The sequence below is a fragment of the Podarcis bocagei genome (genome assembly GCF_964188305.1).
Source record: "Podarcis bocagei genome assembly, chromosome: 2".
In the NCBI taxonomy this organism is placed as follows: domain Eukaryota; kingdom Metazoa; phylum Chordata; class Lepidosauria; order Squamata; family Lacertidae; genus Podarcis; species Podarcis bocagei.
Genome location: NC_138126.1, coordinates 51,468,117 through 51,612,295, shown reverse-complemented (window position 1 = coordinate 51,612,295; position 144,179 = coordinate 51,468,117). Strand labels below are relative to the sequence as shown.

Below are 144,179 nucleotides of genomic sequence, written 5' to 3'. Positions count from 1 at the left end.
GAAAACGCAGACAGATTAAACATTTGGAAAATGAATGAGTAATATATAAAAAGAGAACACGGGATAGCTAGAACTACAGTAGATTACGTGTTAATATAAGCAAACATAAGAAAGGATAAAATGAATTTATTACATGTTTTTAACCTATTTATTACCTATGTAGATTTGGCCATTCATTTCAGTGGGGCCTTATTAGGAGGTAGTCTAAAATTGGCAGCTTTATAGGCCTAAGTGGAACCCTATTGGTCCTTTTGGTCACCTGACTCCTGCTGAATGTGCAGTTACAGCATCGTTCTCTGACCATCTGTCTTGCTGGCACAGAAGAAAAGCAGAGAGCAGGCTAGCAGCTCCCTCCTCTGGCTAGCTACCATTGTAGCATAGAAAGTAAAGCACCTGAGTCCCAGTGCTGGAGTTCCTATGGGGCCTTGGACTCTTTGTACAGTTGTATAGTGTTACATGTACATTTCACAGTGTAGCTGCTATGCACAGCTGCTAGGATCCAGTGCATCAGTGCTATAGCTTCTAAAAATGGCATGCTGCTTTCCCCCCATTTCTACTATCAATTTAGATGAGCCATCAGATCTGAGCCGGTTGGGTGCGGTGATCTTTAGATGCTAACAAAAAAGCACGTGCAGGTTATTGAGTTTTGCAGAACCTAGCAGAATAGAAATATGGCTTATTTTCATATGTATGTAAAAAGAGATCAAAGCTTCCTGCAACTGCACGTAACTCAACCACTTTCGAGGGATAATAGCTTAGTCACAATATTGTAGGATTTAAAACCCATGAAAGGAATATAGATTCTTGCAAGGACTTAAAGATCTGAGATCTTTGTTTAGGGCTGCATACACATCATACATTCAAAGCACATTTAAAGGATATTTAAAGCACATGACTTCCCCAAAGAATCTTGAGAACTGTAGATAACTCCCCACAGAGCTAGAATTTCAACACACTTAGCAAATGACATTTCTAAAGAGTCTTTCGGGAAAGCCATGTGCTTTTAATGTTTGGTGTGTATGCAGCCCAAGTCATTGGTTGTTTTTGTTTGTTGCTTGTTTTGTAGTAAGCAAGATTTTGTGAAAATGTCTCTTGCATTTTTTCCTGGCCATCCTTTATCAATTTATGAGAAAAAATACTGCATTGGAAAATTAGAAAAAGAGGAAATGAAATTAAGTGAAATTCTCATGAGCAAAATGCAAGGTTTTAGTGGAACGTACCTTACTTTCAAAGAAGCCAAAGAGTGCTTGTGAGTGTCCTTTCTTACATTCCACCAATCATTTTTCCATTTAAAGAAATCAGTGTAGAATTTTTTTAAAGGTAAAAGGAAGAACTTCTCTTAAAAACAAAATCAGTGACTGCACTGATTTCAGGTGCTTGGTAGCCGGCATCTCTGGGTTTCCATGCTTGAATTAAAATCTCATGAGGTAATTTCTCCTAAGGCACTGTTTTGTGATCAGGAAACACAAGTGACTGGGGAGACTGTACAGCACTGGGAAAATGTTTAATGGAAGGAAGAACACCCACACAACTCACAACAATAAGGTAAGCTCCAGTCCACACCCACTGAAATTCTAAAGTGCCCTCGAAAGAGGTAGAAATGCAGAAGTCTCTTTTCAAGTGAAGAATACTTTAAAGAAATTAGTAGGCATAGCACTAACAATTAAAATTTTAAAGCGTAGGCGTTTTGTTTTTTTAATTTATAGATATCATAAGCTGTTCAGGTTAGAATCAAGCGCCAGAAGACGATCATCTACCACCTGAAGATTGGACATTGCATTTTGAGGGCTGCATTTCCCTCCAGCTAGGTTATACTGCACAATTTGACTTCAGTTTGACTCTTTTTACCTAGTGCACGACCCAAAATTAATCCCTGGCTTTGCCAAATTAAAGAATATCATGTTTCTTTTTACTTCTAACCAATCCGGAACCTGTGTGTTTTCTCAAGACTGGCTCTAGCAGATAATCAGTACTAGTCGATTGTGAAAATTCACCCATTTTGATAGTGAAATAAGGCTTTCTGGAGGTCCAAAATATTCTCACCCCAAAACCCCTTAATTACTGAGAGTGTCCATCTCTTCCTCCCCCCCCTCTCCTTTTTTAGGTATGATTATCACCCCTACCTGAAGTTGCCTAAACTTCCTTAGATGGGTTTCTTTCTCTTTTATGGAGTGATCCTAACAAATAAATGACCCTGTATTGAAATGATGAACATTACAATAGCAGATAGCAAACTGGTTGTGGCTGCATGCTGACATCACTGAGAGTGACCGAAATGAAGTTGATTTAGAAGGAAGGCAATGACTCCTGGGTTGATCCTAGCCAGTTAGGAATGTGATGCCCTAACTGAGGATAAATAAAGCCTATCTAGGGCACTTCTTCCTGCTTAAGTAAATGTGCATTTCAGGCCTTCTCAGAAAGTCTACCAAAATGAGGGGATGCCTTTTTTATTCTGATTAAAATCCATTTGCCTTTTGCCTCAGCAATACTGATACTCTTCCTGTTGCTATTATAGATCATGCACTGCAGAGGAGACTCTTAAGTACATCAGACTACCATAATCTTATTTCAAACACCAGTATATTTATCTTTCTTATACATCAGAAGATCATTGTTTGGACTAGTATTAGAAATACAGTTGACATTCCCCACACTGTTTCCAAAGTACACTCAAAGTAAGTGAAGGTTTGCCAACATCAGAAATGTCATCTCATCTCATTCAGACCTACAAGAGATGTTCCAAACTGTATGTCCCTGTTTGCTAATCTTAGGTGAGAGGCAGAATCCAGCTGTCTGTCTATGAAGAAGCAAGAACAATTCATGGGTTAGCTCCTCCATGTGAGTTCAAGATGTGGGTGCATTGTTGGTCTACGGTCTTCAACAATTCTTACAAAAAGAAGCATAAATCATCAGTTTATTGGTGAAAGGACAGGAAAGAAAGATTAATAAACGAGTCCTCAAATGCATGTTTGGATTAAAAGTGGGTCCTGGGTCTTGAATCCTACTGCTCTAACAGTATAGTGTGAGAAATTGTTGCTCCAGAAATAAACACTCTCTTCTAGCATCCATAGGGTGCTGGAGAGTTAGTACTAGGAATGTGAGTGGATGTAAAGATTCTTTGAAGTTGGTGATTTATGGAAGTGTAGGGAGGAAGTGAGGAACTTATTCTGGCTTGATAGCCATTCCCCATCCCCCTACTGAAGAAGATGGTATGTTATTCAGGGGATTTGCATGACTGAAGCGAAGTGTTTGTGAAGGAACACCTGGTTAAGATTTTGGCAGCTATTATGATTTCATTCCAGCCCCAGATGTTATGCCATCTGCCAGAAGAACCTTAGTTCCAATGTTCTCAACTTGCTCTTGCGCCAGGCATCACCAAAGATTAGGGCTGCTGGCTTTTGGGGAGGAGGAAAACACAACCAGTTAATATAAATAATGGTTGTAATGGAGGAATTGTAACTGTCTTGCACTGAGTATAACCACCATTCAAAGAAACAGTGAACCTCAATGGCCCACCCAAACCCCTGTAGTAGTGATTATAACTGCCTAGTGCCTTTGACAAACTACTTTGAAAACCTAATAGCTGGTGAGTTACATTAGACCAGGCATCCCCAACCTTCGGCCCTCCAGATGTTTTGGAGTACAATTCCCATCATCCCTGATCACTGGTCCTGTTAGCTAGGGATCATGGGAGTTGTAGGCTCCCATGACATCTGGAGGGCTGCAGGTTGGGGGTGCCTGCATTAGACTCTTAATGCTACACATTTCACTTATCTGGAAGTGAAACTGAAATCCTGTGCAGCTTTCCCTGGCAATAAGTCACATAAGACCCACCGTGGAATCTGTGTTTGACTAAGCGTACATTGGATACCTCCAGAGATGATACTGCAGAGCTGGAAAAGGGCTAATAACATGCTCAGTATGAAGGAAAGTTACAAAATTTGGGGCTTTTTTTAAGGCAAGTAAAGTGGAAGAAACACAACTGAGCTTAATAAAACAATGCATTGAATGAGAAAAGGGAAGAAAAAGGAAGCACGGTATTTCATGCAATATTCAGTTAAATTACGGAAATCATGGCCATCAGCTTAAATGGTTCCCACCCACATCTCTCAATATATCTATATACGCTATATACGCTTCTCCCCCCCCCCCCCGCCTTTTTATTTCTTATCATCTAGTCCGATGAAGAGTTCTGGAGTAGTTAAAAACGTACACACAATTCTGCAACATTTTGCTTGGCCAAATAAAGGTATTGCACAATGTGTATTTTTGAATTGCTCTTGTGGGTTAGCATGACTCTCTTTGCTCTTCAGTCAGTTTTGGATGACTGATGTTGCTCAGAATTCGCCAAAGTCATTTGCTCTATGAGTAGGTGAGTTATCTGTATGCTGTGCTAAGCTCGCTTCTTGTATGCTTTAGTTTACTCATTCACTGTTAATTTCTGGAATGAAGTAATGGGTATGATATTGTGGTTTTATTGTCTGACAGCATACAGTATTTGGAATGTTACTGTCAATTGTTTACCACCCCAGGCAACTTTTACTGAAGGGTGGCATGCAAATGCTGTCATCGCCATCTGTTATTCGCTGTGAAAAAGGACAGTCCTTGCAAAGAGACTTCATAAGACTAAGATATTATGTGGCATCCCCGCCTCGCTCCAAACACAGTGGTTATATTAAGGCCCAGCTAAAGTTTCTCAAGGACAATTGTGTTTTCCCTCTGTTGTTGTGTACACTTGTGCCTAAAACATATTTTCTTTGAAATAAGTCCTCAACTCCTCATTAAAATAAAAATTCAATGGACTGGGACATATTTCTAAGTAAGCATGTTTTGGATTGCGGCCTTAGATGTTAAGAGTTTTAAATATTAATATCCACATGCATAAATACATGGCTAGTTTCCTTCATCGGTAATTCTCTAGCTAACTGCTTTGCTTCCACTTAAAAAATGAAAACACCAGCAGCTTGGTGAGGTATATACGGTACCTAGTGTGTAAAGGAAATAATACGTTGGATAGATGGACAGTGTTACAGTGTTTTTTCCTTGATTGTTTATGCATATAAGGTTCATTTATCTCCATATATTTTTCTCTTTGCTTTTGAGAGTTGTTAAAGAGAAACAATATGTACATTTATAAAACATGAAGATGATCCAATACGGAGAGATCAGAAAAAAGGGACTAAATTTGTTGGCACACATCAATCATTACATCCTCCAGGTACCAGTCTAGCACCTGAACACTTCTAATTCAGACAACAGAGAAAATTGGGTGCCATTCACATATTGGTGACACTTCATGCCAAATCTCCTGATGACATCCCTCAACAGCTTCATATAAATGCTAAATAGAAAGAGGGGGAGGGCTATATACTTGGAGCCATGGGAGTTGTCCTGTGGTGTCCTGCAAGGATCCATCTTGTCCGTCCCCCTTCATGCTGTTCTTTGAAAGCAGCTCTGGAAATGGAGCTGAACCACAATAAAATAGTTCCCTCTCCATCACAGAATCACTACAAGATGATTCAGTGGTTATCAGGAGCAAAAGCTACAGAGAGGTCAAAGAGAAGGAGTGGATTACACCCCCACTATCTCGATCCCAACAAAGCCACGAACCAAGGCAGTTTTGTTACCATGACCAGGCCAAGTCTGATTGAAATAGATCTAGATCAGTGTTTCCCGGCTGGGGGCCCAAGAAGGCATCAATCACCGCCTGGCCCAGCCAGCTGTCCCCTTCCCAGTAGTTTTTATCAGCCAAGAAGGACAAGGGCCCAGGGCACAAGTGGTTGCCTGACAGACCCAAGCACCTGGTCCACATCCTTGAGCCTTACCTACTGAAACTCATCCAACACAACAGCACTAGACAGTGCTCTGGACACTCCTTGAGATTCATCTGTTGTAACAGTGAAGCAGGAGTGGCCGGCTTGGCCCCGTGACTGTGGGAGCCATAGAGCATGCATGGCCCTGGCACTGAAATTTGTGGGTGTCTAGCTCCTTCATGGGGAATTTTGTGGGTGCTTGGGCACCCAGCGCCCCAGGGAGCTGGCACCTATGTAGTGGAGGCAAGACTGATGCAAGCAATTTGTTCTCAAATGCTGTGCAAACAACCCACAGTGAGCTACCATCGGTTCTACCATCTTTTTTGGGCCAGCTTTTAAGAGGCCCCACACTACCCAGAAAAGCTCTGCTGGACGGTAAAGTGAGGATGCAATGGTGGCAGTAAAGTAGGGCTTCTTTGCTGCCTTCACTGCCACCAGGTAGGCTTGATGATGAGGCCTCACCAATGTTCGATATTTGATAAGCCCCCCCCCCCATCCCAGTGCCAGGCTGGTCCTGGAAATCTAATATGTGGAGACATTGTCTCAATTTGACATTTGAAGATATTTAGGTGAATCTCTCTATTTCCCTTGTTTTTTCAGAGGAAGACAAAGTACCAATGTAGCTGTTACTGGAGTTTGGACTCTAATAAAGCTATTAAGAATCAAAACATTCTAGGTAATTTACCTTTGAACTACTTGGTAACAGGGCCTAATTAGCAGGGAAGCTGCAAGAAGAGGCAGTTACTATATATTTATGCGGGATTGAATCATGCCATGAGAGCAAAATTACAGGGATTATATTTGTGCAGAAGAATCAGGGTCCAGAATATACAAAGCACTTTATTTTCCACTGCCTAAAATTGCTAGATACAGCAATGCTGCTTAGCAAAGCTCTGCCTTCTGCTGTGTGTAGATATGAGCTACAGGTACCAAAACACATGTTATCCAAGACAATGACATTCTCCAATAAACTCCTCTGATCCTGTGCTCTTTCAGACAAGGTTATTTCTATTTCAGATGGCAATCCCAATGTGATATAAGTAGCAGTGGATACGGGTTCCCCTCCCCACATGCAATAGCCCTTCTTCCTGTGGTTGTTGGCATTTTTTGTGCCACTTTTCAGCTGAAAAAACAAAACTCGGTTATGAGAATAATAAGTCCCTGCCTTCAAGATCACAATCTGAGATAAGACAGCACAAAAGGAAAGGAGGACTGGGAGGGAGTGGGAAACAAGCAAGCTCAAGCATCGGTTCTCGCAGTGAACAGCAGAAATGGGGGAGGGGGGAATGGAGGCAAGTCAAAAGTTCCTGGTCTTTCCGCAAAGTCAATGAAAATGCCCTGCACTCCAATCTCTCTCTCTCTCCCTCCCTCCCACTCCCTCTCCCTCTTGCAGCCTGGCCAAATGGTTGCTCTAGATGACGGACACCACTACAGTGTAGTTTGCTACCCACTTTCCCAACATCTGCCTTGTTGCATGGAACATTTTATATGAAGAGTCCCCTGGAGGTAGCTGTGTGATCAAATTTCGCAAAGGCCAACTGCATATTCAGTGTGCAGCCGCTTCCCCTCTGAGCCCGGATATATCTATGATAAGAATATTCATGATTGCTTTTCAAAAGGCAGTTCTCAAATGCTTAAAAGAAATGCAAAAGCATACGCCATGTATTTTGACAATGCTTTCAATATGCAAAAGGGCAGAGGGAGAAATCAAACAGTGGTCTCTTCACCTTTTATTATCTCATGTATATTTGTGAAATGTAGGCACTGAATTGAGGGGTGTGCATAGTTGCATTCATGCCATGAATCATGAAATATGGGTCTTGAGGTTGAATCTAGGAGGTCCCAAAGAACTGAAAACCAGGAAGACTGAATGAGAATTGCATAGGTTCCTCTCCAGTATTCCCTTCCAGACTCTATTTTGAATTCCATAGCTGAGTTCTTGACCATTTAAAGTAATAAATATGTAAATATTATGGATAACCCTATTGCACAAGGACTGGTTATGGTTAAGACTTTCTTTTTCCAATTTTAACATTGTTTCCAGTTCTCTATAAACTGGATTCTTTGTATTAATATAAGAGTGTAATAATATACAATTTGCATTAATATAAAATTAATGTACAGGGCAACCGTGGAAGATTTTGCTCTGTAGCAGAGAACCACACAAGTTGATATTTGGATTATAGCAACTTTTAAAAGATGTTTTTATTTTTCTTACTCAGGACCATACAATACATTATGTGTGATATCCAGGTTTCTGTGTGCAATGAGTATTTTTGTATGGAGTCCAGTCATTTGAGTCCCCTACACAGCTTAAATTGGTACAGTTCAGACAGAGAGAGGGATGGAGGAGAAATTGCATTCAGTTCGCATTTAAAGGCAACCTACCTAATCCACACTTTCTGAAGCACTACAGGAACTGAACCACAGCCATCCTTTTGACATTTGCACTTCCCCCAAATTTTGCAATGCAGGTCTCAGAGAAAAACCGAATCAACAGATTCACCCATCTGATCCACCACCTCATCTCAAGTTTGACAGAACTAGACAGTAATGTCTTGATACGAATAGTAGTGGCTAGTTCCATTTACTTAATCTGATCCATTTGTTCAGTGAAATAAATACTTTTGCATTAATCTGTTGCAAAGGGTGGTGTCTCATATACATGTATGAAACTCTCTCCACAAGCGTTCTTCCACAGTTTTCCAAAGTGAAGATAGCTTGCATATTTGCACATACAGGCCTTGCCTTTCTACTCAAGAAGTCCACATATCCAAGAGCTCTGTACATGCATCAGAGCACATGTTCGACCCAAGAATAGGACAAATTGGGCTGGATTGAACTAAGTAGTTCTCAAGGGCCCCCACTAGTGCAACAGGACTTTCCCCTACTTTCCCCCTTGCACATCGCTCCCAAATCAGTTGGGAGAATTCCTAGAATGGAAGAGAAGGGAAATCGTTCTGTTGGGCAAGCAGAAATACTCGTGTTGGCAGAAGATTTGTTTTAACACAATGTTGAATTCATCCCATTACTTTTCCCACTGTAAAACAGCTGTACCTGATGTTTAAGCATCCAATAAAATAGGACTTTATCCAAGTAGAGAGGTATTATTCAGCATTTTATACAACACTAATGGTTCTTAGAGTGTGGATGCTACTGGGAAAGGAAATATGGTAGTTGGCTCTGATGCATTTGTCATTCACCAAATATAAAATTTTAACACCAGCAGAGATTGGAATAGGCCAATGGTACATTTGTTCATCTAATAGGGATGGAAAGGTGGGCAGCTTTCCTAGATAAAAGCTATTACTGGAGCTATTACTGTTCAATGTCTTAATAATTTTCTTGTCTAGAGGGACCTGATTTATGGAGAAAGGAGGAGGAATGTTTTACGGGGAAGACTTATAATAGAACATGATAGGACATGTCATTTGTTGTATTAATTCACACTTTACACATTGGCTGAGTGCTACCACACTGCCACTGTTAGAAATTAATACAGTTCTCAGAGCCTCGTTGTGAGTGATTTTGAATACATATTACATAAATTGCTCAGAATAATTTCAATCCTAATTGTATTTTGTTGCCCTGTCATTACAGTCAAAATTGTTACAGAGCCAGTCAGTGTGACCTTAGTTCATTCCAATCCAAGTTTCTTGTCTACAGTGTCATTTGCAAATATATACACAAAAAGCCACTGGAACACATATAAAAAACTATTAAACAATGTGACAGAAAAGGGCTTAAAATCATCCCACATCACTAAAACAGCAAAAGCAGCCTTAAAACACCAGGGAATAAACCAACAACAAACCCTACAAAAATAGAGAAATTAAAGCAGGAAATTTAAAAGCAGCAGATTTTTAAAGGCTGAGAGAACAAAATGGATTTTGCTTGGTGCCAACCCCCCCCCCAAAAAAAAACATTGGTTCCAGGTGGGCCTCTCTGATGAGAACATTCCACAGTCATGGTACCTCCACCGAGAAAACTTTGTTGCTGCCACCTACCATAAGTTACCTACCATAAGCTGGAAGGGGCCCTCAAATAAGGGGAGCCATTGATAACTTTGGAGCATAGACAGGTACTGTCAAGAGCTGGAGTCAAGAGTAGGTCAGCAATAAAACACCAGGTGTCAAGTGAAGTTAACTCTTCATTCACAGAAACCAAACACCCAGGCCTAGTGAGCACAGCAACTCTTTCCAGAAGGTTTTGTCCCAAAGAGGCAGTTGTGAGGACTGAAGGTCCCCACCTTCCCACTGCTCCCTAAGACTCCTCTCCTGGGTCCTTCCCCAGCAACCTGAGGCTCCTTCATCTTGTCTCTCTTTGCTCCACCCTCTTCATTCCTCTTCATGTTCTGGGAGACCGGGGGGAGCATGTCTGGTCTCTGCCTCTCAGAGCCTCTCCTCCTCTCCAGCCTCCACTTTTGCCTCTGATTCTGGACTGCTCTCTGCCTCTTCCTGCTCACTAAACCCTGTTGCCCCTTCAGCTTCTGCCACCTCCTCCTCCCAGTCTGCTCCCTCTGACCACCCATCATCATCCCATCACCAGTCTCCTGACTCTGAGCCTTCTTCCCCTGGGTGTTCCCTTGGGGGATGCCTCCCACCATTCTTTTGCATGACAGGTACATACTGCTAAGAGGCTGTGGCTTCAGATCCTGTGCCCCAAGCCATTTTTGAATGGCTTTCAAAGTCAAAATCAGCTCTTTGAACTGGGCCTAGAAATGGAATGGAAGCCAATGAAGATTATATAGTTCAAGCATTACTGCAGGGCAGCAAGTAATGAATTGGCAAAAGAGCAAGATCCACATGGCAGGAAAGAGAACAGGGGACATCAACCAGTATAAAATTTGCATATGGTAATTTATATGTATGGATGCAAATTTAGAAAGAATTTCCAAGTGTATCTCACTATAGTGGGGAAAAGGCCAGGTGATGTGTGCGCCTGCCTCAGCCTGCTATTCAGAAGCTGCCAATGCTTGCTGGGCAGCCTCAAGGCTCCTGTTCTCCCTTTTGATGGTTCCTGTCTTTAAACCAGACTTGGACTGGACACCCGTCAGACAGAGGACACCTTCAAATAGAGAGCTGTCCTCTATAAAGTAGAATGTGGAGATGCCAGGGTTTGAACCGAGGCTGCTATACGTGCTATGCCATTGAGCTTCAGTCCTTATCTTGGTGAAAACTGTATTTTTCCTGGAATGAATATTGCTGAGTGAGAGCTTGCTAAATTACTGAGAATGATTATTGATCAGTTATGATGGTGGCCTTTTGCTCTTCCCATTTTACTCAACTTAAATCCTTGAAGAACTCAAAATAGAAGAACCCAGTTTATGTAGCGCCATGGGAATGCGTGTAGGAAACAGGCCACGTGACACAAACCCAGTCAATTCTAGTATATATAGAGCAAAAACGTGAAGCCTCTCAGTCTTGAACAAACTGATCTCAAATAATCTACAGACTGAAAAACTGTCAAATATTTCCAAACAAATCTGTTCAAGGAAACCAATCTGTTTAGCGACATATACTGTACTGGATGGAGAAAAATCACATCGTGAATTTTAATATTAAGCAGTGACATTTTTCAGTACTCTGGTGTTTTTTTAAAGCCATGTTGTGTGGTGGTAAAGAACAACTAATATGCTTTGCTGTGGTAATATTTTCAGTATTCAGTATCAAATACCAAAATTTGAAGATCTTAGCTTTTCCTAACTCCCCGCCCTCCTGTGGTGTAGTGGTTAAGAGCAGTGGACGCGTAATCTGGTGAACTAGGTTCGCTTCCCCGCTCCTCCACATGCAGCTGCTGGGTGACCTTGGGCCAGTCACACTGGCAGCAGCTCTCTAGGGGTCCACACAGGGCCTGGAGATGCACAGGGTTGAGTCATTCTACTATAACTTCAACTGGATGAGGTTACTTCATATTTGTTTTGAGAAATCTTCCTTCATCTACTTGTTGGCTCTCCTTGATTCTTCGGGTTTCCAGGTCCAGACGTTCAGAGGACCTCTGTCCTTGTAAGAGCTGCATGGATGCCAGGGATTTATCAGCTAAGTGACTTTTCTCTTCAGAGACTTACAATGACACAAAAAGCTGCAGCTGGAGCCCATTCCCTTTTATGCATTTCTTAATGGTGTGGGAGCACCCTCATTGGTGTAGGCTGAAGGCATGGAGATAGGAACAGAAAAAAGATGGCCACCCTCCTTATCTGTCTACAACTCCCAGTCCCTCCTGTTCCTGAGACTTTTTTTCTGTTTATATTGCTTCAATGACATAGCTGGCATAAATTTTCCTCCTATGCTGGAGGCATGGCAAATCAGAGGTTTAAAATCCTCAGTTTCTTTGATAGTTGTTTGCAAAACCCCTCCTGCCCATAAGCCACTGTGAAATTGTTTCTTTCCTCTCCCCGCCGCCCCCCCCCCCGCTTCCTTCACCAAACCTTTATTAGACATTACAAGTACAGGCCATCATAAAACATCCATATGTAAATTTTTAAAATATATACAAATAAACAGACATGTAAAATATTTAATAACAAGGATTTCCATTGGAATTTCTTCCCGCTAAATAGTGCCATTCACCACTCTAAGAGATACTGTTGACAAAAACTCAGCCATGAAATTGTTTCTTCTAACCTTTCACTTCAACTCACAGAAATGGAATGTCAATAACATTCTAACTCTGATGGCCTCACAAAGCCTATTCTGCCCCCCCCCCATGAAAATTCCATGATATCACAAAGGCGCTGTCACCCAAAAGTCCCTTTGCACAACATTGTATAGATTCATTGTCCTGGAACCTTTGAAACTGCCTTGTTTGTCCACACAGATTTCTTTGCAGACTTCCCCTGGGAGCCAGAGATATGGCTATATAATCCCTACTCAATTACTTTTAAATGGAGTAACAAGCCTGGTTCAGTGCTATTGCTTCTATATATTGCCTGTTTTATTATTGTTACTGCGGACTTCCTCCTGCCTCTGGCAATACTAGATTCACAGCAATAATGAACAAACTATGATGAAATAGTAGATTGAAGTTTGCCTTATCTGGAAGGCTTGTGGTGCTGTTTCCGATTTCTTCATATTTCTAGTTCATTTCTTCTCTGATAATATGAATGCCAGGTGACATTTTTGGAAGGAACTGAAAATGCATTTCCTTCCTTCCAAATGCTGCAATACGGTTGCATAGGAGGGCTGGTCTCCTGCTGGTTCCCACACGCCCTTCTGTTCATGGCAGGCTGGCAGCCCACACACTGGGCTTCATTTGTGCTCAGCCCTGGAACATGTGAGGTAAGTGTTATGTACTGTAGTTCTCACTCTATAAGACGCACCAGACCATAAGACGCACCTAGTTTTTGGAGGGGAAAAACAAGAATAAAATATTCTGAATCTCAGAAGCCAGAACAACAAGAGGGATCACTACGCAGCGAAAGCAGCAATCCTTCTTGCTGTTCTGGCTTCTGGGATAGCTGCACAGCCTGCTTTTGCTCCATAAGACGCACACACATTTCCCCTTACTTTTCAGGAGGGAAAAAGTGTGTCTTATAGAGCAAAAAATACGGTATTCATCAAATGGCTGTAAGTAAGTGCAAGAGTGTACTTCCTCATGTACAGTGGAACCTCAGTTCTTGAACGTCTCCGTTGACAAACGTTTCGGAACCCAAACACCAAAAACCTGGAAGTAAATGCTTCCATTTTTGAGCGTGCCTCGGACGTCCGCTGTGTGTTTTTCAATTTTCTCAAATGAATTTGCTGACAGCTCTTTGTGCTTCAGTTTTCGAACGTTTCGGAAGTTGAACAGTCTTCTGGAATGGATTACGTTTGAAAACCGAGGTTCCACTGCATAATAAATTAAGGAGACATCTCACACCTTGTGATGGGATGCTGAGCTGCTTGTGCGTAAAATCCAAGTCCCTCAGAGTTTGGTTAAGTCCGCAAACCTCTGTCTGTAACGGAGCCCCTTAAGCATGGCTCCGTCAGTCGCTGGCAGATTCCGACAGTGGTTGCTTTTGGAATCTCTTCCAACATAAAAGCTCCTTAACGGAAACGCGTCTTCTGGACTCTCGCCGTGACAGTTTCCGGCGAGGAGTGGGTGTCCCTATAGGAGGTCCTGAAACCTCCCCACTGTTTTCGCTGGAAGTGTCTCTGAGCCATCCCTCCTGCTCACTTTCCCTCGGAGCTCCTCCTCTCCCCCTGCTGGTTCCCTCTTCAGCTGCTGAGTCTCTCCCAACCTCTGTGAGCCCTTCCACCTCCTGTCCTTCCGATGGCAGTTCCCTGACACACCTATCCGGGCTTGTGGTGGTATTTGGGGGTCAGACTCATGAGAGCCAATGCCACTTTATTAGGGTAACCATCAGTCTACTTCACAGAGGCCCACCCTCTATTTCAAGGAACCTTCTGTATGAAGGGCTGCATGGTCCAAATCTGGTTTAAAGATAAAGAACCCTAAGGAAAGAGAGCATGTTCCTTGAAGTTGCCCCTTAGCATAGGCCTCAGTCTCTCCCACTGCATTGTTTTTCTGTTTACACTTTGGGGGTGTAGCCAATGAAGTTATACCACTCGACCTTCTCTTACCTCTCCCCATCTACTCCAGCACTTCACCTAAACCTCTTTTACGGACACAGAGGAGGAGAAGGAAGGGAAGTTCTGTTGCACGACTGGAAGTCATTCTGCAACCACCTTATTGCGACTGGGTGCAACTCATAGTAACTATTTCTAAATTTGCACGAACACATGCAAATTAGCATATGTAAATCATATGCAAATCAGTGTCCTCTTTTGCCCTCTTTTTATTATACATTACCCCTTTTTTTGGCAGCACATCAGCAGCCATTGTACTCTTTATCTAGAAATGAACTGCTGCCCATGCCCCACAGCTGGATCAGCCAGGAACAGCTCCAGCCCTATGCTAGCACAATCTGCTCTTTCATTTTCAAATGAAGTGAAAGTGGTATATTCTCCTCCATGCTTCCTGCCTCATGCTAAGGAACAACAGAAGAAGAAGAAGAGAGAGAAAACACACGGAGTGGCTGTCTAAGTGTGCCCTCAGGTATCCATTTCTGCTGGGCTGGCAATAAAATCTGAAGTTGAAATTATTCATTTCCAAGCTGCTGGTCCAGCCCACCTACATCTGCTGCTGCTAAGGAGCCAGAGAGCAGTCACTTTCAGTCTCGCATTATATACTGCATTTGGAGGAGAGGTCAGCCAATAAACCCAGGAATGCTTCCTTCACTGGAAGAGAACGGAGGATCACAGGGAAGGGAAGAAATGTAGGCCTGCAGCTCTCTTCCACCTACTGTTTTCTTAGTGTCAAGGCCACCTGAAGGAAAGAATGGCTTTGGTTTTATTGTCCAGCCAGCAGGCCACCACAATAAGTTTCACCAGGGGTGGGGTACATCCAAAAACCTTAAAACACTCAATGGCGCTGTAAATGTGATCCAGCGCTGGCAGTGGATTCCACTGTACAAAGAACAGCCAGAAGGGCATATTTAAAGCATCCCAGTACTGTTCAGATTGATCTTTTTAAAGCAAAAGGTGCAGTCTGTCTAAGAGGATGATGGGCAGGAACAGAAGAAGAAGAAGAAAACCCAGAGAGTGGCTGTCTAAGTGTGCCCTCAGGTGGGAAGAGCAATACAGCGCTATGTCTAACCGAGGGCTCTGTGGTTTTTTAAAAAGGTAGAGTGAGAGGCTGCGGAATCATAGCTAAACAGTGACAAAGCGTAGGGAACATAAGAAGAGCCTGTTGGATCAGGCCATTGGCCCACCTAGTCCAGCCTCCTGTTCTCACAGTGGCCAACCAGGTGCCTGTGGCAAGCAGGATCCGACCACGAGAGCTCTCTCCCCTCCTGCAGTTTCCAGCAACTGGTATTTAGAAGGATTGCTGCCTCTGAACATGGAAACAGGAAGAGGTAGATTGGAAGGAGCCTAAGTTGTAACTGGGGAAGGACAAGGGCCATCTCTAAGACGGAGTGGGGGTGAATGAATGTATGAAGCAGATAAGTGGAATGGCGTTGATGGGATTTAAGCAAATGATGGGCCTTGTCTGTGAGGAGGATACATAAGTGAGTGTGTGTCACCATCCCTCCATCAGAAAAAAGATGCACCTAATGAGGCCCTGCAGTTCTTGAATGCACAGAATTTCTGTCAGGTAACGAAGCAGCAATCCTGGTGCACCATAATGGGTTAGTGTATTTGCCATGAGTTCACTGTGCAAACTTAAGCAAACCTCTCTCTCTCTCTCTCTCTCTCTCTCTCTCTCTCTCTCTCTCTCTCTCTCTCTCTTCCTCAGTTTCCCCACCTTCAATGTGAAGGATGACAATACCGACTTACAGGATGTTGTAAAGATTATACCTAGATAATGCATGTGAAATGCTTTGAACATTGGTTCAAACATTTGCTATACAAATGTTAGGGTTATATCAGATGATGCCGATGATTTAGTGCCACTCTTTGGGGGCTCTCTTATTGCCAGAAGGATAGAGCACAGATGTGCTTCCTGCATTCATAAGTTGTTGGAGAGCATGGCCCAAAGGTCCTCTTACCCTCCCTCCCCCCCACCCCAGTCTCTGTATGCAGCCACTAGACTTCTCACCTTACTCAGAAGAGATACTTCTAAAACAGGAATGGTTGGATGCAGATGAGTGGTGGGAGAGACCAGCTGGGGAACCCCAAGGGAAGAAGGCTCAGAGCCAGGTGGTGGGCCAATGATGAGTGGTCAGAGGGAGCAGACTGGGAGAAGGGGGTGTTGGAAGCTTAAGATGTTTAGCGAGCAGGAAGAGGCTGTGGCAGAGAGCAGTCCAGAATCAGAGGCAAAAGCTGTGGCAGAGGTGGAGGGAGGCCAAGAGGCAGAGGTGAGTCAGACGTGAGGAGTCATGGGTGTCTCCCCCTCCTGCTGCAACAAGCGTCCCCCTCCCCCTTGTCTTCCAGAACCAGAAGAGGCATGAAATGTGCAGAAGAGAGATTGGCTGAACAGAGGCACAATCTCCAATTGCTGGGGGGAAACTGGAGAGGAGGGGACTTAGGCAGCTGTGGGAAGGCAAAGACCTTCAGTCTCAGCAACTGCTTCATGGGGCAAGATCTACCAGGATGAATTGCTGTGCTCATTAGGCCTGTCAGTCCTCCAAGTCTGTGCAGATTGTGTTTTTGCTAATAACTCTATTTTGCTAATAACTCCAACTTGCACGGTGTGATTTACTGCCGGCTCGCTCCTGTCAAGTGGAGAACCTGTGTCCCTCCAGCTGCTGCTGGACTCCAGCTCCCATCACCCCTGACCGATGGCTGGAGCTCATAGGAACTGGAGTCCCATAACATCAAGAAGGCCACAGATTCGCCCCATCCCACTACTAAAAGATTGTGAGCATAATGCTGCTTTAATGTAATCCCACACACTTCTGCGTGTTGAATGGAAGCTATTTCCTTTTGCCAGATGTATTCTGTGCCTGCAATCCCCATTCAAGCTAATGGGAACTCCATATAGCTGACCCATTAAATATCAGGCCACCTTTTCATTCATTTGTAATTCAGATGGTGACCGTTGCCATACAACTCATTTACTCAGCTGCCTCGGAGAGGAGGAAGGCTCCTAGGAAGGCTGTCACAAAAATAGGTTAGGAAATTGATTTGTGGTCAAGTTTAAATAATGGGAGCCATTTCCCAGAGAAATAAAATGTGCTTTCTCTGTCTCATTAGGCTGCCAATAGCTGGATATTAAACGGCTTCACCCGAGTTTTCATAAACACCCCAAGGAAGGAAAATGTTGTCCTATGTACTTGCGTTTTAATGATCACTTTGTATTCCCAGACATTTCATGAGGACAAATGAGTTGTGTTAGCAGGAGACAGTCTCTTGTTGTCATTATTGCTATGTATAGGCTTTCACTGTGGTGTCTGTGAGGGGCATTGACAGTGCAAGTCCTTACTCAGTGTATGTAGGAGCATAAAACAACAATACCACCACTATCAGCGCAGCTTATTGCTGAGAGTGGCTGAGATGCTTTAGTATGCACAATCTTGCTCATGCATACTTTCAGTTCCATTGGCATGTGTGTTTCGTACAATGTGTACATTTATAGAGAAGTACGAAGACATTTCATAGGGATGGTGGCTGGTGCTTTAGCGTGGTAAATATGAAATCTTTGGTCCAACACACACAATCCCTTTCCCTTTAGCCTAGAGTGATCCTTTTTAAAATTGTAATTTGGAGGGGGGAAATGTTTGTTAGCTAGGATATCATATAGCTGTAGTGGGTGGCGCTGTGGTCTAAATGACCGAGCCTCTTGGACTTGCCAGTCGGAAGGTTGGCAGTTCAGATCTGCCTGATGGGGTGAGCTCCCATTGTTTTCTCTGAGCTTCTGCCAACCTAGCAGTTCGAAAGCATACCAGTGCAAGTAGATAAATAGGTACCACTGAAGCGGTACGGTAAACAGCATTTCCGTGCACTCTGGTTTCCGTCACATGTTCCGTTGTGCCAGAAGCGGTTTAGTCATGCTGACCACATGACCCAGAAAGCTGTCTGTGGACAAACATCAGCTCCCTCGACCTGAAAGCGAGATGAGCGCCGCACCCCATAGTCGCCTTTAGCTGGACTTAACCATCCAGGGGTCCTTTCCCTTATCTTACCCTTATGGCTGCTTGAAATAGTGTTGCTTCACTGCTGGATCAGACCACAGTAACATTTCTTCACCCTAGTTTCAAGCCTGTAGATGGCCAATGGTGGGCTTGGGGTAGTCCCACGTAGGAGAAAAGGACTGCAATCTCATGCTACACTTGCTTCTTCATCAGACCCATCCCCTTTGAGTGTCAGCAAGGGCCATGTGCCCCTTTTATGAAGGTGGTCTTATTTATACAATATCATTAATGGGCACCAGGAGTGAGGAACCTCAAGCATCAAGCCAAAGTGGCCCTCCAAGTTAGGAGTGTTGGAGATTATTATTATTATTGTCAATTTCCCCTTCCTCCTAAAGTCCCCAGCATCACCTCTCATACTGGTTAGAGGCTCTCTCAACTCTTTGAAACAGATCATGGGTGGGCACAGGAGTTTGTAGGGGGATTCAATTAAACTTACTGACATTTTCTGCTGGCTGGAGCATTGCGTGAATGACACTGCTCTCAAGGGACTCTCCTGCTAATGGAAGCCAAGTCAGGATCCAAGCCAAAGTCTATTCTAGTTTCTGTACAGCAACAAGACCAAGGTTAGATCAAGTCATTGAGTAGCGGCACTGTTCCCCTTCTAAATAGGTGATAGCCAAGGTGATAGCCAAGGTGATAGCCAGTGTCACCTCCCATCATCCTGACCATTAGCCACATTGGCTGGGGCTGATAGGAATTGGAATTCAAAAACATCTGGAGGGGACCACATTGACTACCCCTAGCCCTCAAGTTGTTCAGGGCTTTGCAATGCAAATCACTTGCAAATATTATTTATGTAAGGGTACTGAATGAGTTTCAAAGACCATGGTACTAATTATACAGATGAAGTTCAGGTAGAGTGACTCAGCTTAAAAGCTGGTATAAAACAGCATGAAATATTGCAGACATGTATAATATTTGGCATTCACAACAGGTTACGAAATACCAGAACTTCCACATACTCCTTTGCAGGAACTATGGGACAGCATCAACAAATAAGTATTCACCCACCATCAAGCACAGTATCTTGCTACTGTGTAGACAGCCTATGAGTTGACTATTTAGAGGAGACTGAACGGTAGTCTTGACATTAAAAATGAAACAACTGGCTGGAAAGGCTCTGCCAGAAGCATGCGATGTGGAGTTCCCCTCATCATGCTGCTTCACTCCTATGCTTAGAAAAGGCAGTACAGTATTAAAATAGAACAAGTTGCCTTTGGAAAAATGAATTAAGTCAAGCCTGGACCTACTGGGTTGCCTTTGATGTCATCATACTATTCTTCAACCTGCATCAGCTGGGAGGCACTACAGATATATCCAGATACAGAATTAAGGGTAGAACTACATGTTAGATCAGGGGTGTGGGAATCTGTGGACATCTGGATATTGGCAGAATTATAGAGTTGGAAGGGATTCTGAGGGTCAGCGAGTCCAACCCCCTGCAATGCAGGAATCTCAGCTAAAGCATCCATGCTTGGGCTCCAACTACCATCACCCCCAGCCGGGGTGGCCCATGGCCAAGGATGATGGGAGCAGTAGTCCAGCAACATGTGGAGGGCCACACACACACTTGTCCATCTGTTTCAAAAAGTCAAGGGATTTTCAGGAGTGACTTACAATAGAGAAGAAATTGAGGGTACATAGACAGAAATGTTTGCACACGGTCATGGGTATAATTAGATCTCAGTGGGCTACATCAAACACAGGACTGCAGCTTCCCATGTCGGGTAACATTCCTCACATCCACATTACATGATGAATTTCTCCAGCCAGGGTCCACACTATAAGGTGCTGCAGCATTGGAGATTGGGGGGAATGTGGAGGAGCAGAGTTTTCAGTTTCTAAAGTGCAATTCTACCCTCTGTGTGTTTTTGAAAAGGAATTTTTTTTTATGTTAAGGAGGAAGCTATGTACAATGTACAATGGAGCGTACAATGCTCACAATGAACAGAGTTGCTATTGGTGTGATCACTAGGCAATGTCACAGAAGCATTATAATAATATAATAATAATAATTTATTATTTATACCCCGCCCATCTGGCTGGGCCTCCCCAGCCACTCTGGGCGGCTTCCATAAAAACCAAAAATACAGTAAAATGTCACACGTTAAAAACTTCCCTGAACAGGGCTGCCTTAAGATGTCTCCTGAATGTCAGATAGTTGTTTATCGCTTTGACATCTGCTGGAAGGGCGTTCCACAGGGCGGGCGCCACTACCGAGAAGGCCCTCTGCCTGGTTCCCTGTAGCTTTGCTTCTCGCAGTGAGGGAACCGCCAGAAGGCCCTCGGCGCTGGACCTCAGCGTCCGGGCAGACTGATGGGGGTGGAGACGCTCCTTCAGGTATACTGGACCGAGGCCGTTTAGGGCTTTAAAGGTCAGCACCAACACTTTGAATTGTGCTCGGAAACGTACTGGGAGCCAATGCAGGTCTTTCAAGACCGGTGTTATATGGTCTCGGCGGCCGCTCCCAGTCACCAGTCTAGCTGCCGCATTCTGGATTAGTTGTAGTTTCCGCGTCACCTTCAAAGGTAGCCCCACGTAGAGCGCATTGCAGTAGTCCAAGCGGGAGATAACCAGAGCATGCACCACTCTGGCGAGACAGTCCGCAGGCAGATAGGGTCTCAGCCTACGTACCAGATGGAGCTGGTAAACAGCTGCCCTGGACACAGATTTGACCTGTGCCTCCATGGACAGCTGTGAGTCCAAAATGACTCCCAGGCTGCGCACCTGGTCCTTCAGGGGCACAGTTACCCCATTCAGGACCAGGGAATCCTCCACACCTGCCCGCCTCCTGTCCCCCAAAAACAGTACTTCTGTCTTGTCAGGATTCAACCCCAATCTGTTAGCCGCCATCCATCCTCCAACCGCCTCCAGACACTCACACATTAGTTAGTCTACAAGGGAAATGCTACTCATAAATTGGCAAAAAGCTATTCAGTATGTATACTGGGGTTGGCGGGACCACCACAAATTTAATGCCAGGTATCTTTTATTTGGAGGCTCTAAGGAGAAATCTAGAAAAGGTTCTAATTTGCAGAAATTCTCCGTCTTCAGTATTGGTTGCAGACCATCTGAACGGCACTATTTACAGGGGATTTCTGAATGGGGTGGAATTTTAAAAAGGAGGCCAATGCACCATTACTGGGCATCCTGTTGCTGAAGCATGTGATGTCAGCATTGATTAGTACTCAGCAGCACCCAGGCATTCATGCACAGCCGCATCGTGCATTCAGATCACCACCCTCAGAACAACAAAAGCTTTTCATGTCCGATTCCCAATGTGGCAGTTCCCAGTTTCCATGTGCAGTCTGGGATGCTGCAGTAGCCAGGTGCAGGAGGGAGAGAACATGGCTCATATTTATATTTGGAGTGTTTGCATGAGTCTAAGTTTTTTTGGTGGAACTAACAACCCTGTTTTCATTCTACATCTGCCGAGGAATCTGCCAAGCACATTTACCTTAGCTTGTTAGGGAGAAAATTAAAGAGGCAGGAAGTGGTTTTCTCTTTTTTTAATTCACAGCCTGCAAGCAGCAGGGATCCTGAGGGAGACACAGCGAGCATTCCGCATTGCCTCTGAGGGCAGCTCATCCAATTCAAAATAAGTTAGTGAGATCTAGACACTGTCACTTCCTTCCACCTCAAAAAAATGCTAGGCCAATGCCAATCAGCAGATTCCCCCATCAGCTTCTGAACGCAACATTGACTCGTGATATTTAGGACAAGGACTTCTGAAGAACGTGTCCCCGTTTCAGCACTAAAACAAATGTTGATTTTTCAGAGTTCTGAAGATAGAAAATCAAAATGAAGCCTCTTCATCCTTTCATAAGGTTTTGCTCTAACAGATTTCTTAAACAAAATTTATGTACTGCTTGATTGTAGTAAAAATTCTAAATGGTTTAAAGATCCATGGTATGGCCTCAGAACTGATTCTTGCTGGACATGCAACAAGTCGTATATACAACTTGTTAATCACTGATATAGAGAGGGATGGAGCTGGAATCCTGAACGGATGGAAGATCACAGCGTTGCCTGCAAGGCAGTTGCATGGATCACTCATTTGGGCAAAAGGGGCTCATACTACAGTACAAGCCCAGGGATGGCCTCGTTGGCCCAGAGATGCTTGTTGTTGTTTACAGAATAACATATATCTTCTTCTGATGTGTTTTTGAATTTGCTTAAGGACAGTGTAGTCCTTCTCCTCCATCAAGGCAGACAAATCTTTTCTTGTTTGTAACATGATCATAAGCACTTTGCCTGAATGCCAGTTCAACAGCAGCTGTGTACACACCAGGGGCACACAGATCCCCTTTCTCCCTGTGTGCTTTTGTGCACATTTGTCCACACAACAGCACTTTCAATTGAACTCTGTCTCAGTGTTCCCCATCCACACTAGTGGGTGGGATGCATTTGAACTGTGCCTTATTGTCCCCTCCTCTCAATTATGGCTTCCCCACCTTCACTTAGTTCTGGAAACCTGAGGTCCATAGATGATAGATAGATAGATAGATAGATAGATAGATAGATAGATGAAAGATAGATTAGGTAGATAGATGATAGATGATAGCTAGCTAGCTAGAAAGATATAGATGAATGATAGATAGATTTGTGATTCCCCATACTTCAACAAAACTGCAGGTTAACACATTTTCTCCCCACAAAAAGTGTGCCACACTTGTTCCCACTGGTAGCCCATCCTCCTTGAGTTCCATAATCCTAAGGTCTATTTTGGACACACACAGATGTTTGTTTACCTATGTGTGCAGCCTGTTGTTTTGTGTGTGTGTTATTTTAAAGATAACAAGTTTCCTCACATACTAGACCAGCACAAACCAAAATGTTAATATCAGTGCTATTTTTCTAGAGAAAGGTGCCAGAACTCACCATGAACCCTTGTTCTCTTATAATGGCAATGGTGCCCACCTGAGAGGTGCCGGAACCGAGTTCTGGTGAGTTCCAGCTGAAAAAAGCCCTGGTTAATATATTTTTAGTGCACACGTGTTGCACCTCGTCCCACTACAGCTTGCCAAGGAGTGCCTTACCAGCAGAAATACAGGGTAGGGTGATAGAATGGACCCCACAAAACATTACTACACACATTAAAACACCAACTATGCTCAGACAGTGCACTTCAGTATGTCTGCAGTCATGTAATATGCAGTTTTATGTTGGATGTTTTTCCTTGCTGCATTAGCAGTGGTTTGGGTATATCTGAAAAAAAGGAGAGGTGGAATGTGAGCTGTCACTGGGATGAGGGCAAAGTTGTATGTGGATGATGCAAAAACCACTCACCCATGGCCCGTATCAAATCCACTTTCATGTGCCATTTGTAAACAGGCAGCATTACAACTATGGAAACCATGGCATTTGCACTGAATGTTCTTTCAGGGCAACCATCTGTAATTAAAAATCCAAATCTTAACATGTGGTTATTTAGGACCGATTCAGATAAAATGTGCTCATCTTTAGTTGACAACAGCATGAAATGATGACTTGCGTGTATGAATCAGCTGTCACTACAGATAGCATTTCATGCTGCCTGGGGCCAGTCCAAATCCAAAACTTTCAATGGACATACATTCAGCTGATAGTTATCAAGTGATAAGTTATCTAGTGATTAATATACATGTATCATCCTCTGACCTCGGTATCAAAACTTTGACCTCTTTGACCACAGAAGTGCCAGAGTTTCAGTGGTGTTCTTTCATGAATTGACACTGAACCTCAAAATAGCAACAAGTTCTAGCTCCAGGCTGCTTAACCACGAGAAACGTTATCAGGATGGGGGGTAGGGAAATGATGCTGTGCTCAGACTAACCTGTGTCCTGGTTAACACTACAACCCAACTGACATTTCAGGTTTGCTAGGCAACTGTAGCACAATGTTGGTTTACTAACCAGGATCTTGGAAGATCCTGGCTGGTAAACTGACATAAAACCACAGTGCACTATTTAGGATGTGACTGGTTTGAACTAACAAGCACGTGGATAAAGGAACGTAGCAATGGGATGAATGACCTTCCAGGCTTCATACTTACTTTCCACTTCACGCTTATGTTCAAACCAGGCCTACATGACCGCAGAATCATAGAATTGGAAAAACCCCTGCAATGCAGGAATCTCAGCTAAAGCATCCCTGGCAGATGGCCATCCAACCTCTGTTAAAAACCTCCAAGGAAGGAGAGTCCACCACCTTCCCAGAGACTCTGCTCCATTGTCAAATAGCTCTTACAGAAGTATAGAGTTGGAAGGGACCACAATGATAATCTTTTGCCCAATGTGAGGATTGAAACCATGACCCTGGGATTAAGAGTCTTATGCTGTACTGTCAGAAAGTTCTTTCTGATGTTTAGTTTACAACTACCTGACATTCAGAAGACATCTGAAGGCAGCCCTGTTCAGGGAAGTTTTTAATATGTAACACTGTACTGTTTTTAACACTTGATTGGGAGCCGCCCAGAGTGGCTGGGGAAACTCAGCCAGATGGGCGGGGTATAAATAAAATAATAATAATAATAATAATAATAATAATAATAATAATATCATTATAATATTAATATTAATATTTTTTTATTATTATTATAGTTGGCATCTCCTTTCTTGTAACTTGAAGCCACTGGTTCAGGTCCTTCCCTCTGGAGCAGGAGAAAACAACCTTGCTCCATCTTCCATGTGGCCATCATATCTCCACTCAGTCTCCTTAGTCTTCTCTGTGAAGAGGGCTTATTAAAGCACTCTGGGAATTGTAGCTGTCTAAGGAGGACAAGAGTCTCCTAACAATTCAGCATACCCTTACAAGACCACAATTCTCCAGATTCTTGGGGTAGAAAACCATGATGGTGTAAATTAGCTTGCTTCAAATGCATAGTGCAGATGGGGCCTCGTTTATCAATGTTCTATTAATATATGTATGGTTTGTTTTGAAAGGTCATAACATTTGCTCTTTGCTCTGAAATACTTTCAGGAAAAAAATTATTTAAAATGACATCCAGTGCTGATCCAATGTGGAGCCTTGTTCTGTCCATGTAGTCTCATGTTTCTTATGGGGTGGTGTTCTTGCTTTCTCTCCTAGGCTAACAAAATAGGCATGTTAAGAATAACTCACCCAGCATATTTTGTGGGCAAAATTTTCCAAAGCAAAGTATGAACTCAGAAACCAAACATTTTGATTGGGTGTCTGCCACGGAACAATGATAAGGAATGCAACTTGTTTGAAAAGTATAGCCTTTCTTTCCAGCGCTTCAAAAGAGGGTTTTTCGTTTTGTTTTTGTAAAGTTTTTTTTTTTTAAGACAGTCTTTGGCATTCCAGGAGTAGTATATTTTGAGGGGCAATGAAATGCTTGGGAATTTTAGCCACAGTTACTACCACCTAGGATTATCAAGAGGAAGAAGAAAACACTTGCAGGGTTTTGTCATGTTTTCCTTGAAGGCTCATAAAAAAGAAGAAGGGTGAATCTGAAACTAGGTATTGGAATAACAAGGGACTGGAAATAGATCATGGCTGCTTTCAGTCTTATACACTCAAACTATGAATAAGAAAGCTTTGCAAACTTGCTGGCTCCAGAAAGAACTCTGCCGCCATGACAACAGGAAAGCATTACTGAATCACCATGACAAAGAGCTTTAGACAACTGCTGCGGCAATGAAAAAGCCAGATTTAGGAAATCAAAGTTTGGCACAAATAGAAAAACACAACCAGCAAAAAAGAAAAAGAAAAAATGTTCGCACTTTTTTTATTATAGTACTGGCTGTTGGTATGTTGATCACGATCAGCTAAAACAGCATGAAAATAACAGGATATTCTTATGACTGGATTATATCTCTTTAGAGTGGAAGGAGCAAGCTAAATCTGTATTTTCCTAGGGTCTTGTAAAGAACAATAATTTCCAGTAAGCTACAAACCGGTATATAAAACAACAGCAGTTTTATTATAAGGGCATCTACTACTTTACAACTGTGCATCACTGCACTAGTCACACTGAACTTATTTGCCATTTTTCTTCATGTTCCTTTTGCATAGAGGGGGGCATTTACTTCAATAGGAGGGCAGTTTTGTTGCTGGAAATGCTGTGCTGCTACTCTCCTTCCCCATGAGTGTGGAAATGCTTTGGGAACTGTGGTGTCTTTAAAATACAGTCAAGTTTCTTGAGACGTATCCTGGGGCCCCCAAGTTCAACCAGTTATGAGATGATGTGTGCAGAAATAGGTATACACACAATGGACTATTGGGTGTGGGCTGGCACTATAAAATACTGGTTGCATTGCCGTTTGCATTGCCAACCTTCAAGTCTGCTCTGAGTTACTTAAGGACTGCTATAAATCCAAATGGTTCCAACTCTTACATGGCAAAATCAGATCTATTTGTATTGACTTGGAACTCTTGTATAATTCAAGTTAGCAATATATTTATCGTAATATTAAAACCAGATCAAAAAACAAAAAGTTGAGTCAGCTGTAAATAAAATTTGCTCCCCCAAGTTCCATGGTTTAAATACAATAGATAACAGGGGCACTTATATTTTATATTTATGTTAGCCCAACATTTTTTCCTCAGCTTTTGTCATCGCACACAGAGCTCCTTTCCTTTGTTCCCCTTAATGGCCCATCACCCAGGCAATTGCCTCACCAGGAAGCAAGCCTGGCTTATATTTTAACACTTGCTAGATCCAGGGGTGAGGAGAATCCAGGAGTTAGAATGGTCTTGGCATACAGCCCATTCCCCACCACAACTCATAATTTACACTATGAGAACACCTTTAATGTTCCTCATTTTGTCCCTAAAGTATCCTTTTGGTATCCCTCACTTTGCTTCCATTCTCTACAGTGACACAATTGTTCACCTAGTCTGCACTTGGTGATATTTATCTCAAAAACAAACAGACTTACAAAAAGCTTCCCCCAACTCAACCTGTACATGCAAATAGTTATAAAAATATATAGTTGTCATGGGTAACAAATGGCTGCAGTGATCTTTTGTTCCTCCGAACTGAATTAAAAAGAAAGGTAAAAGCCATAAATCTGAGCTGGATTTCTTTCCATAGGTTACACATAAATAAAACTTGTGATAGTATCTGTTATTCATAGCCATGTAAATGACTCAGTGGAATGGGTGAAAACTTCCTACATCATGGGTCGGCAAACTAAGGCCCGGGGGCTGGATCCGGCCCAATTGCCTTCTCAATCCAGCCCGCGGACGGTCTGGGAATCAGAGTGTTTTTACATGAGTAGAATGTGTCCTTTTATTTAAAATGCATCTCTGGGTTATTTGTGGGGCCTGCCTGGTGTTTTTACATGAGTGGAATGTGTGCTTTTATTTAAAATGCATCTCTGGGTTATTTGTGGGGCATAGGAATTCGTTGATTCCCTCCCCCAAAAAAGGTCTGAGGGACAGTGGACCGACCTCCTGCTGAAAAAGTTTGCTGACCCCTGTCCTACATAATCTACACTGATGTCTAAAGGTGGCTAACTGCTTCTGACTATCTTTGGGGTTAAAGTTAGGCCTGAGTCAGCAGCCTCAAAACTGCCAAAAGAGACCAAAACATCAGTTTTTCCTACTCTCTCCCAAATATTTCACAAAGATGTTAATTTTAATATAGAAAAGCTTGATTCTGGTAGCATTCTCTGTCAGTCACAGACAAGATTTCTGATCTATGGAAAGAGAATAGTGCTCTTACACAGTGTACCGACTGACTAAACAACAGATTGTGAATCAGGTAATTTTATGCATCTACTGATTTTTCATTTTAGCTAGGCAATTACCTTCCATTTGTCTTAGTCATTCAAGTTGAAAATAATAGGCTAAAGCAGATTCTTTTTAAAAAATAGGTGCCATGAACAATTTTCTTACATGAAAACAAAACTTATGGATCTATCAAAAATTGTACAACTGTAAAAGAAACCCATTATGCTAGATTCTAGGATGCAGCAATCAATCTTCTCTTGTTATGGATAGATTACTTACAGTACATTCCTATATATATTTGCTCAGAGGAAGGTCTCATTTTCAATGGAGTTTCATCTCATAGGATTGTAGCCTTAACTTCTTTACATATTGCAATTAACTATCTAGATTTCCCATGCACTGTGGGCAGGAGGGAGGAACCACTTTCTCTTGGAGATCTCGTTATGTTAATTGGTTCATGGGAACAATTTAGTTTGATGAAGTAATTTGATTAGCTACCACATGAAGAGCTGTTGGTTTTGCTTGATCTAAGTCCTTAGGTGCAGGGAAAGTGACATAAGGTGTCTATGTGAAAAGCAAACTAGTGTGTCTGGAGTTCATTGGATATTTTATTTTTTGCTGGGAACTCTCTCAATGCTGTCCTTGCTTGCTGCTTCATACTAACACATTTTTAAAAGGAATTTGCTTCCCTTCCTGCAGTTTTCTGGGCAACAATTTTAGTGTTGTTTTTTTAAAAAAGCATACATTATATCTGCTCTATGTAACCTCCAATATTCCAGAAAGGTACTTGAAGGAGTTAGAGAGTTATGCTGAATGAAAAATATATAGCTTCGGGCCTGTTTTCTCCTCAGTTGTTACCCAAATCACAGAAACAAAGTGCAAAGCTGATTTGATAGAAGGAGGTCTGTGGGCATGTGGTGGAGGCAGAAGAATATGAATGTCCAGCATTTTCCAAGCAAGCACTAGAACTAGCAAAGAGCATGGAACAGACAAGAACAAGGTGATATATACTGCAGCATCCCTCCCCTAAAGTATTTTGACTACAGAGCCGAGGAATCTCAGGTAAAATCCTTCTCTTAGCTTAGAACCTAGACCTGTCACTCAAAAAAAGAGCTTACCCTCTTCCCTCTCACAGTGGCGTAGCGTGGGTTGTCAGCACCCGGGGCAAGGCAAGTAATTTGCGCCCCCTAACCCGTGGATTTGCGCCCCCTAACCCGTGGATTTGCGCCCCCTAACCCTAACCCCCAGATGTTGCGCCCGGTGCGGTCGGCCCCCCCTGCACCCCCCACGCTACGCCACTGCCCTCTCATCACCTTGGCATTTTCTTCAAATGTTTCAATTTTTGCAGATGCACTGCAGTTTTTTTAAATTTCCAGATCACACTGAATAGCTAGTGAGCTCAATTCAATATGGGGTGATTTGGAGCAATTTGCTTTGGCTAAAAATTCATGCGCCCCTCACCTCCTGTGTTCCATTCTACAACATTTTTGTGGCAGCATGGTGACCCCTGCAGCTGCACCAGTTGCGCCACTCTAAAACAGATGCCCTAAAAGCGTAACTATGATTGACAGATGGAAAGTTCCACTCGCAACCCAAATGTGGTCTGCGGATGGTTGCCCACTTTTTGATCTAGCCTGCCAGATGCAGGTGTGAGCTTAGTGTCCAAAAGGACCCTTCCCTAAATATTCAGGCACTCATTTAGACCTCCATTTTAGTCAGAGGCAGTTTTGAAGAATAATTCCCATTGCTGCATCTTTCATGTAACTGTCAGCACCAGTTCACTTGCTGAGAGGCAAATTCACAGCATGAAGATTAGGCATGACCACATCAACATATGCAAATATAACCTTCTTCAGGTTATATCCTTATTTCCTGTTTTTCTTGTTTAAATAGAAGGCCCATCACAACACAGAATTTTGGCATCTTTGCCACATCACCACAATCTCAAAATGGCTATATGAACCTGACTTTTAAATATATATTTTTAAAAGGTGACATTTGGATCAAGGAATGGTATGCAACCCAGTTTACTCAGAATAGACCCATTGTAATTAATGGACCTCTCTTAGCCATGTTCATTAATTTCAGTGGGTCTACTTTTGAGTGAAATTTTGTTGAATACCACCCAAGTGGAGTATCATTTATATCCTAAAAGGAACAAGAGATTTTGCCAGCCAAAGTAGAATTTGAATGTGGCTGATTTGGCAAAATAAAATAATTGCATGGGTTTTCATATGAATTTAATCTTATACCATAAGAAAAACAGATAATTTCCCACTCAAAAATGGATCAAGCCTTTTCCTCAAAATAATTATAGTTTATTTATTTTTGCATAATGTTTGAATCTCCAACTATAAATAAAAAAAGGTTTAGAAAGAAGTTACAAAATTGAATTTAATGGATAAGAATAGTACAGAGTTTCTCACATGTGACATCAATTCCCAGCTTTTCTTCCCTTTCCTTAGTTGAAGTAAGATCTTGATGTTGACCCTATATCCAAGCTTGGACATGCGTCACTTGTGGGTGTCCTCTTCCTCAGAATCTAAAATAAAAATAAAAATATCAAAATCATGTATGATTAGAATTAGAGGCCCAAACTCGTTAAACATCGTATTATATGCATAACCTTGCACTATGGATATTTCAGGTGCCTTACAGAAACAGCAAGCCAAACTCATGACAATCGCAGACACCAGTGCCATGCTTAAAGCTCAATGGTTTACCTTTTATTATATTTTTCATCTAATCCAACAAAACAGAGGCACCCTTGCAAAACCATTCAGTTTGGGCACAACAGTCATCATACAATCTGAGCCGCATTTTCTATCCATATGGAACCCAAAAAATGGATAGATGAAAAAGACGGAAAGCAGCCACAATTAATGTATATGACGCGATGTACAAAGAGAAAAACAGATTATTATTTTTAAAAATGAAAACAATAAAATAAAGAGAAGCCATGCACGAGCTGCTCCATGGGCCAGGAAATCCTACATAGAAAGCCATAGAATTCTTAAGAAGCACCACAATGTCCGAATAGCTCCATCTTCCTTAATAAGGCACATAGAAGCAAAGGGCTTAGCAGTGCTGATGTTTTGACCAGGCCAGTTCCTCCCTGGACAAAGCTCATCCTTTTATGGGAAGTGTGAAGCAAGACCACCAACATAAATGGTGAGATTGGGGGGTGGGAAGGATCTCATTTCATTGGCTCCTGTTGTACAAGGAAATAATTAAGAAATCAAGTATCAGGAAAGCCATTACTAATAGGTGGTGGAGGAGATGGAGAACTCTGCTCCTTCACATGCTGCTGGATTCCAGCCCCTATCTGCACCCCAGTCAGTATCGTCAATGGTCAGGGATGATACGGGGATTATTGTACAACAAATCGGGAGGGCTATTGCTCCTTCCATGCCTGCCTTTCTATAAGGAATATCCTTAGCACTATACTTGAATTAACCCCAGCCCAATACCAGTAACACAATATTATATTCTTATTTAAGTGTGTTTGTGTGTAGGGGGAGAAGACATAGCAGAGGTACCCAGGGCTCCTGTTTGAGATAGTCATATGTGAGCTTGTCAAACACACTCAGCTGCTGCTCAGCCTCCAAACAACATTAAATACAATAATGAGACTAATAGGATCTCTTAAATTCTGTTTCTGTTTGTTTAGCTTCTTCTTATTTGATTATTTTGCTATATTACTGTGCATATTGTGGGGTGTTTTTTTTCAATTGTAACCCACTTCAAACATACAATAGCCTAGAAATACTGGTGACAGAAATCACACAAATAACCACAATCACAAAGTGTCGGCATGGGAAAAGAGGGTGTGTGCCTTGATACAAATGATGTCTCAGGAGAATCCTGTAACTCTTCACCCAACCACTCACAGTAGTAATGGCTTTTCTGTTGAGAGGTGGAGATGTAGAAATTACATTTTCCCAGTGAAGAAATACTGCATTTTGGAGTGTTGGAGAAATGCAATATCTCCAACACTCCAAAAGGAGTAACAATTGCAAATTGATTGTGTGGTGTGTGTGTGTGTGTGTGTGTGTGTGTGTGTGTGTGTGTGTGTGTGAACTAACAATATTGTCTGGAAACACCCAATGTGTGAAGGCTCAAGCATGATGTTTAGTCAACATGAATAATAATTTAGGTGATCTAAAGCTTTTTCATGTGATTGTATCAACTAACCTCTCTCATGACTGAACACAGCAGGGAATATAGGGCCCAGAGCCCATTGGGCATTAATTGCTGTTGTCAAAATCCACTGACATCATGCAGTCCCAGTCAAAGCATGGATTAGTACATAAGAAAACTACACAGTTTCCCACTGTCAGATCATGCTTGAATAAGTTACAGGCACAGATTAGAAATTATTAGGGTGCAATGGTAAGCACACTTAATTGGGAAGTCCTGTTGACTGCAGTGCAACTGATGTTTGAGTAGACATGTATAGGATTGCACTGTTAGTTAACTAAAGCAAAGAGAAATACATTTTCTCAGTTTACATTGTTAAGGCATGCATTCTCTATACTCAAACTGGCAAGCATGTACACACTAGTATTGTAGCAGACAGGGAATTGCCTTTTACACTGGAGGAATTTCAAGGCTTATCTTCCAAAGGGGAACTGAAACCTTGCTGCGATGTTTAGCTGGTGATATATCATGAAGTTGAAACCCATATATCACCCAGCCCTACTGTTCGCCTCTACATAGTTCAGACATTGTGATATATCGGTATATCACAATGTTTACCTGGTGATATTTTGCATTGTTGAAAGCCAGACATCGCCCAGCCCTGGTGCACAAGGACTGGGTTGCAACCTTCTAAACTGACCACTCCAGTCCTCAAACCTGCTTTCTCAACATCTCTAGATGGTCCTGAGTATTACATGGCTTTTCAAGCAGCAAGCCTCACCATAAACTCTTCTGAATTCTAGCCAATCTCCTCTTTCTTACATAACATTCACAGGCAGCACTCACACCTGTTCCCTGTTGTGAGATGGATTGTCAATAACTACAGGTATAGCTCACACATCTCATCAGGTGAAGAGAGAGGATGATACAAGGTTCCTTATTCAGACATTAACAGCTAATATTCAAGTCCCTTTTACTTTCGCGGTTTCCCACACCCTCAATTCTACTTGGAAACATTATTATTTCTCTCTTAACTATAAAGTGGAGCATTGTTAAGACATTCTAGGCACATGCAGGGCAGAAAATACCCCTGCATAGTTACTTGCAGTACAGATATAACAAATAGTTGTAAGTTAAAAAATGAACATGCCCAGCATTTTTAAAAAGCAACATTTAAAAACATCACATTTTTTTGGCGTAGACAACACATGGCATACAGGCCAGTTAAAATTTCCAAAGTATTTTTGTGTCATGTAGGTAATTTTCATAATAGACAGAATCACAGCTTTTCTTCTGAAAACATTTCTTTTTTACCCCTAATTGATGTAATGACAAATGTAGTGGCACAAAATGTTCCAAGAAATCAAATTTTTCTTTGTTCAGTTGTGCATTCTAAGCCAATGTGTTATGAATTTTCCAGCCGTCAGCTCATGTGTTTACCATATTCAAGTTCAGCATATCCACTATGTCATTTTTGTATCCATCAGGCTGGTGTAATAGCAGGGGGCAAGATGCTAAATTCTACGCAGCAATGCTAACTTTATTGCATATAATTCAAAAGCTTGCACCTCTGCACCCACAAACACAGAGGAGAGAGAGAGACAGAGATCCGGTGCTTCCATTGTTGTAACTACAAGATGAAGGGCAGACAATCAGTGCTTAAAATAAATTAAATAAATGAGGGTTGAATAGAATGCCTGTGAATAGCAGATGCTGAATACATAACTGGAAACACTGTTGTCTTCATTCCCTGCTTGTGAACTTTCTGAAGTCGTCATTGAAAATAAGATGTTAAACTAGATGAACCTTTGGACTCATCCAGTAAGGCTCTTCCTGTTTTCTTATAAACACATGCATGGTTCATATCCTGCAAATCCTTGGTATTCAAGTGGCCTCAGCATAATGTATGACTTTCCCTATATGCAGCCACATTTTAAAAGGTCCACAAAATGTGCTGTGACATTTGTGTACTTTCAGTAGAAACCTGAATGCTCAAGTGTTACTGTTCTAGGTTTGTTTTGAAAGTAAGATTTAACAGTGGCCATTTCAAATTTCACAATCTAGGGCTGCACCAAGAAGCCTGTGCTCTTTCTATACAGTCAGTTCTTCTGCAACTTCATGATCTCTAACGATCCAGGAACAAAATACCAGCTGCATCCAGTAGCTAAACTGAGATGTGTCACAAAACTTTCACACTGCGTTGTATCTTGATTCACAAGTGACTCAAGTTTACCTAATGGAAAACATTCCTTTATCTATTAGTTTTTGCCATTAAAGACCTAATTCCTGATGATTCCTTGAGAAGAAGTATAAGTTGGATAGCTGATAAGATGCTATATATTTATATTTGTCTCATAAACGAGAAAGACATAATTTGGATCTGCTTATTCTGCTAGTGTGATCTAACAGCACAGTTACCCAAATTCTTGTGAACTGTTTTTGGACTAACTTAAGAGTATTGGGCCTCCATGAACCTATCACTTGTAATCATTTGGTTGGCAAAATATACATACAGCACTCAGCACCATTTTTAGAACATGAAACTAGATAGGCTGAAATTGGTAATCTTTTAGGCCCTGAAGCTAAAACACCATCAACAAAACACATACAGGGCAGATATCCTTCCATTCCCATCTTAATCACTCTTTACCCAAAAGGCTGTTGAAGATGGCCCTCATCACCTGTGGACAGAGGAACTTGTTACTTTTCAGCTTCCTCTAGATATGGCTGGTTGTGTTTTGTGTAGGGTAGGGTTTTTTTTTTAATACCTCTGCCAGTCTGGCTTTTTCTGGACCTACAGTTCTGCACTCTTGCTTGCCACTTGGATCTACCATTGTTAGCTAATAGATTGATGCCGTTGTTGTTGTTGTTGTTATTATTATTATTATTATTATTATTATTATTATTATTATTATTATTAAATGACACATTACAGATTTTTTTGTACCTTCTGTTGCCATTGTTTTTGGAGATAGTTGAGACAAGCACTTGTAGCAGCATCTTTGGGTGTTTTGGTTCAGTGCAACAACAGTTCAGAAAGCAACTTTCTGAAATCCCCCAGAGCATTCCCCATGAGATCCCAGCCAGCTACATCTCCATTTCAATTTGCATAGAGGCAGTGGGACAACATCATGAGAAAGATGAGAATGAAATATTATGCTGGCTGCAGGGCCTAATCTGTCCAACTGACTGCTTATTTGGTATTTGGTGATGGAGGGAGAATGGATACCAGTAACTTGATTGCAGTAGAATTCAGCATGAGACAAAAAACTAAAGAAGTAATAGCTGACAAATCTTCTGCTCTGGAAGGGCAGAGGGACATTCATCACTGATGCTCTGGAATTGTGTCAGTGCTGTAGTGATCTTCTTCAAGTAATAAAGCAGCGATCCCTTATTTTAGATTCAGACATGAAGTTCATTACCACTATCAGTTCAAGACTGGAATTACTAATATATGCTATCTGAAGCTATCATTTTTGAGTGTTCAGACACAGGTTCTTTTGCTTGGAACACATCAATGCACTTCTACTGACTCCCTTTAGGATTGAATTCAAACTCTTGATTTTGACTTAAGTACACAACTGAAATGTACTGTACAGTGGTGCCTCGCAAGACGAAAAGAATCCGTTCTGTGATTCTCTTCGTCTAGCAGTTTTTTCGTCTTGCGAAGCAAGCCCATTGACGGATTAGCGGATTAGCGCTATTAGCGGCTTTTAGCGGCTTATCTGCTGATCAGATCAGCTGATAAGCGGCTTAGCGGCTTAGAAAAGGGGGGGGGGAGGGAAAAAACCAGCAGGAACTCGCAAGACATTTTCGTCTTGCGAAGCAAGCCCATAGGAAATTCGTTTTGCGAAGCACCTCCAAAACGGAAAACTCTTTCGTCTAGCGAGTTTTCCGTCTTGTGAGGCATTCATCTTGCGGGGCACCACTGTATAAGAATGCTGTGGCCCATATACCCTGTCCATGATCTCTTGCTGAGCTCCATGCCATATTCATTCATCCATCTATGTGAAAGGGCAAATCATAACATACTTTTTTTAAAAAAACCCAATTGTGGGCTGGGGAAACAAATACATTTAGAATTCTAAGATACAATTCAAGGGCTGTCTTCCAGATCTCTGGTGGTTCAGGCTATACAGAACTACACATCCAGTAAGCCACCTCTCCCATCAGCAAAATGTAACAGGATTCAGGTTACATTAAAATGGGCAGAAGTCCTTCTCACTTTAAATGAGAATGAGCTCAATTTCTTAACATCAAGCAAGACTCACTGGGCTCAAAAATACCAGCTGCAGAAGGCAGGATTAGGACTTGGAGCATGAATGGCATCCTCATTCATAGTAACTGAGACTATTTTACTCAGTGATCATGAGCCCAGTCAAGGCTGCTCCTTTGCTATTAAATAGATACAAGAAGCAACACTACTGATAAATTTAGATAAGAGGCTGAATTGTAGTCAGTGTCTGAACCTACAGTGATTTCTCCAGTCCAATATACTTTGATTTTGTTGGAATTTTTGTGTCATGAATCTTGCCACCACTGTTACCATTTAACCATTCCTTTCCCAAGTTGACAGCTTTTTCCACCCCAAACATATACAATAGCATATACTCAAAGTTCTGTACCTAGAATTATCAAGCAAGCCGATTGCTGTTTTTTTATTTAGATTTCCTCCTCATCCTTTACCATAAGATTCATGGGTGTGAAATGGATCAACAGAATGGTGCACTAAATTTTTTGACTAAAAATAACAACAAAAAAGTTCAATTCATTGAGTTCAATGTGGCAAAAAAACATGAGATCTGCCAAGGGCACCCATTGAAGGATTTACTCATTGGACTTGGTGGAGACAGCAAGGGGACACAGAGTTATTTTAGTGCTCCCAGTTAAGGATCCCTGGTCACAGATTCCTTAAGTCAGTGTCTGAAGCTGCAAAGAATGGAATTAAAGAGCGGTGCTATCTTGTGATATTTTTAGAATTTTAGCAACACACTGGGTTTTCCACAAATTTTTCAAGCACAAAAATGTTTTATTTTGTCTTCTCTTGAATATATACAATCTCTTGGGAGTGAGGAGTTAGTGCCACTGACTTGTCAGCTTACAAGGGGCACGGCTATACAACAGGCAATACCAACAAACCGAAGGTTTCAGTGCAAGCCAAGGGGGGTAGGAATAGTGAGAACAAGATTTTCCATATTTTGCTCATAAAGCATACAGACATGAATCTAAAATAAAGTCTCAAACAAATGAAATATACATGTTACAGAGAGCAGAAATCTCTTACTACAGCATGTATTTTGCCCAGGCAGATGACTCTGCACCATGTTCTACAAAATTCAATTCTAACTGAATTGATGGAATAATATAAACTAAATGGAACCAACAAAACGTTTCAGACAGTTCTTAATGCTCAAAGTACAATAGAACTATACAATTCACAGATCGGCAGCGCAAAACAGCTCCGACTCTTCAGCAGGTAGTTCAAAAATGTCATTGCCATAAAGAGAGAATGTGAGTGCAGTGTGCCTTCAACTTTTCTGTTGCAAAGCTTTTTATTTTAAAATGTGTGCCATTATGCTTGTCCTAGTTTTTTTTTTTTAAATTTCAAGTAAATAGAGACTTACCAATCTGCAAATCAATCTTAGTAGTTACCTTGTGCCTTTATACTGAGAGGTGAAGGTGCAAAGTCTATGTACAAGTGAACCCAATGAAAGAAAGCTCAAGTCAAAAAAAGAAAGAGGTGCCCATTCTATCTACAGTACAAACGGAGTGAAAAATGACAAAATAAATTCAAATGTGGTCAAACACCAACACTACTAAATAAGTAGGGTGGATAATAATAAAGAAAGCTTCACATTTAATTCCACTTCAGTGAAAATACTGTAAGCACTTCAAATATGGTTCTGAACTACGACTGCTGTTGGAATAAAGGCAATGGCATGCAAGTAAAGTTCTGTACTTACATACTTTTTTTAAATAGTAACTTTGGGATGGGCTCTCCTATAACCAATATTTTGATTAGTTCATTTCACAAATGAAACATGCATGGATTGAATTTAAATTACATAATTTGTTCAGAATATTTTTTGTTTTTTGCTTTTGCGGCTAAATGAGAAAAAGAGGGAGGGAAGGAGAGAAAAGGGGGAGGGAGAGAAAAGCATCTTAAACTGCTTGCCAAATTTGCTATTTCATATTAAAACAGAAGTTTTCACTTGCAACAGCTTTTCCAGAAAGATTGCATAACAAAGTGAATTGCACTGCCCAAAGCTATTACCTGCACACATATATACAACTTAAGTTCAAGCTCTTGTAAATGCTCCTATTGAAAAAGAAAGCTACTCATGTTATTACTCTTCATTAAAATGAAACGTCTTCCATCAGTAACTCACTCTGTAAACATTTAAGCCACCCTTTTTCTTTTTTAAACTCACCCTTTAACCACCAGTTAAAATAAAAGCATTTACAGGAGAAAAATGGAACAAAACTGGGCAAGAGTTTCAAATGTAAACCTTCAACATTTTTTCCAATATATTTATATTTATATATATTTTTGCAAATTAAAAAAAAATTAACCTCACACAAGCAGATTGTAAATAAAATACACTTTTCAATTATTCTTATTATTTACATCTTTCCAGCGAGAACTGAAAAGCTTGAATTCAAGGCACTAATACTCCTGCAGGATTAATACAGTTGTCTTAACCATCAATTCAAGTACATTAACGCTGAAGTTTGCGGTTTCAAACACCAGAGCACAAAATAAAGTGATCTTCGGCAAGGAAGGAGAAGCAAATATTGCCATAACCACAAACGAATCGGTGTGAAAACATTTCACAGTGATTGCTTGATTCAGTGTATGGATGGTGTGCACGCTAGCAGGCCTGAACCGAATGCTGGCAGGTCAACACACCCCGTGCATAGGCTCAAACGCGCCACCCTGGCGATGTGGGAAAGCACCGTCAGCTATCGAAAGGCGGCCGAGCTAAGTTATTCTCATGTTAGAGCCTGGCGGGCTGACCACAGGTTGCTGCAGCGGCACTGGAAACAGCTGCAAGCCGTTTTTGCCCAGAGGTGGGAATGGAGCAACGCTCTGGCCTCCTACAATCCCAGGCTGTGTGGCTGGGCCCAACCACTGCACTCCAAAAACGGATGTAGGAAAAACTCCTCCATATTGACAAAGAGGCATCACATAAGGTTTTACTGTGCCAGAAAGGGTAGTACCTGGCATAGGCACTGGCAGGGATGGTGAAACTCCAGGAGTTAATGCAGCTGGCACTGGGCAAGAGACTGGAACAATTGTCTTTTCCCCCACTCCTGTTCTGACTGAATTAACCTACAAAAACAAACATAAAAAGCAACAGCTATTACGCTTGTACCCTCCTAGCTGAGCAGTGAGACATCATCGCTTTATGGCAGTTTATCATTTCAAACTCAACAGTTGCATCACACTCGGCTACTCTGTTCTGAGGGGACGTCCTGGTTCTGCGCCCTCCAGTGGAGGAGATTGTAGATTGTGAATGGGGCAATAAATGCAGAAACTTGGCCAGTTGCTTTAACATACACACACACCCTCTAGGTTTTCATAGACATAATGACTTCAGGGGAAATCCTCTGAACTGTCTACATTCCACATGAAATTTAGGCAATGTGGCGGTCTGCAAAATACCTGCATTATTTCTCCGTCAGTATATAAGAGCTGATAATCAATCATTGCTTTCCTTAAAACAATAACAACCCACCCACCCAAGTCCCACACCTATCTCCTTTCAACACAATCTGGAGAACAGTGTTGCTGTATTGGCTGTAAGCAGCATATAGCCAAATCTGGGGAAAAACCACCCAAAACTGTTGTCCACAATATATTCATGTGTAGGTAGAAAAAATATATGTACCAGTTAACTCCCTTCCGTGCTTTCAGCCACCCCATAACATCTTTTCACTGGCTCTCCAGAGAATTCTTTGAACACACACACAGAGCTCTTGGGACTATATAGCTCAGCTCCACAGCTCTGAAAATATCTAGACAATGCAGAACTGGATGAGAGAAAGGGCTTTCTTTTCTAAACACTGAGAACAGCTGACTTCCTGAGAATTATGAGCTTAAATATAGTCCAAATGCCACAAAAGCAATTATTGTACAAGAGATCTGTCTGGTTCCCCCATGGATTTGGTTAGCAGGTTTTAATTTCACATATAATTTACAACTTCTGGCAGTGATTTCATTAAGTCAGCACCTACTCCTGAATGATGGTTCTTTCAGGCAATCCCTTTGTCTATAATATCAGGGTCAAATTGGTAATTATACCCAGGAGATGGAGTGAGAATTTTTAAGGCAGAAAATGTGCATGAACTGAAATGAAAACTTGTTAATAGGGAAAAAGCATTTTGAGGGAGTTTTGCTTGCAATATCTAGACTGAAAAGTCAATAGTACTATCTTAGGCATAACTACTGAACAGGGTTCCTACTCCTTACCCAAAACTAAGCTCCATTGAACTCAGTGGGACTAACTTCTGAGTAGAAATGTGTAGGATTGCACGTCAGCTACCCATTTTGGCTCCAAGAATGACAACCTCAAAATATTTATTTCCTTTAAAAGATACAAGGGAGATGAGAGGCTTTCCTAACAATCTTAAGAGACTCTATTCACCGGTAGCCCATTTAGCCAAGAATTAGTTCTTCATGGAATGAGCAGTTGTATGTGGGCAACAGATTTGCAGAATGTTGATAGCTTCTCTTAGCAGCAATTGGCAAGAGTATTACAAAGTACAAGAGGTATGTGCCATGAAAGTGAGCACTCTATCATAGAACCTTAAAAAAGAAAAGGGAAAAAAAATATCAGGTACTATTTTTTACTTTGCTCAGGCCATCTGTGGTTGGATAACATTGTTTTGCAGGATGAATTTAGTTCAAACTTCTCTTTTTAGGCATTTTTGAAGTACAGTTCTAGCTTTCATGCCCTACAGTGGCTAATATTAGCTCATTGTCTCGAAGACTGGAAGACTAATTAAATACTACTGAGAAGGAAATAATATTGTGCTTTTTCTCTCCTAATAGCTCCAGATTCCATCATTTCTCGAAATTGCCTATCCTAGCCTATCTATCCTAGAGGTTTCCAGATAGTCTGCTGGCCCTGAGTCCTAAATATAAACTAAATGCATACCTATACAGTGGTACCTCGGGTTAAGTACTTAATTCGTTCTGGAGGTCCGTTCTTAACCTGAAACTGTTCTTAACCTGAAGCACCACTTTAGCTAATGGGGCCTCCTGCTGCCGCCGCGCCACCGGAGCACAATTTCTGTTCTCATCCTGAAGCAAAGTTCTTAACCTGAAGCATTATTTCTGGGTTAGCAGAGTCTGTAACCTGAAGCGTATGTAACCTGAGGTACCACTGTATTTGAAAACTAATTTCAAATAAATTACTAATTTGTCTGTAAAAATATTTACAGTTGTGCAACTTTTAAATTCATTGATTCCTAGTGGGGTGTTTTTTTTTATAACCACCTACCACAAACCTTCATTCATTTATTTGTACTACTTATAGGCTACCTTATAATGGAAGTTCACATGCATTCCTGAACAACTATATATATATATATATATATATATAGAGAGAGAGAGAGAGAGAGAGAGAGAGAGTTATAGTCTAATATGGGGGGAATGTATTGGCCTAGTTAGGTGGTCTGAGGTTAAACCTTGTTTGAGGGCCTAAAAAAAGAGGAAAGAGGAAGACAGCAGAGGCCTGAGGCTTGACTAAAGGGGAGCAGGTGATGCAGCAGAAAAAGACAAGGAAGTGAGAGGATGGCACAAGGAAGAAGAGGCAGGGTACCTAACAGGAGGAAAGGCAAAATTAGAAAGATGGAGGAAAGCCAGCTAGGAATACGAAAGGGAAGCTGGGGCTGGCACTTGCCAGCTGCTCAGCCACGGCTCATCTTTATCACTATGTTTCCATAAAGGCTTGCTGCATTTGGATGGGAAACTTACTGGCAGTTTGATAAACAAGAATAATGTGCTCAGACCTTCAACTTTTTTGAAAGCCAGAGAATCCAAATGGCACTGTGTATGCGCATGAGCTTTCTGCTAAGGCCAGTCCCTGGGTGGATACAGCTTATTTAGGATTCTCTTCTCTCAGTATGTTTTACTCATCTGTCACTTTGCTGTTCAGTCAACCAGCTTGAAGACATCCTTTTGGAGATCTTTTTGAGCCAAACTACACATTACGTTGGTTGCATGTTTGCCTTTTGCACTGATATTTTATTTGCAAATAGCCAGCCCCGCCCAGTATGCACTTCAACCCTCCGGGCACATATACACACAGCTCCCTCACCAATAGAAGCAGTGGAAACTATTTTAATACGATAGAACGCAAAGCCTTTTCAAACTGATTTTCATTATGTGCTCCCAAATTGAACCCACAGCATCCATGCTAATTTATATAAGAGAGCCATACCCCCATAGTTTTGCATACCCTTTGGGCATTTGTGGATTCTTCTGATATTTGGCATATATTAATCTGGCAGTTACAATAATCAACACCTTTCTGTTTAGATAATAACTCTTTCAACACTGTGAGAGCTTTTTAATATTGTGACCGCTTTCTCCCCTCAAAACAAACAATAGTTGTGGCGGGTGGCCTGAAACAGGTCAGGGCCACAGCAAGGGAGAAAGGGTTAAAGTACTCCTAACCTGCAAGGCCAGCTCACAATCTTGATCAAGTCCACCAGGCTGGCTATTGAATGAAAAATCTGGCACACAAATGACAAAACATGTGACTAATGTGATGTGCTAATTGGTCCATAGGCTGAATAGGATTTTTAGTGTTAGTTGTTATAATTTTTAACAATTTGCTCTTCAAATTTCAGTTTTACATTTGCTTTGTCAGTTTTACTGTTTTGCTTTCTTCATTCGCTTCCCCTCCAACATCCAATAATGTTGACCACCTTTTGTGCTTCCCCTCCCTGCCTTTTGTAATTAAAGGTATGCATTTTATTTGAGCTCTTTTAATTTCTTTTAATAAGCTCCAAAATTCCCAAAGGAAAATATGCTTGTAATTGAACATTTTAGCCTTCTATCAACATCTTGCCATATTCTCATATTGAAACAGCGTGTAAGTTCATTTTGGGCCTTTGTCATACATACTCCATGGCAACCACAGCCATGATTTTGCTTTCCAGAGAGAATAAGAAAATTGTTTCTCCCTATTAAGGTCTCCATATTTTTTTAATGCTAAGATGAATCACACTCAAGTCTTTCCTTGTTTGAACATTCATCTTTTCTTTCTTCATGTTTCTTTCAAAAACCACTTTCCCCTTCTTACAAGTTAGTAGAGTTCTGTATAAGTCAAGGCTGCAATCCTATGAACACTCACTTGTAAATTTCCATTAAAATCACAGCGACTTATTTTTGGAATTGTGCTGCATGTCTGCTCAAATCTTGTTGAAATCAGTGGAGCATAAGGACACTGATCTTCCTGTGGATTATGTCCAATATCGCCTTAGATTAAATTACCATTGTCCAAATCCAGCAAGAAAACTCTGCCTATGCTAACCATTCCTTTTAGCTTGAATTCCCAGTTTTTCTCTATTTCAATCATGACTCTACCACTAAAGGCAACTTCCTAGCATGTTTGCAATGTGGATTTAGATGTGTGCCTGCACACACACTTCTGTCCACAATACCCATGGGCCCTATAGAATTGACTGGATGTGTCTTTTGTTACAAATGAAAATGTACAGCCACACCAGGGACCACCAGTTGTGATATGTGAACAGGGATCAAGCCTTGTTTTAACAGAACTAAACCTCAGCAGCTCTACACAACCTCTTTATCTGGATTCCTTCTAGTATTTTTGACAGGTTACTATATTATCTTTCCTATATTAGGGAAGATAATGGTGAATTGCAAATGCTACTCAAACTTATCCAAGGCAAGGCAATAGATATGAAACACTGAGGACTTTACCCCCTCCTATTTTTAATTCTCCATTCTTCACCCACACAAGAATTATTGCTTCCTTGCCAGCTAGCATCAAGCTCAAACAGATGTAAAATTCTGCTGTTTCCAGTTTGTTTAACATATCACCTACCAGCCACTGAAACAAGAACTGCACTCTTAAGGTTCCTTCAGCATTTTCTTCCCGTCTCACAGCTTTCCCCCCTACCCCATCTTCATCCCTTTGGAGTCCTAGTCTGACACATTTATTATCACGCAAAAGAAAACACATATTGTTTTGTACAACCTCCTGTTAAGATAATTTCTTCCAGTTCAAGGAATTCTATATGCAGTACAGCTCAAGGTGCTATTTTTAGCTTGTAGCTCTCGCATCCACTGAAGTTGTTGAACATGGGTTACAGTAGCATTAATGAAAAGCTCGTAGATGATGGGCTGCCACCAGTACATACTACTTATCTCCCTTACTGTTTGAAACTTACATTCCATGCACATTTCATGATGTTTTTAAAAAACTAACAGCTAGCATGGCCACCCTTGCCTATCAGTGGCTTTGAAAACAAATGAACAAATCTGTGCTGGCCATTCGTGCTTCATTGCCAAATTTATTTGATGTACTTTATTGTAGGAGTTCTTACTGCAACAGAAGTAAAGAGAAGTGAATTCCTTTTAATCCAAGAAAGAAAAAGCAGAGATGTGGGTTGCACTGTCTATCGTGCTTTTGATAAGCAAATAAAACAGGACAAGCAAATTCTTATAAGCTTTTATGCAACTGATCCAAGAAGAACCACCATTCCCCCCCAAAAAAAAATATACAAAGATTTGTCTTAGAGAAAGGATGATGCTGAAAAGCAACAGTACCATTGGTTGAATAAAAAATATCACAGGGCGAGTACTCTGTATAGCTGGGCAAAGAGAGAGACAAATAGGAAATCTGTACTTAAACAGTATGCATGCAACTCTCATTATCTGTAGAGACTTGCCCATAGAACCATCACGTACGAATGTATATAGTAAGAATGTACAAAATATGGCAGAAGAAGTTACGTATTCTTCTTCAAATGCAGTGCTTCTCAGCCCTTTTCTTCTCTTAGGACTGGATACAAAAGTATGAACACATTATTTGCAGAAGCTTAGCACCAGCTTTATCAAAGCCCTGACTGCCGCAGCTGAGCAAACCTGGTATGTTTGCTCCACTGCAACTGCTGTTCCCAACTGGACAGACAATTAGGGAAGTGCAAGCCTACTTTCTGCATTTATCTGTATCACTGGAAAGGGGAGAGAGAGAAAAAATATATAGAGGTTGCTGGGCAAGGAGGCTTCACTGCTTCAAGACCGCTTTATATTTCCATCGTGCTTCTTGCCTTGATTACCCTGTAGCATTGTCTTGATGCTCTAGTGCTGCAACACAAGTATAATTACATCACATGCTATTTCCTCAAGTAATGGAAGCTGTGCAAGTGTTTGAGAAAATATTTCGGTGAGTGCCGACATGCAAATCAAACGGATCTCAGTTACCGAAGGTATATAGGAAGCGTGTTCTTGTAGACAGACACCACAGCTTGTAACCATTTGCAGCTAACGAGGCCAAAAGCCCTCTGAAGAAACAAGACCTGAGATTGTGAGAACTTTCCACCTTGCTAAGACAGCCTCCTTATACCAAGTTCCTTTATTTTTGCTATTCTCCCTTAACAATATGATCTGTTAATTTTTAAAACAAATTTAAAGTGTCATTTTCATAGGAAAGCTGCTACGGCTAAAATGAAGCATTTAATTAAAAAAACACTCTACTAGAGAAAGCCAGCTCAAACATTAATGTTATTGTTTTTTAAAAGATGGTATTTCCCATCAATATTGAATAACTGATAAGAGCACATAGCTCTTCCTCTTACTCATTCCCTTCTCGCTTCTTGGTTTTCTCGTGTTACCTTTCTGGCTGGGTTCACATATCACGCTAAGCCAAACTATGCATGGGTGCACTGTCTTACCACAGAGTAGCTCACAGCTGCTTTGCTCCTGCTGCTGTGCTGCACTGCTTGAAGTCAAAGCTTGGCTTCGCATGTCATTCAAAACCAAATTCATGTTCGAGCTCCCTTCCTGAAAAAAGCTAGGCGCTGTATCCACTTAAGCCGTTGGGTGCACAGAACAACCACTGCTCACGCAGCAAAACATCCCCTCCGTCTCCTTTCCCTGTGTGCCACCGGCAATCCTCCAACCCCAAATCTGCTCTAAGGGTTCCACCAACCCTCTGCTTGTACGGCTTCACCTTGTGCCTTGGCCTGTATGACACACTAAGCTGAACTTGGCTCAGCTTACTGTAGCAGCAAAAGGGATCAAGGAGGAGAGAATCGGCTGTGGCCTCCTCTCTGGGAACATGATGTGTGAGCCAGGCTTCTGAGTTTAGACTCCGGCATAAATCTGACTCTGACACACACACACACACACACACACACACACACACGTTCTTTGATTTCCCTCTGCTGGATTTAGGTATGTATTTGTGTTTCCCATCACTATGTTTTATGGTTACAGATTTCCAGCTCTAAACATCAGCAATTTGTCAGGGAAGCCCAAGAAATGGATGTAACCTAAGCATGCCACCTACAGTTTTGTAAATTGCATTTGCCAGATACTGCCTCTGTCCGATAAGGGTTGTATTCCTTTGTGAATTGAAGAATTCCTTTCATCGATTCATTCTCTGTGTCACCCCTCTTTTCCCAGTCTGCAGCCCCCTGGTATCTTCCATGTCATTCTATCAGTCCCTGCAACCCTCTGGAATACTTTTTGGTGGGTGTAGGGAGCCACAGAGGGGAGAAATGTATTTGCAAAAAATAATCTCCCTTTCCCTTCTATCAGTGGAAGCATCTGCTTGATCTAAAGCCCTTTCACAAACAGAAGGGTGCACTGGATTCAACACACAGTATATTAAGTTCCTGGTCTGCATGCATCTCCTCTAAATAACATGTGCCCTAGTTCAGCGGTTCCAATGTGTTATTTGGGACTTGGAGTGTGCACAAACAGTCACACAGAGAGAGAGTGAGAGAAAGAGAAAGAGAGAGAGAGAGAGAGAGAGAGAGAGAGAGAGAGAGAGAGAGAGAGAGAGAGATGTCTTTGAAGAGGGCTTGCCCCAGTCTCTTCAAATAGAGTGGATTCACCAAATTTACCTAAAAAAGGGAATGGGGACATTCCTTGATTGCAGTATCTTTGTGTGTGTACACTATAGGGGAGTGGAGCACTGGTGTTATGATTTAGTACTAGCCTTTTTAACAACAACAACATGCAGTTAGAAACATGTGGCGGTTGGGAATAATCAGTTGTAGCATTGGAATGGGTGGCAGTGATGAAAGTGGCGTGGTGAGGAGATGACAGTGTGTCCATCTTTCATCTTTCACTTTAAACCACATTCACATCATTAAATTAGGGTTCTATGAAGTATTATCAATGAAATGTAAAAAAGAACACTAAAACTGCAATCCTGTACCCAATTACCTGGGAGTAAGTCCCATTGAACTCAACGGGTTTCATGTCTGAGCAGACATGTCTAGGATTTTGCTGTGAGACTGCTCTCAATGGGACTTAACTTCTGCATAGACATCCATAGGACCACAGTACCAGTTGCCGTCCTCCCCTTTAAAAGGCAAAAGTACTGGCACAGTCTCTCGCAGAAGAACAGCCTACAAACTGCTACCAGCAAGCTATTACAGCAAACCAACAACTGGAAGATTAATGACACAGTTGGAAAAGGAATTAAATAAAAAAAAAACTTCAGCAACCATTGTTTAAATTTGTTTTAAGACAAAGCAACATTTGATTACCAGTAAATGTATTGCTGTGTATCAACTATTCTCCATTCGTATTCTTCATTTTGTCACAATTCTCCATTTGTAAAAAGTTATATACTGAACCAAACAGTGTCAAGATGAAGTCCAAGTAGATAAAAATTCTTAAGCTATTTTTAATAGTTAATGAAGTGAAATGGATATTTATATGGAATATGCTCCTTAAGCTTATGTCCTCCAAACACCAGCTCTGCAATCTCTTTCAGACACAAAGTAAAAGGTAACGCTCTTCAAGGAGTGCCACTTACTCCACACGTCTCATTCTGTGTCTGCATGGGGTTAGCCTTTGGCTCCATGTCTTGCCGCTTTTGGTTCTGCTTAAGTTGATTTAAGGATGGTTTCGCCTGCACAGCTCCCACGGTTTTGCTTGTCCATTGATCCACCAGTTTGTGGAGATCATCTGTGAAAGTTCCTTTCTTGTTGTTGCTGTTGTTGGCTTGTACTTGTACTTGCAGCGTTGTTTGTGGTAGAGGGTCCGGATATGCTACAAGGCTGTTTGTCGAGGATCCTAAGATGCCACAGAAAGATAAGAATCAGCTGCACGCATCAACAAAGCCGTACTACATTCCACTTTTGCTTTTGTTTACTTCATCGCACAACAGTTCTACAACCACACAACTATCTGGTTTTCACCCAGCTGCTTCTCCTGAAGAACTTTTTTTGCTTCAAAAATGGTTTAAGAAATGATATGCATTTCACCAGTTAGGTGCAGCTTTCAAAATGGCACTGTAAATAAATTTTTCATCCAAAAAAATTTAAATATTGGTGATTATGTCTTTATGCAAATCCACTGGAATTGACAGAGGAGAGAAGAATAGAAAAGGAAATATGGATAGCCTAAAGATGACACAGATATCAGGGATATGTTACTCGTGCTCTGCACAATCATAATTGGCTCCACTTTAATAACCAACACCATGATTGGTTTGGGATTTACAGATTTCCTATCCAGGACCCCAATTACCCTCCTAAAAAAGCTGATAAGAAGGATTCAAGTTTTCTTTCTTTCCGGTGTAGGCTGGTGAAATCCCATCCTTCATGTACATAATTCTGATTCTGCAGAAATCCTAAATGACTCAAGGAAAGAGTATATCTGCTGCCATCCAAACCTTCTTGCTTCCACAAAACTCCCATGTTTCTCTTTCCATTTATCTTTCCAAGTTTACAAAGCAGTTAAAATATTTTGCATGACAAACTTTTAAAGATAAATGTGCTATACCTATAGGCACCAGCTGTGGTAATAAATTACACACAGTAACAGTCAGATGTCATGTCACTGATTCATCAAACCATGATTTGGAGGATTAGAAACATGGTGTCTACATATACCCAATATATAGTAATGTATTGTAATGTAGCTTGGCTGTGGAAACAATTATCTCACTTACATCCTGAAACTCGGATACCTAATGTTGAACTACAATTTATTCACAGCAAGATGATAAAACCAATATCTAACATAAAGTGAAACAGTCTCTAATATTGTTTGGTAGGTGAATCTAAAATGAATTCTTTTTTTTAGTTTTTTGAAAAATATTTGAATTCTAATTCCTAAAAATACCAATTTGAAGCAAAAAAGTTCAAAGCTGTATTGAAATGACATTATTTATGATGAGCCAATGTGCTATAATCTTATTTCTGCTGCCATGGAGACTGTGATGTGTGCTATAAGTAAATCTATTAGTGATTTGTTCGAATGAACACTCGCACCTTCCTTTAAAAATAATTGTGCTCCAAACTTTTGTGAATTCTTAGGTTCTTTTGAAAAAACGAACCCATGAAAAGGTAAGTTCTTTTTTCAAGGATTGAATCTCAGCAACTATTCAGTACTTCAAGCATCTCAATAGGTGTGAGGAAGTGTTAGGTTGCATTAGCCAACCAGCAGCAAAACAGCATTGTAAAGAAGCAGTGTTAATTGACATATTAGATGAGCACACTACCCAGCTTTGTCTCATATACACACATGTACATACTGAGATTAAGATCATCTTGCAGCATGCAGGCATCCCAAAGCATCACCAGCATGCAAAGCTACCAAAAGGATACCTGCACTTAATTCAGATGCAGCCTAACTTAATACGATCATGAATGCAACGCCTGTTGTTTAAATAAACCACTAGATTACATTTAAATAAAGCAGCTCATGCTCAGAAAGAAATAACAAAAACCCAAAAAACAAAAGAGAGAGGGATAGTTACTACTACTGTGATCTTTGCCTAGACATAGTCGTTTCAGGGTGGACCCTACAAGGTAAAATGATACAAGACATACAGAGTTAGGCAAGACTAAAAAGGGGGGAAAGAAAAAAGTCTGATGGAAAATCTTCTGCATTTTTAAACAACAAAAAGTAACCATTATGCAAGAAGGAACAGACAGAAAGTCAGCAGTTCAGGTGTGAAAAGAAGAAATAACTGGGCAGCTCAAAACCTACAGAAATTTGATGCTATCCAAACAAATGCTATGCAGTTTTTATTTGGACCTGCATAAATCTGAAGGTGAATTTTAAAAAGCACATTTTAAAAAATATGTTGGTGCCTGTTTTAATTGTGCTTCAAAACTATATTCATCTGATTAATTAATGAATAATAAATATTAAGAAAAAGGCAAAACTAAGCCGGCTATATATTGTTTTTACAAGACCACAAAGTTCTGCAGAGCTGAGGACCATCCAGTTCAAATTATGTGTCCAAATACAAAATACTGAGCCATCTAATCTCTATAATATGTTCAAAATGCATCTGGATTCTAATAGATCTATTGGGGGTATTCCAATTCATCAGTTTCAAAAGCTTGGTGAGATGCTATGATACATTCAGTGATGTACTGCTCATTTTCCAAATGTTAAGTATAGTTACTTCTAAGGGAGAACTCTGACAAGAGCATCATTTGCTATCTATTTAATTACTAGATTCCTTAAACTATTTTTTTAAAAAAAACTTAATATTAAGCAGATAGACCAAAGCCATGTTGTTGTTTGAGTCATTCTGCTGCTGTACTGCATTGAACTAAGCCATGGTCTGGCTTGGTGGGTTGTTCCAACCAGGGCTCAAGGTTTCGCTTTCCCAGACAAATCATGAGCTACAACTCTAGGACAAACCTTGGTTACAGTTCATGGTTTGCCTGGAGAGAACTAAACCACCAGCCCAGGTTTGGATGACATGCTAAACAAAAGCATGCCTTGCCAAACAGTCCTACCTGCTTTACCTGCAGCCTCATGCTACTGTAAACTAGGGAGAGGCCCTTACTGCACATTTCTCTTAGCCATATGAAACATTTAATTAGCATTTTGCTGAATGTCATTAAGTATTCCAAGCAGACTCCACATGCTACTGTACACAAGTCAGAAATTGTGTTTTGTGCCTGAAAAATAAAACCAGGCTAGATTACACCACATCTGTCGATACTGCATGTGAAATGGGACAAGAAATGCCCTGGGTATGAAAGCCAACAATAGTATTTTTACTTCAGGAATGATGACCAATATTGAATTTAAGTGTAATAAGTAAAGAATAGAATGCCCACAACAGATGTATCCCTCACACCTCCACAACCCATCCCTGTAAAGAAGAGGGACTTTCAGTTATGATGTGAGAGAGATATTTTGTCCAAATAAACATGGCATGGCAGAGCTGGACCAGCTATTACTTTCTTGAGTTGGGGAACACTTTTCTCTTTAGGAAGTAACATTAGCTGCTTGATTCGGCTAGAACTCTTTCAAACAGCACCAACAGGATGATATCTTTAATCAAACAAACTGAAAATATTTTTTTCATTCATATTAACTGTTAAGACATCCCTTTCTTTGGGAATGTTCCCATTTTCCCTCAGTGACTGTATGCAAAGTTATGTTATTTCCCGGACAAGAGGAATCAAAATTCACATCAACTGCATGATAAGAATTCTTCTTGCCATGCATCAGCTTAACTGAATTACAATGTAAATAGAAAGGTACATTAGATACACATTTTTAAAAATATCTGTCATCTTTTAAAAGAAATAAATAAAATTCTATTGCTATGCAAACTGCCACCAAAATTAGGTATTTTTCTAGACACGATTTCAAGGTACCACTTTAGTCCCACTAAAAGGCAGTATATGGAGTTTCTGTCATGCCCTTCAGATATGTATATAATGAAGAAGGAGAGTACAAGTCAACCTTTTTTTGGTTGAAGTATCAACCAATATATCATCCCAGCAAAATGCAAGGAAAGAGTTTGTACTACAGAAAAGCAACACTTCAGCCCACGGTACGGAGGGGAATCTGGAAAGTACTTTGTACTTCCGAGAACTTTCTTTTTATGGAGATTAAAATTCAGATAGGGGAAAATTTTTATTTTTTTTTGCTCCAGATGCACATAAGGCTTTTTTAAAAAAACTGAAATGTGGCCATACTAGTCTTGCTCAAGGGAAAGAAGCATGAGGAGAATGGAAAAGTTGTCACTGGACAAGGGGCTAAAATGCTATGAAATTTCAGAAGACTTAGCCCACCATGCCCAAGTGTTTCTCCACAATGGGAGGGACAAGACAGTTACTTTTTATTTTAATGGAAGTTGAAGTTCATTATCCGATATGATGCTTGCTCAACAATGTTTATGCATGTGCAGGTGGAGGTGAGGACCAGCTAAAATGAGAAACATTTCATTCTAGACTATGAAGTCAACTGCTTTTATGCAGTACGTTTTAATGCTTTTGTTTTGTTTTGGTTTTAACTTTTGTTAACTGCTCTGGGAACTGATGAGGTAGAAAGCTCTAAAATAAATAAATAAAATAGAAATAGAAATCAGGTAACCAATTCATTGTGTTGGACAACTGAAAGGTGTCAGATATTGTGGTGGCCCCATTATCCTCTTGTGTGTCCTGGGCATCAAAATTGAAGTTGTTTTTTGCTATACTAGCCAGATAACTTGAAACGGATGATGTCAAATTATATGTGAGATTCAGTCTAACAACATCTAACTTTGGGCAAAAGATTTATTAAAAATGGCAAAGTTCACCCAACAGATCACATCCACTCTCTGCTTTCAAACCAGATGACAACATCTGATAGCATATTCAATTAATTGATTTGTTTTCCCTTTAGAATGCTTTGCTAAAGAATTGCATCACCATGCTAAAAAATTGAGGGCTCATGTGAGTAGTTAAAATGACTAGTTTAAGAATGTAAGTTGTGTGTTATCTTTGTCATTACTGTCATGGAACCAAATGCTAAGAACATTTAATGTTTAAAATTAGAATGGGTTGTGTACAGCAAAAGTGTAGAAGACAAATGGAACTATTCTGACTACTTGTGACTACAGAAAAAGTTACAACCACATCCAGATTGTTAACAAGAATAATTATATACAGAAAATTTCAGTAGCACTTAGCAATATCCAATGTTGATCATACTTGTAACTGACCCATTGAAATCAACTATTATGTATATAACTTAGTTGGATATTATCCATTAGTTCTAGATCTTGAAAGTACTGTTAAAGTTTAAGGTGACTTGCTTCATACGCTGATCTCTATATGTATCAGTTCTCACCAGCCCTTTATAATTAAATATTAATGAAGCTTTAAAATAAAAAAATATAATTATTTGGGAATCAAGGAGGATGCATTTTGAGTAGTCTTGTGCCTTTGATCTGCATCACCTCAATAATGATAAAAAATGCATAGTTCCAATGGTAAAAGTTTGATACAAATGGAAATGAACACTGAATTAACTGGATGTTTAGTTACCAAAACGCTGTCCCTGTTTTTTGGCACTACATGTAACAAAGGTCTAGATCACCTTATCAGTACAATGTATCTTGACTGCACAGTAAAAAAATCTATTTGCCTTATAATTGATACCTGCTTTAAAAAAGTTAAATATATGTGAGAGTTGATTGAACTGCCAATTGGTATACTTGTACAATTAAGGAAACATCTACTTGCTTTTAGTTGTACGGCTATTTGAAATCAATCCAAACATTGTATCAGTGAAACATTCTAGAGTGCCATTAGAACTTTAATTTTTCTTTTAAAAAATATTCTGTGCTTTGATGAACTGCTTATTGACTTCATCTCTGAGGTCACGTAAGGTCATAGTAAAAATCAACCGAGTAAAGTGCTCCAGCTAGGTGAGTTAACAATAAAAGCCACACTGCACTTTGTAGCAGAATAACTCGACAGTTGCATTTAACAAAATTCACTTAAAGAAACCCAAAGTATACATTTTGTGTGTGGGGAGAAAATACTGCTCATAAAAGATGTTTTAAAAAAAACTAGCAGGAGCATTTCTCAGCATTTCCACATGCAAGGGATAGAACAAATAAAATAATAATAATAGTAACAGTAATAAAAAGGGTGGATATAGACAGTACTGTATATTGTTTGAATACAGCCCTTGTGCAGAAGTTATACCCTTCAGTGACCTTCTAGTATTGTGTCAGCTTGCTACATGCATGTCTTCATAGTCCAAACATGTGTGAAAGAGACCATTCGTCTACAGAACGTTGGATTTCTTTTTGGTATCGCTGGAACTGGGACAGCAGACATTTATAACTGCCACATTGGAAATTAAAAGTTACTTAAACGTAAAATCACATAAAAGATATGTCCAGGGTAAGATTTGCCATAAGGCTATAGAATAAATTATGAGATCTTCCACACATGCTTTTGGTACCCAGGCATGAGCCAAAAGCAGTGCACAAAAGCTTTCCACGTGAAATAAAAAAATAAAAAATAAATAAATAAAAATAGTGTCAATGATGATTAACTTTTAAAGAAGGAAATCAAAGAGAGTGTCTAGGTGGGGGGAAAAGGACACCCGGTCAAACGTTTTAGATATATATATATGAAAATGAGTTTTGGAAAAAGGGGGACAAAAGAAAGATGGGCTATGATAAAATACAAAAGAACAAATACAAACAGATGGACAAAGACACAGGTCCACTGAGGAATCTGGTACGAGGTTTGCTACTAGATTTATAGGTCACTCTCTCAGACGTTTGGTGGAAAACCGTCCAGCCTGCAAATGAATATAAAGGGAAGAAAACAAAGACACTTATAAAGTACAAATAGCTGAGATCAGTTGTCACCATCAGTCATATCAGCTTTGTTAGTTTATCATCCACATCTCCATTTTAGCCTTGCCAAAGAGGAGTAAGTTCATTGGCTATATGCAAAAGGATGCAAAAAATAACAGCAGAAGAAAATAGATACTTTGTAGGATTAGTTTGGCAGGACATGCAGAACTGAGTAAAGTATTGTTTTTTTAATCATCATTACACTTTGCAACAAATATTGCTACACATATCGTGACTAATCTATGGAACTGTGCACTGCAAGATACGAATACTACAATTATATGAAACTGTGTCTCAAATGAGATAGAGATCTTCTAGTGAAGCCAGAAACCCATGAGAATAACGGAACTAACTTGCAAGGTGGTAAAAGCTTAATTGCTCCCATGCTATATTTGCATAGGCCCAATATGAAAGAATGTCTTAGGAACAAAATTCTGAACCAGATTTGGATCTAAGAATATGAACCAAAAGAAAAATAAGCCAGCCTTTCCCTCCTACCAAATTGTTTAAATGTACAAAGGACCATTTCCTTATTTTTTTAAAAAAGATGTACAATTCCTTGAAAACTGGCAATTCTTCTATTATGTGAATCTAAGACATGTGATACCTTCATTTTTCACACACTACAGTACTAACCTTTCAAATATTGCTCATTATCAAAAGATGCATTAATGACTTGGACATCTACAATTTCACGATAATTGAAGACCCATTATAATAATGTTATCATCACTATAGGACCCTTTCTTTTCTTATCACATTTATCCTATTAACCGCTCTATAAAGTAGCTTAGACTGCGAGTCAGTGCGCTGAGCAGCTGTTTGAACCTGCAACTCCCAACGTCATACAAATTCACTTTTAATGTTGAAATAATTGCTAATTTCAGTATAGAAGGAATGATGACCCCAAGTATATAGAATCACCTTGGGCAGAATTTTCATGGGCATCGCCTCCCTCAGTAGCTAATCCAGAGCAGATGTCAGTGGACAAGGAAGCCTTGACAGAGCAGGGTTGCTGTGTCTGAACGGACTTTCCAAGTATGGCTGATGTGGACGAAGTTAGTGCTGCCGCTTCAGTAGAACCAGTCTGAGCTTTAGCATTTTCTTTAGCCAGAGTGTCTTTGCAGTCTGATACACTACCTAAAAAAGGATACATGCAAAAATCACCAAACGCCAAGAAATAAGATTGGCTGCCAACTAGCAGGTCATTACTGAAGAACGCTTCAAATATTTTGAGGCAGTGCAAGAAATCTACAGCTGCATGAAGCTGCACAGTTGAAACACTTCCAACTGCAGGTAACCAACCTGCTGTTCAGTTTGCAAGTGTTGATGCCAATATACAGTGGTGCCCCGCAAGACGAATGCCTCGCAAGACGGAAAACTCGCTAGACGAAAGAGTTTTCCGTTTTGGAGGTGCTTCGCAAAACGAATCTCCTATGGGCTTGCTTTGCAAGACGAGAATGTCTTGCGAGTTCCTGTGGGGTTTTTTTCCTCCCCCCCTTTTTCTATGCCGCTAAGCCGCTTATCAGCTGATCCAATAAGCCGATAAGCCGCTAAAAGCCGCTAATAGCGCTAATCCGTCAATGGGCTTGCTTCGCAAGACGAAAAAACCGCTAGATGAAGAGAATCACAGAACTGATTATTTTCGTCTTGCGAGGCACCACTGTAATATGAAATAAAACTGACAGCAGCTTTACAATAAAGTAGCTTTAAAACAGTAGCTGTACAATAGGCCCATAGCTAAGCTAAGCTATGGGCCTTTAGCTAAGCTATGGGCCTACAGATATCCTTGGACTACAATTCCTATGATGCCTGACCAGTAGTGGGTGGCATAGTGGTACTCACCTGATCTCCCAACAGCTGAATCACTTCTCCTTACCAAGAAGGAGAAGGTGAGGAGGTGGGAAGTTTGGCACAATGCAAACACACCAGCATAACCAATCTAGTGTTTGCACCATGCTGACCTTCCTACCACCTCTCCCTGGCACCACCTTCTAGTAAACAGCAGTGATTAAGTTGTCAATGGGTCAGGCGAGTGGTCATGTGGTCATGCTGGCTGTAAACAATAGAAGTTGGTCCAACAAAATTTGCAGAGCCACCCCATTTTACATTTTTTGGACATAAGCTATGTTTGTATGCTGACTAACACCACTGAATGCAGTGAGATTTTACATCTGAGTAGACCTACATAGGATTATTGATGGATGCCATGACTGAGAGCTACATTAGGTGATGGCAAAGGTTTTTCAGGACTTTTCCATTGCCATATCCAAACTATTTTTTAAAAAGTGTATTTTAGAAATCTGGTGTATGTATGTGTTTGTGAAAGACTGCTGTTTGGGAAACACAAGATGAAAACCCCAATGGGCACGTAAAATGGGGACACAAAACAATGTTGTTATTGTCTGGATTTTTTAAGAGACTTGAAAGAGTTACTCGTGGCCTCGTCCTACGCATGACCACTCAGAAATAACTAAAAGTTTATGCAATGGGATTCACTCCCAAGTAGGTACATAAAGGATTAAAGTCTTAGTCCATCCAGAGTCTGGGCGGAATTCACCCCCCCCCCCCAGCCACCCAAACTTAAACCCATTTTCACAGGAACTCATCTGGCCTTCTCTTAAAATGATCTCCAGGGAAAGGAGAGACCATCACTTCCCTGAAGAAGCTTGCTTCATTTCCCAACATCCTATGAATGAATAACCCTAAAAGAAGAAGAAACTGGATAAAGGGCAGAGATGAAACTGCACTTCTGCATTGTGAGGAAAAAAGCAATACTGCTCACCTGGGTTGAGGGCAGTTGGGGGGAAGACTGAAAGGAATCATTTCAGATAAACAGTGCAAGATTGAGCCACTCTATCAGATGGAATGGCTGAGCAAAACCCGTCCTCCCTTTCTCCAGGAACTACAATGGCCTTCACATTTAAGTAGAAATTAGTCAGAAATAAAAATTAAAATACTGAATTTCATTGTCCCATTTTCTGGAGAACAGAGATTAGGGAAAAAAGATGGTCTTCACCTATCAACTTTTACGCAATGAGTAGGCGTGGTAATGAAGAAATTAAAGAGTTTTACAAGGATTCTTTCCCTCTGCCCCAATTTACTTTAAAACTGCTGACAGTGGTTGGAAACCTATGGGATGGAAGCAAAAAATCCCCATGTAAACAAGTTTCAAACACAAAAAGTTCATAACTTAGTATAGAAAAATGCTACAGCATTTTCTATGCAAAGGTTGTAGGGAAGATGCCCCACATCAGCTACAGCAAAGACTGCAGGAAGTGGGCGATTTCCAAGGGTAGCCCATACTTCCTTTTGGGCATACAAAAATCAGAGGTGGGAACATGCAATTTAAAAGGTGCTTTTTAATATCACCCATCATATCTTCAGCCTGGTATACAGAAATAATAAAACAAATGTTAAAAAGGTATGTCATCTACCCCATTCCACTAGGAGAAGCCAGTGCAAGGGGGCTTGGCTCCCATACCCCACACCCCTCCCTCAAATCTACTCTTGGAAGATTCCACAGAACAGTGTGAGGTGTGGAGGACTGCATTCTATCAGCAATCTCCTCAGCACTACATTGAGTTCCAAGTCCACTCATCCTTTCGGTGAGGCGGTGTTGAAGGACAGCAGAAGTTCCACCAGGCCCCCTGATGAGAGAATCCTAACATCAGTGCCCCTTCCTGATAGGTGGCATGGGCGTAAGCCTGAGCCGCCTATCAGGAGCCAGATCCTGGCCTGCATCCCGGTTTGGTGAATGGGGATGCATGCTAGGACATGGGCTTGGCGAGGGGGTGGAGCGGGTGGAGCGGGAAGGCTTCCCTTGGGTCCGCTCCCTGGCCATTTAAACGGCCCACACCTGGGGCCCTACCTGCTTTTCCCTCATCGGATTCCTCACCCTTGGTTCAAGTTGATAGTCAAGGACTTTGCTGTGGTCGCCATTTTATGGGGCTGGGTAGGACTTTGTCCACCGGGCAAATTGGCTCCAACCTGGTGGTTTTGCCTACCTCATAGCAATCGTCGCAACTGAGTTGGGCATTGGGACAATCCTTTGTCTTGGATGGAGAGGGGGTTGTAGTTTCTGCCTGCTGCTCCAAACGCTGGGGTAACCCGTTAAAGGGATTTGGGGGTCACCCTATTTGATGTAAGTCTTAGGAACCCCTGCCTGGATTGACCTATGTGTAACTTCCAGTGGGCGGGCCGGAAGTATTTTGATTGTCCCATGCCCAAGCCAAACCTCTTTCATCTGTATTCAATAAAGTTGTGGCCTGTTTCGATCCAAACCCAGTCTCAGTGGTCTTTTATTTATCTGAGGTTGGGGAACGGGGAGCACAATGCCTGGACCCGCAACTACTGAAATTAATGCACATAATGTGGTCATGTTCATTCATATCAGTGGGTCTATTTTGTGTAAAAAATAGTTGGATACCACCCAACAGAAACAAAAAGCAACTAAATCATAAAACAGTCTGTAGGGTTTTAAAGTGCATTATGAGAATTAGGGTGGTCCCCCCCCCATTATTTCTTTTAACAAAAAAATGGTGTTTTGCTATTACTGATGTTAATATAGATATATCCTATATAGGTACAGCCACATGTGGAGGAACTTGAATGTCATGCTTCTTCTGTGCATGCCACCCTTCCCATGCCTACTAATGGCTTGGTGTGCCAAGGGGAAGAAAGACATAAGCAGAACTCTATCGGGCCTGGTGCTTCCCCAATACTGAGCTGGATCATGTTCAGACCATAGAGACTAAGCTGCAACCAGGCAGAAGAATACCATTTTCTAATCAAGACACAGTCTTATACCTAGAAATAAGGTTTTACAAATGTTTCCGTATGCTGTTGCTGCGGTGGTGTTTAATGTTGCTTCAGTGCTGGATTTACGTGTTAATTTACGCAACAGGAAAATGTGCTAAAGGTCAATTTAAGTAAATCCATTTTAACAGGCCTTCGTTTGTTCTGGGGTCAAATAGTGCAAATGTAAAAACAAAAACAAAAAACCCACTGCCTTACAAAACAGTCCTCAATTTGAAATCTTGAGTCTCTCTGCGAGAACAATGCAAATGTAAAACTGACACAGATGCTTTTCACCACACATCATGTGCACTTCATAAACATGTGGCAGCAAAAGGATAGCACTGGTAAAGTTACTCATAGGAGAAAGTTATCTGATGCACGTACTTGTACTGGATGTTGTTGTTTTGAGCTGTTGAACAACAGGATTTATTAATTTCCCAGTTTTTAATTTGCTCTTGCTGGTTCTTCGTCGACGGCCAGTTGGCGGGGCAGAATGAAGGAACCCGATATTTGGTGGTAAAGGCTTCCCCAGTCGGATGTACAGGGCTTCTATTTCTTTCTTCTGCTGAGTCTGCAGCTCAGTAATTTCTTTCATGTGTCTGAAGAACAGAAACAGGTTGTTACATCAAATTCAAAGTGCTGCTTAAGTGTGTGTGTGTGTGTGTGTGTGTTGGAAAAGGTTCGGAAAAGGGCAACGAAAATAATCAAGGGGATGGAGCAACTCCCCTATGAAGAAAGGTTGCAACTTTTTAGTTTAGAGAAAAGGTGAATAAGAGGTGGCCTGATAGACATTTATAAAATGATGCAGAAAGTACATAGAGAAAAGTTTTCCTCCCTCTCTCATAACACAAGAACTCATGGACTACTGATGAAGCTGAATGTTGGAAGATTCAGGACAGAGAAAATAAATGCCTTCTTCACGCGGCACACAGCTGAACAATGGGACTCACTCCAACAGCGATGGTCACCAAGCTGGATGGTTTTGAAAGAGGATTAGACAGATTTAAGTAGGAGAAGGCTATGGGATGTTACTAGCCATGATGGCTCTGCTCTGCCTCCACAGTTGCAGGCAGCAATGCTCTTGAATACTTGTTGCTGGAAACCACAGGAGGGGGGCGTGCTTGGATCCTGCCTGCAGGTTTCCCACAGGCTTCTGTTTGGCAGCTGTAAGAACAGGATTCTGCACTAGATGGGTCATTTGCCTGATCCAGAAGGCTCTGTGCATGTGTGTGCGTGCGTGTGCGTAAAACACCCACCCACCCACCCACCGAGAGAGCATATGCCTAATATATAATTTGTACATAGTATCCACATTAGGATCACAGGCAGTCTTTTTCATGCACACTGCATGAGATATATCCCAAACTCTGAGTTAAGCAAATATTTCAATAGAAAACCAGTCATATGATACCACCTCAGACACACACACAAAATCCTGTGTAGGAAAAGAAAAGGAGGCATGACCACGAAGGCTATTAAAAGTTAATACTGAAAAGCTTGTGCATGATGCAGGAGTAGACAGGAAGCCAGTGCAGAGCTTTAAAAAGGAATGACACATGAGAAGAGCAATGAAAAGGGTGAATTATTTTGAAAGAGTGTGGAATAGAGGTGAGGGGACCAAGTTAAGAAAATGGAAAACCAAACAGGAGAAGGTTGCAGTAGTCATGGTAAGAAATAGCGGTGGATTAGCTGGAGGTGCACTGGTCCAGGATGCCAGGATTGAACAACTAATTGAATAGTCCTGGTTGCTCCTCCTTTTCTGTGGCTGTAGGCGACCAAAACAGGGTAGTACTGGTAGCAACAACAGAATAGTAAAACCCAGCTGGCAGCACTGCAGGGCTGTTGGGCAGCTGTTGGACAAGAAATAGGTGTGCAAAGCTTTCCTGAGCATCCTCCCTTCCTCCACAAGTAAATTACTGGTGATTTGGGTGAAAGGAGCATTAGTGAAATGCTGAAGGTGGCCACCGTTGGGAGAAAGGGTGGTGTAGAAATTAAGTAATTAAATAAATGTAATGTAATGTGATCAACAGCAGAGTTGGAGGAAACAAAGTAAGAAGGAAGCTGAAATACGCAAAAAGGAGGAGTTAAAGGCCAGAAGAGAAATTGGAGAGGGAGACTGGGATAAGAAATAGGGTGAACAGTGGCATATATGAATACAGAAGGGGAGGAGTTAGATGAAAGGCGTAGGCTGATACTGGGATGGAAAGGAGGAGAAATGACAAAGAAGATGGCTATGTGGTTTTAGAAGAGGACAGGATCAAAGCTTCACATGAAATTAGATGAGGGCAACAGAATAGTGAGAGAAGGAGGAACAGTTTTAGGGGCATGTGGGGGGGGCTGGTAGACGTGTCCTGTTAATGGAAAGAAAAACTGTGTTTACTTTATATTAAGCTAACATCCACAAGTGTCATGGATCATGATGACCTTGTTGCTTCTCAGATGTTCTGATATAGGCCTAGTTCTTACTGTGTTGGGACTCTACCACTTCAGACTAAGTGTGAGGTTCATATAACAATTCTATCTTCAACAATGGAAAACACCTATAAAATAAAGAGAAGGGGAATAAGCTGCTCCAACTGAAGAACATAAACCAGAGCCTGCTAAACCAGCCACTGGGTCCACCCTCCATTTCTCACAGTCGCCAACCAGATGCCCATGGGAAGTCTGCAAGCAGGACCTGAGCACAACAGCCCTCTCCTCTCCTGAATTCCAGCCACTGGTATTCAGAGGCATGCTGCCTCTTAACAATAGAGGTAGAACATAGGCATCAGTGTTAGCAGCCACTGACAGCCTCCATGTATTTGTCTAATCCTCCTTTGAAGCCATCCTTCAACCTCAGTCCTTCACCTTTAACCTTACGTGATGCCGTCCAGATACTTGACTGCCAGCTCAGGAGAACTAGGCCAAAGGAAGGAAGTTGATTTACTTGGAATATCAAGCGACTCCAACTTGTAATAAACGCGCAGGAAAGAAACAGAAACGGATTAAATGCTGTAAAAATATCACAAACGCACAAAATGACACCAGACATTCTGATGGAAATGAAACATACTTTTCCCTCAGGTGCTGCAATTCTTTCTTCATGTCTGCATCTTCAAACTCCGAGTCATTGTCACTGCTCACATATGACGATTGTGAATGGAAAGAAGTTATGTTGATGGTTGGGATTTTTGATCCATGACCGTTAGGAGAATCAAGGCCTTGTGAACTGGACTTTCCAGACTTTTGCAGAAAAGATGAGGTCTTTTTCACGTAGTCATTTCCTGCACTACTGCTCTGTGGTGATGGTGGAGCTGCAGATGGTTTCCTTTGAAGAGATTCATCGCCAGAATCACTAGAATCCTGACCACAAAGTACATCGATAGAGGATGCTGTCTGCACACGCCGCAAAGAAGTCTTCATATCAGGGCTAGAAGGTTGATCATCTAGATAAACATCTGGTGGTGCAGAGTATCTCAAGGAATGCACAGGTGGTAAAGTTAACTCATCCTGTGTACTGACCACTGAAAATCTGCCAATAGTTTTTGCTGGTGTGCTGTCGTGTGTTTCAGCTTGTTTCTCACTACAGCTTGAGTCCACAGAGTCATCCTTTTCAGATTTACTTTTCTCTTCAAGTAACGGCGCAGTATTTTCCTTTTCACTCCTCTTAGAAGCATCTTTCTGAGCAACCTGAAGTAACATACAAGAACATGGTCTAGTTGGAGAACATGGGTTGTATCTAATGCTGCTGTTACTTGTGTAATGGACTTCCACTTATGCAACAGAACTTCACTTTCCTCTTCCCCCGCCAGCCTACCACACACCCTCAAAATCTGCTCAATGATTGGGGACCCTCTGAGTCAGATCTGTGGGTGCAGAGAAAGGGTGAGTGGCTTGTGCAGCACTGGAGACAACCCTCTGTCACCAGCCCTAGTTTTGATTACTACACCAGAACACGGAAAGCTGCCTTGTGGTGTGCCAGATCATTTGTCAATTTCTGTATACTGACTGGCAGCAACTCAGGGTATCTAGCAGGAGTCTTTTCCAACCCTATCTTGATATGGGAGAGATTGAATTTGGGACTTCCTGTATGTAAAGCAGGTGCTTTAACACCAAGTGCTTTAAGAATGATATGACAGTGTAGAAAGGAAAACAATACACAGGTAAATTGTAAGTTCAGAATACCTGAGGGAGTCCTGATGGTGTGCCAACAGAAGCGGAAGTAATGTTTGCAGCTTGTCCTGTTTAATGCATTGGAAACAAAAATGGACACACATATGAGCAGACATGTTTATTTAAAAAGCACACACAACGCACACGTAGCTTAATGGTATCGTGCATAGATGCTGCACAAGGCTGAAATCCCTGTGTCAATGGGTCATAGCAATGTGCAAGATTACAGCTCATGTCTATAGAACACAATGTAAATTATGATGGCAGATACAAGTTTTGAAACCATCCCAACATTCATGATGTAAGACTATAAAGAAGAGCCTGCTGGCCCATCGGATCCAGCATTCTGTTCTCACAAGTGACCAACTAGATGCCCGTGGGAAATCTGCAAGCAAGAGCTAAGAACAGGAGCTCTCCCCCCCCCCCCACCTTTGAATATTCAGACACAAGTTCAGTGTAATGAACTGGCCATTCCCACATTTCTCTGCAGAATTGAATGAAAAAGATTAAGAAGGCTTTAATGGAAAGAATTGGATGTTTATCTGCACGCAATGGATATGCTTAACAGCTCTGATAAGCCTTTTCCTTATAAAACCTTTTATACCCTATATTTTGGTCCTTAAAAGGGCTCCCTGGGCAGTGCAATTGAATATATGTGATAAAGGAATGAGATCACAGCTGCTTGCCCCACCCACAGTGAGCACATGATCAGCCCCAGTGTCTGATCTGTGGGTGTTTGATTTGCACTAGAGCTTACATGCAAAAACATCCAACATGTGTAAGCTTGAATTGTAGGCTTGATTCCAATATTATATGTGCAATAATTGTCCTTGCTTTTTCATGCATTCGCCCTATGGAAGCAAGGTCTAAAGGAAGGAGATGTGCCCATGGTGAGTTTAATACGTATAGCTCCTCAGCAGATTAGGCTGCATCTACACATTTTACCTCCTCCCAGTCCATGACAAATTACTTTCAGTATTCTAGATTTCAAAATATGAGGGTGGACTGACTTTGAACACAATAGGTATATATGTTCAAACCTCCACCTTTTGCATCTACGCTATAGCATCTAGTTCATACTGGGAAAGTTTTGCAGATCATAGATGGTCATGCAGTCTGCACATGCCACCTCCGGCCACATTAAGACTCCTTAGAAAGGTCAGAGGTATATATGTACACAGGTCAGGTAATTTGGCAACCGGAAATCTCAATCAGATTCTGTATAAAGATGTCTATGATTTTTTCCTTAAATATTTTCTTTGCTATTGTGACAGGTTGATACTGGCTGTTGTTGTTGTTGATGATAATGATGATTTTTTTGGCCTGAATTAATAACATTGTGTAATGCTTGCCTCCTTTTAAAACATAATTATATTTGAAAGAATAAAGGTGCAATCTTAATCCTCAGTCCATGATACTTTAAGGGATTAGGAGCTAGTGGGTGTTTCATCAGCAGGCAGGGGGTAGGATCTCTGCCTCTGCAGAGGCCTGAGCTACAGCTGCAGAAAGCATGGCAGAGTCAATACTACAACTGATGGTGTTCCTACCAGCAATAGCTGAAACAGGGGATCAAACAGCACCGTGCTGGGAGCAGAGTTGGTCTGGCCAAGAATCTGCTGGATCCTAAGGGTCCAGCTGCCAGAGATCTGGTACAGCAAAAAAGGGGGGGATTATGTTCCCCTCTACCTTCTGCCTTGACCTGTGCAAGTGGCAAGGTTTCTGATGTGCCTGTAGTTCTGCTGTTCTATTCACCCTGTTGCTCCCAGAAAGGAGTTAGGATGCACAAGAATGCAGTTCAGTTAATAGCAAGAAAAACATTTCTCTATTTGATTGAGATTCTGCATGGAAATATCAGTCAATATCTTTCAGATTCTAAGTGGTACTAAAACAAAACCCTTTAAAAGGCACTCAGTTATCTGCAAAAACACCCAATGTGATTTTTTTATTAAAAGCCATGACTTCCTTCTCATAAATAAATAAATAAATAAATAAATAAATAAATAAATAAATAAATAAATGGGAGGTGGGATGAGTGCACTCCTCAGTATATTTGGAAATACTTTTCCCTACCTTCTGTCTATGTGTAGAACAAGACTTGTATAGCAGCTAGATCTATGCCAAATTTGGATAGGGTATATATACATATAAAATATAATGTTTATCGGCCCAGGCCATGTGGTCAAATTAATGTGATCTCATTCACACATTACATGTTGGGGCAAGTATTATCCAAACTGGGTTTAAATGTACCATATTTTGTATCATATGTTAAAAATTTAGATATATTATAACATATCCTTATGCATAACTAGTAAGTAGTTACATATGAATAAAGGCAAATATTTAAGTTTCTGATGTAGTTGCTGAAGCTATATCTGAAGGAACATTCCCAACTGCACATAATTTGATTCCTAGAATTATTGCCAGTCATTGATGTTAGTTGGTCTGAAGAGTATCTATTAGGAAGAATAGACATTAAATTCATTGATGCTACCTGCTCTGCTTGTTGATCCATGAGTTATTTCTGAGGGCTGGATGCTGGTAGAAGTAACTTCTGCTTTTCTCACCTTTAATAAAAGGACCATAATACAAATTAACCTTTCAAAAGAAAGCAGAATGTTTGATTTACATAGAAATATGTATGCATCGTCTCTCAAGCTTATTTCATAAACAGGTATATCACACACCAGTAACCTGCTTTCTTCCATTTTCCAGGTTCCATGTTAGTCTTTCTTAGATAGCTATATCTGGGGGTCGTGGATCCTGTCCAATGCCCTGCTGGTGGCTAGGGCCATGGCACGACCCCCGGTGACATCAGGGGAAGCTTCCAGTTGTATTTGCATCAACAAGCTCCTCCCACTGGTTGTTAACCTTCAAATGACTCCCCGCTGAGTAGGGTGGAGTCATATATTGATTGATTGATCCAATTCCTAAGCCAATACCACTTACATGCTGTAACCAATAAAGCTGTGGCCTTATTTAGCCCATTAACCTAAAATGCATGTGTCCTTGTGTCTTATTTATCCCTAAGTGGATGGTGGGTTCTCGACTCACAAACACCAATTCATTAAATTCCAGTGTTGGAGTCATAAGTATGACATAATATGTGTGGAGTGTTTAGGTGTATATTGCAATTTTTAGTAAATTCTAGGGGAATCTAGTTACTATTATGAAATCATCCATACGCCAAGGATAATCAATTGAATTTGTTATTCACCTTTGGCCCACCCCTGATTAATGCCTTATAAAGAAGGTGGGCATTTCATGTGGTTATGGCACCCAGGAGGTGCCAGACTGCACTAATAGGGCACTATCAGCCAAAGTTGGTAGTGTGCCAAATCCTGGTTAAAGGGTGCAGGGACTAGCAAATGGCTCAAGCACATCTCTCTCGTGCTCTCCAGTCCCTGGAACTAGGGCCTTTATCCTGAATGAACCCATGCACTGGAGAAAAGTTTCATAGGGTGGGATTCAACTAAGTATGTAATAATGAATTCACAGAACTAATATTCAACATGTGTTCATGCTGCTGGCCAAAATAACATCACAACAACTGATATTAGGGTGGGCCCTATTAGGCTTTTGTCAGTTCAGGATCCCAACATGTACTGGATTCTTCTGACAACTCAGCTTCATGTAGCTTCCATTAAAAAATAAATAAATCTGTTCACTTGTTAAAAAGGTAAAGGGACCCCTGACCATTAGGTCTAGTCGTGGTCGACTCTGGGGTTGCGGTGCTCATCTCACTTTATTGGCTGAGAGAGCCGGCGTACAGCTTCTGGGTCATGTGGCCAGCATGACTAAGCTGCTTCTGGCCAACCAGGGCAGCGCACGGAAACGCCATTTACCTTCCCACCAGAGCAGTACCTATTTATCTACTTGCACTTTGATGTGCTTTCGAACTGCTAGGTTGGCAGGAGCAGGGACGGAGCAACGGAAGCACACCCTGTCGCGGGGATTCGAACTGCCAACCTTCTGATTGGCAAGCCCTAGGCTCTGTGGTTTAACCCACAGCGACACCTGCATCCCTTTCACTTGTTACTTTGCCCCAAATTCTTCCCAGGGCAAGATTAGGAGCAGATGTCTGATTTGTGCACGCCTCTCCTCATTTCTATCACTACAGGAAGAAGTTAATAAATGTACTGATAAATGTGTTTATCAGAACAGGAAATCTTCCTTGGGAAACAGAACCCACTAGAAAGGGGCAAAAGATATTGCAGAGTCAATATCTACATGCAGACTTCTTCATTAGACTTGGGGGGAAGGAAGAGCACAGAATTCCTACCTTGATCTCACCTTTGGCAAAATCCTATACATCAAATAATGAGCAGCCAGCCAAATGAGAGAAATAAGGCTATGAATGCAGTATACCTTATTTTCATTCTCATATTCCAATAAGCAATTTCTTAGTTGAAAAAAAAATGTTAAGTTTAAAATAAGGCTTGGTTTCACCAATGTTCAGAAAATTTTCAGGGCCAATGGTAACAACACATTAGAATTTATTTTGATCATGGGCACCAGATTTTTCTCTCTGTGCATAGAACTTTTGAGTGGAGGAGGAAGTAAAGTTTACTTAAAAAAAATAATAATTAAGAGGACTTTGTACTATCTTGGTAGTTAGACCTCAAATACCCTGAAACATAATGCACCCCTCTCAAATGACAAGTTTGGTTTTTGTCTCTTAAGGATAATGACAGTGAGTTTGCAATGTTTGATGAAGGCATGTATTGTACACCACAAAGAAAGAATATTTTTAAAATTTGCACCAATAACTGAGAACCATGTATTTGCTTTGTGAAGCAGACCACACAGCATAACAAGTGCAATAGTTTGAAAAAGGCTACCATCGGCTCTTCGTTTCTGAATTCTGGTTTACAAAGCCCATAAACTGCAGCACTCTTAGCAGAGGTTTGCATGATTTCTGTGTCAGTGGTACCACAGGCACCACAGCCACAGGTTGACTTGCCGGAACAGGAGACGTGGTGAGTTCAGGTTGATCCTCAGCTGACTTAACATCCATGCCAGCTACAGGAACTTTCAGGTCCAACACAAGCGCAGGCAAAGGTGCCAAGTTAAATTCACCATCTCCTTGGTCTATAGGTACAAAGCTGTCCGGTGTTGCTGCAGATGCAGAAGATGTCGGGACATACTCCTGGTAGAGCAAGTTGCGCAGCTTCTCATCCAGACTCTTTATTGTGTTGTCAGCAAAATCAACTCTTGGTGGCCCTTCACCGTCTGATTCTACAGCACAAGGCGGCTGAGGAGCGCTAACTGCAAGGCCAGTGGATGACGTGGGCTGGGACTGGGCTTGTAACTGGGATGTAGCTGCTGATGAGTGAGGGGGACTTGAAAGCTGAGGTGCTGCTAGAATCAGAGGATCAGGAACAGCAGACACAGGAGCTGCCTGGCTTGCAAAAGAAGAAGGCATCTGACTAGGCTGACTGCTGTCTGGCAAGCTGAGGATTTGTGTTGGAGGCTGGTGTTCCAAAATAGTCGCATCAGAGACAGCAGGGAGTGGGCGGGCTTCTGCTGCCTGTGCAGGAACAGTCTGGATCGGCTCTGGCCTCCCAGCAGTGCCCTGTTCAGCCTCTGTCTCAGGGACACAAGGGTTTTCATCTATTCGTTGGAGTGCCTGCAATGGGGGATTTAGAGGAAGCTGAGCCTCAGGACGTTCTTCGAGTGAAGGTGCACTGGGGGCAGCAGGTGTACTAGGCTGACTGGATGCAACAGGCTGTTGTTGCGGAGGGTACTCCAGTTGGCCTGTGTTGTCAGCAACCTGTTCTGGAGCACATGGAGCCGTCACTGGGGGTGTTGCAGTGGATGTTTCTGGCTGGACCTGTGGAAGGGAGGTTGGTTCTGCAGTGGAGACTTGTGTCAGAGGAGCAGGAGCAGGAGTTGCTTTGGGGCTGTCCGTGGCACTCCTTTGACTTGAAAGCTGCTGATGGGCTGTGTTTGTGGGCTTGTCTGTTGCTGTAGAGCTCTGCTGCTGATCATCTGACTGTTCTACATCTGTAAATAACAGAAAAGGAAGCCCTGAGTTCAGAGAATGGCACTTCCGTTTGTAGCCTCAAACATATGACCAGAAATGTAAGAGCAGAATGATAAAATGCTTTAAACAGCTGACGTGCTCTCCTTGTCTTAAAGCAGTTTTAAAACAGATGATTTTCTGTATGTAAACAAGAATATTGTGTACATTTTGTTTTACATCTACAGCTAAAACGTGATCATAACGACAGGCTACTCCCGCTTACTATAACAGCTATATATAGCAATTTTTCTAATGCAAGATGTATTGCCCCTTATTGGCTATTAGTAGTAATGATGCACTGCCCCATTTCAACCAACTGGAAAATTGAGATTAATAACAAGGTGGTGCATACATTACAGAGTCTTTAAAATTCATTTATGTGACAGGAACTTCAATTACATCTACGCATGTAAAACAAAAAGGATCAAGTTCAATGTTCATAAATGCGTACTCTTTTGTAGCAAGGTTTTGACACTAATTTGCCTCTAACTTGTTCTGCTTGCCCTTGGCTATTCCAATTCTCTTGAGTAATGAATGATTGAAATAAATGCCTTTTCCGGGGAAAGCTAATTGCTACTTTAAAGCTATGGGACCCACACATTTGTGGATGGCTTCTGCGTGCAACTGCCTCTGCATTATTGATTGTGGCCCATCAAACCCTGGTGACAAAAGAAATGAAAATCCTGAAGATGGTATCTTAAATAACTCCAAATATATTTTTATTGGCCACGTAGTTAGTTTTAAATGCTTTCCTGCTATATCTTTTCACTTTCCCATGTGTTTCCTTTTTGAAAAATAGTAAATGAGGTTTTAAAAGGTAGCGAGTTTTCTCTTATGCTATGATTTTTGTGTAAGTGCCTGGAAGGACAGGAACATATAGGAATTCTATGATTTGTTCTTAAATCTTTAAAGTTCTCAAGTACCTGGAGCGTCGGCCTGTTTTGCACTTTGAGGAGCTGGTGAAGTGAATTCTGGTGCTTCAGCAGCTGGATTTTCCACAACAGGACAAATGATAAACCACCGCTTTCCTGTATGCAGAACTAATCACAAAAGGAGGGTTGGAATGGTCACTATTTCTATATCAAACACGAGCAAGAGGCTGATATTGCTCCAATGAAATCAGCACATAATGCAAGAGATACACTGTCTTTAATTTCAAGAAGAAATTCAAAACACAATAATGCAGGATTACCACATTTAAAGATGATGCTTCCCCAAGGCTGATAGAAATAATGAAGTCTAGAGCAACGGCTACCGTCATGCTTGCAGCCTAATCCTAGACATGTTTCTTCAAGAACAGGGGTGAGCAAACATGCCAATATCAGTTTCTCCCAATTTCTTATCCATCTTAAATTCAGTTCTCTACATTTCCATAGGAGTTTTATTTTTTTTCTTTAAAAAAGTCATCATGAAAATTCATTAGTAAGTTTCTCCTAATATACACATTTTTGTACAGAGTTCTGTGGAATATACGCAGAGCAATTTCCCCTGATATATTGCATTTTTATGCACATTTCATTGTAGTATATGCATTTTTGTAAACATTATTGGACTGGAGAACTGCATTGCAAAATTTGGAAAAGTCTGAATTCTGACTGATGGCAGTGTTTCAGTTCTTATATTTTTTCAGAAAGTCTGAGCAAGGTAGGTTCACTTTTAATGCAAACAGAACTGAATTTCCCTGCCATCCCTACTCAGAAATAAATCTGAGGTAATTGTGCACAGAAACACAGTGTTGCATTCAGACCATGACAAAATTGGGTTCATTAATTTCCACAGGCTTACTATGAACAAAATTTAGAATAGCACCCATAATAAGTGAATTGAAAGCTAGAAGCAATCTTTGCAGGATTTTGATGCTTAGGCTATGTGTTTTAGATTTCATCTTCTGCCAAAACCTGTAGACTACCAGAAAGCCACAATTAATATGCTTACACTTATCTTTTATGTCTGCAGTAGTGCATATATGCACATGTAGAGACAAACCTCTTTTGAGGTGGAAAGGTATCCTGAAGGATGGAAGTGTCACCAGCACAGCGCTACTATGATATTCATAACTGATTTGCCAACGTAAGTAAGAGTCAGGAAGAAACATTACTTGCAATAGGGAGAACAATCAGTCAGTGCTCATTTCCCTTTAATGTGATGGTGCCATCTAGCAAGACTAATAGCAGTTGGAAGACTGTTCCCCCGTGACACTAATCAGACTTAAGCTTGGGGCTTGCTCTGTAGAATGTTTAGTGGCTGGGCTGATGAACTCTAAAAATAGATAATTGTCAGTGATATCCATTATAGATTAATTGCTTTACAGGAGTTTTTTGTGGGGGGGGCGGGTTGTCACTTATATAATCATGGAAACACTTTTACCATTCTGTTGGTACACTGGCATTCTTGCCTGGGATTGCCGATTCACCTATTTAAAATGAAAAAGACCATTAGTAGTCTGCCGGCATTTATCTGTGGTTGAAAGTTCTGCTTAATGAAATAAGCAAAAAATATTATACTATTACATAGTTCTTTTAGTGGAAGCTGTTGAAGACAATTAGAGTAGACTTTCATCTACCTTTGGTGGGATGGGTTTTTTTTAGCAATACCTCATTGTTTTCCAGCCTGCAGATGTCTTGCTGAGGGCTTGCACCCTGATCAGAACTTCGTTCCCCTTCTGTATCTTCACTAAGCATATCTTCTGCTTTGTCAATGATTTCTTTCAGTTGCTCTATAAATATCTCTTTCTCAGTAGGCAATATAAATTCGTTTTCTACCTATAGGGATACACAGATATATATATTTTAAAACTGCATTCTCTTTAGTGTTCGCTCTGTAGTAACTTCATAACAAGAAGTAACTGTATGGCCAATGTAAATCTTTTAAAAATAGCATGCAGTGGAAAGAAGTTCCACATATATGGAACTGAGTGTGTATGACGCTTTACATTTGAAATGAACGAATCTTTTCCCTGGCCAACAGAGCTGAGCAAAGCTACAGAAATTATTCATTGCTCTTATGTAACTGACCTATCTTGATTAAGCAGTAAATGAATGCATTAGCGCATGAGAGGCATTTCAAAATATGCACAAGCTTCAAGGACTAGTTGATGGGTCACTGGGAACTTTCAACTTGCCCTGCTTATGCCAGAGCAATTAAGGATAGCATACTGAATATCTCTGAGCCAAATTAGCAGCAGTATTCATGAACACCTGAAGCATCTGTTGCACATATGCAACAATAATAAATTGTGACTAGCATGTATGAAGGCCAGAGTAGCACCTCTCATCCCACACGGCACACTGACTTCCCAAACAGTAAGGAGAAGAGTGCAAAAGTGGGTCACTCATTGGGAGGTAAGATAACATCCCCTCTTACTATTAGCCTGTGTGTATAGTCTAAGTCTAGCTTCCCCTTCCTGCTTACCAGGCATCAACAAAGAGACCCCTTTTTCTTTTATTCTTCTTCTGGGAGGATGAGCACACTGCAGAGCAAAGCATCAGCTTGCAACCATCAGCCATAGTCACTTCCTAAGAACTCCTCTGGGTCCATATGGGTCCCAGGGTCAATTTGAAGAGGCCAGCCCTTTGCTTTGACGTGATCCCAGCCAACTCAGAAGGTTTAAAGAAGAAGAAGTTAAAAATAATTAAAAATAGGAGGGGTAGGGAGCCTTGGCATGTGGTTTCCATGGGTGCCAGGGTGTCTATCAGCACCATACTGGGCACCAAACACACATCCAGAAATGGGATGCTAAACAGAAATCAGGCTGCACCTCAATAGCTCCCTTCTGAACGATCAGAAATACTTTTCTGTGGCTGTGCTAAGAAGGCGGTGGCATCAATTCAGCTAATGAATCTAAAGAAAGATCTTACCATGTAAGTAGCAATTTCTTCTGGTGCATCGCCATCTAAATCAAACTTAAATGTAACCATTTTGTGATTGTGTGTTTCTAGCTGGCATTCCACCATCTTATCCCCTGTGTTGCATACCTATAAAAAGAATCAATAATTATTTCTAACACTCCCAATGGAGCCCAGGGTGGCAAAAACATATCATTCATAAATATTCTGTCATTAAAGTAATTCTCCCAACCAGAAATTTCAGGGTTGCCAGAAATAGTATCTTTTACCCATGCGTGGGTAGAACAGGAATATAAATATATAAGTAAGTCTTAAGCAAATGTAGCTGACTTACATTTAAAATTGTCAGTTTGGGCCTGTTGGATTTTTCCTGGCGTGAACGAGTACGTGTTGATTTCTTATGCTTCTTGGAAGATTTTCCTTCCTGTTTACTACTTCCACTTGTTCCTTCAAAACTGTCACTCATCTCTTTACCAGAAGCCACATCAGGACTCATGTAACTTTGCAATAAGGAGTAAAATGAAGACAGAAGACAAATAGTATGAACATGCAGCATTCTTTTAAAAGCTCCCCCTCAAAATCAGCACAAACTCTTTAGAACATGCCTTTTTGCAAGAGATCAAAGGTCCACCTCATTAGGTATTCCGTTTCTAATGCTGCCAGCAAGATTTTTACTATGAATTTTAACTGCCATGTTCACTGACAGATCTATCCATCAATGTGTCTAAATTTAGTATTTCTTTTTATTTGTCCAGAACCTACTGAGAAGCAGTACTCACTTGGTGACCTACTGGCAAACTACATTTGGCTTGGAGGGTCCCAAGCTATGCATTGGTAGAAGAGGATATTTATAAATAAAATTTAAGATTCTGTGCTTCCTTTTTCATCCAGGCTTTGACTGCACAGAATTTGCTCAAATCAAACAGTCCCTCATATCAAATTAGGAAACAGACATCAGATGGACAACTATTTCTTTCAGCTGTTTAAATGGATTTATGTTTTTAATTAAAAATATCCTCATGCTCTTCTCTCAGTGTACCTTCAGAAACATAATGACTAAAAACAACAACAAAACTGAAGATTGGGGGGGGGTCTGGAACAGTGTTTTTAAAATAGTGTTCTGATTAGATGATCAACAGCAGAAGACAAGTTGTCGAAAATACAATTTCTCCATTATTATTAAATGTTTCTGCGGTACACATCAGCACAGTCTTGGGAACTGCAGCAGCAGGGGTGTTGCTAGCCACATGCTTGGTGTTTCACAGGGGTTCTTTGGCTTCATGTGCCTGTTTCTCTGCTGTAACAAGAATACACAAACCAAGGATGTAAACTGCAGGCTTCTTTCTCCCCCAGCCCTAGACAGAGGGGAGAAATAAGTGCTTTTCCAGCCCTAGGCTCCTTGCTAGCCCCCGTCGTTTGGGAACGGCTAAGCATAGGGCCAGCAAAATGCTTCTTTCTCTTTCTTTTAACTAATCACCAGTTACTCAACCCCAGCTGTTGAGTAGAGATTAATTCCCGCTTAGTTTGGCTGCATGCACCTTCTGGGAACAGGCACCCACACCCAATGCAGTACTGAACCCTCATCCTCCCACCTATCAGTTGACATCACAAGGGATGTAGGATGATTGACAGGCTTGGGGAAATGGCCTTGTGGGCCAAACTGGACTCCTGAGTGGACAAAGATTAGCCTGCAAGCTGGAGGTTCTCCACCCCTGCCCTAGAAAACGTTTCAAATCATCTTCACCTCTGCAGGAATTTGCGTAGACATGATAACAGTTAACAATTGGTATGCCACTGTACTAGACAAATGGTGAGGATACCTTTCACAGCTCTGTGATAGTGACTGCTGCTTTTCCATTATTCCATGCTCCTAAAATGGAAAGAAGAAACAGTTTTTTCACCAGAGGCATGCTGCAAAATTAATATTTGTGTGCAAATCCAGCCACGGCCTAGCACTTGTAATTCCCATTGATTTCAATGGCCAACTTTGTGCCAGCATAGCAAACAATCTTTGAGGACACCCTCTCTTTGAGGAAATTACTAGTCCTAATGCCTTTTAAGCTGTTCCCCCTATGGAGCAGCATCATGTGCTAGCACTGATATCAGATGAATCAGCTGGTAATATCCGCAGTGGCAAGTTTCAGCCAAAGACTAACAAAAGACCAATCTTTAAAATGCAGGTCACTTTATATTATTATCACTATGCTATTGTGGTGGGAAACTGAATAAAGAAGCATTAGTTTATGGAAAGGAAGGTACTCAGAAAGCTGTGGAATGAATATAAATATGAAGAACGAAGATTTTGAATTATTTCTTATAAAGAACTTATAAATATCATTGAGAGGAGGATCATAAAAAATTCACAGGAGGTGAATTGATATTAGGAGACTCTACCCTGGCAATTGAGAAAACAGCTCATTCAACTAGACCAATGAATTTTCTGATAGTTAACAGCACTAAGGATTCATTAGCAAAAAAACAAGTACTACCTCTTGAGAAGATTCTGTAGCCTGTGGCATAACTGGGCATGAAGTTTGGACCTGCTGACCCAGAGGCTGGTGATTATCTGGCTGAGGCGGCAGATAACCAGTAGACTGGAGAGGCAGCCCATGATCTATAGGCATTGCTGCATTTGATGGAGCAATGGTGCTTTGTGGAAGACCTTCTGGACCAATGCAGGGTTGCAATGCTTCAGGCTGCAACTGCAATGGTGGTGACATAACTGCAGAAGGCTGCACTGGCAATGCAGGCATCTGGGTCCCAATATCCACAGTGTACTGAGGGTGTCCAATAATCTGTTGCAACATAGCACACACCTGTTAGTAACATCAATTCCATTTATGATATTAATAATTCACATAGCTAAACTCATAATTGTTTTAAATAAAAAAACCTTTTTAATACAAATCATTGCACTGTAGTGTGATGAAACCATACTTAAGTGCTTTTTGTTTTGAAAAACAAAGGAAGGAAGGAAGGAAGGAAGGAAGGAAGGAAGGAAGGAAGGAAGGAAGGCCCATTCAGACAAACAGTGACTTATCATATGCAACAACTCACCACTCAGATCTGAAAATTTTCAGCACACCACTGCAGATAACTAAAGCGAGTTGTGAGTTAAATCACCAGATCTGCGTGGCAAGTTGCTGCACATGAATGCTTTATTTTATGAAGCAGCTTCTAAGAGCCCATACACATCTATTTCACCACATAGCTAAACCTCAGATCTATTCACACCTTCCTTACAACTTGTCAGGATGATAAAGATTACCAACCTATCCCACGGTGAGAGAGCTCACATCAGGGAAGTTTAGTTTTTAGTTTAGGTGAGAGTGGTTGCATTTCAGACAATCACAACATCGTTATTTCTGTGAAATGGGGCTCAGTTCAAGAATTAGGAACTGGATCAAGTCATAATGTCTAAATGCTGGATGTAGATTTTTAAAATATAAAACTAGGGTCCTCCCCACAATCAACAAAATAAGCATAATGTCACATCTTTACACATTGCTGACACTATACCTTTTTTTGCACGTAACACTAAGCCAAATCACGCCTCAGAATGAGCGAGAAAATTGCAGGCTTCCAGAGAGAAGTTATTTAGCAAAGCGCAACAACAAAATTGCTGGAGAGCAGAGAATTCGACACAGTCTCTGCTCCACAAGCCCACACGTTTCCTTGTTTGCACTAAACCATGGTTTAGCACATGGTGGTGGGAAAACCAGACTTCTGTTTCCTTGCACATATTAATTTGGTTATTGCATTTGAAAACCACTTCAAATGTTTGGGGCAGAAAATGCCACTTATTCCACAAATCCCCTGTGTGGAATATGTGATGGTCTCTAGAGCAGCTTCAGATGAAATGGATTCTTCCAAGTTCTAAATCTAAAGGATGAGTTCTACTAATGCTTGTGTTATGCAACAGGTATTCTGCGCCAATTCCAGTCATTTTGTCATGAAAATCACGTGTTCAGGCCTTATATTACTGAATCCCACATAGTTAAAGAAGCAAACACCTCAAAGTGTTTGTGCTAAAGAGACTCACTGAAATGAGTGTTTAAGAGCCTTTTCTTTGTGTACAAATGACCTATGATTTACAGAATTATAGAATTGTAGAGTTGGAAGGGACCCCAGGGCCATCTAGTCCAACCCCTTGCAATGCAGTAACAAAAGGGAAGTTCTCCATAACAGCACTGAGTATGGGCACATCATTATGCATATATTTCTCCTTGGTACAAGAAGCTAGAACTGTGCAAGTTTCAAATGACTGAATCAAGCTTTACCTGAGCAGGAAGCTGAAGCAGGGATGGGATACAGAAGAGAGACACAATAGAAGAGGCAGCAGCAGCAAAGGAAAGCACAGAAGACAGAGAAAGTCACTTTTAGTACTATTAATGCGCCTTATAATTGATGTTTGTGTGCATTTTATATGTAGTGTGTGTTGTGACGCCAAGACAGGGAAAAATAATAATAGCCTGCATTGTTAGCATTCACTGCACATAGTTTTAAAGTAGTTTAAATTTAATATAAAGGGATGTTGTCAAGTTTACATAATTGTTTCATTTTGGGTGAAAATGAACAATGCTTCCTTGAAAGGAACATGTGGACACAACAGTCCAGTAGAGCAGTTCTTTCACAATCTCCATGCACTTGGGAAAGATGAGGAAAGCCTATATTTTTGATCCATTTTAAAAGACTGGGTTCTAGGCAATGCTAGCCCTGCTTTGAGTAGGCCTGCTGAAATCAATGGACTTCTCCTGTCTGTGGCTCTACTCTGAGTAGGACGAGTTATTGGCTACAACTCATTACAGTTAAATTACAGCCAAGGGAGTTCCAAGATTTCTAAATCTGAAGACAGAAACTAACTTAGTGATCAGTGCAAGTGAAATAGAGGCAATCTGGGGTGCCAATTTTTTCACATTCCCATGGCAAGACATAAAACATAAACATCTTCTGGTCAAGGCTCCTCATCATGTACCACAAGTCTCCTTTGAGAACAAATAAGAAATCATGAATTTAAGTCAAAACTGATAGACGTTTATCAGTATGTGACAGGCAATGCTTAGAGAGCTACAAGACCTGGTGCAACTATTATGGAATCCAATGGGAGTAATACCATTGGTTCAGTGGAGGGTAGGTGGGAATCACATGAACTTAAGTTCTTCACAAACAATCTATGTGTACCAAATATATGGCTGAAGACAGAAACTTAGATACAGTAAAGCTGAAGATACAGAACAATAGGTTGAGATGAAATGTTATGAATTTTAAGAAGGTGGACGATAATGATAAAATGCAATGGCTTCTTATAAAATTCCCATTTTTATCATTCTTAAGCAGTCTTCATTCTCATTATAATCTCATTTCTGCTCAAATTGTGGTTAATATTCTTTAATTCTATATTCTGTTATAAACTTGTTTTATTAAGAGACTCCTATTTTTGTCTCTGTAAATGCTAGTATTGATTGCTTCAGTGACCCTAAAAATCTGCAGTTGCAACAATGCAGAATATTTGTTACTATTATATATAAATATCCTCAAAATAATATTTCTGAAATTAGTCCCCAGTAAAAATCCCTTTGTTGAAGAACAGTCTGCTTTTAAAGCAATTTTGGTGGTATATAAGCAAAATTATAAATGAATTAAATATAAGTAGATCTGTGTAGATCACCTACTTATTTATTTCTTAATTGCAAAAGCAAAATTTTCTTCACTGTTGATAAGATATTGTACCATCTCCTGCGACAGGAGATAGAAGATGGGGCACTTGATGCATGCCCATCAACTATCGTTTGCCAGCCACTTGCTATATTCTACTTTTCATCACCCTAAAACTTTTATTAAACAAATTCCTTTTCCAAAGTGACTGGTTTTCTGATTCTACCTCCGCAGGGCAAATTCCCCTACTTGCTTTTATAGTGAAACAGGCTACAGAACTGTTACTTAAGAGTGATACTCCTATGTTCTAGTACCGAGAAAGTCCAATGTCAAACAGATTACCTGATTACCAGCCCCAGATGCAGACATAGTCTGTTCTGAAGGATGAATTATGCTTGGTTGAAGTGACTGAGGAAGTGGAGGCAGCTGCTGCTGCTGCTGTTGTGAAACTGCTTGCATGTTCTGGGTGTGATGGGGAGAGGGAAGAACTTCATTCTGAATTATCTGCTGGAGGGTAGCCTGGTACATCTGCTGCTGGGAGAGCTGGGCTACTGCATGATGTGCTGGCAAAGCTGACACTCCTGGCGGAGCTACAGCGAGTAATGGTACTGGAGCAGCCGACATATTTGGCACAATTGTTTGGCAGGGCAAGACCAAGGAAGCCACAGAAGTATGAGGAAGGTTGACCGCTTGCATGGGCAGGGCAGGGGAATTTGATGTCAGAGCAGGGTTCATGGGGAAGCTTGGTAAAATCACAGCTGGAGGAAAATACTGAGAAGGAGCAGGTATAGGGGGCGCATTTGCAGCAGGTATATCAGACAAGTTTGGAGGGTGGCTATCAAGTCCTGCCAGAGGAGTAACTGCAGGAATGACGGGAAACTGAGGAATCTGAAAAAAAATATAATATTACGTGAATTGCAAAGAGCGTTCCAGGCTGGCACATTTGCCTTACTAATATGATAAGTACGATGAATAGTGATTTCCGCCCATTTTCTTGGGTCTACGCAGAGAGCAAGCAAGATTGATTTTAGAACAAACAGAGAAGAAGACTTGAAAGCAACTGCGTGTTAATCTGAGCAGTTCAAAATTATTGCAAAGGAAACTTATTAATCATGCAGCAATCTATTAATAATTGCTCGTTCTATGTACCTGCACTAGAAACACCTTTGGGCAGGTGTTTTGCACATCTCCCACACACAGGTTCTAAATACCACAGCCCTGATTCAGAGTTTTTCTATATGCATGTATAAAGTGTGTGTGTGTGTGTGTGTGTGTGTGTGTGTGTGTGTGTATTATACTATACTGTACTATACTATACTATACTATACTATACTATACTATACTGTATATGTTAATATGTATACTATACATACAGTATACATGGAGCTCCTATTTTGAACAGGCTTTCTTGTTCAGTTCAGCGGAGTGCCATGCTATGCAGAGAGACTCTTGTAACTTGAAGTGAAGGGAGAATTTCCTGACCCGAGCCAGCCCAGGTATTAGGCAGGGGGAGGCCCCACCACCTCCCCCAGCAGTGGAGAAGCACCATCACCATCAGCGCCAATTTCAGGCAAGATCACATCCATTTTGGGCAATACCTCACTAAAAATTGGTGATCTTGCCTGAAATCAGGGTTGGTGGCGGTGGTGCTTTTCTGCCAGCAGGACGGCACTTCCAGTTTTGCCTCAAGCAGTGAAGAAGGAAACACCACCCCTGATTCTGCCCATATTGAAGTTGCTGCAAGTCACTGCAAAGTTACAGCCAAGTCAGGGCAAACTTATTTTCTTCTGCATGCAGCTTAATTTTTGCAGTGTTTCTCAAACTAGAAGTCTGTGCAAGGGTTTGCATGTTGTATTGGTAGAATGTTAAAATTCAGCATTTTCCAAAGTGAGGATTGGAAATCCACTAGAATCCTTGATAAGGAAGATGGGGGTGTTGAAAGGTCCCAACTGCTGTAGGTTCTTTTGTTCCAACTGGAGACGATGTGGTGGGGGGAAACCAGGTATGCAAAGGATGGGGAGATAGAATACTGCAGTTTGTGTGGGTAGAAGCAATGCAGGGGATATAAGAGCTGGGAAAGCATCCTTAAGGAAGTTCAGGATGGGCAAAGCATGTTAGACTGAACACAATTAGAAGCTGGGACGCAATTACATATAGTTTGAGAAACACTTAACTTGCATAATAAGCCTCCAATGCATGCCATTCAAGTTACTATATTTTATACATTTATTATAATTTTTTAAAAACTGGGTAATAACTATATACATATGATTAATCCTAATCATTACAAGCAGATATGCACAAAAGTGTTCAGCATTAAACAACAAAAAACCTCATTTAATGCATATATGTATCACAGGATAGCGTCTACTGAAGATATTAATCCTTGGAGTTACAGGGATGCAAACTGACATGCATTTGAATTTTCAGCACTAAACCATTTTTGGAAGCTCCTGCTTCCCTCATTTAATGCACATTTAAATATTATTGCACACTAGCTTGTGTTCTAAAGATACTGGGGTACTTTTAAAAAAAAATACATGTATGTTTTAAAGTTGTTTGCATTATCGGATAAAGGCACGATCGCTTGGTTGTGTAAAATTTTGGAAATGTTAAAATTGATTATACAAGGATACAAATTGCACTTCTTTCATCACTTATGGTGACTAACAGTTGTATCTAGGTATAAAATGCATTTCTACTCCCATGTTTGCTTCCATGTTGAATGCTCTAGGATTCAGCACTTGACAGAGATGAAGCTATTTACTGCCCACTCTTATCTTCCTTTGATAATCTTTCTCTTCTCTATTCTGAACAGCCAATCCATGCGGGTAAACACCAGAACTCTGAAAGCAATTAGCGTTGGTGAGCACAAACTTTCTAATTGTATATGTACTATCTGACGAGGCCTCGACTGGTAGCAGGAGAATTTAATTTGGCTATGGGATACAGGCCAAGCTACAAGCAACTCAGTTTCTGAAAAAGAGCAGGACAAGTACCGTATCTCCTCAAGTGGAAAAAAGGCAGGAGGGAATCTGAGCAGAAATCCAGAAGATATGTGAGCCATTTTCCTTTGAGTAAGGAACAAAACCACTCTCTTCTTCTCTCTCTACCCCTCAATTATATGTCCATTCTTATATATTAAGCTAAGCATTTAGGGGGAAAGAACCAATTTCCTGGAATCCTAATTTTAATTTGATGTGGGCTTTAAGAGCAGCTGAAATTTCCCACTTTGTGAAAAAAAACGAGGGAATCAGAGTGTGAAGGGACTCCTGAAAATATTGTCTGAGCAATGTGTCTGCCTCACTGTGTTCTGCATTTTTACTTTTCTCATTCTTTTAGTTTTAAAAATATGGTGAGTGGCTTGATATTGCCAGTCCTACTACTACTGACCTAAACATTTTATTTACCACCTCTTTATCCACACTCACCAGTACAGACAATCACATTCTTTCTGGTGGACTGAGATCACAAGGACTTGTCTGTGTGTTTGCGCACGCGAGAATGCATATGCAGTATGCACAGTGCTCCAAGTGCTTCTTTGTGGACATAGATTTGTCAATCTTTTCCTTCTTGTGCACCCTTTGTGTGTCATGGAATGCTGCTCTCAAGAGTCACCCAACCTTACACTGGCTTTTGAAGAAAGCAAGGGGATGATGACAGGAAGCTGAAAAGCTAGTATTTGTGTGCAATATATTGTACACAACCACTGTCCTGAAGCAGAAAGTTTCCTTCACAAATACTGGTGGAGCAATTACACTAAATGCTCAAAATTTAAAAAGTTTGTTGCACCAGCAAAATAAATGGACATAACAACTGGTGTAACTGTTCAAAAATATTTTGCAGAGATACTGAAAAAAAATAAAAATTGTGTTATAGAAAGATATACCCACACAATTTTTTAGATTCAAGAAAAAATATATGAAAATGTAAATGCTTTCAAAATATGTGAGCACCTTCTCTCTCTCTCTCTCTCTCTCTCTCTCTCTCTCTCTCTCTCTCTCTCTCTCTTTTTAGGTAAGAGGCAAATGCATTTGAACCCAACATAAGGCAGTGTCAGCTATTACTTAACATGTGGATTTAACATAGGAAACAAAGTGCAGAAAAATCTAATCAGGCCAGGGACCTTGTCTTCAATGGGCATCTTCTGTTCTGGAACAAAGCATTGTGGGTTCCCCCTCCCCCATTTTGATACAGTCAGAAAAAGAGCAAAGGTACTTGTTCACCTTCAACTTATTGGTCAGAAAATCTATTATAAGCCACTGAAAAGCATCTATATTGCTGCTACCGCTAAAGGAAGTAACAACCTGAGCACTACAATAAGAAATGAAGGCGGGGGAGGTGATGAAGGTAAGTGAGAGCTCATGGGGGGAAATAGAGTCATATTCTGTCCATCATGCAGAATTTTCAGTATCTATGGCCTGTCTACCCTACTACTAATTAAATTTTCAACAAAACAATTCAGAAAAATTAAGACCAAATGGAGGACAAGGAATGTAAATAACACAATTTATTCAAAGAAGCCCAAACGTTATCTTTATTGCTATCTATTTTGGTTCACTGGTTGATTGGTCTTTGTTTTTGCTTTTCTTTGGTAATCCCTGTGTGTCAGCTGTTCTGTTGTTTTCACTGTCCTGCTTTGCTTTTCCTATGGCTGGAAGTCTCTTTCCACTGTTCCTTTCCTCAGTTGTTTTTGCATACATTCAGAAAATGCAAAGCAATAACAACAAATGGAGACCGAGGAACATTAAAATACTAACTGGCTTATTATGGCACAGAACTTATTGTGGGCTAGAGCCCATGCCATCAGATCATAGACTTGTAGAGTTGGAAAGGAGCTTGAGGATCATCTAGTCCAATCCCCTGCAAGGCAGGAATATGCAGCTGTCCCATATGGGGATCAAAACTGCATCCTTGGCATTATGAGCACCTTCTTCTTCTTTGGTGATCACTTGTAGCCGAGTAAGATTGTCTTCCATAAACACGGTTTTAACAATGAGTCCGTAAGTAGCTGGGGAGGCCAATTCTGGACCCACACGTCCTTTCACAGTGGGGACATTGGTTCCTGGGTGGGGGTTGATCACGATGTGGATTTGCCAAGCGTGCCTTCCTCCTAGCATGTTTCTCCCTTGTGTTCTGCGTTTGAGTGTCTTCAAAGCCCATGGCACCTTTGGTAAAGGCTGTTCTCCAACTGGAGCGCTCGCAGCCAGTGTTTCCCAGTTGTTGGTGTTTATACTACTTTTTTTTTAGATTTGCCTTGAGACAGTCTTTAAACCTCTTTTGTTGACCACCAGAATTACACTTTCCATTTTTAAGTTCAGAATAGAGTAGTTGCTTTGGAAAACGATAATCAGGCATCCCACACTCTAACCAACTGAGCTATCCAGGTTGATGCCCAAAGCGACATTCTTTGCACATAACACAAAGCCAGTAAACCATGGCTTACTTCAACAGAACAGACGGTGTTCCAGCCTCTGGAATTTTTCAGTAACAGTGGCCATGTCTGGGCTGGTTTCAACAACTGGAAGACCAGTTCCAGATACTGGTACTTAGAGGCTAGTTGAAGTTCAATCCTGACAAGCCACAGTTTTGGTTCAAATACATTCTCTTTCTTCTCTTATAGTTAAAACCTAGCATTTTTGTTTGCTTTTCCTACTTTTATATTTTTCTTGAGCGAGAAACAATTTGCTCTGCTTTATAAATGATACCATTTGCATACTATAACCACCCCTTCTCTTTTGTGTCAGTATTTAGATTGAAAGTCTTCAGGCAATGATGTATCTCCTTTAACTTTTTTGGATGTGCTCAATTTATTTTATGCACTATACAATTAAGTAATAAAAATAAATTTCCTAAACAAGATGCAAATGCACAGAAGCCACACACTAATTACGAAGCCTGCCATACCAACTATTAGCTGTGAAGTTCTACCAAAATTAATGACTTATAACAAAATAAATAATGCTTATTGAATTTGAAGGTCAGCTTACCTGGCCAGGTGGGACTGTTGGAAGTTGCTGCACAGGGGGAATCTGCAGAGGTGCGAGAGATGCATTGCTAGCTGCCACCTGAGAACTGGGAGTTTGATACTGGGGCAATAGGTGAGGTGCAGGTTGTTGCACTGGGCAAATGGGCTGGTTGGCTAGAACATGCTGTAGAGGAGCTGGAGGTGGGATGGACTGCTGGTAGAGAGAAAAAGGGAGTACACCGTAAGTTCCCAAAGTGCTCTGGCCATGGGGGATAATTTATTTGTCATAGGCACTACCTGATACCTCAACATAGGTGTCAACAACAACAACTCTCTTGACCAGCTTAAGTGCTAAGAAAATAATAAATTAACACTGTTAAGAGAAAAGTTGAGGGGGGAAATCCATGTAGTCTAGGAAAAGCCATCGCCTACCACCTGCAGACTGGCTGAATCATGCCATAGTGATGTAGCGTCATTCCATTGTGCATTGTGTCCCAGGACTGCACCAGAGGAGCACCATGTTCAGATTCCACATCCCCCACAGAAAGTCACCAACTACCTCCCCGTTTTTGTGAGAAATGAAGCAACCTGGGAAACTGCAGAGGCGCTATCTGGGTCAGTACTAGGTAGGTCACGCAAAGTTATGATGGATGAAAACCTTATTTTCCATCTCCAAAGAATGAAATGTATCCTCTCCTCCTGGTCATGGAAGAAAATTGAGGAGATGAGCTGCGGAAAGGACCGCAGGTAGGGATGGAGGCTTAAAAACTCAGTGCTCCCTGTCTTTCTTGCATATTAAATGGATGCAGCACAATTATAATAACTCATTTTAGAATTTGAGCACTGCATTTGAAGATTACACCACACTTGTAATAATGCACAAGCAGGCTTGATATAAAGGGTAATAAAACACCCCTATGTTTATTCAGCATCTTCACTTAAAAGCAAAACAACCACTAACTACTTACCTGCTGGCTGGCTAACACAGGCTGTGATTGTCTCATCTGGACAGGGGCAACGGAGGTGGGATGGACGAGAGGGAATGGGATTGCTGGTTCTTGATAATGTTGTGGTCGCTGAGAGACAACAGCAGGTGGAGCCTGAACCACTGGAAGTCCAGGCTGAAGGGAAGAAAGGGGGGGGAAACTACTTTAGAAAACTACAAGCTACAAAAATTATTGGCTGTCAGGACAGCCAAGTTGTGTTATGAATCACTCCTTAATCGCAATCTCGTAGCCGTTCAAGAAGTGAGGCCCATAAACTGAGTGGACCTTTTCCTATGGTAAGCAGTGATGACAAAACTCAACACCCAAGTTTTGTAATCCATACTTGGTATAAAATACAGAAAAGAAGACACAGGAGTTACAGCTGAAAGGATGGAACGAAGCTGCTGGAACCTCAATTCCAGTGCTGTGATCCTATGAATACCTTGAATACAGTATACTCAAAATGTGTCCACAAGAAACAATAACAATGTATGCATACATGCCAAGAACATAACCTTCAGGTGCAGTAAATGTTTACTGGAGATTTCCCTCCTTCCCTTGTAAGTGGGCAAGGAGATTTCTTTCTTTCTCTTTTTCTAAAAAAAATCTTTAATAAGTATGAGCATTGGAGCAGAAAGTCACAGATGGCTTTCTGTTTTTTACAGCCTTCATTTACACTGTTCTCTGCCTTTACAAGGCCCAAGCTGGCTGGTGTCATGGTGTCCACTGTTTCCACCAAGGCATGCAAACTTGCTACTCGAGCAATTAGCACTAAACGGAGGCAATTATCTTATGCCTGTGAGACAAGGCAAGAATGGGATGAGACCTTATTTATTTATTTTACAACTGATGCAATCTGCCTTTTAGCCCATTATGGCTCACAAGAGAAGTATATTAAAATGTGAACATTCAAACAAACAAATATTCACACTAAAGCAACTGGCAATAAAAGCACGGTTGTAAAACCCAAGCATATTGCGTGATGCCTATACTTCCCTTTTCCCTATGACTCAGATGACAGGTGTGGGAAAACCCTGGAAGCATGATTATGTTACTGAGAAATGGTAGGGGGACTGAAGGGTAGGGGGAAAGAGAGTGGAGAGGAAACCGAGGCATGCTGACCTACACTGAATCTCCAAGTCACCACCAACAGTTCCTAGCAGTTCCACATGAAGGTAAATAATGTATTTACAGTGCAGTAGTGACCATTTATTTCTTGGGATTGTCAGAATGAGTCAAACCAGATATGGGACAGGAGATTTGCCATTAGATCTCCTGACCTTTTGACTGTGTACATATTACTGGCTTAAAACACAGAAAGGCTCATACTTATTTTCAATTCAGACTGAAGCTGGTTTTGGGGTGGAAATGCATCAGAACACAGTGTTTCAGAATAAATGACAGGATAGATATGGATTGTGGCTAACTGCTTCTCAAACCAGAAGTGGATGCAATATAAATGGGAGTGTGTACACAGCCTTCCTTAAACCAACAAAAGCAAGCAAGGAGTGTGTGTGTGTGTGTGTGTGTGTGTGTGTGTGTGCGCGCGCGCGCGCACTATTTGAGCAGGACCAGTTACAAGGGTAAGGGAGATTAACTTCACATATGCCAAAATTCCCCTCCCTGCAAAAGCTAATATTTCCCCCCTACATGATGTCTAAACATACAGCCTACTTTTCAACTATCTTCCTTTTGTGGGTGGTGGTTTTTGTTTTTTAAAGGAAATGCTGGAGCATCCCATCATGGCTCTCTTGCATCCCATCTAGTTGGACTCTAAGATGTTATGGGAGGGCGGGGGAGAAGGTGATAAAGCAGAGAGCAGGCACACTAGGGCATCCACGCACCAGTCAGATTACAGAATAATGTTTAGTTTTTAAAAGGAGAGGTGTCAAAGACTCAACCCTTTCTGAGAACATTTTCACTATTCCCAAAATGTATGGCAGAGTGTGGACTGGTTGTGGTGAGGGGAAATCATTCCATTCATTCTCTCCAGGGCACTGAAAAGTAATAAATGAATAGCCCCATAAGCTGATGCCTGCCCACAGCATATTTCCTACCCCGACTGTAACTTCAGTGGTTGGGCACTAAGGCCATAGAGAAGTCTTGTTTATTCACTAGACTCCACTACCTGAACAGCTTACGCAACCATGAAAAATGCATAAACAAAAATGACTTTAAAGAAAACAGAATTGAAACACATAAAGCACACTTTACATTTTCATGAAAGGCAGGCAAGTGATTAAAAACAGCTGATAAACTTTGGGGGAAGAGGGGATTTGCAACTAAAAGCATGCTGTAACACATTAGGGAAGGGAGAAGTTACTACATATGTGAGTTGCTTTATATTTTTATGAATGAATAAAAAACAGCCATGTTAGCACTAGGTAGTCTACGAGTCGATAAAGAGCAGCTTTTTTCAGAAATAAAAATGGCTAGCCAAAAACAAATAATGGCTTGTTAAAAAAAATTAAATAGCATTGTTATTTTTTTACAGAAAGGCAGGAACCCTCTACAAAACATCAGAATGTATGTGGCTGGATGCTGAATGAAAACTTGATGAGTTAAAAGCCATATTACAAAGGATGACTTCTGGCACTTTTCTTTGTAAGTGATTAATAGGAATATGTTATATGTCAAAAATACCTCATTAAAACATAATGTCATCTATTTGAAGTCTTACTCTGATGTAAACGGTGTTGAAGGAAAAAAATGAAACACAACTGATCAAATATAAATAATTGTTGTGATGACTAAAATTAAGCAAAGTGCATCTTTATGAAAAAGTATTTTACTTTTTAAGAGTTTCCATTTAGATAAAAAAGCAATAACCAATGTTTCTCACAAATGTCAAGTTAAAAGTATTTTACTTTTTAAAGCTATCAGGAGTGTCACATCCATACTTCACAACTGAAAATCAAATGTTGGGTGGGCACTGAGGCACCCAGCTACATTGTTGAATTTTGCAATTGCACAAAGTTGCAGGCCTTTTGCTTTATATAATAAAGCAGCAAGATAAGATTAAAACTTACAAGGCAGGTAGTACATTTATCTGAGGAACCGTTGCAACAACAAAGGAAGGCTGGTACAATCACCAAAGCTATTCCCCTCCCCCGGGTTAAGAAAGCGATGCTGTCATGGAATTCATGGGACCATACAAACTAAGTACACCTTAGGTTTTATTACAGGCATTTTGGAGAGAGAAAAGGGAAAAGTAGGGCAAGCATGACTTTTCTAACTGATTGAAAGTCATTCCGGGTCAAAGAGGATGCATTCAGTATCATTCTTGGAATTGTTCAGTCTTCTAAGTCAAGTGAGGAAGCAATGAGGCATTCCACCTACCACAGCTCTGGCATCTTTTTTACAAGCTAGGCTTCTCCCAATGTTTGGTAGGCCTTGAGTCAGGTAGTCATTCTGCATCACTGAAGTCTGATCTGGACCAAGCTTGTGGCAACACTGGGTACATTCTGCCTTGCTGGCTTGTTCAGAGATAAATTCTGAACATGGGGTTTTCATAGGCGTGCCTGCTGTTTTTACTGAGGCAGAGCTATTTTGTGGGTTAATTAGATGCTGCACAGATTCATTTAATAAAGGCAGGTCTAAACTTTTGCCATAAAGCTTACTAGTTTCGTGATGTGGTTGAGATGCAGAGCTGGTTTTTAGACTATTGCAGAGGACGGAAGGAATGTGTATAGCACATTTAAGAGGCATTAATAATTCAGTTTTGTTCAGATCTGCTCCAGAATGCAGCAGATGAGCCAAGCACTCGTGGCAGGTTGGTTTAATGAGCATAAACTCGGCAGAATTTGAAGACTTCCACAATCCCGGTAGCTGTGATTCACTGGTTTCATTTTCCTTCTCCTGCAATGGCTTTAGGCTTGATCCCAGCAGTTCTGCTGTGAGAGGCATCGCATTTGGTGTCAAAGCCACCACTGAATCACTATGGCGACGGCAGCTGAAGGAACTGCTGTGCAACGCAGGTAGCAAATACTGTCGAGTACAGAAGCACTGTGTCCCAGGGGTCTCTGAGGAGGAGCACACAAGACACGTGCCAGCTTTGTCATGGAATAAGAGTGAAGGTTCGTGTTTGGCTTCTCGCTGTTCTTCTTGCAGTAACAGTTCCATTAATTTTTGCTGGTTGTTGAAACAGGAGCATGAGAGCAAGTGTGAATGACTTCTTAGGTACTGGTTGTTAGATTTAGGAGCTTCTACAACAGAAGTGCTTCTTCGCCTCTCTGAAATATTCAGCCCAACGAAAGAGCTACACAGGTACTGAACAGATGCCTGCCCTTCAGAACAGCTGGAAGAAATATCTGACCCGAAAGATTCTTGAGAAAATGAAGGAACAATAATATGTGGCTATAGAGACAGCGAGAAAACACAACAAATGAGAGAATGCTTAAAACAATAACGTTTAGGGTTCTAATTTGGTTACAGTTAAAGTAAAACACATTTGGGTTGAATTAAATGTATTGCACCTGCTTAGTTTGTTAGAGTACACAGCTAAAGCAAACATACATACTGAGTAGATAAGCATGTGTTTTTATGGCACCAATTCATATATATGGGGGAGCTTCATATATTTATGTGGGGAAACTGGACTCAGAGTCTAGAATCTGAAAAAGAATTTGTTCTTAAAGGTTATATGTGGGGATCCATAAATACAAAGTATTTTAAGGAAACTGTTATGCTTACAACTGAAGGCTGCTGGTAGGGTCCCAGCTGCTGAAGACCATGGGGCAAAGTCTGGTTTTCGCTGAGAGGTGGGCTATAAACCCGCTGAATTGCAGGAGGTATTGCATCAGGCATAGATGAGTAGATGACACTTTGCTGGCTGCTCTGGGAGTCTGAATACACGGTTGATCCCTGCCCACTGTCGAATGTGCTATCCGCTGAAGGATGATTGGGGGAAAAAATAAAGGGTGTGTTAAAAATCAAAGGAACTTAGTTCTGATCCCCAACTCACTGATGTCCCAGCTAGTCTGCAACAATGCAATGCCTATGTAATATCACAGCCTGTGCAATGGTGTGCTAGTGCAGTAGCCCATATACCTTCTCCTAAAATTATAATGCATTTATCAGCTTGCACAGCATGTCTCAGAATTGGCCCACTGCTCAAATTCACTTTAGTTGTTATACACTAAATGGATGTTGGGTTACTTTCTCTACCAATTTTCTCATTGCCATCTTTATCTGGATAGAGCCATACTGAAAAATTCATGTCAAGGCTAGCATGTTTTGCTCGTTTATGTCTACCAAACAGTATTACAGACCCATAGCACAGTGGATTTGATTATGATTTCAACTTGACATGAGTTAGCCGAACACCATGCTGGAATATTTTTTTCTCCTGTATTTTTAATTCTCTTTTATTCAGTGATGATATTACAAATTCCAAGGGGGCATATATACAGCACTGAAGCAGTCAAGTGTGCTAGAATTTTGTTACTGCAAATTTCCTCTAAAGTAGGTGTGGAATTAGGGGAAAATATTAAATGTAGGAGTGGGATGGATGGATGGATGAAAGGAAGGAACTGTTCAGCAGCCTGCTTGCATACTCCCCTGCTTAAATCAGCCTTTACGCTTTGACTTTATAGGAAATCATCATGGCCATAGCATGTCATTCAAGTCAATGTTAATGTGGAGTATTCAATAGATATTTATTGGTGCAGTCCAAAGTCCTGGTCATGCTGACACTACAATCTCTTTTCTATACAGCTCAGCGATTTGAATGTTGGTGATTCTGTGTTATATTTCCTCTGCTCATAGAGGGAGCAAAGAAGCATAGAATATGGGCTGCATGCAAAAGAAGTGTGAGCAGACTCCGGCTTACTAATGTCCATTAGCAAAATATTTTATATATATATACTTTTAGTAAAGCTGAAGGACATGTAGTAGAAAAAAACAAAAGTAATTTGGGGATATTACTTTCTGAGTGATAGAAATACAAAGAGTTCTTTGCTCTATTGTTATTTATTGCTGGGAGAAAACAACTTAAGAATTAAAGTTCAAGTGCCACTTGCTCTGCAATGATACATGGCAAAGAACAGAGAATTTTCTAGTGAAAGAGTGAGTTCAGTTTACTTTATATCAGGGTGAAGAACCTCCAACCCAGGGGTCAGATCTGGTAAGGTTCCAATTTGGCCCACACCACCTTTCAACCCCAAACGATGCACACCTGACACCATATGTGGTCATATGTGTGGGGCTGTACAGACACAGCTGGATTGGCTGCCCTACCAAGTTCCCTGCAAGGAGCTCAACTACATAGCCAATCCTTGCAGAAAGCAGTTTTGCTAGCCCTGTGCTTGATGCTTTTTCCAAGTATAGGGCTGGCAAAGCCCCAAGTACTGCGGTCCCCAAGCACCCAACAGCCAGCTGGCTGTCAAGTACTTGGGAAGCACCATGGAAGAGACTTTGACAAGTGGGCAAGAGAATCTGCCTGTTAATGTCATAAGAACATCAGGTGACTGACAGGTCACTTGCCCAAGCTGGCCTGCAGAGTTGGGGGAGATAGTGGGCAAAGAAATTCCCAAACTCTGCTTTATACGAATGCTTCCTGCCCTAGTTTCTGCATTTACAAGGACACTAGCTTATTTAACCAAACCCTAAAGCAATTTGATCCCAGCTAACCAAGCAATTTTTTTCCTGCCCCAATGGCCCTACTGATCTTGGCAGTGGCAGCAAAAAGAGGGGGGAGGGAATCGAAGCAGACACAGCACTAGGGAGGGCAGAGCCCAGGAAACTGGCTATGAGATTGATCAGCTGATGAGCAGAGAATGGGCATCAGCCCGCCTTCTCAGCTGATGTGCTTTAAATATGTCTTTGGCGTGTGAAATGTTTAAACACTATGCTATGTTATTGTATAGCTGTTATCAACAGTCCAGCATCTCCAAGTTTGATAGGGTATTATATTAAATATAATAAACATAATATAATAAACATATTAAAATAGTTTCTCTTTACAAAGCAGAAAAAGGAACATGTGCCACGCAATTCCTAACTGGAGCCAAAATCAAGATAAAGCTCAGGCTTAATAAAAGTATTTGGGAAGTTACATTTCTTCTGATTTTGGGGGGTTCAGCTCTAGCTCTCATAGGTTTGGGCCAAATCAAACCATTAGCTGATGAAAATTCACCATGGTCCAATCAATCTTCCTTTTAGTGGGGTGGGAGAAGCCACTTCAAATTTTGCTCATGTATTTGTTTATAAGCAAGACTCCATGTATTTTATAATGTAGAGATGTTTACAGCATAGATATTTTAATCTATTACAGAAATTATTTGTAACCACAAATGTGGGGGGGGGGGGGCTGGGAGTGTAACTATACAGAGTTGAAGTAGCAGTAGGAAGCCAAGTCTGGATTTTTATGGCTCATCATGTCGTGCAGAGATGCTAAATTATTTATCTTCATTTCTGCCTTCTTTGAGTATCACAGGCAGCGTAAAGGAAATTATTTATAGGGCTTTTAGACACAAAAGCACTATGCTACCATCCAAATAGCATATGATACTGGTGCTTTAAAGTACAGCAAAAAATAAAAATAAAAATGGAAGTGGTGGGATTAAACGGCATCTTATTTTTAAACATATTTATGTTTTGTAAGCAGCTCTCATTGAATAATTATTTTATAGCTAGATGTTTTAACTAATTTAGTTAAAATGTATATTGTTATTTGAGGTCTAGTTCTTATATTAGGAAATTCAATCTGTTTTACTGAAACAGAAAATTATAGTTGTCCATTATGATATTATTTCAGTTATTTCTGTAGTCAAAAATATTATGTCTCATCTTCAAATATAGTGGCCTACAAGCTTCAGCAATGAAGCAGAATTCTATTGTGCTGGTAAATATATTCAATCCTGACCCAATCCATTGTGCTTGGACAGAACAGTTTCAGAATTATAATTTTCTTGATAAGTTTTTGCAGGGGTCCTACATGACTCCTGCTGTAGGGACTATCTGCTACTATATAGAATTTTAATTCTATTAATGTTTAATTGCTTTTTAATGGTTTCCCCCCTGTGTTTTAGCTGTTCTTATTTTATCTGTAAGCCACCTTGAAACCCTGTCAGGGAAAAGGTTGGAGAATAATAATAAATAACAACAACAACAACAACAACAACAACAACAACAACAACAACAACAACTATCCATGGTGGCTGCTTGCCATATATTAGTTAGTGCTTCACTCTAGCAGGAAACACCACCTGGGATGAAAATAATAGGTGTGGAATATGTAATCTCATCAGGAAGTAAGTTGCAAGAACACCTCTGTTAGTTGAAGCTCTACGCAAGGATATGCAGAGAGTGCTACCATGCTCCAGGGGTCATGTCTGACTAACATCCCCTGGAACAAGAAGGATGTCAGATACTGGCAATGCTTTGCAGCTTTCTTTGAACTGTTTAATGAAATCTTTAGCCCTCATCCCATTTTCATGTTTACTGTGTTCCAGATTCAAAGAGAACCTCTGGCCCCTGGCAGAACACCACTTCCTTCCATTTCTCTTCTCAACTGGTTGTCACTTTTTCCATCTTTCAAGTCAAATATTCCATGCTATTGTGAGCTTATGGGGCTAGTTGTTTCCCCCCCACCCTACTTTAGGATATTTTTTCCTGAAGATATTCTGAGCATCTGCAAGCCTCAGAGCTACTTTAAGCCTGCCAGCATCTCCCTCTTGTACATGCGTAGTGCTGTTTTGACTACAGCTCCATGAACATAGGAAGATTTCAACAAGAAATACAGGTCATGATAGCTAACTGCTGACCCTTGAGAAAATGTTTCTTTGCGGATCGCTTATTTTTTTTAATCACAAATACGTGGAGTGTTTGGAACCATGCATCCCAGTCGTTTTTCTTTCCCTGCCAAATTTGCTGGCACGGTAACTGTGCCTATATGATTCTATATTAGACTTAGTTTACATGCAGTGCTTTTTTCTTTAAAAAAATGTTTAGTGGTACTCTCAATTTGACTCAAGAAAATCAGCATTTTATATCGGGAAAAATAAATATAGTGGTACCTCTGGTTATGTACTTAATTTGTTCTGGAGGTCCGTTCTTAACCTGAAACAGTTCTTAACCTGAGGTACCACTTTAGCTAATGGGGCCTCCTGCTGCCGCTGCGCTGTTGGCGCGCGATTTCTGTTCTCATCCTGAGGTAAAGTTCTTAACCTGAGGTACTATTTCTGGGTTAGCAGAGTCTGTAACCCAAAGTGTTTGTAACCTGAGGTGTTTGTAACCCAAGGTACCACACTGTACAGTAAAAAGTACAAAGATTCACAAAATGTTTAGGGGTATACGTCCCCCTGCATCCCCCCAGAAAAAAGCACTGTTTACATGTATTATTCACCACCAGTGCCTTGTTATATATGCTCAGTTGGGCTTCTATGAATACTGAAACCAAGCAACTTACAGGCAAGTGAAGTGACGCTTGTGGGAAGATTCTGCTGAGAAAGATGCTGGTCAGCTTCAGGCTCTTCTGGTTCTGACAGGATGTGATGACCAGTGTGAGAAAGGTACATAACCTGAACTGGTTGTGCTTGTGGAATCTTCATTTTTTCTAAACTCTCGGGATCCCGTTGTTCTTCTGATTGCAGGAGAGGCCAAATCCTCTCTCTTCTCCACTGTATTAATGCTACTCTGTCACGTATTGACTTTGCAACAATTTTGACATCGCTCTCATGAAAAAATCCAGCATCAACCTGAAATAAAGCCATGATTGTTCAGCTGTGAATCCACATACATGTAGTTGTTCATTCAGCAGAGTATTTTCTAAAGAGTTTTCGAAGAAGTGTGATATAACGCATGCCACGGTTTTTCATAAAATAGTGACGTAGCTGCAAAACCAGCACCAGATCAAGCAACTATTATTCTATTTAAACATATGTCTGTAAATCATTCTAATTTGAAGATCACTGGAGCACCATATAAAATCAGTTGTTAGCGAGTGTTACTTTTTCAGTCAAAGCATAACAGATGGCTGACAGGAAGGGGGCATTTATAGGAATAATTAAACCCAGTGCACACTGCCATCATATTTGGCATAATCTCAGATGTCTGTTTCATGAATAACCTACAATTTTTCCAAACTGCATTGCAGCTTAAGACTACAGCTTTTCAGGAACAAAACCTTACAGAGGCTACCTCCGTTTCAAGTTTTTCAGTAAGACAGGTTTGCAGCAACGATATTTTCAAAATGGAACTAGGCATCTAGGCCAGATATTCAAGTTGCAATGTTTAAGACAATCACTCATTTTATGCTGCCTTGCATCTGAAATCTACTTTACAATTTCATTTACATGTATTAATCTCTGTATTTGAAACAGAATACATATCATAATGGAGAAAACACAGAAGACATAACAAGAGCCAGTGTGGTGTAGTGGTTAGCGTGTTGGACTAGGACCTGGGAGACCAGGGTTCAAATCTTCACTTGAACATCAAGCTCACTGGGTGACCTTTGGCCAGTCACTGCCTCTCAGCCTAACCTACCTCAGAGGGTTGCTGTGGGGATTAACTGAGGAGGGGGAGAACCATGAGCTCATTGGAGAAAAATGTGGGATATAAATTCCGTAAATAAATGCCTTTCCTATTGTGAATATATCATTTGTGCAGCTGCTCCTGCAAACGTAGGCTCACCACGCCATGTACCAATCTTTAGGTACTATGTAAAAAAAGTCATCTCATGTCACATTGACTACAATATAAGCATATTCAGCTGATATCATTTCAAAAGCTCACTTGGCACTGATACTTTTACTTTTACCTCTTGGGTTAAGTCCTGTCTTTCACCCAATCAGAAATGCATGTATTTCCATATTTATGTTAGGGTCTAAGACATGGTATGGAACTGAAACAAATTCACCCCATGATTTTTAAAATGAAAAATGACACATTAAAATATTTAAACCAAAAGGACTCAGGTGTAAGTGATTTGTGTAGTATAATTAAGCCTTTTAAAATATATGCGTGCTGATTAAAAAACTGGCATATCAGCATTAGCTTGCTGCATGGAAAAGAAACAGAGTTTACTGCAAAAATCTCATTTATTACTTAAGCAAACAAATAGATTTGGGCCCAACTGATACTGCCTAGCTTATTGGAGCCAACCTGCTTTTCATTAAATACATCCTGATTGAAGAGACAGACGAGTACAGAACACTTTTGGCTAAGCATGGCTACAGAGCTTCCTTGTTCCTTCAGGAGTACTTCCCATGAAGAACTGAATTCTTGCATAACTTCCACTGGCAACTTCACCAATGTATTTGCTAACACAGCAACTTTGTGCTTCACACAAGAGCTCTTCATATACCAAGCAAATTTATTCTATGTTGGTAAATCACAGTATGACGGACCCTATGGCAAACAATCTGAAAATTACTATACTGTACTGGAACCAGTGAGAAAAGTTTTTTGGGGGGAAACTTCCTTGTGAACAAACTATAATCATTATTCACAGATGCATCTGAATGAAGTCGAAGTAACTAGAACTATTCTGTTGGGAAACTGAGGGCTAACAGTCTTGCTCTGAGAAGATCCCAGAGGCATTCTAGCAGTGTTTTGCCAAAGGCTCAAGCACACTTACTCTGATCAGCGCCTCATATTACATATCATCTGAATGTCCACAAAAGTACATCATGCTCTTCCATATGTATGTGGGAAGAATAAAAATGTAAAGAACCGACTTGTAGAACTGATGCAGCAGTGCTTTTGCTGTAACCATCAGAAGCTAAACATAATTGTACTGAACAATGTGTATACAGTGGTACCTCTGGTTACGAACTTAATTTGTTCCGAAGGTCCGTTCTTAACCTGAAACTGTTCTTAACCTGAGGTACCACTTTAGCTAATGGGGCTTCCCGCTGCTGCTGCTGCTGCTGTGCTGCCTCAGCGTGATTTCCATTCTCATCCTGAGGTAAAATTCTTAACCTGAGGTACTACTTCCAGGTTAGCAGACTCCGTAAACCCGAAGTGTTTGTATCTCAAGGTGTTTGTAACCTGAGGTACCACTGTATAGGATTGCAACCCAAGAAATGCAGAACTAATGGTTATTTAATCATGGTTTCTTCATATCTGACTCCCCACCTTCTACTTGGGTAGCCATTTTTATGCATTGGCTACTCAGTCCTTACACCTAAAGAAGAAATCAGATCCACAGTGCCTTCCTGATATTACAAAGAAATCTGTTCTCCTGACACTGTGATTAATCTATAAATTAAGAAAGGAGCATTTGTGTTCCCATTAGACTTTTCTGTTTTATGTCCCTTCTTAACCAGCCATTGAAGTGCCACATCTATTTTGTGCTGTTGTTGAATCATAGATGGAGGGAGAGGGAAGTGGGGGGAGCAATATATATTCACTCAACGACAATAGGTATCTATCTATTCAGTATATAAAACAACTCAGCAGCAAACTTGACAAAGTTTATCCTAAAGGTATCAGTATTAAACCCTGAATAGCCCTTGTTCTTTGTTTCTGTAGTTTTTACCAAGAAATTAATTTGGACACATCTCATCTTACTGGAAAAAAGTTAGAAATGGTGCAGACTCTATTCAGTACTCTAATTCAGGATCTTTTATTCTCTAATTTCTTACCCAAGCCTTCTAAATCTCTCTGAGCTGAATCTTTGGAATGGAATTTACTTTACCAGATTTGCTCCTGGTGTCCTTTGAGATTAATGTACTACTTATATATATATTTTTGTCAGGAGAAGTTTATTTTACCATTTCTTGTGCAACATCATCAGGAGTTTCCTTCTCCAGATCAAAAGTAAACTCAATGGCTCCATTATCTTTGGGTTTTCCTTTCAGTTTCTTAGGATCTTCTACCCAGAGTCTTAAGGCAATAGAGGATTTCCTACCATCATCTTCTTCTGCAAGTTCCACTCTTACCCCAGTATCTTCAGCAAAAAAGGCATGGCTTAGTAAATCTTTAATTTCATATCTGGAACAAGGACAAATTACAAAAACCGTATTAAGGCACTACAGATTTTAATACATTTTAAAACCAAACAAAACTCTGTATCACACAAAAACCAGCAGAGGGGCCTTCAGTAATTAAAACAAAAACTGAAGGAGCCTAACCAATAACAAAGGAAACAATGGATATATTTTAGGAAAGAAGCCTGGAGCAAAAGTCTCTCTAATGTTTTCAGGCTCTAACCAAGTTTGTAGATGTACATTAAACATTTGGGACAACATTTTTAGAATGTAAGAACAGTGATGCTAGATCAGTATAAGGAATGCAACTTCTTTTCAGCAGTGACCATCCAACAAGCTCACAAGCATAATGTGAAATCCTCTGGCCTTTTCCTAATTTGTACCTCAGTATTCAAAGATATACTTTATCTGAACGTGGAGACTCCATTTTGCTACCATGGCTGATAGAACAGAATTGTGCTCCATTAATTTGCCTACTTTTAACACAATCTGATTAATTATTTTATTCATTTCTTTAAGTGGATTTATTCCACTCTATTTTATAGAGGCACCATATCAAAGAGGCACTAATTGCAACAGGCATGGCTTTGCCTGGATTACTCTCTTGTTTCTTTGCCCACATCCAGTCCTTCCATGATCACAAGCAATGGTTTAGAACCTCCACCTTCCCTCTTGAGCCTGATGGGAAAGAATGGTGGAGCTGTGCATCATCAGCATACTGATGGCACAAAACTCCAAATCCCCAGGTGATCTCACCAGAGGTTTCATGTAGATGTTGAACAGTATAGGGGGTAGGATAAAACCTTGTGAAATACTGTATGCCAATGTATCCCCCAAAACTATTCCCCAGGAAGAACCCAAACTGCTGCAATCTGGTGCCCCTCAAATTAATCTTGTATAGGCAATCAAGTAGGATTGGTCTAGCAAAACCACCAGGAAAACACTTGCCCTGTCTAGCTACCAAGGGAACAGAATTGGGCCAGAACCAAACAGAAAAGAATCCAGATCACATGTTTTATCCAAGAAAACTTGTAGGAAAACCTTAAGCCTTAGAGTTGCATCAGCTGGAACTGGATGTTCTCCTGTTATCCTCTCTCTGCCACAAACACAAAAGTCAGTTTAATATCTACTCAGTGATGAAACACACCTCTCTTCTTTATTTTTGCAAATGCATTCTCCAATTATCTCCTTAATTTCAGGGTCGGTAACTTTATCAAAACTTGCTGGTTTGACACCCTGCAAGGAAAAACAAATCAGTCTTAGGTCTACTCAGAATAGATTTCAGTTCAACAGTATTGAATTACTAGCAAACTTACTTTGGGTAGCTATTTGGTCTAATGCAAAACAATAGTATAGTATCTTCTGTAATCATGGTAAAGCAAAGATCAAACTAATTTGAAACTTAAATGGTAGAATTCTTTTCTATGGCATCTTCTGAAATCAACATATGTGCATACAGAACAGCTTGGATCCATAGCAGAGGATTTGCATCCAAAGTGTCCTTTCGCTCACAGAAGGTATCTTCCACAAGCAGAAGGGCAGCCTGCGATCCAAGCTAATATTAAGAAAATACATCAGAGGAAATTAATGAAGATACTGAGAAGGACAACGGTTCTATTTCCCATTTTAGAATGTTACCAGTCCTCTAGTTATGAGGTTCAACACAAATGTACAACATAACCAGATTTCAAGGATCAGAATAACATTTGTAGGATCATACACAACCTCCACTCACACAACCCAGGTTGAACATGGTGAATCTATAGTCCCAAAACATTACTATGTTGTGATTTCTAAGATTGTTGTGAATCAATTGTAGATTACACAGTATTATTTGAGATTAATTTCTATTGAGGTAGCGAAACAGAAAGCTCTAGTGCATTTCTTACCACATCAAGCTGAGGAGATTAACAAGAACCAATTATTTATGCATGTAACAAAGGCACGGTTGCCTTTTCTTTTCTTTTAATGAAAATTAGCTTTGGGCTCTATGGTTCTGATTACAGGGTAGGTGGAAATGGGAATGGGTGGGTGTGAAAATAGAACTTATTAAACCATTTTCTTAACAGTTATCATCCCCACCCCACAAAAATTGTCCACATGCTTTCCTTGTCCTCCCTGTAGGGTTCCAGATGTGTGTTGATCCTAATAAACACCCATATTTATTTTGAACACAAAACAGCTAGTAGGGATAGATTAAGTGCCTATCCTAATGAAATAGTCATTATGGAGAGGCCACTTGACATAAACAGAGGGGGCTGCTCCACACAGCGAGATATTCATTTTAGCAAATCCTCATACGGGTTTGTTGCCACCTCTGTGTGAGAACTGCTCCACTACAAATTGTTTCAACAGAAATGCTTGGCTGAGGCACAGAAACCAACAGCGTGGCTGTTGCACACGAGAAAGAGGCTCCTCAGCTGAAACAGTCAGCACTTTGTGCGACGACCATCTTATGTTAAACTTTCCTTATGCTATTAAAAGGAAAGCAGTTCTTCATTATACTTTTGAACACTTCCCCCCTGCTAATGCTTTATTCATCCTCCACCCCACTGAAGCCTTATTCATCTTTTAAAGAACTGGATCAAAAATATATGAGGGATATGGAATCCTCCTTAATCCTAGAACAGAAGACTAAATGTTTCATGTATCATATAAGACACAATTTCAATATGGTGACATGAAGGGAGAGTATTGGCGAGTGGGGTTAAAATACTAGACAAAACTGGCAGACTAATGGAACGTTCTGCTCAACCTGCCATAAAACACAACTCTGGAGAGCATTCAACTGTTTCAAAAATAGCAGTATGGCAGGCCACAGAGATGTTTTATGGCCTACAGAAAAACTCCTGAAGAGTGGGCATTGTTGGTTTTAGGAAACAGCAACTTGTTTCTACCGTCTTAGCATTTTAAACCATTTGTCTGTTGATCAGTTTAGTTATCAAATATCACAAGATGACTTGCGACTGGAGGGAAGAGGATTCTGTCAGGACAAGAGAACTTGAAAATAAAAGCTGCCCAGTAAGCATCCTGAGCAAAACAAAACAAATCAAAAGCTAAACCCTTGACACAATGCCCACCCAAACCTATATACAGTGGTGCCCCGCAAGACGAAATTAATTCGTTCCGCAATTTTTGTCGTCTAGCGAATTTTTCGTCTTGCGAAGCACGGTTTCCCATAGGAATGCATTGAAAATCAATTAATGCGTTCCTAGGGAAACCGCTTGCCAGGCTGGCGGTGCGGAGAAGGGCTTTTCTCCCCACCGCAAGCCTTCAGCACAGGTACGGGAACAGAGGGGAAGGCGCGCAGCGCTTTCCCTCTGTTCCCGGGGCTTGCGTGGGAGGAGGGTTTTTCCTCCCCACCGCCAACATTCAGAACAGCATTCTGAATGTTGGCGGTGGGAAGGAAAACCCTTCTCCCACCCCAAGTCTTCAGGACAGCCATCCGAAGGCTGGCGCGGGGAGAAGGTCTCTCCGCCGCCCCCCACACCAGGCTTCGGTGCATCCTTCAGAGGCTGCTGCCATAGTCACGCGTCACAACTCCAGCTGGGAGAGGGTCGCGGGGCTATGGTTTCTTTAGCCCCGCGCGCGCTCTCCCGGCTGGAGAGGTGACGGGCGCCTATGGAGGTTCCTGCCATATGCGCGCGTCACAACTCCAGCTGGGAGAGGGTCGCGGGGGGCTGGTTTAGCCCCGCGCGCGCTCTCCTGGCTGGAGAGGTGACGGGCGCCTATGGAGGTTCCTATGGAGCTGTTCCTGGAACAGCTTTCCGAAGTGGAGCGGCTGGGGCAGGTGACCCCGCCCCCGCCCCACTTAGGAACAGCTGCAAAAGACGTCAGGGGGAAGCGGGGAAGCGAAGCGCTTCGCTTCCCCGCTTCCCCCGACGTCTTTTGCAGCAAGGGGCTGCAGGGAGATCGCTATCTCCCCCCATCCCCTTGCTTCAGAAGAGGTCCGGGGGAAGCGGGGAAGCGAAGCGCTTCGCTTCCCCGCTTCCCCCGACGTCTTTTGCAGCAAGGGGCTGCAGGGAGATCGCTATCTCCCCCCATCCCCTTGCTTCAGAAGAGGTCCGGGGGAAGCGGGGAAGCGAAGCGCTTCGCTTCCCCGCTTCCCCCGACGTCTTTTGCAGCAAGGGGCTGCAGGGAGATCGCTATCTCCCCCCATCCCCTTGCTTCAGAAGAGGTCCGGGGGAAGCGGGGAAGCGAAGCGCTTCGCTTCCCCGCTTCCCCCGACGTCTTTTGCAGCAAGGGGCTGCAGGGAGATCGCTATCTCCCCCCATCCCCTTGCTTCAGAAGAGGTCCGGTGGAAGCGGGGAAGCGAAGCGCTTCGCTTCCCCGCTTCCCCCGGACGTCTTTTGCAGCAAGGGGCTGCAGGGAGATCGCTATCTCCCCGCAGCCCCTTGCTTCAAAAGAGAAGACCCGCTGTCCCCGGGGCAAGCTTCGTTTTGCGAAGCAAGCCCATAGGGGAATTCGTCTTGCGAGGCAAATCGCGGACGAAAAAACCTTTCGTCTAGCGAGTTTTTTGTCTTGCGAGGCGTTCGTCTTGCGGGGCACTACTGTATATCAGATGGATATACAAGCTGGTTCATTAAGCCAGTTCTGATTCCTGTCTAGGAAATGCCAATTTTGTATTATTTTAAAATGTTTTAAGTGCTTCATCCAGTGCTTCATGAATTTTGGCAGCTCGTTATCTTTTGGGGTATTGGAATTTCAAACAGGGATGAACTCACCAATCAATTTAACTGGTAGTGTGGTCAACTAGACCTTTAGTGGAGGTGAAGGGAAGCAATTCTAATCAGCAAGGATGAAAGTTAAGGTCACACTTTTTGGAAGTGGTTTTGATCCCTATGTTTTACTTAAAGAGATTTTGAAGAATAAAAATGGGGTTGTATCCATTGCTAGTCAGTAGACCCATTAAAATTAATAAATTAAGTTAGGCATGCCAATTAATTTCAGTAGGGCTACTCCAAGTATGGCTAACATTGATGCCAACCCTTAGTTTCCTGCTAACAATGAGCAAGTGTAAGTTTAATGAGTAAATTTAATAATTTATCCACTATAAAGCACCTATCTTGAGCTTTATGCGACTTCCTAATTTATTTAAATTTAATCAATCAATCAGTTAAAAAGCAGGAAATTAAGCAGCTAAGATTTTTAACTGGCCATGAGCTTAATTCACATACATATATTGACTTGCCCGTTAAATTTCATAACCATTCTCTATCTTTGTTGATAGCATTTGGGTTCAGATAAATGTTGTCTACACATTTTAAGTGTGCATTTTAGGGACCTAATACATGCCTATAAAACAGTGGTTCCTTGTGAAAATGGCAACTGTGCCTCTACAACATGATTAGTGGGAAGAATAAGCTGTTGCCTTGTGCATTCTGCCTATAATCCTATATGCAAGCAAGGCATGTATCCACACAAAGAGCGATACATATCATGTCACATGTCTTTTTTCTAGGCAGGCTATCTTTATCAAACATCTACATTTCTTCATCCAAAGAACATTTAATTCTACATTCAGAGTTTGGAGCGTTGCATTTTCCACTGTGGACAGACTTAGGACAGTTATTTCAAGCTTTGAAAGCATACTTTGTATTACGGAGATTTAATCACTTTATGAAAGAGATCCATTCTAGGCTATTCACAAAGGGCATTAACAAGAATCTGGCATAATAGTAACTAAATTATGTTGACAAAATGTACCCAACTAGGCAAAGATTTTGTCACATGAAAGAGAAGCACTAATAATTATGACTGGAATGTACATTGTTCTGTTTTCCTAAGACCTAAAATAATTAGCATTTCACATTACTTTGACTCAATAATCATCACAACAGCTCTGTAAGGTAGGCAACTATTATTAGCATCATGTTACAGACAGAAGCTCAGACTAAATACCAAAGAAAGAAAGAAAGAAAGAAAGAAAGAAAGAAAGAAAGAAAGAAAGAAAGAAAGAAAGAAAAGCAGCTGCCAAGGGCTGTAAATTTGATCAGGGAAGTTATGGAGAATTAAGGACTACTTAATCTGTTTCCCAAGGGCCTTTTCTGAACAAGATGCTGTTCCACTAAGGGAAAATTATATATTTTACTTTACATGTCAATAAATATGGAAACATGAAGAAGACACTGAAAATTTCAGCAGCAACAGGACATTATGATCACTTTTATTTGAGCCATATTGTCTTCATAATTATACAAAAATGTGACTTAACAATAAAAAATACACCACAAGTTAAGAGAGGAAATGCCCATTTATGAAGCCACTTACACAGGTTACTTTCCTGTAAATTTGAGCAGCATTCTGGCATTCTGAATATGGATATTCTGAGGTAGCCATTTCCAACATACACATTCCAAAAGCATATACATCCACGGATTCATCATAGTGTTCTTCATACATCTCTGGAGCCATAAATTCTGGAGTACCTGAACATAAAGAAAAAGCATTTGACTTTGACTTAGAACACTTTTCTCTTTGTGCATTTAGAAATAAGTGAATTCATCAAACCCAGAGCTATTGAGAGTTTGCTGTTTGGGAAGTCAATGTGTTTGAATGACTTTAATGTTCAGTTTTATCGTGATAGTGTTGTGTGTATGGCTTTGGTATTCGTTGTGTAGTTATTGTATGCCAGTCTGGTATCACTGCTGATAAAGGGCAGCCAATAGATCCAACCAATTTATCAATGAATGCACTAGCTGATGCATCACATTGGCTGTGTGATAGCAACCATGATACATTATTTAACACTATATATAATAGTTATGCCACTGTGTTCTGACACTACGAAGGTGCACTTCCTACATCCATTTAATGTGAAACCAAGGATTACTACAGAAGCTATATTCTACTGACAGAATTCTGAGCCCATGTGAAAGCCTGAATAAATAGCTTAATTACCGTTTCAAAACTTGGAGATGACAACTTTTAAAAATAGGTGATTTACAAGCCTTGCACAATTTTCATTTAGGTAATAATAATAATAATAATAATAGAACAGAAATCACATCAGTATAGAACAAAATCCACCCAGAGGGTTAACAGGGGCTTGGTAATTAAGATATGTTATATCAGAACAGTCTTGTCAAACAGGTAACAAACAGAACAATCTCTTCTTCCCTGGAGGCATACAGCTCACCAACAATAGTGGGATACCCATAAGGAAATGTCCAGAACATTGTAACACAAAGCAATTAGGCATATTGTAAAACATGATGTATAGTATAACTAGAACATAAAAAGATCTGGGTGAGTAGAACGTTTGGTTAATGATGCAGTAAACGAAAGCGGCTGTGCAGAACAACAGAAGAACATGTGTGCATGCCCATAAAATGTGTTTTCAAATATGTTTATGCATCAATTCTTTTTCTGTACATCCCTAGGAAAGAGGAGAGAAATGTTATGAATTCAGTAATGTGAAATTGGTTTAAATAAAGAAGATTTTACCCAAGGAATGCTACGGAGAATAAAACACGCAGCATTATTCCATAAATCAACAGTGGGACACTGTGTTTGTCTACTCAAATATTGATCTCAATGGGACTAACTTCCAGATAAGTGTGTATAGCAGCATATCCTTAGGAAACCTCTCCAGGTCCTGACACCGTTCATTGCTTGCTGCCAAAACTGGGCTCCCCAGATTAAAGCTCCTCAGCACCTTCTCTTTACATACTGGACTGCTTGTTCAGAGTTTCGGTGGTGAGGCTGGAGCATTTCTCTGCCAATTTGCCTCATGCTGGCAGAGTGCTCTCAATACCTTACTTGCCCTATGACAAGGGGAGAAAGCTGCGACAAGATCCAGCCTCATCAGCTGCCTCGTTGTTCTTGTTGCCAAGATGCTCACAACCGGCACTGGCACTTATAATCACAGAGTCAGGAAGTACTGTAAAACTGCAGATTTCCTTCTGTGCTCTGACATCAACCCAACCCAGCCCACAGAGATAGAGAAGGGGTGGCTTTGAAGAGAGGCTGTCCAGGCAGAGAAAGAGACAAGGGGAGGGGAAACTCTATGTGAATCCCTACAGACCCTGCTTGCATGTTCTGGGGAGATGACCATTCCAAGGATAAATAGTGCCCTCCGGAGAACAATCTGTTACCACACACAAACAGAGCTCCACTGCAATGTCCTATCAGATTTCAGCCCTGCCCAGACCTGGAACCTGGGGATTTCTTAGACTCCTCAGAGGAGTAGTCGTGGAGCAGAACAATCCCACAGATCTCCATGTTGCATGCCCTATGGCTGGCTGCTATGCACCTGGTGAAGGCATTCTTAGCATGAAGCTGGAGCCATAAGGGACACTATGCCTGCTACCCTGCTGCCTATCCTGATGTAGAACAGCCCTGACTGACAACTGCATGTATGTGTCTTCCTCTTTCAGGATCACCTCTATCCCAGACGCTGATCAGTGAAGTTTATGACTTTGCTATATATGTTGTTGTGGACTGTGCTCAGTTTCATGGGCAAGTTGCTCGTTTTCAAATCTCACCAGTTTGCCTTCTATTAAATGGGTTTTGGAAACAGGAGCAAATACCATGAGTTTCACCTGTTGCTAACCTTGGCTCTGCCTACCATGCCCTCCACTGCACCAGGCGCAATGGGCACAAACTACATTGCTTAAAAAAACCAGGCTCATCACAAATCTGGGCATTGTTTAATCTAATGGAGTCATCCTGACCAGTTCCAGCAACCTCACAAAATGAAATTCAAAGTAAAAAAACCATAAAAACTTAGCTGCCAGTATGCCACAGCTAGGATCAAGGTGCTGGTTTGGTATACACAACCTTATGCAGCTTGGGACCAGGAAATCTAAAAGATTCCCTCACCCTGCTGCATAGCCAACAGATCCCTGCTCACCAGGGATCTGAAGCCTCCAGAGCTTGGCAGGAGCTCCCGCTGTGCTCCAGAGGCTTCGGGTTGCCTTCATAGAAGCCAGGAGAGTGAAAGGGGTCGGTGCGCACCGACCCCTCTCGCTCTCCAGGCTTCAAAGATAGCCGCCTGAAGCCTCCGGAGCGCAGCAGGAACTCCTGCTGCGCTCCGGAGGCTTCGGGTTCCTTTCACTAGTGGCGTAGCGTGGGGGGTGCAGGGGGGGCCGGCTGCACCGGGCGCAACATCTGGGGGTTAGGGTTAGGGGGAGCAAATCCACGGGTTAGGGGGCGCAAATTACTTGCCTTGCCCCCGGGTGCTGACAACCCATGCTACACCACTGCCTTTCACTGAAGGGTAGGTGCCCCTTCAGCTAAGGCGCAGCGCCCCTTCAGCTAAGCGGGAGGAGAAATGGAAGGGGCTCTGTTTCTCCTGCCACTTCGCTGAAGGGGCGCTGCGCAGAGAGGGGGGTTTTCTTCTTCTTGTTCTCCCCATCTAAAACAAGGTGCGTCCTACAGAGCGAAAAATACAGTATATATGAAATTCTTCTATCCTTTTCTAATATACCAACTGTTTTATCTATGTCATTACAGTGGTACCTCGAGTTACAAATGCCTCTGGTTACAAAACGCTTCAGGTTACAAACTCTGCTAACCTGGAAGAGTTACCTCGAGTTTAGAACTTTGCCCCAGGATGAGAACGGAAATCGTGTGCCGGCGGCGCAGAGGCAGCAAGAGGCCCCATTAGCGAAAACATGCCTCTAAGAACAGTTTCAGGTTAAGAACAGACCTCTGGAATGAATTAAGTTCATAACAAGAGGTACCACTGTATATAGTAAGTTGCTTTGGGATACCTCATGGAAAGTGATTCATAAATGAAATAAACAAGCAAGCAAACAAAGCAGATAAAACATCACTATAACAGTTAAAATAAAATAGCCAGCTAAAATAGATTACAATAAATTACAGATTATCTTGAGCGCTGAAGTCCCTTTTTTAAAAAATAAAAAATTATTTTTAATCCTGCCAATATACAGTCATTAGAGATGAAGCTAGCCAAGCTTCCCTTGGCACTGAGTTCCTGAGTCAGTTGAATCAGAGCCCCCCCCCCCCCGAGTATAATTATTACTGGTATGCTGGCTCCAGTAAAAAAGACGAAGTAATGTGATGATACCATATACTGAATCAAACTATTAGGGGGACATTAATTAGCTCTTTGAAGAGCAAAAAGAACCAAAATCTTACCACAAATGCTAGGCTGAGAAAAGGCATGATTGTCCCATCATTGCAGCTAAATTGAACAGAAGATGCACTTTGATTTGGTTATGATTACATTAAGACTAAAATCCTTTACTCACTTGGCTGTTAGTAAGTCTCACTCTGTGCAGCTGACAACTGAGTAGGCATGTCTAGGTTTGCAGCATAAAGCAATTATGGTAAAAAAACAAAACCATAATTTTAACAAGATGATGGCTAAGTGAAGCCCACACAAAGTCTGAGCTTCTTCTATAACAAAGAAAATTATTATTTTTTTAGGAAATCCAACAGGTTGAAAAATTATGAGTTAGGAAAACGTACCATTCCAGAAGCTGCCATAGGAAGATAATTTTATAGCAGTTGTAAGGCACTTCAACGTAGTTTCCACAAAAATTATAAAAAGTGATTTGTTTGTTTTTGGGGGGTCTGTTATCCATGTTATAATAATTTACAGATTTGTAGATGGAAATACCTTGCTTATAAGATTGGAGGAGACAATTGCTAAGGAAAAATGTCTTACCTATTACACTTTTGGCAAATGAAGCTCTTTTGAGAGTTGCCAGACCTAAATCTCCTATCTTCACAGATCCAGTTGGACCAGTTATAAAAATATTGTCACATTTTAAGTCTCTGTGAATGATTGGTGGAGTTCTAGTGTGCAGAAAATGGAGACCCTTCAGGATTTGCCGGCACCAGCTACGAAGGACTTTTGGTTTCATCACTTTAAATCTCTTCAAATAACTGGAATAAAAACATATCAGACAGAAGAAAAATCAATGCTACATTGAGAATTAAAGACCGCACAACAGTGATGTTACATTAATATGTATTTTAGATAACTGCATTTGGTAAAAGGTAATATCTGTGTCTATTTTAGAAACTAGATGGAGGTCTTACCATGGATGATCAATATTAACTCAGTCCACTCAGAGCCTAAAACATTAAAGACCATGCATTCAAATGATATGAGGGATCATGTATAATTTGAAACTGATGTATGAATACCTGCATTCTGCTGGCTCAGGGGAGGGGGAGTAGCTTTGCTGGAAAGTGCTTGCAAAACTACAGATTTGGTGCTAATATGTGGCAGAAGTCCCTGCTATAAATTTACTGACATCTATCAACTCAAATCTAAGTAATTAAGAAGTTGTGCTGTGGCCTTGAAATGTTGAGTGATGTGTTCATATGTTCATATACCAGGTGGTGGGGAAGGAATATACAGCGTATTCTCATGAGCAGCGGAACATTTATTCTTCTGATGCCATCATCAAGCTGAACATGATCATCAGCACCATAAACCATTAATTAGGATGATTCAGATTAACAAAACAAAATTAACAGTTTGGTTTCAATGAGCCAAATGCTTCTTTTCCTCCTCTCTCATCAGCAGAGGATTGGTTTATTGTGGCTTAATAATAAATTGTGTTGACGCTCTGAATCTCTACATTCATCTTTCATGTGTAAAACAGAGGGGAAGAGGAAATAAGGGCAGAACAGCTACTGGTTACATAACAAAACAGACTAGGACAGAATGGCAGTGAAACTCTGCCTTCAGCTCAGTTAAGATCAAAGACAGATAAGCTATTAGAAGGAAAGATACCTTCAATTCATGATAATGGAATATTTTCAAATGAAGCGAGTGGTTTGCCCAAATACCTCATTTGGTAAACTATGCACTGTTTGATTTGTCCAATGCTTACGTTTTCAGGGTTCCAGATGTCATCAGTTCTGTAACCAGCACAATACATCTCTTTCCTTTTAAACACGATTCCCAAAAGTCATAAAACCTAACAATGTTCGGATGCTGAAGACCTTTCAACATCTCTGCTTCCTCTTTAAATCTCTGCCGTTCCACTTTCGTCAGCTTTCGGTCCTGTGTTTCAGAAGAAATTGCTTATTAGTAGCTGGCTTAAGAAAACTGGCTTGGCTCTAAGGCTCCTACTGTGGTAGCAAAAAAAACAACAACACACATTTCTGCTCACAGGATTTTATCCATGCCTCTAGAAAACCAGCTCTGGTGCACCTGCTTAACCCTCTGGGGTTGGATTTTTAAAAAAGACACAGGTGGGAAGAAAAATCAACAGCAGCACATGTGAAGATGAGGTACCTACACAGTAAGATCTTTGAACCTAAGCCATTATCTTCACTATCAGTTAAATAGGAGCTACTGCAAATATATCTATAAAGTTCAACCATGATTACAAATCTTTCTGGTTTAACATAAGAGCAGAGACCTGAATAATATGAATCAAAAGGTTTATCAAAAGGATTTTTATCCTAATTTTGCTGTAACGAATAGCATGCCTTCATTTAATTAAATTCAAAGGCAAAGGGGTATAATGAAGCAAGCATCTGATTATCTTAACATATTACAGTTTCTAACCAACATAATAATGTATGATTAGCAGAAGTGATACTCGCTTTATGATTCTAGCTTCAAAGAACTCTCATTCCAGGCCATTTTTCTCTATGACCGTGTTCAGGCACTCACAACTGTGGTTTTCCCCAATATTGCAGCATATGACCATCAACCCCATGGGTAGGCAAACTAAGGCCTGGGGGCTGGATCCGGCCCAATTGCCTTCTAAATTTGGCCCATGGACGGTCCGGAAATCAGCGTGTTTTTACATGAGTAGAATGTGTCCTTTTATTTAAAATGCATCTCTGGGTTATTTGTGGGACATAGGAATTCATTCCCCCCCCCCCAAATAATATAGTCCGGCCTCCCACAAGGTCTGAGGGACAGTGCACCAGCCCCCTGCTGAAAAAGTTTGCTCACCCCTGATCAACTCTAAGGGGGAAACAGCAGCCCAAAAAGTAGTACAGTAGTGACTTGGTGAAGGCAGAATTTAAGGTAATTTGTACTAACCTATCAATTATTTGGCTACAGTCTTCTAGTGTTTACTAATGGTTCTTTTATCCATTAAATATGGGCGCTGTTAAATAGGTTTCAGTCAAGTTTGAATCAAGTGTGAAGGCTGTTTGACCCAGAAGCTCAATTCTCATTACAGAAATGATCTTACACCAAAATCCTGGATTAAAGAGGAGCTTTATCTAAAAAAAAACAAAACTAGAAAGATAACTCAAAATAGCCCTTTACCCAATTAATAAGTACTGGGCAGAATAAAGATGGACTTTTTTTGAAAAGTATTTAGCAGAACCTACATGGGTGGTCCATTTAACTCAAAGAAATATAGCTCACTATATTACAAGCACAATTACTCATTCAGTGCAGCAATACTTCAATATGCCACCTTCAATTTAAAAAAAATCCTGTTAAGAGATATGGTTGTTCAAAAGATATTTAAAGTAATTTGACAGATGAATAAGAAACACTAAAAAGATAGCCCTTATTATCTTAGCACCAATATATTTTACTTTCTTTAGAATGCCAAGATACAAAAATATCTATATGGTGAATTTTCATTGCCTTACATTTAAGACTGGGGTGCCGATTTCAGAGCACCTTCTATCACCTGTAAGTGCAAAGTATTTATTAACCAACACAGGGGTAGAAAATCTGTGACTCTCCAGGTGTTACTGGACTCCAACTCCTATCAGCCCTAGCCAGCGTGTTCAGGGATAATGTGAGTTGTAGTCCAATAGCATCTGGAGGGCAACATTCCTCTATCCTTGACCTAAAGATTCTTCACATTGATCAAAGTGTGCTATCAGTACATAATCCAAAGGTTTCTTTGAAACATTTCTCAAAGGCAACACAGTAACACAGTGCTTCCACTCTCCCTAAGTGATGGTCCAAAATGTGGTGCTGCTGTTGCTGTTGCTGTTGCTGTGCAGTGCTTGGTTTTCTGTAGCTTTTATCAAGCAGAATTAGAAGAGTGATTTGATCCAGGGTTGCCTGGAGCAACAGTAGCAATCTATTCAATCAGGGCAGCTGTTTGCATCTTGGGGGGCATATCTGTTGTAATGAGTCAAGGCTAGATTGATGCAGTTGGCGCTCACAGCACCATTACTCCTGACAGCATGTCATCAACCACAGTGATCCACCATCAGTAACAAGGCACCCTCGCAGCTTCTTTTCTACATAACAATAGAGTCTGACAATGGAATGAAATCCCATGCAAGCCAGAAAGGATGGCAAAACCCTCCTGCCCTGCTCTCTTCCCAATCTAAGCCAAGTTGATTAAGTCACTTCCCCACTTTAAAAAAGAAGCTGGAGCAATTCCATGCATGAAAAGGAAAGATATGGTGGAAGTAAGCAACACTCTGATGATGAACAATAAGAAAGGCATTCAATATACTTAAAACCATACCTTTTACCACTGATTTATCTGAAAAGTCAGTGTATGACTGGCAAAACAATTGTGGCAGGATATACCGAAATGCCCAGTAAGTTATAATGCTATTTCAAAGTTATAATCATAAAATAATGAATAATACATCAAGGCCAGTAGAGCAGAATGCACCTTGATCTTGTGTGTGTGATTGTATAATACAGCTAGGGTATTTAACTGTGAATTTACAAATGATAAACACAATGTCAGCTCATAAAGGATAGGAACATTCTGAGAACCACAAAAGCCCATTTGAGAAGTGCGGGGGGGGTATAAATAAAATGCTGTTTCAGACTATGATGTCCCAGTCATACAAAGAGTATTTATAGATCACTTCTGGCCTAATGCCCTTGCCGAAGTTCATATTCAGATTGTATAAACACCCCAAGGGTGAACATGACACTGAAAGCAAGCCAAAGTCCTCTGTAAGAGGCTTAAAAGTTCAGCTTCTATGTGACACAAAGGAACTCCACCTAGTTGTGGTTTTCAGCTGAGTGCTTCACCCAGAGCAAGCCAAAACAACCACAAAGAATAAGCCAACATCACCACAAATGATAACCTTTATGTTTTCACAAACCATGCACACCACATAAAGCAAACACTTACAGATAGTGAGATGATATTAAGAGGCTTTAATTTTAAATGCATAGCCCAGTAAATTTTGTGCTGGGTGGGTGGAAAACGGACCCCAAGCTACAGCTAACCTCCTTAAGGATATTGGGCAATTTATTCAGTGACTCACCTACTGAGGGAAGGAGAAGGGAACGGAAAGCTCTGCACAAAAGCTGTGTGTGGTAAAACATAAGCTTTTATGAAACATTGGGAATATTTCCAGGGAAATGCTCAATAGGATGCTAAGCAAAAATATGGTTTGGGAACAAGGGAATGGCCTGGGGACACTGAGATGCAGAGAGAAATGGAAAATGTGGGATTGAGAGGCAGCTGTAGTTTAAGAGGGGGAGGGTATGTCTGTAACTGTAACAAAATAGACTATACAGAACTGGGTCCTTACTGAAGGTGACCTGAACATAGAAACGGCTACACACCCACCCAATATATTGATTTATTCCCCTTTAGTTCAGACTAAACAGATTCACGTTTCCAATCCATTTGTGACAGAAATAAGTTGTGGTTAAAAATAGCCTGCTCAGGTCAATTTAACTGAACTTTCTTGCAGTTCTGTCATCCATTTGAATACACAGTATTTCATCTAGAATATTATTAGATAAATAATTTGCCCATTAATTACTCTAACCAGCTGATTAAGATAGAACAGATGGACAAAGATAAAGATAAATCCATTTATAAATCCTTCAGGCAGCTGCAGCCGTGGGTGCTGCCAGATTTCAGGGAGGAAGATACGCTCTGGAGCCATCACCACCCAATGTGCTCCCACCATTCTGGTAAGAAGTTGGGGGGGGGGGGTCCTGTTTTGCTTTTTCCCTTCAGAAACTTGAGTCTAAGGTGGTGCATTAATACTGCACTCACAGTAAAAACAAACGGATATGCCCTTGATGGAAGAGGAAAGGCAGGTCATCTGGGAAATTTTTTTACTCAAGTGGGAATATGTGTATTTCAGATCCCACAGAACATGCTCTTCAGCTTGTTCTATTCCCTGCCTCGCATATTATATTCCCACTGCCTGTTCCAACCATAACTGTGTTTTGTATACAGCCTAGAAGAAATTCACTGGTTTCTTGTTTTCATGTCAAAGTGTACTAATGCAGGGAGGATAAACAAATGGACATATACCCTTGATGAGCGAGGGCAGGACAACTGGGAGGGATGTTTTACTCATTTTACTCAAGCAGGAATATGTCTATTTCAGATGCCACAGAACCTGCCCTTCACCTGTGTCATACACAGTCATGCATAATATAGCCCCACTACCTGTTCCAAGTGTTGACTGTGGTTTGTGTACTGCCTAGAAGAAATTTACTGATTGATGGTATACCAGGAAACATATTAGATAAACTGACAACAATAAATTAACAAACTCCCTTAGCTTCCTTGTGTTAGAGCTGGCCTTGACCAGAGGTCATTTCATCAATATTATATAATCCAAACTACCAAACAAATTTATAGTGTTACATACACTAGGAATTACATTTGGAAATTGCTTCGGAGTGGGGGGATACCTTATTCAGAACAAATATACTTCTACTAAGGTAGTTTCTTTGATCATCAATTGTATTCATTCATAATTCTACATCAGGCTGTTATTTTGACCAGGGAAGCAGTGCTGGGGCAGAGTTTTTTAACCTTTTCCTCTTGTGCTATTTCCCTGATTGAAATCGTTCCTTCCTAGAAGCTGCTATTGTACTTGTGTGCTTTTTCCTCCCTGCATTGCTAATGGGCTCTGGGCAAACTTAAGGAGCTGAAAGCTTTAGGCTAGTCGTGCTTTCCCAATTTAGCATTTCTGTTTGGCAAAGTCCCACATGAAATCCTGATCATGGATTTCTCACATCACAGATAGGGTGCAGTCTTATACACAATTTGTTGGGGAATTAGTCCCACTGAAATCAATGCGGCTTATTTTAAAGAAGGCATGTAAAGGATTGCACTGCTATTTGAGCCCTGAGTTAGTGGTCCGCGTTGGCAAAACCAAGTACTGGATCCCTAATTAGAATCCAAGATGAGGTGCATAGCGCATCAGCTGTTTGATAGCATGTTCTAGGACACATCCCAAAACAAGCAGCTGAAGCAGGCATACTGTTGATGAACCATGCTATGGAGGTTTATATAATGCACTTTCCACCGGTCTTGCATGGGTTTTACAAGATGTGGAAATGAATCCTGCACAAGTGACTGATGATTCTCTAAAAGCCAGAATGAGTACCTACCAGCACTTGAAACAGAGACATGAAACCTAAACTTTAACATTTCAGTGCCACATAATGTTCTCCACCTATCTGATGTGATTGTTGGTAGTTAGTAAGCCAAATAGCAGTACACCCTTATTTGGCTTAACTCTCCCATCTGCCTTCATGGATAAAGAGACAATTAAAGCTGACGCTGACAGCAAATTATCCTCCAGAGAAATATAGTGTGGGAATGATTTATGCATTTGCTAAAGACAACCATACTCATTCTCCGATTACACAAGAGGCACAGAAGCCCATTTTTGGTTAAAGAAACGCCGTCAAGGTTTGGTGGTCTAAGTTTGTCCTATCTTGACAGGCAAGCATACTGCAGTGTTTCATTTTGAACTGGCATCTTACCAAACATATGTTTTTCAAATCAAAAGCATTTAGAAGAAAAATCAGGAAGGACTTATAAGGCTGAAATCTGTACACAAAGTGTCCAACGTGCTCTTCTCCCACCCCCACCCTGATACTTGATTCACTGTTTTTCATATTTTGAATACCTTACACATTTCTGAAACCATGTGGTCATTTTAGACTGTGATTTCATGTGTGAATGTGCACGTGTATTGTTACATGCATCATCAACAAAGCTATCAACTTCACAAAACAATATATCAACTTCCCACAGGTAATGGGTTTTTGTTGCTGTTGTTGCTGCTTTACCTGGGAGCAATTCCTACAGTTCCATTCTGAACTGGTACCGTCTCCAGGGGAAGCTGCCATACATTGTTTCCTGAGCATTTAGATCAGCTCAGAAAAGCATACACACCGAGAAGAGATGGTAACACTGCTGGTTTTGATGGAGCTGAGCCAGAGGAAGATAGGGTATAAAGTACAGGCACTGTTAGCCATACTCATTAACAGGGCAAGCGAAGGACCCAGCCTACAATTCCTTTGATATATGTTACGGTTGATTCTTGCTTTATAGCATGAATGGCATCCTGTGTGTCAAAGGGCACAGAAACCGAGGTTGTGTGAACCCCAAGCTGCTAGAGGTACAGCAGCAAACATGTTGATGCCCTCCCTCCCATACCTCTTAGCTCTAGGGATTTAGCTTTTTTTTTGCCACTAGGTCCTCCAGACAGGGACAGCGTAGGGCACCAGCATGCAAAGAAACCCAAGTTTCCCCTAAGTTTTGTAGTGAAGTACCCATGAAGTCTCTAAATCCAAAATCCAAAAAAAGCACAATCTGTTATGCTAATCTTTGACTGAAACAAATAATCAATATGCTGTTTAACCAGCATTCCTGCTTTATTAAAATAAAGAAGAGGAATATTGCACACCTGGGTAGCTCAACTATTTGATCCATAATAGATCCTAAAAGAAACTGCAGCTTATTCTGAGGATTCTAATGGACCAATCTCTGTAATTAGAGGTTTGGATAACCTCCCTGGCTTAGGACAGATGCAGCTGGGATAGCCTGGCCACTGTCATCCATGCACTGCTGACTTCTAGACTGCAATGCTGAAATGTGCTCCTTGTGAGGCCACCTCTGAGGTTAGCCCAGAAGTTGCCGCTACTACAAAAAGCAATGCTCACCGAGACAGAATATTGCTATTATACTGAAAGGCTTGACTGGCTGCCAGCTGGCTACCAGGCAAAGTTCAAGGTGCTGATACTGGTGTACAAATGGCTTGGGACCAGGATACCTAAGATTGTCTCACATCTTATATACCCACTTAATCACTGCTCTCTGCAAGAGAGGGCTTCCGTTCCTACAGATATCACATCTTATCACATTTCAGAAAGAAAAGCAAGAAGGATCAGATGCTACTATTCTAAGAACAGTAGACTAGCAAGGAAGAAATCTGACGAAGAATCAGAGCTATGCAAAACCAGACCCAGGATGCAAGTTATATAGACACACGTTGTGGTTAAACACAACAGTTCAGGATCAAATTCATGAGGAAATGGGTAGTCAGGCTCACAAATCATATAAAACACAAGGCGAAAAAGTGTTAGTAAGACCAAAAAGCAAGAGGCTTAGGCAAATGTTTGCCAGAGGATTTTAAAATCAGGAAATAAGGTCTGAGACTTGAGTATGAAGGTCATGCAACATTCATAATTAAAAAACTATCAAATCTAAATTATTGGTAGGGTAACTGGCACTTATGGATGCGTACTGGGAAGACTTGTATATTCTGGACAACTATGGAAATCCAGAGAAGTGCCCGTGAATCAAGGCTAAATGTTAGTGGATGGCTAGATTTTTAAAAATTATTTCCCTTTTTCACAGATTATACCTTTTAAATAATAGATGTACGGTAGTAGATTTAAGTCACAGAAACACAGTTAATTTCATATTATGCATGCTCCATGTTTAATTTCTAAAAAAGAAAAAAAGGTTCTGAGGCTCAAAACTGCCTAGAAGCCATGTTGAAAAAATACGTAACCAGTTCTAGGTGTTTGCGGTTGACTGTTGGTGGAGGGCTAACAGCTTATGTGAAGCACAGAGTTCTTTATTTATTATTACATGATTTAAACAAAGTCCAGGGCTCAGCTATGGAAAGCCTTGCAAGAGTTGGAGATCTCATTTTGAAAGTGGCTTAGTGTAAGGTTACCAGATTTTTTCCCAATGAATCCGGGAAAACTTTTCAACTTCAGTAGGAATGATAGGATTTTGTCAAGGGACTGGTTTGTAAATCTGGGGACTGTCTCCGGGAAACGGGGACGTCTGGTAACCTTAGCTTAGGGTGCACCTTGAATTATGGTTCAGGACTAAAGTCATCAAGGCAATCTATTTAGGAGTTTCAGAAGTCTTAAGGTTTGAACAGTCTACAAGAATTTGTCCCTGCATGAAGGTGAAACTTTGACTCAGCCAAAGCATTTGGCAGTAATGAAAGACAATTGGAAGGCAACATATGGAAACAGGTTTTGTTTTTCAGTCACTTGGCGGCTAAAGACAATATTTTGCTGTTGCTCTGCAAGGTTACCAGTAGGGATTAGGAAAACACTGCTTTAAGAAGTGACAGGTTTTAATCCTTTATTTGACAGGTTCAGTATTGTGATTGCTGCTTGCATACTGTGATTTCATATCTTGCTATCCTCCTACAAAAGCTGTATTTTCCTTTAATACAAGTCATTAACCTTGACTTATGGAGTCAGTGTTTTAATTTAGAAGATTTTATATTAGATTTTACAGGATACTAATGTTTGGCGTTGATCATTACTTTTATGCATTGGCCACAGCAGCAAAAAAAAAGATAAAAGGATTAACCATTATCTCCATTTGGTCAGGATCCAAAATTAAAAGCTTCACAATAACCTTATGTTCCCTATAGAGTTTTTAAAGGCCTATTAACTATATGAAGATGATGGTTTGGTTGCCTGCACTGTATCAGGAGGGGAAAATAATTTAATAGGCAATATTATATATTTTAAAATTTAGATAAAAATAAAAATAAAAATAATAAAAATAGTGCGGACATCAGTATTTAACATTAGCAAAATCAGCTTTGGCAATAGAAGCTAAGTACTTAGGAGCCTCATATAGCTAAGTGGTGATGAGTTTTTAAGAGATATTTATTGAACAAAAGCCTACCGGACATGAAAGTATTGCAAGTTGTGACATAAACACATGTATGTAAAGTCTCATAAAACTTATTGCATGATACCAATAATTTATATCGTCCCACATCGGGAATTTGGCAGTTTAAAATGTGCTCAAAATAAAAGGTAAATTGTGTATGTTCATTTCATAGCATATGTTTTCTGTACTACACCACAAATCAAACTTTCAATGGGGCGTTTATTTACTACACATTCCACTTATTAGCTAACCCAGTTCAGATTATATGTTTGCTTTATCTTACTGTAAACTTCAAAGTATTTGGTGATGGAATTTAAGAGCACTTAATAAAGGTTGTGTTGACATTGGTAGTTTCTATTGTAATAGTATGGAGTGGAAGTGGGTGTCTGGCCTCGCCCAAAGAATTGTGCTGGCATTTGGACTCAGATGGATTGGTGTTTGGCCACTGCCAAAGCTGAAGGGCAACATTGTAGTTTGGCTGATCATCTGGTGCTAGCCAAATAATTGGGTGCATGACAGACATCTAGTCTTGCCCAAATGAAGAGGGTGGGTTTTAGGACTCTTTGGGGCTTTTAATGGGGAAACAATTAAACTAAAGGGGAACCACCTCAACCAAGGAAGAAGGCTGGTGACCTCAATCCTACAAAAGACATAAAACTTTAAACTAGGGTAGCCAGATTTTTAAAAGAAGTAGTACAACTCATGCAACACGTTGGCGACTAATATACATACAATAATTACCAAAATAATTACACATTCTTTATCAATCTTCTGAAAAAAATACAAAATCTAGTGTAAAGCCACAGAGACTTATGAACTACCCAACTTAAGATGAACTTATGTCTGGTTTCAAGGGATTTTTCAAATGCTTAACTCAGTCTTTTGTTTTCTTTATCTTTTTAGGTAAGTTCATGAAGATACCCACACTTTGTGTATAAGAATGTATAATTATTTTGGTAATTATTGTATGTATCTTAGTCACCAATGTGTTGCATGAGTTGTATTACTTCTATCAGCAGCACAGGTTGCATTTTTCTAGATTTTTAAAAGAAGCCTACACCTCTAATACTTGCGAAGAAAAGGGATGGTCAGCAGGCGTACCTTGCACGACAAGCTAATGTCACAGTAAACCTAAATTACACTAATGTTGGTTTTTGTGAATTGCAAAATACGTATTTATATTTCACAAAACAAGAAGTAAAGTAACAAAACACTATTGGTTGAAACTTATCTATGCACACAAAAATTAGAATTTTTAACACACACAGAATTTGCCAGAACACCTTGTAGAAGTATGAGGACACAAACAGAAGGACACAGCATTTCGGCTTTATTCTCTTGCAAGTCTAGCATAGCTTCGGCTTCAGATCTTACAAAGCAGCTGTTAACTGGAGTAGACAATAATAAGCTAGATGGTCTGATGGTTTGACTGGGTCATACCATTGTTTTATAATCCCAAAGGGAGAACTGTCCTTCAGCAAAGAACATGAAGTAGAATGAACTGTTCTGAGCCAGAACTTAAAAGCAAAGTTCAACAGCAGTTCTATTCAGACCACATCCTTTCTCCCAACAACCTTGGGTATACAGAAACATTACAGCAGTAATGACAAACTTTTATTCCTCTCCTTTTAGCTTGCTGCACACATGCGTGTGTCACCATGCGCAGGCTAAGGCAAACTGTGGTGACGTGTTTCCACCTGTTTGAGGCAACTATGATTCTGCAATGAGGAAACGAAGAAAATGAGGGTAGATAAGGCTTAGGGGTCAGATTACTGTAGATGAGTAGGATGCTGGACCTTTGTATACATGAGTGTGTCAATAAGAGAATCAGGTAAAGAATGTGTTTTGGTACAAAGGTGACAAGCTCAAAACCCATTCATTTCAGTGTCCAGTAAAGAATTTGAGAAAGAGATAGTCACAAAGGATTTAGGTATTAGCTCAGGAAAAATGCAACAATTGTAGCTTCAAGGATCATTCTGAGCAGCTATCATTCACTCCAAAACACACTTTTCTTTTGCCCAGGCAAAAAAAAAAAAAAGCTGTTTCTGTGTATTCTCTGTATTTTGCAAAGTATAGGCACAGATTCAAACATGGGTCACTGGAGGATTGCAATGCCAGGTTGTAATTAGAGCTATTTGCTACTCCATGGCAGTCCATAAAGGCTTCAAGTGTGTCCTGAGACCAAAAACGGTTTCAATCAGTGTTTTAGTTGCTGGCCCCAATGACACTGAAACACACTGCCTTTGTGTAATTGTAATCAAAGATGTGGCATGCATGAAAAGGCCTCTCCAGGGTTTGGAGGCCCTACGCTGGTATGTAACCAGCTAACTGTGAAATAATTATAGTAAAGGCACCATGGATTAACTGAAAAGGAGTTCCTTTGTTACTTGGGCTCCTCCTACATATATGGACTGCACCTGTGTAAGACTTTTTATTAATCTTATTATTAATTGATTTATACACTGTTTACTTACCGAAATGTCTTCTAACTGGCAAAATTAACTCCTGAAGCAGTATAACAGAATGGCAGAGTGAGGACGCAACTGGTAGGTGTCTGAGATTCCTGGCCTCTCACATTACCATTAACACCCCTGCACAAAGTAGGTGCATAAGTATAGACTGTGCAAGACGACGGGGAGATCTTCTGGTCTAAGGATCCAATGTGGCTGGGGAGATACAGATTAGCATCTTCACCATATAGTTTTCTCTGCTGTCTTCCTGAACCTGACACAGGTTCCTCATTCACTATCTCGGAACCATCCCTTCCAACTCAGAAACCCAGGAAACCTCACTGAAGCTGCGTGCCATTTATTGACTTCAGAATCTTTCTCTTTCTCTTTCACTCCTACAAACACCCCTTGTTAGTTTCAGGGTAGAATGGAACTATAGGAAACTATAGAAAACTATCAGAACTCCCTGTTTGCAAGTTGCCAATAGAATTTGTTTGCACTGTAGCTGTTTAATGTCTTAATATTGTAAGGTAAATAAAAGTTTAAGTAACTGCTGGACTGTTGGTGTAAATCAGGGACGCGGACTTAGAAAAAATATTGGGGGGGCCCGGGAAAGCTCATGAATAATAAATAAGCTCATGAATATGCAAATAAAGTGGCTCCGGCCCTAAATAGGGCAAGCCACGCCCCCCAGCCAGCCGATTGGCTGGGAGGTGTGGCCAGTCGGGATTCCCCTGTTCTCGCGGGATTTCCGGCCGGGGCTCTCCGATTAGGGCGCGCGGCTGGCTGGCTGGCGAAGGAGCAGGTGGGGAGGAGGCGGGGGACGGCGGCGGCGCTCTGCTGGAAGGGCGCCCGCCCGAGATTATTGGGGGGGCTGAGCCCCCCCAAAAAAATTTTTGAGGGGGCTCGAGCCCCCTCAAGCCCCATGGAGTCGGCGCCTATGGTGTAAATGCTAAATAAAAGTTTTTGTTGCAAGGGAGCCAGAATGGTGTAGTGGTTAAGAGAGGTGAACTCATAATCTGGTGAACCGGGTTCGCTTCCCCACTCCTCCACATGCAGCTGCTGGGTGACCTTGGGCTAGTCACACTTCTGTGAAGTCTCTCAGCCTCGCTCACCTCACAGAGTGTTTGTTGTGGGGGAAGAAAAGAAAGGAGATTGTTAGCCGCTTTGAGACTCCATAAAGGGAGTGAAAGGCTGGGTATCAAGTCCAAACTCCTCCTCCTCCTCCTCCTCTTCTGAGGCGCTTCTATGCTCAGTGTCCTTCTGCCACCTTCACTGCTGCTCTTGGGTCCTATATCCTAGTCTACCACTATCCTGGCAGTTGCAAAAGAGAAAAGTGGAAGTACAAATGCACTCACTCCCTTCACAACCTTATAGCAATATAGATGGACTCTGCCTTCTACTAAACCCTAGTCTGCATAAGCTCTGTGTTGGGATAGGACACAATGAAACTAGTGTAAATATTAAACTTTAGACTTCTTTTTGCATGTAAATAGCAGCCAACTATGGCATGTTCACATTGTAAATGTGAAAAAGAAGCACAAAGAACTGCATTCTATTTTTGACATTTCACCCTCCCACATATACTACCATTTTATTTAGAAACTTAAATCTTTATCCCACAATTGCCTAAAGCGCCATTCACAAGGCATTTTAGTAACAGCTGTTGAATTATTATCCAGCTCTAACTTCATGGCAATAACAAAACTAACAAGGGACATGTTTAATCCTAAATAGTTTCACAATATTATGTAATTCCTTTCTGAAAGAATTCTTATAAGATTTCTGATAAACACAGATAACCTTAGTCCAGTCAATACTTCATTACAGATAGGAGTAAATGTATATTTTATTTTAGTACTGTAGCCACTAGATCTAAAATTGATGGCTAGCACCAGGATGGGAGTATTGATTTCCATCATCTGAACTAAGAGGAGTGTTTATAAAAATAAACAAGACATATACTCCTTAATGTGTACACATCTTCTGAGTAATATTCTCAGCTTGCATTAACTCTGTTTATCTCCAATAGGCCTTAGATTGAAAAAGCAGGCTTAAAATAGTCATAGAAGACAATTTTAACAGAAAACTAATCTTGTAAAAATACCAGTTTTCACCTGCTTAACAAAAAGAGTAGCAGTGCATTCTGGAATGTGAATATGTGAAGTTACTTTTCTATACTTGCAACTATATCCGTTCCTAAATTATTCCACTATTTCAGAATCTCACACTTGTATATACATACACTCAAATATCCCAGTTTTCTACTTGCTGAAGCCAATTTTTGGAGCCAATTTGAATCTGCACATTACACAGACTTTGGCTATTAAACCTACAAGTCAACCAGAAGGTAAATCTTACCAGAGTGATTTAACTTTGCCATTTCTTGTAAGGGAAGCTTTTTCTTTTGTCCAGGAATATAAAGGGCCTGGAGACTGAGCATGTGATACTGAAAATCAAGTCAGTTTCTTCAATCATTGTACACAAATAGCTCCATATACTAAAGTTAGCATTCAAGCCTTATTATTGCTATAAGACCCAATCTGGGGTTCCATCGAAATGGAAAATTAATGTTTAGGGTCAGCTGCAGCAACTACTTTGCCAGTTAAAGCCAGGTTGTGTGCTCTTAATGTTGGCAGTACTATTCAAGGCATTGGTCAGAAAGAATAACAGGGATAAACTGGCTTATCCGCTGAAAATTTGCAGGAGGGAGCAATAATTATTCCATTTTGTGCATATAAACTGCCTAAGCATTTCATGAGAATGTGTTTCTCTATTAATGTGTCAATGGTGAGAAAGAAAATAAAGGTTCTAAACAGACTGAAAGCCCTTTATTAAGTATTTACTGACTTGCAGTGAACACCAAAATGAAAGGAAATACTCAGCTTGCTACTCATAAGCTCTTGTACAATTGCCAATTTGTATGCTATGTTTGTCCAAATAACATAAATTAATGCTTGTTGTATAAATATGTGCTTTGATTCTGTCATTACCTAACCTTAGTTAAATGTGTATCAAGCAGTTGAATCATGATAGCTATTAAGCAGACTTCTAAATACCACTAGTGATTATATTTATAACAAGTCCACACAGCACCAGCAACATTCAGCTTGAACTACATCACTGGTTTCTTTCATATATACTTTTTCTTCGTCCCAATGCTCTCTCGTAATTTGCAGAAATAACATACAAGCATGATCAGAGCTCTACACAAGAAAATATATTAATTGCATTACAACCGATCAATACTTAGAGGCACCAAGCCATGAGTGACATGTCAATGCCTTTCCTCTAATTACAATATTCAGTATACAGTTAGGTAATATCCCCGAAGTTACATCCTGTTTTATAATCCCCACTGACCATTAAGTTTCTAAAATACAACACCATATCAAAGTCTGCCCTAACCTATATCAAGTGATGTTGGGTTTAAATGATATAGCAAAGCATAAATTTTATTACTGTTTGTCTCAATACTGACAGACATGAAGACAATAAGAGCTATTTACTGCAGTTTAAGAGTTTCAAAAACTAGCATATTTCCAACGCTAATTTTTCTAAAAGTTAAATTAATACTTTATTCATAATGACAACAAACTGTACTATTTTATAGGCTGTTGACTATATTCCAGTCATGTTCTTGTAGTAAAAAAAGTTTAGATTTTATATTTAAACTAACAAATGTTGCATATTTCAATTTTGCCCCAAACTTTAAAAGTGTCCACCTTCCTCCTAGCGTAAGATGAAGTATTTTTCCCCCCAGGATGCCTCTCTTTCTTAAAATGTTAATATCTAGTTCAACTAATGTTTAATTCTATATATTCTATATATAATTCTATATAATTCTATATATAAAGACGTTTATATAACGTTTGATAAAATGTACCATAACAAACAAGTTCAAAAAAACAAATAAAATCAGCCTGAAAAATGCAGACAGAAACAAATCAGACCGGCAGGATGAGAGAGCATGAAACATTATAGCCAGACACTGGAGAGACTTGTCAGGAGTAAGCATGGGCCATTGGTATCAAATACTATGGGAAACAGCCTTACTAGAAAAACTAACCAATAAACTGAAACTGACAAGGGGACAAATAGAAGAAGACACCTTCATCCCGGTATGGCTCCCCTTTATCACATACACAGCCCAACAAGACAACAAGAAGAATCCACCAACAGCATACAAATCAATATGGCTAACCTGATACAAAAAAAACCCACCTACGCCACTCACACATAAAAACAAAGTTCACCACAGCCAACCACAAACAAACAACCACACCCTGGGCCAACCCCAACCTCTCTCACCACCAAAGCAACACAAGCAAATATTAAAAAGGACCTGAACAAGTGAAGCTGACACAAAACCCCACACATACATTAAGTAGAATAGAAGCATCGCCACCCAGCCCCAGCCCCACTCACCATGCGCCCCTCCACCTCTTTCCCCCTTTCTTTCCTAATGTAACACTAATGTCTCAACAAATGAAACTGATCTATTGAAAACGTAACTTGAAAAAAGAGACATTGCACATACTTTTGTAAACCAATAAATCTTTAATTAAAAGTATGTTAAAAAACAAACAAAAACAACAACTAAGAGTCTGCCCATCCCAATAAGATTCCCTGAAGCTATAAATCCATTATAGGGTCTGCTGTGCTTCAGTTTTAAGATCAAGTGTGGTTTGACTCCCTGCAATTAAGGCATCTATTAAGTCAGTGCAAGAGTTATTTAACATCACATCTCAGAAAATCCTATTAGGAAAAAGTTGACATTTTGACCTTCCTCCATCTTGTTTCCAATACCTGCTCACCATTAGCTTAAACCTATTATAGAATTAGTTTACTTCAATAAAAGAATTGTTTGATTATTTGAAGACCCTATTAACTATACTAATCAAAGCATGTATGAGTTTCCATCAAAAAACAAACAGTTGCAGAAAATAATCACTCTAGGTAGACCAAAACGAGAGCGCTCTATATTAGATTCTGTCCTTAACAGCCGTACAGAATCCTTGAAAAGTGTTTTATGTCCTATTATAGCAAAAACCACTGACCAGCAAATGGGGCTAAAGCTCATATTACTCTCTGGCTGTTTACCTTCCCAACAATGGCTTTTCATTACTCATCCAGGATTGTGACATTTTATTTAAGCACAGCTCATGCAGCTGACACATTGCTATATCGGTTCATAACAGTTCTGGACCAAGACATTTTGCTGCCTGAAGCAGAACCCAAATGGCACACTGACACCCTCTATGCTATACATTTTATAGCTGCACCATTCAGACATCAATTGCTGCCTTCATCTGCTACCACCCGCAACCAGCTCTACCATTAAACAAGGTGAGGTGACTACCACAGGTGGCAGCTGCTGGGAGGGAATGCTTCCAGACATTCCTGTCCATTAGAGGACAGAGCTGTGTATGTCTCCATCACTTCATTGGTACAGAAGTAAGATTCAGTTGCCAGTCCAGTCAACTTTTGTATTAGAATTGGGGGAGAAACCCCATCTTGTTCTTTGCCTCAGGCAGCAAGCTTTCTTGGGCCAGCTCTCAGCTTCAGCTTACTGCACAGTAGGGCCCCCTGGTTCACATCATAACTACCCTACTTTTTAAGCTTATACTCATCACTTTCCAAAACATGGTTGTAGCATTAAACATACTTCTTTAAACTAATTAGAGTTTCTGCATCCTCGTACTTCCTAAAAAGATGCATTGGAATTATATACACCTGAGCAATTGCACAGCTTTACATTTTAAGCTTTAGATTTCTCCTAACGGTTATGTTATGGGGATGCATGCTGTGCTTAGGAAAGAGCATGATTGTGGCTGTATGTACTTGTAATTCTGATAGGAAAAACAGTCCTGACTAGGCATTTACTGTGTACTATGTTATTTTAGGTATTTACTGTGTTTCTACCTCCACTCCCCCAACAAAAAACAAATATCTGGCAAATAAAGTAGTCATAAAGCTTCAGGAATGGGTCAAGAAAGGTACCGTAGATGCACCTACCCCTGGCATCTATCATGAAATCAATAGCTGAAATTCTAGTGCAGGTCCTCGATAAATAGTTTTTTCTGCAACCAAGCACTCTCCTTTCATTACATAATTTTTAAAGGACCTCATTCCTGTAGTTCATTTCCACCCCCACATTCTCAAAGCTCCATGCTCACATAAACACCAGAATTTCATATGCAGACCAAACAGAAGCAAGCTTGCAAAGGGCTCATGCTGAGAGATCTCTCTCATTAGTAATGGAAGGTTTGGCTATTTAAACATCTTGCAAACATTGTAGCGGCTCCAAAATGGACCATTGAATGATCATATGCTAGAATGTAGGGTAGCAGTCCTTGACCTGCCCCCCTGACTCATAAAGAAACTTTGATTAAATTTGTACAAACTTGTAGGGATCATCTTCCTGTGTTACTACAAACAAACAAACAATCTGATGATGATACGGAGGACTAACCCCAAATCAAGCTACCTAAAGTATCACTCAGTGCTGTGACAGTTTAAAAGTTTAAAATAATATAGTACACTGTTGGCATTCATATCTGAGCTAAAGCTCTTGATTGAAGGGGATTAGTGCTCTTTGCTTCTACATCTAACTGGTTTTAGGTAGGGATAGTGGAACACCTACTCCTATTCCTCTGTGAGGTCACTGAAGGTGTGACAAATGAAGGAGAGAAGCAGAAAATGTTGAGAAAGAAGAAGAGGGGGAGAAAGAGGGGGTAAATACCAATCATGGATTTGCTCAAGCCAAAGATGGAGCTTCCATGAACATGATTAAGGAGAAGCAAATGGGAGCACTGTTCCATCCAATGAATTTTGAATTAAGCTGCACAAAGTGAGCCTCTACTGTGTAACCCACAGGACCATGGATGCAGAACTAAAACCCACAAGTGCATGCCCAAATAGTTTGATGGGGATCAACCACCTGCATTTGTTGAAGCTATAATGCAAGTTGATTAAAATATTTAAATTCAATGCTATGCAGATTAATCCATGTGGATAAAGAAAATGATGACCCTGACCCTATAATGATAGCTGGTTCCTATTTTCTTCATCCGCTTGGAGGTTTTCTTCTGCAGCATTATATGGCATGCAACCGAAATCTCTTCATTAGTATACATGATGGCTAACGGCACTTCATCTCTATCAAACCATGCCGGTGTGCGCATGTCGTTTTTATGACTCTGCATGTTGCACAACAGAGGCTCACTTTCCATAGCTCAGTTTCAAATCCCACAAACAATATTTGTCCATGGGTATTTTCTGCTGGATATCGGGCATAAATATGTATATTCAGTGTCACCGTCCTCCCATTACTGTTTTGCTCATGTTTAGAAGAGAACCATGTTATGCCAATCCTTCACGAAACCACCACCTACCAGCCCATTCTTCCATAGCTTTCCTGGCTTCTTTGCCTCGGCACATAAATTATTCCTTGGACCGCAACTCTTAACTTCCCTTGCCTCACTCTGAATCAGATACTGCATAGATCCCACAGATCCAACCCTGTTGCCCTAAATCACAACAGAGTAGATCCCTGCCGGCTAGCCTGGTTCCTGAAAGCCTGCAATGTGCTGAACAACTCTCATCGTTTGGGTTCCTGTGCTCACCCCCAGTTCAATAGAATTAGAAATATTTTCTATTTCTTTCATTGTATCCCACCCTACCTCCAAGGAGGAGGTGCCGACATATTAAGAGGAGCAACATAAACAGATTTCTGTGATAATGTTTTTATTCTTAAATAAATTAAATAGGTTTATTTGTAAAACAGAATGCAAGACAGCAAGAGTATCCCCACACACACACACACACTATCTTTCATTTTTTATTACTGAGAACATAGAGTGTTCCTCCACCAGAAAAAGCTAAAGCAGTTTGCAAGATATACATAGAAACTTTCCAACTATTCTAAATAAAGACGATAGAAATGCCAGCCAAAGAAAGAGTACAGATCTGTCCTTTTACAATCATGGTTTTGAACATGCCCTTAAAAGATTACATAACCAAACTATACACAAAACCCCATCTAAATGGAGCTTCTTGGCTATTTGCTTCTTTCAAACAAATAACTGGAGATATATTCTGACATGGTGAGTTCAAGCCAAGATACACAGTCATCACATGCCTTCTTTAGTTTCAACCGTTTCATTTGTCAACAGAAATCTGAACACTGTTTCACACATTACATTTCTTCAGCTACATGAAATAATATTTCACACAATTCTGTAACACTGCAATATGTTCATGCAAATGTATTATTTCCAGCCATGTGCATTTCACAGAGAGATACAGACAGACAGGACTGTGAACTTCAGGTTTTATCTTAATACCATGGGGAATAATAATAATATTAATTTATTATTTATACTCCGCCCATCCAGCTGGCTTTTCCCAGCCACTCTGGGCGGCTCCCAACAGATTAAAAACAGAATAAAACATCAAATATTAAAAACTCCCCTAAACAGGCTGCCTTCAGATGTCTTCTAAAAGTCAGATAGTTGTTTATTTCTTTGACATCTAATGGGAGGGCGTTCCACAGGGCGGGTGCCACTACTGAGAAGGCCCTCAGCCTGGTTCCCTGTAACCTCACATCTCGGAGCTGGACCGAAGCCATTTAGGGCTTTAAAGGTCAGCACCAACACTTTGAACTGTGCTTGGAAACGTACTTTGGAAACTGTTTTTGCTGGACCTAACACGACAGCCACCACCAAAGATCAGAACCAAGAAGCAGCTCAGTTCTCACGCAAAATGCCACTGCCTGGTGGGTCAGCATGTCTCGGGGGGGAGACACTGAGTAAAATGAATGGCAGCCAGTGCCAGTAAGAGTGTGTGTGAGAGAAACTGTGGCAGGGATAGCAGAAGTGCCTAGCAGGGGTCTCGTGGCACCATGCTGAGGGCCTGTTAAAGCCTGGTGCTGGCCCCAGACAGGAGGATAGACATTTGATACATGCTGTTGATCTATCATTGACTTTGTGAAGGATCTTTCCATCCTCCTACATGAGTTCAGTAATATTATTCAACTTTCTAGTATGTAGAGGGATTGTTCAGCTTACTGAATTATAACCGTTTAAGTTATTTTTTAAAAAATTGTAAAAGTACTCTGATTGGTAAACACAGAAATAAAATCCCTTTAAAGAGTCTTGGTTGTAGCCAACTAATATATACTCTCAGTAGACCCCCTGAAATTAACAGAATTAAGTTAGCAATCACCATTAATTTCACAGGGTCTTCTGAATGTAGGGCTAACATTGGATACAATTCTGTAACTGTCACTCCTCTACATTATTGGAACTTCACTTATCAGGCTCTAAGACTTGCATTCGGACATAACACTAAACCACTGTTTGGAACTACTACACAAATGAGCACAGGAGCTCAAGTGCTCTATTCTCAACTTCCAGAGCTGCCAACTTCAAACCATGATTTATTGGCACTGCCAGGTAGGACTGGGCTGGGAAGATTGCCCTAGCTTGTTCAGCTAAACCATATTTAAAACCAACAACAGTTCCAGGTTTGGATATAATGACAAACCACAGTTAAGCTAAAAATGGGAACCACAGTTAAGCTAAAATTTCTTCTAAGAAAGAGTGAGTGTATGAACCCAAGAGTAACCTAAGCTCATTCCCATCACACTAAACTATGGTTTAGCATGGTATTATTTATTGTTATTACCATTATTACTGTTGTTTAAATTTATACACCACTCTTCATCCGAAGATCTCAGGCCCGTCCACAAGATTAAAGATACAGGACAGAAGCACAAAATAAATAGCTAAAACAAAACAACAACACCTCTTGCACAAACACATTTAAAAGATTGGAGAACAGGGTTTCCCAAACTTGGATCTCCTGCTGTTTTTGGACTGCAATTCCCATCAGCCCTGACCACTGGTCCTTGTAGCTAGGAATGATGGAAATGATAGGAACGTGGTGCAACAACAGCTGGAGACCCAAGTTTGGGAAATCCTGCCACAGAATATTAATCAGCCAAAGGCCTGGTTGAAGAGGAATGTTTTCACCTGGCGCCTAAAGATATATAATGAATGTGCCAGGTGAACCTCCCTGGTGAGAGCATTCCACAAATGGGGAGCTGCTGCAGAAAAGGCCCATTCTCATGTTGGCATGGTCTGGACCTTTTGTGAATGAGGCACACCAAGAAGGGCCCCAGATGATGACTGCAGAGTCCTGGTCGGTTTATATTTATATTTGACATCCAATCAAAGTGAAGAAACTCTTAGCACATTCACAATTCAATACACAACAGGACAGATAGCGTTTCCCAACACTGAGTGATTTCTCTCTGTTTCATACATAAAGGTAAAGGTAAAGGGACCCCTGACCGTTAGGTCCAGTCGCGGATGACTCTGGGGTTGCGGCGCTCATCTCGCTTTACTGGCCAAGGGAGCCGGCGTACAGCTTCCTGGTCATGTGGCCAGCATGACTAAGCCGCTTCTGGCGAACCAGAGCAGTGCACAGAAACGCCATTTACCTTCCCGCCGGAGTGGTACCTATTTATCTACTTGCACTTTGACGTGCTTTCGAACTGCTAGGTAGGCAGGAGCAGGGACCGAGCAACAGGAGCTCACTCCGTCGCAGGGATTCGAACCGCCGACCTTCTGATCGGCAAGCCCTAGGCTCTGTGGCTTAATCCACAGTGCCACCCGCATCCCGTTTCATACATACATCCTAAAATATATACTTCTTTTTTAAAAAAGAGGATGCTTTGAACAATAGTTGTAAGGCAATCCCAGTGGGTACTTGGCAGTCTGGGTGCAGTTGGTAATTGCAAATTGTTGGGGTTTATCGATACAGTATCTTTATAAAAATACATATATACTGCTATATCATAATCAAAGCAGTTTACAACAGAAACTATATACAATTTAAAAAGTTATGGGGTTTTTTTTACAATGTAAAAATTTTAAACAAAATATCATTAACCAACCATTACAGAAATGTGTTTTCGTAATTTCTTACATAAGCTTGGCAGCATAGAGAAGTGTTCAGCAGGCATTTAAAGTTTAAAACAGAAAGTGCCAGGTGAATCTCTAGTGGCATGCCACAGGACTGCACCGATGACACTAAAGACTCAATTTCTTGTTTTCAGATGAGCTTCGCCAACTCATCTTTTCAAAATGCGGACAACACACCTTACTAGAGTAGTACAAGAAAGGGTTCATTTGCTGCAAAAGGAACTCCTGGTGATTGGGATCAGGGATATACTAAGCAGGGGGCGGGGAAGGTAGTATGCCTGGGGGATGGATTTAACCCCTAAAGATGTCATTGGCCTAACAGAAAGAAGGTACAGAAAGGGTGACCAAAATGGTTAGGGGTATTGATCCATGCTATTTACATAGGAAATATAAAGATGGGACTTTTTAATACAGTACGGGGGGATTACTTGAGATAACATAGAAGTTATGAATAATGTGATTAGAAAGTGAACAAACAAAGAGGATGGGTTTTCCTCTCTTTTTTTAACACTGCAACTTTGTTGCACTCATTAAACTGGGTAGCCATAGGTTTAAATATTTGCAAATGCATAGGCTGCTATTAAAGAATATTTTTAAACAGATGATTTTATAAAACTACCAAAGTCATGACTGACTCCAGGCAAGCTACATTATAGCACTCGTATTTGTAACTGAAACGATTAAATGCTAAACTGGATTTGATAATACTTCCTCCCTCTCTCATAAACCTAAAATGGATACAGGATGCTGCCTTAAGACTTTGGTGATAAAGCAGAGCCAACAATACATGGGGTGGTAACCAATGCTAGTCCTACTCAGAGTAGATCAGCTGCAGTTAATAGGCATGACTTCGGTTCAGTCATTCCAGTGGGTCTAGAACTCAGTTGGATACAACCCTATAAATATACATAGCTTCCTTTCAACAATGGCATCTACTTCTGTTACTAATTCATGTGCTTGCTCTCCTACTAGTCTCCAGTTGCACAAAAGCTTCAACATTACTGCAATTTGTTCCATTATAAGTACTGTAGCTCAATCAAGTCTAATGTTGCAGGACATAACACTTTAGATTCAGTTTAAAATCTGACCCCTACAAACAGCAGGATAATTCAGGACCAAGGGTCTTTAAAAAAAAAAAAAAGGTCTCATTCTGATACTCATACACAAGCTGGTCAGCATCAGTTTTATAATTCAACATTACAGGTCTGCTGCATGAAATATCACAGAATACAGAATATCCTAAATGATTAGAAAGAGGTAACAACCAGTCATCATCCTATCATAGTTTAATGAAAAGTATGCATTCCTTGTTGTCTGCAACTTTGCAAAAAGTATTTGAAGCAGCTTTTTGTCCTATTAATCAACCATTGTTCCAAGACCCCATGAAGACTATTTCTGCAAAACAGCTTCACAAACAAAACAAAAATGTGAATTATGACCAATTCCCACAGCCACATCATAAATATAATATGCAACAAACAAATGTGAATTCCCACAGCCACATCATAAATATAATATGCAACAAAAATAGAGAAGGGAAAAGAGAAGTGGACTGAAAAGATCACAGATGCTCTTTCTCACTTGAGCATGTGTGGTAGAGAAGATAAAGGTCTATTATGAATAAAGACATAGAGCAAAAAGGGGAAAGTCTATTCTGTTTTAGAAAGGGAAGTGAGGTTCAAAAAGTCATTTCAGTATCCTGCCATATAATTTACGTGACTTTTGACAAATAAATGTTAGCCACAGTTATGATTCCCTTTTTAAGTTAAACAGAAAGTCTTTTTTAGAAGGAGGGAACAGATGACACTACTGTGTTTAATAACAAACCAGATCCTTCAGTTAGATAAATGCTCATATTGAGCCAAAGTAACATTAATATTTCCATTTTCCAATTCATTCAGGACATTTAAAAGAGCTTCATAATAAACGGTACAATCCTATGGCCATCTGGGATTACTCCCACCGTAAGTAAACTCCTATGCAAACTTCCTTAAGAGTAAAACCTGTTGGACCCAATGGAATTTGCTTCTTATTCAAACTCCATAGAATAACCCTGCCTGTGGTATTGTCTACAAGTAAAGTAAGACAAAGCCTGCCACTGCAAAATAAAAAAATTCCTTCCAGTAGCACCTTAAAGACCAACTAAGTTAGTTCTTGGTATGAGCTTTCGTGTGCATGCACACTTCTTCAGAACTGCAAAACCAAGAAATAGTCCTGTGGTGCCTTTAACACTCACACAAGCATTGTAACACAACTGCTTCAAGCAATTACTGTACATTCTTCCAAGATAAATTAAAAGTATTTTGCTGTGATTAAGTGCTACATTTTGTGGAATATTTAGTTCAGACTCTAGTAGCCTACAGTGCAGCTGGTCCAGGAACATTTTAACCCTTTGGAGGCCCTTCTTGACATTTGCTGAGCAGCTTATTTTTTAAAATTCTAGTTTACACTGGAGGCACCTTGCCCTTGGCAAATCACAGGGCTGAGAGAGTTAAACCTGGGAGGAGCGTGCATGCATATGATGTGGGGGAAGGGCCAGAACCAATGAAAACACGGGAGCTATAGTTAGCCCAGGAACACGATAAGCTGTAGAGACGATTCCAACAAAGCTTTTTTAGATGACACTCTCTTGCACACTGTCCTCAGCTTACAGGGCATTTAAGCACACACCTCCCCCCCAAAAAATCATTCAGATAGTTCCTGCCACTTACCTGGAGTTCGCACCAAGCCACTTCCACCCAGGTCTCCGTGTCCAGCCCCTTGTAGACTGTTTTGAAAGACCCTCTTCCGAGCTCGATATCAAACTTTAGAAACCTGCCATCGGGGGAGGTGGCCACCGCCTTCATGTCGGCCTCTTCCTCCTCATCCTCCGCCTCCTCTTTCTTGGACTTGCTCTGCTCCTTGAGAGATTCCGCCGCCTCTTTCTTCTCCGCATCCTCCTTGCCGCTCCTCTCCTTCGGTTCCTCGGCTGCTGCTGCTGCTGTTCCTGCTGCTGAACTAGGAAGACCCTCCGGGGCGGCGGCCGCTTTCGCCGGCTCGGCGGGCTGCTCCCCGGGCTGCGCCTCTTCCACCACCGGCCTCTGCCCTGCTTTCACCCTCTCGGCGATTATCCTCCTGGTTTTGGAGAAGAGGATGATCTTCTTCTGCTGCGGCTGCTGCGGCTCGGGCGGCTCGAAGGTGGGCTCCTCCTGGTCGGAGTCCACCACGCTCCTCCGCAGGAAGCGCTGGTGGGCTGCTTTGGGATCCTTGGCGTAAGGCACTCGCAGGAAAGGGGCGGGGGCCGCGGGCCGGCCTCCTCGCGGCACTGCAGCAGGGTCCATGCCCGACGCGCTGCCGCCGCCGCCGCCTGCCCCATCAATATTCATACCCTTTCCACCCGCAGGAGCTAAGGCAGCAGCCGCGGCAGCCGCTGGGAAGCCGGCGCGTTCTGCAGCGACAGCAGCTCCCCGCCGCGGAGGTGCTGTCCTGGCCTCGCCCCCAGTTTCCATTACAGCTGAGCTCTCGGCAGCTGCCGCTAGAGGAGAAGGAGGTGGCGGAGCCGCCGCGGCCGTCGACGGTACTCGTGCCGCCGCCGCTCGGTGGGAGTCATCACGGTGCATCCTTCCGGCGAAGCTCAGCCCAGCCACCTGCCAGGCGAAAGAGAGAAAGAGCGCGGTGAGGAGGCTGCGGGCCCCACCTGGCGAGGGACCAGGAGGAGGAGGCGGACACCTGCAAGAGGGAAATCGCCGCCGCCACCGCCCCCCAGCCAGACACGCAGGGCCCAACTCCGGAGAGGATCTCCTGACAGCCTCTCTCCACGCTCGAGGGCGTGAGGAGCGCTGGAAGGAGCATCAGATGCAAAAGCTCCCGAGAGGCAGAATGATGGAGAGACAGGGACTCTCCGGGGAATTTTGCTAGGGGTTGTCTCCAACTGCAGGTCCCTCCCAGGCAACTCGAATCAATGGCTCGCCCCTTTCCTTAGCCAGGATCCCGGTTCCAACCTGGCTCCCCCCCCGCCCCCAAATCCTAGCCAGTGCCTTCCAGCCACGAGCCGCTCAGACCCTTCTGCAACTCCACGTTATCCGTCCCTTTAAAGAGCAGAGCGCAGTCTCCGTCGCCCAGCTCCCCCCCCCCCGCCATCCCCGCCCCCCTCTGCCCAAAGTCTCCAGCCGGGCTTCCCCTCTCCTCTCCCTCCGCCGCGACGCGCCCACGCAGAGCCTTCGAGACCCCCCTGGGCCGCTCACGCGCTCCCACCTCACCCCGGGCTTCCGCCTCCCCCGCCCCCTTTTGCCCACTTCAGTCATACTGCAGCTCCTCGGTGGAAAGCCATATTGAGGCTGGAAAATGGGAGAGGAGGGCGGGATGCGAGCAGCCGAGGCGAAGCTCGCCCGGCGGGAAGCCCCGACCGGACCTGCCGCTCCCCGACACCCCCCTCGCCGCAAGCTTCGAGCGGTAAAAAGACAGGCAGCGTCGCCGTCGTCAAATGAGCACGAGGACGGGGCTGGTCTTTCGCCCTGCCCAGCTCTGCGAGAGAAGCCGCCGCTTAGATAATAGCGCGCAGCAGCAGCAGCGCCAGCGCGGGCAGGGCGCACAACCGAGGCAGCCGCAGCGAGCCGGGCTGAGGGGGAGGCGAGGGGCTGCGGCGGCGGCCGGCGTCAAGTGCCACCACCGGGGCGCCCGCAAACCACGCCAAAGAAGAGGGTGGCGGCGGCGGCGGCGGGCGGCTGGAGGAAGCAGGTGCCTCAGCTGCACAATGGAGCTGCTCACCTGCGCAGCCCGGGAAGGGAGAGAAGGCAGACAGGCAGGGAGATCTAACAACAAGACAGGTTTCTCGCGCGGACTGGGTGACTTACCAGGAGGAGAGGGGGCCCCCATCTTCACTGCCGCCCATGGAGGTTGGGGGCGGGCGGGTGGCAGAGGGACGGCTCGATTCTTCCGTTCCCAGTCATGGAGCCCCCGCAAGACGCGCGCCCGCCGCCGCCGCCGCCGCCGCCCTCAAAGGCCGGGCTCTGCAGCCCCCGCCTCCCCTGCGCCGGGCAGCCTAGTCCTCTCGCAGCCCCCTCCGCCGGGAATCCTCTTGGCTTCGCGGCGACGTCCAAACGTCGTCTCAGGGGAGAGCTCCGGAGAGCCACCGGCCAGGCGCTGAGGAAAAGAAACAAGAATAATCCACCTCAGGCGAAAGGGCGCGCCTGCTCTCTCCCTTGCTGCCGCCGCCTCGCCGAAGCCAGCGTGCAGGAAGCCTCGGCCCGCGCTTGCCCATGCGCCCCTCCAGCGCGTCCTCTTTTCCTCTCCCCCCCCCCCTCGGTGCTTTTGTCAATGGAAACTGCTCTCTAATGAGCGTCCCATTTAACGGACGGGCCGGGAGCCACGGGCATCGCCGAGCAGCCAATGAGAAGGGAAGGAGGAGGTGGCCCCCTGCTAGACCCGCCTCGTGTCATCGGGGTATGAGGAGAGCGCCGGCTCGGCTCCCCCTCCTCAGCGGCGGAGAGCACGTCCCGACGGCACACACACACACACACCCCGCCTCCCTCTCCCCACAGCGCGGTTGCCTGTTTCGCTGCTTCTCCTTATAAAATAGCCTTCTTGTCGCTTAGCTTCCAGTTCGCGCATGCCCTCTGCCCGAGCCGCAGCCCGTGCTGACCCTTGCCCTCCCGTGGGGCTGTAAAGCAATGGGGGCAATGGGGGGGTGAGGGCGTGCGTGCGTGTGTGCGCGCGCGCGCGCACGCGTCTGGGCTGAAGCGGCCACCGCGCGGAGCTGAGGGAGGCCTGGAGAGGGCGGGTCGTGACGAGCAGGCGATGCCAAGGCGCGGGTTTAGTCCTGCGAGTGGAAAGGCAACGGGGGATGGGGGGGGGGTAGGATTGGGGACAGACTGAAAAAAATGGCGGGGTGAGGTCGGGAGGAGGAGGACGCGGGATGTTTCCATATAATTGTTGTGCTCATCGCGGCGTGGTTTCCCCTGCCTGATGCAAGCTCTCCCCTCTGGGGACTTGGTTAGGCACAGCCCTATTTGCGATTTCCTCGGTGGGAGCTTTCTCCTTCCTCATAAATTGTTAGCAAACCACCTGCAGCTTCTCCGGGCCTGTTATTTATTTATTTCACGTCGCGCTTCATTCGGTGCACACGACGAGAAAAAATGAATAAGCGAGAGAGAGAAACGAGTCGTCTATCCCAAGCTGTGGGAACACCCCATGACTTCTGCCGGATTGCGCTGCTCTGCGCCTGCAGGGAGGGAAGGAGGGAGAAGCTGCTCGGATACGGCTGTGGTTTTCACACCCCGAGGGAGACCTCCTCTTTCCCTTCAGCCGGTTATTTAACATAAACGCTGCGAATCAAGAGGGAGTGGCGTCCGCACCCCCATGGGCCGCCGCTTGCTGCGCTTCAGCCAGAATGAGGGCACCGCCTCTGGCGGCTAATTTGGGGTGTCATGAAAGGGCAGTAAATTGAGATTTATTATTGCATTCTTATTGCTTGTGGGATTTCCTTATGGGATTTGGGGCATCAGGTGCTGAAATATCTTGGCCAGCCTTGGTTGCTATGCTCCTTGACTGGGGGAAGGGGAGCACCGTTTGATCTTTTGCCTCAGGCTGCAAAGTGTCTTGGGCTGGTCCCTCCCCCCACCTGCCATTTGTTCCATCCCCCTTCTACCTTCACTGCCAAATGCAATATCCCTCAGAATATCCGGCACTGCTAATCAGAGGTGGGCAGAGTGGTTGTTGCACTCAGATCCGGCTTGTGGGCTTGCCACAGGCATCACTCAGCACCTGGCTAGCTCAGTTGGTTCGAGCATGGTGCTGATAATGCCAAGGTCACAGGTACATATTCCTACATTGTGGGGGTTGGACTAGATGATCCTCAGGGTCCCTTCCAACTTATCCTGAAAACAGGATTCTGGACTAGATGGGCTTTTGAACTGATCCAGCCAGGGCCCTTCTTGTGCATATTACCTACCTATCTACCTACCTATTAGTAGTGGACACGATCTTGGGTGACCTGGCAGCTGAATCACTTCTGTTTACTGAGCAGAAGAGAGGGAATAAAGCAGCATGGGAGTTGGCACAGTGCAAACACACCAATGGGACCAATCCAGCTGTCCTGCTGGTGTGTTTGCACCACTACAAATTCCCCATTGCTTCACCCCACCTGCTAAAGAGCAGCAACTCAGCTGTCAGGAGGGTAGGTGAGTGCCACCGCCCCACCTTGCCATCCACTACTTAGGTGTAGATAGGCAGGTGCACGTGCTTCTAAGGAACCTGGACATTTATGCAATGATACGGATTGATTCCCCCACTCACCCTTAACTATAGTACCTAACTATAGCTTGATTGTGACTTGGGTTGGAAAAGAGAAGTGTCCCCTTCCCATATGCTATGATCTCAAGTAACAATTCAATTCCACGTACCTGTAATTAATTCAGGAAAGAGAATATAGTAGTAGTAGCTGCTCACTACACATAAGAGTAACATGTAGTTTAGCCTCAGGGCAAAATTTGTAACCCAAATTCTCCGTATGCTCCTTATGTGTTTTCTCTAGAGAGAGAAGCTGAAGGGCAGAGTGCACAATACACACATTCCAGAGTGGGACTCCCTTCTAACTGGTAGTTGGAAAGCCTCATTAGTCCATAGCCTCTCAGACTGGCTGTGATGAAATTACATCTCCCACTCTCAGTTCCTCATCTGCAAAATGCCTTCCTTGCAAACGAAAGTTAGGAATCAGGAAAAGATGTAACATTATGCCCAGAGATTTTTAAACATTATATCTATCTAAATAAAATAATTGGCCAACTAAGCATTCTCTGAACATGATCATTAGTTTTAATGTCTGAACTGTTGTTATTACTGCTGATTGTACACTGCTACATGTGCCACCCGTTTGTCAAGGAGTATGGTGTAAAAGGTTTGAAATAAATAAAGGTAAATGAATAATGGTAGCAAACAATATCTGAGCCAATCTGTTTGAAATGAGGACTGAGACTGGAAGTGACAACAAGGATATTCATTCTCCGTGTAAAAGAAAAAAGAAAAAGAAATGTAACAATCCACTGAACATATTTTCTGAAAATTAAAAAAAAACCATTACCTAGGCAACCACAGCTTTATTTTTCAAAATATACAACTAATTCTTCTTTTTAAATGAAAAACTTGAAGTTTAATCCGACAGATGGCTATTTTAAACTGTGTGAAAATTCTGGTGATTTCTTTGTTAAGAAATATAATTGATGTATTTGATAATGCGGTGTTAATTGGTGCACTGAAACTTGTTAAGGACCAAATCATTTATCATTATTATTTATAATTTAATATGAATCTTTTAAAAATTGTTTAGGCTGCTCCAGAATCCTATAGATTTTTGATAGTTAAAGTTTGCTAAATGAGAAAATTAAGTGCTTGGAAGTCATAGGCTGCCTTTTTCAATCCACTTCTATGTGGGTGCTTTCATCCAACTTATATCGTGTGCACTGTCTGGAAGCCTGTTTGTCTGCACGGCTGTGTTCTCCTAAACCACTTGACTGGTTTAGGTAAGAAAAGCATCATCAGAACACTGAAAAGAAAGATAAGGCTCTGTTTGGAGGACCTGTGACTTTTAGTCTAGCAAAGAGTCATAAATAACCTGCAAACACTCCCTTTCTCTTGGGACTACTTCCATCAGATTAGATATGCATAGGATTGCACTGTCAATCTTTATTTTTCAATGATATATGCTCTCCTTGTCTAAAATGACAGCTCCCTACTCCGGCCTCACTGGGCATAGGGTCACACACATGCCCAAGCATCTATTTTCCAAGCAACTATTTTCCAAGAAACAAATAAATTTGTCAATTATGAATAACTTGCCTGTTCCCAGTGGGCAAACATTCTGGTGGGCATTTCTGTATCGTATCCTGCAAAATTTAGCCAACTTCCTGTAATTTTGCTGAATGGTAATATAGCATTTTATTTTTGCATTGGCTGGAATATTTTCTGGCCTTGGTTTTCACAAGGAAATAAAATGTACTTGTATTATTATTGCCTTTTGTTTGTCTGCCTGAAAACCCACATGGATGTTTTCATACTTACCTAGGGTTTCATGTGTGGTTGGCTGCAATTCTGTCTTCCTTCTCAGCACTGCTGCTCTCAGAAAGTGATGACTGTTTCTGATTCTAGTTCTGAGCCTCTAATTCCAAAGTTCACTGTGTCTATTTCTGTTTTATGCAAAAGTTTTTCCGAGTTTCTGTATAAGACGCTAAAAATAACTAAAAGCTTATAATATTCCTTGCTAAAATTAATTTCAGTCTGATGTATGAATCATAGGACTTTACATATATAACTCCTTCAACCAATATGTTGGATGGGCTGTTATAACTAATAGGAACCTAAAGGGCTCCTCAAGAGATGCCAAGCGAGTGGATTACATATTGAAGTCATATATATTCATTATCCAACCTAAAAAACAGCCTTCATGTGCTTTCTTATGCTGCTCTCCTTTGAGACATTTTAAATGTTATGGCTTACATGTGGAAGCAACCAAACATATAGCACTTCCATATGGTGGTGTCAACATCTGAAAACCACCACATATGTGGTCACTGCCATTGCATATGGTATCTCCATGCCAGTGGTGCACAGGCAGCAAGTGCTTTCATGGGGTCCACTGCATGTGTCTGGGGAGCAAAATGGTACATTACAAATGAAACATGGGGGTTTCTAACCACCATGTTTCCTCTGTAATGCTTATGTGGGTGTAGGTGGCATTTGCAATGGCAACTTTCCGGTTCATGCTTTCCAATGAAACACCATTTTTTAAGAAAATGAATCCAGTGAGGATCTGGGAAATTATAGGCTGGTTAACCTAACATCTATTTCAGGAAAACCTGTGAAAAGTATGGTTAAAGATGAAAATAACAACAACAACAACAACAACAACAACAACAACAACAACAACAACAACAACAACAACTTATACCCCACCCACTCTGGGTGGCTTTCAACAAGAGATTAAAAATACATTAAAACATCAGTCATTAAAAACTTCCCTAAACCAGGCTGCCTTCAGATGTCTTCTGAACGTTAAATAGTTGTTTATTTGTTTGACATCTGATGGGAGGGCGTTCCACAGAGCGGGTGCCACTACCGAGAAGGCCCTTTGCCTGGTTCCCTGTAACTTTGCTTCTTGCAGTGAGGGAACTGCCAGAAAGACCTTTAGCTGAGAACTTTTGGGAGCTGAAATGGACTATTAAGATCAATTTTGGGCTGTTTTCCATTGCATTGCAATTACATAATTTCATACACACACACACACACCGCCCACTCTCGGCAGCTCCCAACAGAATATTATTAATAATGATGATGTTTGATAAAACATCAAACTTTAAAACTTCCCTAAACAGGGCTGCCTTCAGATGTATTCTAAAATTCAGATAGTCGTTTATTTCCTTGATATCTGATGGGAGGGCGTTCCACAGAGCAGGTGCCGCTACCAAGAAGGCTCTTTGCCTAGTTCCCTGTAACCTTACTTCTTGCA

At 41.4% G+C, this 144,179-nt stretch overlaps 1 protein-coding gene and 1 long non-coding RNA gene across 15 annotated transcripts; one reads left to right on the top strand and one right to left on the bottom strand.

The window, feature by feature from the left end:
* Positions 1–30,400: 30,400 nt before the first annotated feature.
* On the bottom strand, positions 30,401–139,168 carry WNK2 (WNK lysine deficient protein kinase 2). Of its 14 annotated transcripts, XM_081185207.1 has the most exons (32): positions 138,535–139,154; positions 136,414–137,328; positions 111,271–111,443; positions 110,091–110,311; positions 105,722–105,879; positions 100,599–100,687; positions 99,236–99,455; positions 95,926–96,214; positions 91,209–91,405; positions 86,499–86,651; positions 85,553–85,744; positions 79,905–80,450; positions 78,188–78,199; positions 76,397–76,702; positions 75,728–75,777; positions 74,242–74,407; positions 73,920–74,036; positions 72,657–72,824; positions 72,430–72,475; positions 70,986–71,102; positions 69,001–70,043; positions 66,532–66,604; positions 64,050–64,105; positions 62,938–63,554; positions 60,270–60,484; positions 56,010–56,225; positions 54,929–55,027; positions 50,229–50,273; positions 48,279–48,538; positions 39,466–39,577; positions 38,212–38,244; positions 30,401–30,646 (listed from the first exon to the last, which is right to left on the bottom strand). In XM_081185207.1, exons 2-32 carry the CDS (start codon positions 137,299–137,301, stop codon positions 30,618–30,620), a joined length of 6,906 nt encoding a protein of 2,301 aa, XP_081041333.1. In that variant the 5' UTR covers positions 137,302–137,328; positions 138,535–139,154; the 3' UTR covers positions 30,401–30,617. The 14 variants fall into 14 exon arrangements, 13 of the variants coding, with proteins under 13 accessions (XP_081041333.1, XP_081041334.1, XP_081041323.1 ...); XM_081185208.1 differs by lacking the exon at positions 38,212–38,244 and having other exon boundaries at positions 138,535–139,152; XR_014005588.1 differs by lacking the exons at positions 38,212–38,244; positions 39,466–39,577 and having other exon boundaries at positions 48,007–48,538; positions 138,535–139,125.
* LOC308582287 lies at positions 41,854–45,854 on the top strand. Its single transcript, XR_014005602.1, has 2 exons — positions 41,854–45,453; positions 45,492–45,854. It is a non-coding gene; the product is annotated as an uncharacterized lncRNA (long non-coding RNA).
* Positions 139,169–144,179: the final 5,011 nt, after the last annotated feature.

Bases quoted from the DNA above. Each gene is read 5' to 3' on its own strand.
- WNK2 (XM_081185196.1), bottom strand. From the start codon at position 137,301: ATGCACCGTGATGACTCCCACCGAGCGGCGGCGGCACGAGTACCGTCG. The intron at 91,406-95,925 runs GTAAGTTGCTTG...ATCATCCTTCAG, and splicing joins AAGCGTCACTTCACTTGCCT to CGGATAGCACATTCGACAGT. The intron at 66,605-69,000 runs GCAAGTCAACCT...CTTTTATTAAAG, and splicing joins TCACCACGTCTCCTGTTCCG to GTGAGAAAAGCAGAAGTTAC.